The sequence below is a fragment of the Danio aesculapii genome, chromosome 3, assembly GCF_903798145.1.
Source record: "Danio aesculapii chromosome 3, fDanAes4.1, whole genome shotgun sequence".
Taxonomy (NCBI): Eukaryota; Metazoa; Chordata; class Actinopteri; order Cypriniformes; family Danionidae; genus Danio; species Danio aesculapii.
In genome coordinates this window covers 60,156,200-60,296,305 of record NC_079437.1, presented here as the reverse complement: position 1 = coordinate 60,296,305, position 140,106 = coordinate 60,156,200, and the positions used below count along the sequence as shown (strand labels likewise).

The 140,106-nt window shown below is 37.9% G+C and overlaps 4 protein-coding genes across 4 annotated transcripts in view; 1 reads left to right on the top strand and 3 right to left on the bottom strand.

The window, feature by feature from the left end:
- LOC130221773 (caskin-2) overlaps positions 1-13,710 on the top strand; it is a 98,393-nt gene extending 84,683 nt beyond the window's left edge. Inside the window, exons 13-23 of the mRNA XM_056454365.1 lie at positions 211-390; positions 1,512-1,589; positions 2,620-2,759; positions 3,514-3,577; positions 5,618-5,712; positions 7,479-7,589; positions 7,665-7,766; positions 7,838-7,976; positions 8,445-10,007; positions 10,091-10,343; positions 10,790-13,710. Coding sequence (XP_056310340.1) covers positions 211-390; positions 1,512-1,589; positions 2,620-2,759; positions 3,514-3,577; positions 5,618-5,712; positions 7,479-7,589; positions 7,665-7,766; positions 7,838-7,976; positions 8,445-10,007; positions 10,091-10,343; positions 10,790-10,886 — 2,822 coding nt within the window. The 3' untranslated portion in view covers positions 10,887-13,710. The remainder of the gene's footprint in view (positions 1-210; positions 391-1,511; positions 1,590-2,619; positions 2,760-3,513; positions 3,578-5,617; positions 5,713-7,478; positions 7,590-7,664; positions 7,767-7,837; positions 7,977-8,444; positions 10,008-10,090; positions 10,344-10,789) is intronic.
- Positions 13,711-19,562: 5,852 nt separating this feature from the next.
- Positions 19,563-67,283, bottom strand: nherf1b (NHERF family PDZ scaffold protein 1b). The gene is made up of 6 exons (XM_056454364.1): positions 66,641-67,283; positions 39,343-39,513; positions 31,552-31,705; positions 26,957-27,000; positions 22,404-22,523; positions 19,563-20,333 (listed from the first exon to the last, which is right to left on the bottom strand). Exons 1-6 carry the CDS (start codon positions 67,118-67,120, stop codon positions 20,187-20,189), a joined length of 1,116 nt encoding a protein of 371 aa, XP_056310339.1. The 5' UTR covers positions 67,121-67,283; the 3' UTR covers positions 19,563-20,186.
- Positions 67,284-72,281: 4,998 nt separating this feature from the next.
- Positions 72,282-100,281, bottom strand: zgc:112183 (uncharacterized protein LOC550410 homolog). Its single transcript, XM_056454363.1, has 9 exons — positions 99,829-100,281; positions 95,267-95,377; positions 85,414-85,455; positions 82,661-82,727; positions 80,867-80,919; positions 78,354-78,419; positions 76,574-76,630; positions 76,422-76,498; positions 72,282-73,186 (listed from the first exon to the last, which is right to left on the bottom strand). Exons 1-9 carry the CDS (start codon positions 99,937-99,939, stop codon positions 73,078-73,080), a joined length of 693 nt encoding a protein of 230 aa, XP_056310338.1. The 5' UTR covers positions 99,940-100,281; the 3' UTR covers positions 72,282-73,077.
- Positions 100,282-124,172: 23,891 nt separating this feature from the next.
- xylt2 (xylosyltransferase II) overlaps positions 124,173-140,106 on the bottom strand; it is a 40,310-nt gene continuing 24,376 nt past the window's right edge. The window contains exons 3-11 of the mRNA XM_056454362.1: positions 139,736-139,911; positions 138,597-138,799; positions 137,235-137,315; positions 134,466-134,682; positions 131,207-131,383; positions 130,496-130,752; positions 128,585-128,780; positions 127,174-127,507; positions 124,173-125,610 (exon numbers count right to left, since the gene is read on the bottom strand). Of these exons, the coding sequence (XP_056310337.1) occupies positions 125,288-125,610; positions 127,174-127,507; positions 128,585-128,780; positions 130,496-130,752; positions 131,207-131,383; positions 134,466-134,682; positions 137,235-137,315; positions 138,597-138,799; positions 139,736-139,911 (1,964 nt within the window). The 3' untranslated portion in view covers positions 124,173-125,287. The remainder of the gene's footprint in view (positions 125,611-127,173; positions 127,508-128,584; positions 128,781-130,495; positions 130,753-131,206; positions 131,384-134,465; positions 134,683-137,234; positions 137,316-138,596; positions 138,800-139,735; positions 139,912-140,106) is intronic.

Sequence of the window (140,106 nt, the reverse complement as noted above, 5' to 3'; positions counted from 1 at the left end):
CAGTAAAATTTGTCTTTTGAGAGCTAAAGCGACAGTGTGCCATATTTTCCCTCTTCTTTTGACTTTGGAATTACCCACAATTGTTGTCACCAACATATTACGAGTCAACAAGTTGGCTTGTTCTCTTCAAGATGCAGCCAGTGTTCATCTCTAACCTCCATCCGCTTCATTAACCCGCTGCTCCTGTCATGTGTGTGTATTGTCCTGTAGGGGGCACCCTGCTTCGACACGCATCTCTGCCCAGCCACAGACAGCAGCTGTTCTCCAGGCCCACCCTCAGTCCCAGCTTGAGTCTGAGCGGTGCGCCTCAAACCGACGACTCCTACACTCTGTACACCCCTAACCCACACCTGCTCCTGCCCCACGCCAACGCTTTGAGCAGCAACACAGGTATAACACTCGCATTATCACCAAGACCTAATCGTTAACATTTCCGCGATCTAATTACATAGGGCAGAGGCCACCAATCTCATTCCTGGAGGTCCGGTGCCCTGCAGGGTTTAGCCCCAACTTGCCTCAACACACCTGCCTGGGTGTTTCATGTATACCTAGTAAGACCTTGATTAGCTTGTTCAGGTGTGTTTGATAAGGGTTGGAGCTTAAATCTGCAGGACACCGGCCCTCCAGGAACAAGTTTGGTGACCCCTGACATAGGGGATACTGCACGGTACTGGGAAAACGATATTTCTTACGATATAACTTTTCTCTTGAAAGATGCTATTTTTATTAATTATGTTTTGATGTGCGATACTGTTGAGTATTGCGATAACGATATTACTTAAGCCTGGTTTATAATCGACGTGTCCGCTAGTTCGCTTGAGTGCACACGGCAAATGTGACGTCATCGCGGAGGTTCGCTTTGGGTGCGTGCGACATGATTTCGGCTGATGGAACGCACATTTTTTGTTTTTGAGACTCGAGCGAACAGTTTGCGCGGTGCCGCATTTGACTTGAGTTTAATATGAAACACTTTGAAGATATTTTATAAGTTTAAATCAGGCTTTTTTTTTCTGTATTTCAGTGGATACTCATGAATTATATCTTGATGAATACCGTTATTGCAATAAATACCAGAAAGTATCGTGACATTTTTTAAAGAAAGGACACTTATTTCAAAGGAAGGACACTTATTTTAGTATGTTAATGTACTGAAATGGAATATTGAGTAGGGGGCAGGGCTTTCTTTTGCGCATCATTCCATCATAGCAAACTAACAGTAAGAGAGGCTATTGATATGCAGTTGCTACAGAAACCCTCAGGTTGACGTCAACAGAAGCACCGCCACTTCAAACACAGAAGGAAATGCTCCGACTTTGATTGAAGATTACCACAACAGACTAATGTTTTCAGTGGATTAACTTGCATGGATTCATTATTCATCTTAACAACAACTATGTGAACCAGCAAAATAAACATTGCAAATTTGCATTTGGGACCATCCCTGCCACGCACTCCCTCATTACCCCACACAAAACATGGCCAGTGGCCCAAAAAGTGTTTGTGTCTGCTAGGTGCTCCTCCCAGCAGTCTGTCCCAGCACTTTACGCCCAGCATGGAGGACGTGTGGGTTCTGAGGAACTCCTGCGCTGGTAAGAACCGCTGCATTGCTGAAACGCTCCCCCCTTGTGCCCCCTACTGGCTGACAAACCCTCTTGCCTGATTGGCTGGCCTGTCAGACGCCACACAGATCTGTCTCCAGAAGCATAGCATTAACACCCACTAGTGTAGCAGGCCGTGCAGGGTTCCCACGGGTCTTGGAATTTCAACATAATATTCAATCATACTCGGCTAAAAAATGTATTTAACTTCACTGAAATCAACAAAGTGAGTCACCATGGTGGCTCAGTGGTTAGCACTGTGGCCTCACAGTAAGAAGGTTGCTAGTTTGAGTCCCGGCTGGGTCAGTTGGCATTTCTGTGTGGAGTTTGCATGTTCTCCGTGTTGGCGAGGGTTTCTTCTGGGTGCTCCGGTTTCCCCCACAGTCCAAGCACATACGCTATAGGGGAATTGATTAACTACATTGGCCATAGTGTATGAGTGTGTGTTAATTTGAGTGTGTTTGGGTGTTTCCCAGTACTGGGTTGCAGCTGGAAGAGCATTCGCTGCGTAAAACATATTCTGGAATAATTGGCGGTTCATTCCACAATGGCGACCCCTCATGAATAAGGGAGTAAGCCGAAGGAAAAATGAATGAATGAATGAACTTTTGAGGGTGAAAGATTACGATTAGAACAATACATGTATTACTAGGGCCAGACAGAATCTGCGGAGGTGTTGTTTTTAGCGTACTATATAGTGTGGAAGGATGCGAATTTAGACGCAGCCTAGAAGTCTCAACACATTTCCGTTGCAATGGCCATGCACTCTTGTCCAAAAATAATCGTAAATAGGTCATGAAAGTCAGGGAATTAAAGTGGGAACCCTGATTTTGTGTTGTGATCTGTAATCTCCATGGCTTTACCCTGCTCCCCTCACCCATCCTGCCTGCTGCTTGAGTAGAAACCCAGCCACCCGTCCCAGTGGGCACAGAGTCCTCATGGTGGTGCCGACGGCTTCTGTGATGGCATAATCCCGGTCATGTTGTGATCGCATGGACTGATAGATATTTTTCTATTGCAGCCGGGGACAGAAACAGCGTGGGCAGCACTGGCAGTGTGGGCAGCACCCGCAGCGCAGGCAGTGGGCAGAGCACAGAAAGCAACAGCGCCCCCAGTGGAGCACAACAGCACCAGCATGCCACCATCCCTGACGTCAGCAAGGTGAGAACAGACTCTGAGAAGTTCAGTCATAGGGTCAGTTTCAGTTATTTATGTTTATTTACTATTCATTATATATATTTTTCTTTTCTTTCTTTCTTTCATTCTTTCTTTCTCGATTAATCGCATCCAAATTAAACATTTTTCTTTTGAGATTATTTAAGTGTGTGTACTATGTATATATAAATACACACATACATGCATATATTTGAAATAATGTTTATTTATATTTAGATATAAAATATATATGTAAATGATATAAATTATTTATAAATTTCTATGTAACAAAATAGTGTGTATTATGTGTAATATGTGTGTGTATTACATATAATATTACAAATAAATCCAAAATTAAAGTTTGTATTTACATAATAGAATGTCTATTCACTGTGAACAAATATTGTGTGTGTGTGTGTGTGTGTGTGTGTGTGTGTATATATATATATATCCCGTGAGATCTTAGTTGATCTTTAGAAAATATTTTAGATGATATCTGAGAGCTCCCTCATCCTCCATAGACAGCAAAAGATGCAGAGATGTACAAAGTTCAGAAATGCTACCAAAAACATTGCACTCAGTCTTATTTATCATAATTCCAGGGTACTAATTTACATCTTCATTAATGATATGTCTAGGAAGAAAGTGGATTATTCTGGACTCACTGTTTTGCTGTGTTTCTAGTTTGTATTTCTTGTTTTTATGTCAAGTTTTAATAGCTACAGTGTCTTCTGACATTTTCTATAATTTTTTTACGCAGGCGGCACCAGCAGCTGCAGATTTACTACAGCCAGACAATAACAACCATCCTGATGCATCCACAGGTAATGTTAAATGCCTGCATCTGAATACAGCACAGTGACCATATTGAAACGTATACCATAGCTGCTAGGGTTGTCAGAAGTATCGTGTTCGGTACCAATTAGTACTGAAATTTCAGAAACGTCCATTTCCTGCTGACATTTGATCACTGATGAGCACTTACTTAAACAGCCAATCAAAGTAATCTCTGTTATTCTTAAACAGCCAATCACAGGCATCTCTGTTATTCTTAAACAGCCAATCACAGTAATCTCTGTTATTATTAAACAGCCAATCACAGTAATCTCTGTTATTCTTAAACAGCCAATCACAGTAATCTCTGTTATTCTTAAACAGCCAATCACAGTAATCTCTGTTATTCTTAAACAGCCAATCACAGTAATCCCTGTTATTCTTAAACAGCCAATCACAGTATTCTCTGTTATTCTTAAACAGCCAATCACAGTATTCCCTGATATTCTTAAACAGCCAATCACAGTATTCCCTGATATTCTTAAACAGCCAATCACAGTAATCTCTGTTATTCTTAAACAGCCAATCACAGTAATCTCTGTTATTATTAAACAGCCAATCACAGTAATCTCTGTTATTCTTAAACAGCCAATCACAGGCATCTCTGTTAAGTTGTTCTGTGCTCATATGTATGCAAGAAATAGACGTTTTGAAAATGTTAGTACCGATTGGTAGCGAACTCGAGACTTTGGACAACCCTAATTAGAGGTGTGAACCAACACTGGTCTTACAGTTCGGTTACAATTATCATGCCATCGATTTGGTTCAATTCGATATCTCGATGCATTGGCGATGCTTTCATTGGCGAATTTTATATTTGACTGTTTTATATATAATATATATATATATATATATATATATATATAATTTTTATATGTATAACATTTTCTATGCATTTGTAATACAATTTTGTTCTTTAATACAAGCAGTCAGATAAATGAACTGTACCTTTAATTTCACTCTATGTATCAAACACACTCAAGTACATTCACAGAACGTAAGTATGCACAAACGTAAATATTATCGTAACGTAAACACACGCAGTGAATTGTGCACAGTTTCTGCATTTTATTTACTCTCGCTCGACTCTTTCGCCATAGTATTCGACCGCGACATAGCGCATATGAGATAAATGATGTCAGTAAGTTATAACCGGTTAGAATCTATTACTGAATCAATACCAAATTTTAAGCATCTGCATCACGGTGCACCGAAGAAACAATTAATTTTGACACCCCAAACCCTAATAGCTACACTTATAATGGTCAATTATGTTTTATTTTGTTTTTTTTACACTTTAACGTTTCGTACGTGTTTAACGTTACTGTTTGAGCATGGAAAAAGCACAATTACAGTTTCAGCTATCTGTGCCCTCAGAAAACTGCCTCAGGAGTTTAAACAGACAAGACTTTAGGGCATTTAAGGCACTCGGGTGTTTTCGTAGCAGGAAGCAGCAGCTCATTTGCATTTAAAGTCCTTGTGAAATTAAAAGTTAGTATTCAAAGTAAGTTTAATAAATGTTAGTTAGTTCCTTTCCTTACTTTCCTAATCTTGCTCGTCTTAAAGACATCCATAAGCTCAAACAGTGACAACATTTTCATTCAGAGCTAAATTATATTTTTTTTACCTTATACTTCAGTTTCTCACCAAATCTTCTGACCAATCAAATGTTCTCTAGTATCTGACATGCCCCGCCCCCTTCTTCCCATTTGCTGTTTACTTTATTCACTTGAGCTCAACCACTCTCGCTGGTGATATGAATAAAAAACGCTATTGGCTGTTTTTTATATATAAAGGGGAGGAACTACTCTATGCCCCGCCCTCTTTTCATGTTTCAGTTGAAATTACGTCACAAAAATACACTTTTCAATTCACAGGACCTTTAAATCTTGAAATAATGAATAAAAAAATGCATGTTTAATGTCATCTTTAAAATAGATGATCATCATTGCACTGCATGAAGTATGAAAAATGCTGTCGGGTGATTATACGTGTGCATATGTTAACATGAGTACTCATGTATTTTGAAGGAGCTCCGCGCAGGCCTGTGGTGCCCACACAGAGGGCAGTAGAGCAGGGTTTCTCTCAGCAGTTCGTCCGTCCTCAACAGCTGCTCGAGGGCAAGGTATGAACGCACATTACATTTCACAACTCATACATGAACACATTCTGAAACAGCAAGTCATTTTTGTAATGTAAATAATGCAGTGGCTTTCTCCAGTTTGCCTTGCATTGTTTGGTGCATACTGAAGTGCAGATTTCTGAGAATATAAGAGCAGGTGTAACACTACACTGTAAAAAATAATACAACAAAATGTTTATATGTTACTTGGACTTATTTTAATAAAATAAAGCAGGTTTCAGCCAATTTGTTTTTAAATAATTATACATATTTTTAGTCTGTTTGACTGATGACTAGAAGTTGAGATGACTAGAAAAGATCATCGGATTCAGCTGAACATTTAAGACCGTAAGAAGAGTTTAAACAGTGTAGAACTACTGAAGTGGTCATTTTGACTGCAAGGATTTTTCACAGTATTTCCTCTAATATTTTTTCTTCTGGAGAAAGTCGTATTTGTTTTATTTCAGCTAGAATAAAAGCATTTTTTAATTTGTTTAAGCCCATTTTAAGGTGCTTTATTACCCTAACTTTACCCTAATTAACCTAGTTAAGCCTTTAAACGTCACTTTAAGCTGAATACTAGTATCCTGAACAATATCTAGTCAAATATTATGTGCTGTCATCATGGTAAAGAGAAAATAAATCAGTTATTATAAATGAATTATTAAAACTATTATGTGTAAATATGTGTAACATGTGCAAATATACAGTGGTCTAATAATTGAGAAGGACTAATAATTCTATATTCAATAGTATGTATCTGCTACTACTGACGTTGCTACCTCTAATCTAATTTAATCCCGTATCCACCACCTGCGCAGAAATCAACAGCACAACTGCGTTGTAACATATGTTGCCAGATTGAGATAAAATATGCTTCGAGATTTTAATATTTTTGTCAATTATGTGAGGTGACGAGCTTCATACAATATCTGGTAACTTGACGAACAGTATATATGGTGGGTGTGAAATATGGGAGACTCCCATGAAAAAACGGCAGTGTTGGCTGATGTGGTTTTGCTAGTTACCTTCATGTGAATTCATGTTCAATTTAATTCAAGGTTATTTGTATAGCCCTTTTTATAATAATTATTGTTTCTAAGCAGCTTTACAAAAGGTGCACATTATTGTATTTCAATTAAAATCAGAAAGAGTTATTAGTTGCCATTACCAGAAGTATTTCAAACAAAGTGCCTGGTGTAATAAGCCTCGTGGTTATGTGTCCGACAGTTAGTTTGTCAAGTCTACTCACCTGGATGTGATGCATTATGTGTATGCTTTACTGAAAAGATCTTTAATCCAGTTTTGAACTGAGTGTGTGTCTGAGCCTTTTACATTATCAGGAAGGCTATTCCAGAGTTAAGGAGCCATATATGAAAATGCTTAACCTCCTTTAGTGGACTTTGCTATCCTGGGTACTACTAGAAGCCCTGAGTTTTGAGATCTCAGAGTGTGTCTGAGCTTCAGACATTATCAGGAATGCTATTCCAGAATTTAGGAGCCATATATGAGAACACTCGACCTACTTTAGTGGACTTTAGTATCCTGGGTACTACTAGAAGCCCTGAGTTTTGAGATCTTAAACAGCGGCTTGAATTGTATCGAGACAGAAGTTTGGTTAGATAAACAGGAGCTAGATTATTTAAAGCTTAATAGGTAAGAATCAATGTTTTATAATCAATACAGAACTTAACAGACAGCCAGTGTAAGGAGGATAAAATTGGGGTGATATGATCATATTTTCATGTCATGTCTTTATTGATTGGCAGGATGCTGAAGCCATCTATCAGTGGCTGAGTGAGTTTCAGCTGGAGCAGTACACCGCAAACTTCCTCAGCGCTGGCTACGATGTGCCCACCATCAGCAGGATGACCCCTGAGGTGCGCTCAGAGCAGATTTCTTTAAAGAGCTGTTTGTGTTGATGCTGAGTGAGAGTATAATGCATCCTTTTTCAGGATCTCACAGCGATCGGCGTGACTAAACCAGGCCACCGCAAGAAGATTTCCCTGGAGATCGGCAACCTCAGCATTCCAGATTGGCTCCCGGAGTACACACCGGTAAATTACTGTCTGCCAGTTTGAAGATTTTGAGGTCTTCAGGTCTCTCACAGTAAAATCTCTTCTCTTAGCAGGACCTCGGAGAGTGGCTGAGTGCCATAGGTCTGCCCCAGTATCATAAGAAACTCTCGGAAAACGGCTACGACTCCATAAACATTGTCCGAGATCTCACATGGGAGGACTTACAGGAGATTGGCATCACCAAACTAGGTAAGCTTTGACTGAAACACAGAAGTTCTGTAATAAAGGGTTACCCAATTAAAAGATAAGCTAGACCAGGGGTGTCCAAACTCGGTCCTGGAGGGCTGGTGTCCTGCTGAGTTTAGCTCCAACTTGCTTCAACACACCGACCTGGAAGTTTCTAGTATATCTAGTAAGAGCTTGATTAGCTGGTTCATGTGTGTTTGGTTAGAGTTGGAGCTAAACTCTCCAGGACCAAGTTTGGACACCCCTAAGCTAGACTAACACTGGTTTAGATGATTCATTATAAATTTAGCAAGAATTAGATAGAGTTTTTACAAGTGAACCAGGCTTTTCACTCTGTGTGGTCAGATTACTTGAAATAAAACTTGCCTATTGGGACAGGGTGTTAACTCTCCTGTAAATTATATGTGTTTTTGTGTTAAGTTGATGTGTGGTGTACGGTAAGTGCTAAATCAGTGTGTGTCCCTCTGACAGGCCATCAAAAGAAGCTAATGCTTGCAGTGAAGAAGTTGTGTGATATCCACAAGGCTCTTCTGCAGGCTGAATCTGGACAGGGCACACTGCGCCGCAAAACACCCGCAGCCCTTGACCTGGTCACAATCGAGCCCCCTTCTGAGAGCAGTGACCTCCCCTCGCCCCACACGCCCAAAATGATGACTTTCCAGGACAGCGAGCTGAGCACAGAGCTCCAGAGTGCCATGTCCTCGCAATACAGCGGCTGCCAAGATGGACTAGCCATCAAGAGTGCAGTAGGCATGTCCTCCAGTCAGGAGAGCATCGACACTCGCTCTCGAGGGTCTGGACGTTCTCAGGAGCCTCCCAGCACACCCTCGTCCACTTCAGCTCCATATAGTCGTTCACGAGAGAGTCTAACGAGCCCCGACAGCAGTCCTGCTAAAGAGCGAAACATCCCCGAAGGCCGAGATCAGGGTCCACGTCCCCAGCAGCTCCCGTTCAGCTTTAAATATCCAACAATTACAGCCAAACCCAATCTGCAAGTCCTCAATTATCATCGTGCACAATATAGCAGTGCTACGCTTGATCGCCACTCTCCTAGCGTGTCCAAGAAACGTACGCAGAGTCTATCCCGGTATGCTTTGTCTGATGGCGAACCAGATGATGACGATGATAGTGAAGCGGCTCAGCTTGCTAATGTAACTATGCCTTCATATGCAACGCTGAGCCGAAAACCTACCAGAGGACAGTTAGCACGTCTTCAGTCCGCCCCAGAGCAATCTGTCGGACGGAGTCACTCTTTTGCAATTAGGGCTCGGCGCAAAGGACCTCCTCCTCCACCTCCTAAACGTCTCAGCTCCGTCAGCAGCAGCAGCACTAGTGTTGAAACCGTCTCCGAGTCTCCACCTTCTGGAGGAGTGGAGAATTGCAAGAGTGTAAAGAGTATAGCTGCGGCGCTAGAAACAGTCCTACCTGTGCCTACTGTGGAGCTCCTTCAGGAGACTAAAACTAGTGTGATTGAAGGGTCTAAACAGAGACCTCTGAGTGAAAGCGAATCTAAACCAATGTCTGGCAAAGCAGATCCTGAGAGAGCCACAAAGTCAGACTCGGAGGAAGATGACGGGACGAAGGATTCAGGACTGGAGAGTTCGTCTTCACCTCAGAACAGCTCCAGTGAATGCATCCCGTTTGCAGAGGAAGGCAACCTCACTATTAAACAGAGGCCCAAAGTTGGAGGACCCCTCAAAATGGAGACCACCGCCACCACCACTGAGTGTCCGGAGAAAGCCAAACCAGTCAAAACCCCCGACCTTCCAGAGTTCAATCTCAAAGAGTCCGACACTGTGAAAAGACGGCAGAAGCCAAAGGATAAGGAGCAGCCGAACGCAGTGTCTGGGGAATCGTCGGATTTAGGATCTCAGGACACAATGAAGCTCCGCATCAGTGAAACCGATGTGAGTCTGCCTTATGTGGAGCTTCAGGCCAAACCTGTGAAAGCACCTCCGCCTCTTGCCCCAAAACCTCCCAGTCCTCTGAGTCTATCACGGCACACTTCTCAACCTGATCCCGCACATCCAACAGGTACGTCTGCACATCTATATACCCTGATTTAAGTGTTTTGACCATTGAGCAATAACTATAAGTTCTGTGTTGCTGTTGTGCAGTTGTTGGCTCCAGCGTGACTCTGAGTGTTGTTCAGAGTGTGGCCTTTGCAGCGCCTCCATCTCCAATCCCATACTGCCCTTCAGCAGAAAACACATCTCAGGGGGTGACCTCAGGAAATGTTCAGACTCCTGCGGATGGAGGTCAGGGGTCAACACTGAAGCACCAGCGGCTGGAGAAGACCAGCTCCACCCTGGAGGAAGCCCTGAAGGCAGTGGAGAGAAAATTGACTCTGGAGAACAACAACAATGTGGGGTGAGAGATGCTTTTTTCACTCCAGCTTTACTCTTAAATAGTGAATACTAATAGTCACCCAGAAAAATGACTATTGGGCGTGGCTAACATACTTAACCACGCCCCTCCAGCTGTCAGTTTTGACAACAAACAGTAATGGTGAGCAAGAGGAGTCAGTTTGTTTTGTCTTCTGATTGGCCCAATGTCTTCCAGGGTTTTACACTTATGGGATTTACATGAGAACAAGGAAACAGTGGTGTCTGAGGCTCACAGTAGGCCCATATCCATATCTCTGAGCTTTTATTATTCTACTATGAATCGTTACACCCAGATTTTCATCATAGGGCACCTTTAAAAAGTTATAAGAACCCTGTCTGATACTCTTCAGTTTACACCAGAGTTCACAGTGTTGATGATGGCGTTCGCTCTCAGTCTCACTGAACTCTTCTGTTGTCTGTGTCCTCCAGTGTTTCTCATGTGGTGAAGTCTGCGGGGAACATTCTGGATGACATCGGGAACATGTTTGATGATCTGGCCGATCAGCTGGACGCCATGCTGGATTAAAGTCATCAGGGTTTTTTTTTTTAACCATGTTTTAGACATCCCAGAAACAGGAGAGTAGAAATCTACACGATTGCCTTACATTTCAAGCAGAGGAGAACTCTCAGACACGAATCTCTGCCGATCTCCATTTCTAAAGACCACACAGACACTGATCTCTACTTGTTTTGTTGATTCCTATTTCAGTTTACCAGCATATACTGTTTATATATATATATATGCGTGTGTTTCTTTTTGTCTTGTTATTTTAATGTGTTTGGGGGGCTGGACTGTGGACCAAGCATGACCCAAATGAACTGTTCAGATGAAAGATGTGCACTTAGGAGATCCATTCCTAAAGCAATATACATTTCACACCGCTACACTGAGTCAACACATTTATACACTTCACCAAAAAGTTTACTAGTCGAAACATCTAAAAACTCCTAAATCAAGAAGCAGTTTCATGACGAGTAAAACATATTGTTTTGTTTTTCAGGAATAATACGTCAAAATTAAGTGAGATTTTTCGTAAAGCGAGAACAACAATCTGTGATTGGGCTAAATAATGTTGTTTTAAGTTTGAAATGTGTTCATTTTACTCACATTTAGCTTATTTTAGGGGAAAAAACTCACTTATTTTTGACTTATTTGATCAAAAAAATAAACAAAATGAAAGTTAAAAATATATATATTATATATTTATATATATAAGCAATATCACGTATATCTCGTATATCTCAATATCTCGTAGCAGTGCGATATGGCTGTATATCGGCACTGGTGGGAGGCGTCTGTTGGCTCGAGGCCGCAGGCTGAGTGCCTTTGTGCCCCTGCAGTTCCGATATACAGCCATATGGCACTGCTACGAGTGTGATATTGCATTTATACAACAGTTCATCGGCATAATCGTGTTTATAAAAAAGAAAATCATACACGGAGAGTCTCAAAACTACTTTCTTCCACCATTCATTCACATCTGCAGCTGACGTCAGAACAGTCCGTTACTAATTTACCAGCGTCACTTTAGAGCTAGTGTTTGAATGATTCTCTAGCGTAATGTCTAAAGTGACGACTGTTTTTGCTGACATTTTAAGATTATAAAGCTGAACAGCATGAAATGCCATCAGTCTACTGAGATTTCCCAGTATTACTCTGTTGCAATTAGAAGATCACAATAATTAACCCAGAATAAGCCAAAACAAACTCTAGCGGATTACTATGGTATAAATACAGCACTACAACATACAAAGGATCGACTTAGAATGTCACTTACCTGATTTATAATGATTTGATCAGCTGTAGTGTTTCTAATTTAATTGAGTTTTTCTCCTCTAAGGGCTTATTATGCGGTCTCTGTCGCCATCTTGTGGTGCATGTGCCTTTGCACTGCTCGGTATGGCAGGCTGATGGCCGCCGACTCGCTGAATCTCCGAAATTATGAATTTTTAAAATCAGCATTATCCTTATAAATAAACTGCACAGTTATAATCTAAACAACTACATTATCGCTTTAAGAAGCCTCAAATATACATTATGTTGTCCAACAGCTGCAATATTTGTCGAACTGTAGTGAGTTTATTGATTTGCTGTCAGTCTATGTGGGTGGAGGAATACACAAGGGTGAAGAGGCCGTACAAGTGCTGTTACTGCAGAATATTGCACGGCTATCAGCCAATCAGATTCGAGAACCAGACAGAACTGTTGTATAAAAAAAATGAAATATTAATAATATATTATATTCGTTTGAAAATCCTTTTATTAAACTAAAAAGGATTTTTTACCATAAAACAATGTATTATTATTATTTTATTTAATTTTTTTGTCATTTTTTGTGCTTCTGTTTTTTTTTTTTTTTAGATATTTCGACTAAAAACAAAAGTCAATGTTCACTCAAAAGTGTCAATTCTATCAGTATTTATAGTCATCATGCTAATCCAAATCACTACTGTCTTTTATAGAGTTGTGTAAAGCAACAATTCATCCAATGACTGTGCTTTCCAAAGCATTTAAGCTCAAAAATGTTGTTTAATAAGGACTACATGTGATTTTTATACATTTCAGCAGGTAAACAGCCTTCGGGAGGTGCTTGTCCCTCATTTTTCTTAATGACTTCCCAGGTAAAAACTCATGACTGACGTCGTTCTGTTGAATGAAAGTGTGCTTTTAAAGGGAACATGAATGCTGAAACGCTGCCTTAATGCACCTAAAGCAGGAACCATGAACTATTTTTATTAGTCTTTAAACTTATATTAGTCCAAAAATAGTATTTAAACTTTATCAGATATGTATATTGTACACTAAAGGTATATTTGATTGGGAAGCAAACCTGTTTGTTGTACCAAAGCATATGTATATTTTTATTTGATGTCAAATGTCGGATGACGCTAACGCTAACAGACTGATCCTGCAGCTAAGCTAATGGAAAGTAGCATTTCTACTTTTGCACACGATCTGATGTGTCCGATGTGGGATATTTCCACACTCTTCCTCTGTGCCATATGTCTGAATTGATGTTTTATTCCAAGTGACGAGATGTAATTAATGGCGTTTGTTTAACTGAAGGCCGATTTAGCATTTAGCGCTAGTTTTAGAGCCCATTTTAAGGCCCATTCACATCATGAATAATAACTATAATGTGAAACATAAATATTGATAGATACATGGGAATGAGATGTGTGGTTATTATCATATTATAGTGATTGATCTTGGTATGAACAGGCCTTTAGTCGTGTTGATATTATACACTAGTGATGTACTTGATTAGTTTTAATATACAGTAACAACACTGATATGGGTAGTCCTAATTTTTGCTAACCTTTTGTATTAAATGAATTAAGTAATTTTGTCATTTTGCATTGTTTTTATTTCTTCATTTGTTTATTTCAGGGATACAACTGTCATTCGTGTGTGTGTGTGTGCGCGTGCATGTGTGTGTGTCTGAGAATAAGAGAGTGTGTGCGACTTACGCCGTTTATTACATAAAAGTATATCCCCATAAGTTGCATAAAAGTAATTGATGGTTCATTCCACTGTGGCGACCCCTGATTAATTAGGGACTAAGACGAAAGACAATGAGTGAATGTTCACAGTATTTTCTGAATTATGAAGTGATTAAAAAAACATTCACTTAAAAACAAATCTCTGTGCAAAATTTTAATACATCAAAAAGCTAAATTATTCAACAATACAAATATAAATGTGAGAGAGTAGCGTTTTAGATGTCATTTAGCAATTCTTCACTTACATTCGGAACATTTTACTTTAAAAAGTGAGTCAACTTGTTGCTTTGAAGGCGATTAGTTGACTACTTTAAAAGCAACAGGATTACTCACTTTCGTAAACTTTACTTTAGTAAAAGTAAACTTGTTACTTTTAAACCTTTGCTTACTTTACAATCGATTAGTTGGCTTTAAAAGGGATTGGTTGACTTTTAAAAATTGAGTAAACTCGTTGCTTTTAAAGTCAGCAAATCACTTTAACAGTCACGGGTTTCCTCCCTTTTTAAAGTCAACTAATTGCTAAAAAAACTGAATACATTTCTACTCAATTTTTAAGCAATTAGTTGACTACAAAAAGAGTAAACATGTTACTTTAAAATCGATTAGTTGACTTTGAAAGCGATTGGTTGACTTTGAAGGCCATTGGTTGACTTTGAAAGCAATTGGTTGACTTTGAAAGCGATTGGTTGACTTTGAAGGCCATTGGTTGACTTTGAAAGCAATTGGTTGACTTTGAAAGCGATTGGTTGACTTTGAAGGCCATTGGTTGACTTTGAAGGCCATTGGTTGACTTTGAGAGCGATTGGTTGACTTTGAAGGCCATTGGTTGACTTTGAAAGCAATTGGTTGACTTTGAAAGCAATTGGTGGACTTTGAAAGCGATTGGTTGATTTCGGAAGCGATAAGTTGGCTTTGAAAGTGATTAGTTGACTTTGAAGGCCATTGGTTGACATTGAGAGCGATTGGTTGACTTTGAAAGCAATTGGTTGACTTTGAAGGCCATTGGTTGACTTTGAGAGCAATTGGTTGACTTTGAAGGCCATTGGTTGACTTTGAAAGCAATTGGTTGACTTTGAGAGTGATTGGTTGACTTTGAAGGCCATTGGTTGACTTTGAAAGCAATTGGTTGACTTTGAGAGTGATTGGTTGACTTTGAAGGCCATTGGTTGACTTTGAGAGCGATTGGTTGACTTTGAAAGCAATTGGTTGACTTTGAAGGCCATTGGTTGACTTTGAGAGCAATTGGTTGACTTTGAAGGCCATTGGTTGACTTTGAAAGCAATTGGTTGACTTTGAGAGTGATTGGTTGACTTTGAAGGCCATTGGTTGACTTTGAAAGCAATTGGTTGACTTTGAGAGTGATTGGTTGACTTTGAAGGCCATTGGTTGACTTTGAAAGCAATTGGTTGACTTTGAAAGCAATTGGTTGACTTTGAGAGTGATTGGTTGACTTTGAAGGCCATTGGTTGACTTTGAAAGCGATTGGTTGACTTTGAAAGCGATTGGTTGACTTTGGAAGCGATTGGTTGACTTTGAAAGCGATTGGTTGACTTTGGAAGTGATTGGTTGACTTTGAAAGCGATTGGTTGACTTTGAGAGTGATTGGTTGACTTTGAAAGCAATTGGTTGACTTTGAAAGCAATTGGTTGACTTTGAAAGCGATTGGATGACTTTGAAGGCCATTGGTTGACTTTGAGAGCGATTGGTTGACTTTGAAGGCCATTGGTTGACTTTGAAGGCCATTGGTTGACTTTGAGAGCGATTGGTTGACTTTGAAGGCCATTGGTTGACTTTGAAGGCCATTGGTTGACTTTGAGAGCGATTGGTTGACTTTGAAGGCCATTGGTTGACTTTGAAAGCAATTGGTTGACTTTGAGAGTGATTGGTTGACTTTGAAAGCAATTGGTTGACTTTGAAAGGGATTATTTGGCTTTGGAATCGATTGCTTGGCTTTTTTTAAAAAGGCGATTAGTTGACTTTGAAAGTGATTAGTTGACTGAATGCGATTTGTTGGCTTTAAAATTGATTGCTTGGCTTTTAAAAAAATATTAGTTGTCTTTAAAAGCGATTAGTTGACTTTGAAAGCAGTTGGTTGACATTGAAAGCGATTGGTTGACTTTGAAAGCGATTGGTTGACTTTGAAAGCAATTGGTTGACTTTGAAGGCCATTGGTTGACTTTGAAAGCAATTGGTTGACTTTGAAGGCCATTGGTTGACTTTGAAAGCAATTGGTTGACTTTGAAGGCCATTGGTTGACTTTGAGAGCGATTGGTTGACTTTGAAAGCAATTGGTTGACTTTGAAGGCCATTGGTTGACTTTGAGAGCAATTGGTTGACTTTGAAGGCCATTGGTTGACTTTGAAAGCAATTGGTTGACTTTGAGAGTGATTGGTTGACTTTGAAAGCAATTATTTGACTTTGAAAGCGATTGGTTGATTTTGGAAGTGATTGGTTGACTTTGGACGTGATTATTTGACTTTGAAAGCAGTTGGTTGACTTTGAAAACGATTAGTTGACTTTGGAAGCGATTAGTTGGCTATAAAATTGATTGCTTGGGTTTTTCAAAAATGCAATTAGTTGACTGAAGGCGATTAGGTGACTTTGAGAGCGATTGGTTGACTATGAAATCGATTTGTTGGCTTTGAAATAGATTTGTTGCCTTTTTAAAACTGACGATTAGTTTACTTTGAAAGTGATTAGTTGACTGAAGGCGATTTGTTGTCTTTAAAATGTCTTGCTTGGCTTAAAAAACAATTAGTTGACTTTGAAAGCGATTACTTGAGTTTGAAAGTGATTTGTTGACTTTGAAAGTGAAAGTTGACTTCAAAAACGATTGGTTGACTTTGCTTTATGAAGTGAGTAAACCTGATTCTTAAAGTGATTATTTTAGTTTATAAAGTGAGTAAAGCTGTATTAAAGCGATTAGTTGACTTTACTTTAAAAAGTGAGTAAAGATGTTGACCGTAAACTATTAAGTAAATGAACTATGTGTATAATTATAAAAATTATAATTATAAAAATGTATATTCATAAAAGAGATTTCATTGCACTTTCAGATTTTTGGACACCGCTGTTAACAATATTACACGATTCCTTTTATATAAAAAGCATTTTGACAGCCAGGAGATGGCACTTGTATCTAGTCTTCATTTGATCATTTATTATAAAGCAATGAAATGATTCTCGATACAGCTAGAAATCAATAATTGTTTGGTTGGTACACACACACACACACACACACACACACACACACACACACACACACACACACACACACACACACACACACACACACTTACAGACATGCACCTGCTTAATGTCAGACATGCTGGATGAGATACAATGGTTCTCTTCAAAATATCATACTAACACAATGTATAGTGTGCACAGTTTATTGCTGAAATACTGTATCCCACAATGCAATTTGCATTTGAATGAATAGGAACTAAAGGCACAAGTTTTCTTCCCATGTTTAATCCAAACATTACAGGAAACATTCATTTATTTACATAAAACGTAATACAAAAAGGTCATTTTCAAAATAATAAACGTTAAATTAAACATGCAGTGTAGTTTGTGACATCAGCATAACAACACTTCTATACTGTTTACCATGTTTTAACACAGTATAGTGTGTATAATGTGCTGTAATAATAACATAATATAATATAAAAATAATAATATTGTTATTATATAATAGGCGGTTCATTCCGCTGTGGCAGCCTCTGATAAATCAGAGACTAAGGCGAAGGAAAATGAATGAATATTATATAATAACATAATATAACAAAAAGATCTGTAAATAATTTTTTTTTTTGGGAGGGGGGGGGGGGGGGGGGGGGTGTTTGTGATTCATGTCTTTTTTTCCTTCGGCAACTTTTGATGCTGAAAAGTTTTTAAAAAGTAACTTTTATTGACATGTTTAATGCTTAAAGTACTAAAATATAAATAGCTACTATAGTGTTTTTGAACCATACTACAGTAAAGTGTATTATACTGTATATATATTATAGCGTTTTAACTCTTGATGCTTCAGCATACTATTAGTATTAACTAATAATCACTGTAGCATGTTTTACTACAGTAAACTGTGGTGTATTATAGTATAAAATATCATATAGTTGTAGAAAACTACAGCATTGGGTCATTTGTTCATACAGTGGGTAAGGAAAATATTGAGCCCCCCTTACATTTTTAACTCTTTGTTATATTGCAGCCATTTGCTAAAATCATTTGTTCATTTTTTTCCTCATGAATGTACACACAGCACCCCATATTGACAGAAAAACACAGAATTGTTGACATTTTTGCAGATTTAATAATAAAGAAAAGCTGAAAATTCACAACAACTCCATGACTGTTCTTGAATGGCCCAGCCAGAGCCCTGACTTCGACCAAATTGAGCATCTCTAGAGAGACCTAAATATGGCTGAAAAATAATAAATAAAGCTTAAATGGTTTTAGCAAATGGCTGCAAAATAACAGAGTGAAAAATTTAAGGACGCCTGAATACGTTCCGAATTACTATAGTTGTTGTGTTACCATAGCAACTCTAGAATTACCACAACAGATTAAATCACAGTACTTAACTATAGTATGGTTCATAAACACTACAGTATTTACTATAAATCACGATCATATTTTTCCTGCTATGGCGCAGAGATGTTTCTGAATATATAATATTTTTTATACAATATACAGGGTGGGCCGTTTATATGGATACACCTTAATAAAATGGGAATAGTCGGTGATATTAACGTCCTGTTTGTGGCACATTAGTATATGTGAGGGGCTCATGAAAGAACAACGTTACGTTTAAAACCAAGCACACAGTTGTTTTTCTTGAGAAATTCCCAATAAGTTTATCAAGGTGTATCCGTATAAGTGAAGTTTCATAAACTAATTTCGAGAGGAGCACGTGATATGATTGAGCACGTCTGGCCAGTCATCTGTAATCAGTAATAATCCAATCAGAGTGATCCTAGTTTACTATAAATGGATCATTTTCTCCCTACTGCTCTATCTTCATTTGGAAGAATCCCCCCTTCCACCCCATCTCCTCCTTTTTTCTCCCTTTTCTAAAGGGGGAGCTCTCGAGACCTACCTGATCTCGGATCTCCTGATATGCTTATCGACCGGGCGGGGGCCCTGGGCTCAAATATCTCCGAGCTCAGGGTTCTCTCCCGGGACAGCATGCCAAACCTGCTTTAAACACCAAGCATATCTAAGAGGGAACTCTTGAAATGGCCCACCCTGTATTGTTTCAAACTAACTGAAAGAAATTTCTTTTTCAATTCAGGTCAGTCTATCCGCATTTATCAACTGAAAACCCCAGTGACTCACAAATATATATCTCTATATAAACTATTAATCGGCGTAAGTATTTTTCAGTATTACAGTAAGTTAGTTCTCCATTCTGAACACAGCCAGTGACTGTAAACCTGTCACAGTTCATTTGTAGTACTAAAATAATCTGTTAGTAATGCAAATACATCATTCTGAATACATATAAACCCGTGTGTACATATACACACTGTACATACATCATAGAGAACCTACTATATTGATGACTTTAGCCTCATTATTAATAATAAAGTGCTCTGTGTCATTACGCCTCCAGGCCCTTTCACAACAATAATGAGGAAGTTTAAATTATTAAAGGGGCAGTTCACACAAAAATTAAACTCTATCATTTACACATCCTTGTTTCAAAGCGTTTATGAGTGTTTTCTTCTGTTAAATACAGAAGAAGATATTTTGAAGAATGTTGACCATATTGTTTTTTCTTCTATGGTTTTCAGCGCTCTTCAAAATGTCTACTTTTGTGTTCGACAGCAAAAAAGGAAGCTATTAAAGGTTTATAAACACTTGATTGTGAGTAAATAGTGAGTATAATTTCAATTTTTGGGTGAACTATCCCTTTAAATGAATGATGTTATTGGAAGTCATCCATTTATTTATTTATTTTACATTTAAAGTGGCAGGTGACCAAACTAGCATGTGCCTCTAATAAATAGAAATGTATTGCCTAGTGGTGTTGCTGGAGATGAAGTTATAGTGATTCATATCAGTTGTGTAGGGCAGTGTTTCCCAACCCTGTTCCTGAAGGCACACCAACAGTCCACATTTTCAACCTCTCCCTAATCAAACACACCTGAATCAACTTATCATAACATCAGAAGAGACTCTAAAACCTGAAGTTAATGGGTCAGAAAAGGGAGACATCCAAAATATGTACTGTTGGTGTGCCTCCAGGAACAGGGTTGGGAAACACTGGTGTAGGGGCCTTTAAAACAGAGCTGATGGACGGATGGATAAAGGTCTATAGGTTACTGAAGAGTTCATTTTTCTTGCTCCAGTCCATAGGGGGCGCTCTCTTATTACAGCGCTTCTGGTGCGCTCGCTCTTTCACCTGCTGGAGAGACAGACTGAGTTCCGGGATTGCATCCATGATGGACGCCTCCACGGCCTGAGAGAAAACACAAAATAAGCAACGCAAAATTAGCAAATTAGCAATGCGCTGCGGAAAAAATGTCTTGTTACTAGTCCACATGTCTAAACCTTCTAAAATCAAGAAGCATTTTCTAGACAAGTAAAGAAAAATAATAATAATATTGTCTTGTTTTCAGAAATGTCCAAATTCAGTGAGCTTTTCCTTCTTGAAACAAGCAAAACAGCCAGTGGAGTTAGCAAAATAAACGCATTTCAAAGGAAAAACAATCTACTTATGATTTCTACATGGTGTGTTAGTTGCAGTGCACTTCGCAACAAGCTACTGTATTGTAAACAAGCTAACACTAGCTAGATAAGTAATATTTTAATCACTAATATGGCAGATTCATGGAAAATTACATCAGTAATTAGCATTTTTGCTGCAACTACACTCACTGGCCACTTTATTAGGTACACCTTACTAGTACCGGGTTGGACCCCCTTTTTGCCTTCAGAACTGCCTTAATCCTGTGGCAGAGATTCAACAAGGTACTGGAAATATTCCTCAGAGATTTTGCTCCATATTGACATGATAGCATCACGCTGTTGCTGCAGATTTGTCTGCTGCATATTCATGATGCCAATCTCCCGTTCCACCACATCCCAAAGGTGCTCTATTGGGTTGAGCTCTGGTGACTGTGGAGGCCATTTGAGTACAGTGAACTCATTGTCATGTTCAAGAAACCAGTCTGAGATGATTCACGCTTTATGACATGGTGCGTTATCCTGCTGGAAGTATCCGATGGAGAAGATGGAGACACTGTGGTCATAAAGGGATGGACATGGTCAGCAACAATACTCAGGTAGGCTGTGGCGTTGACATGATGATCAAGTACTAATGGACCCAAAGTGTGCCAAGAAAATCTCCCCCACACCATTACACCACCACCACCAACCTGAACTGTTGATACAAGGCAGGATGGATCCATGCTTACATGCTGTTGACGCCAAATTCTGAGCCGAGCATCCGAATGTGGCAGCAGAAATGGAGACTCATCAGACCAGGCAACGTTTCTCCAATCTTCTATTGTCCAGTTTTGGTGAGCCTGTGTGAATTGTAGCCTCAGTTTCCTGTTCTTAGCTGACAGGAGTGGCACCCGGTGTGGTCTTCTGCTGCTGTAGCCCATCCGCCTCAAAGTTGGACGTGTTGTGTGTTCAGATATCCTCCTCTGCATACTTCAGTTGTAACGAGTGCTTATTTGAGTTACTGTTGCCTTTTATCAGCTGGAACCAGTCTGGCCATTCTCCTCTGATTAGAAATTTGCATTAATAAGCAGTTGGACAGGTGTACCAAATAAAGTGGCCGGTAAATTTATGAATGAATCTGCATCAACTACATTAAAGAGAATCACTTTATTTAACGTGAATAAAATACCGAACTTACTGGAGTTATACTTTAGTTTAGCTGCAGTCACACACCTGACTTGTGTGTAGAGTAGGTGAACTGGGAAAGCAGGCGGTGGGCTAAACCATTGTGAGAAAGGGCAGGGGGGGAACTCACCTTTTTCCAAATGCATTTTTTGCGTTTGTTTTTTTTCCCTCCCTACACAATTATTTTAGGTATACATACATATATTTTTCAGAATAGAGTTTTATTTAAATATTTATTTGGGGAAGACATCCTTCGCATAGGGGGGTACAAGAATGTACAAGAAGCACTGCAATAAATTCCTTTTTTCAGCACCATGTCTTTAAAGTATGGACATTTATTTTACCCCAGTATTTGCACCGGAGTTCCTGCGCTAGCCTGCTGCTACTCACGCCACTAGTGTTTACACCGTATTTCATCTCATTTCACGCTTGAACAGCTAAATGAATGCTTAAACGATCTATTAAACTTATTTTTAATTTAATTTAATTAAAACTTTGATGCTGTAAAAGGAAACTTATGAAATTAAAATAGTCACATTAGGCGTTCATCAGAAGCTGGCTGTAGTAACACTGGCTGTGCATATAGTCCACTGAGTAACAAATGAGTGATCTGCTAGAGCACGGTGATTTTTGATTGGCTCATTTGCATATTATCAACATCATTGGCCGGCCTCACCTCAGGGGGTGGAGTCTCAGTGGGCGGAGTCGTGAGGGAGGTGTTGGAAGAGGCGCTGGATGGAGACGGACTCACTGATAACTTTGACTCCTTCAGCTCCACGTCTCTGTTTCCATTGACCTGAAGAACAGACTGATTTCAGTAAAGACTACAGGTAAATATAATAATGGTGATGTACAACTTATAACGAGATTAATAACAGTTTATTATGTTACAGTACACTTAAATCATGTAAAAGCTAGTACTTTGAATAAAATGAACTTCATGTAAAGAAACTACAAGTATTTAAATCGGTTTTGTGTGTGTGTAAATGTAGCTGTCTTTTTATTAAATGTAACAAGTTAATAAGCAGGTTTCAACTAACATTTAATGTAATATTATTAGTCAGTTTAACAGTTCAGATGACTCGAAAAGCTCATTTGATTGAACTCAAAAATGAAGGCAGGATTTTTAATTTTCACGGTTTACATGTAAAGATATCTACGACCAGATTCAACTCGTTTGGACTATCAGAAAGTATAATGCATGTAAAACAAGGTTATTTTAGTGGGTTCCACACGATTAATTTGTGTTGGGACAACAAGAAGGAATTAAGTTAACTTCAATCCACTTCAATTTGCCAAAACTATGTTGTCCCCACAAAAAAAAACCCTTAAGAATTGTGTTGTTTCAGCTCATTTTAAATAAGTAGTTTGAACAAACAGCAAGGGCCACACGGTGGCTCAGTGGTTATCACCGTGGCCTCACAGCAAGAAGGTCGCTGGTTCAAGTCTTAAATTCAAGTTGGCATTTCTGTGTCAAGTTTGCATGTTCTCTCCGTCTTGGCGTGGGTTTCCTCCGGGTGCTCCGGTTTCCCGCACAAGTCCAAACACATGCGCTATAGGGGAATTGATGAACTAAACTGTCAGTGTATGAGTGTGAATGAGTGTGGATGGGTGTTTCCCAGTACTGGGTTGCAGCTGGAATGGCATCCACTGCATAAAACATACGCTGGAATAGTTGACAGAAGGAAAATGAATGAATGCAATCACGAGAAAGGCTGGAAATAGCTGGAAACCAGCCTGGAAATGGCCAAAACCCCTCTAAAACCAGGCTGGTCAACCAGGTAAAACCAGCTAACCAGCCTAGGCTGGTTTTAAGCAGTTTTTTTCAGCAGGGAAGTGCTAATAAACAGTTCTTAATAATAGACAGCTAATAAGGATTAGGGATGCAGAATAAGATCATACTTTATAAGTGCTAATAAACAGTTCAAATCTTAATACTAAACAATGTAAAGCTAATAGTTAATAGCATGAACTGTAAGCTAACCTAAAGTGCTATCGAACACTCTTAAGTCATCTTGACGTAAACACAATCAGTAAGGCTCAGTGTCCTAGGAGGAGCACTAGGGGTCAGCCTTGAGTCTATGAGGAACAGTGTGTGTGTTTCCATCATTAGCTGAACAAGTGGGCAGCGTCTGACAGCACATCAGCACTTCAACCATTGGGAAACTTTCCCACAATCCTTTGCACACAACAAACACGCTCTTCTGGAGACACGCAGACTCTAAACTTAACAATTCCAGCAGGACGTGGGCGACATGAAGAAAAGCGACACCGCATGTCCACTCATCAGCACTAACATGGACAGTTTGGAAACTCGGGGGTAAATATGGAGTTATATTTGTGCCTTATTTTCTTTAAAAAACAGTGTATTTGTGTGTGTGTTTATGTGGCAGTGTGTCATGCATTAGTGTCATTGTGTCAAACTGAGAAACTGCGCCTCACACACTGCAAAAAAAAGCTTTACTTCAGTTTTTGTCTTGTTTCTAGTCCAAATATCTAAAGATATATAAATATTGTATTGTTTCCATCAATAATGAGTCAAATTATATGCTTTTTTCCTTAAAACAAGCTAAATAATTGTGTTTTCGCTTAAAAAAATATGATTATATTGGGGCGGCATGGTGGCTCAGTGGTTAGCACTGTCACCTCACGGCAAGAAGGTCATCGGTTTGAGTCCCGGTTGAGCCAGTTGGCATTTCTGTGTGGAGTTTGCATGTTCTCCATGTGTTGCTGCTGGAAGAGCATCCACTGCATAAAACATATGCTGGAATAGTTGGCGGTTCATTCCACTGTGGCGACCCCTGATAAATAAGGGACTAAGCTGAAGGAAAATGAATGAATAAGATTACTTTCTTACCCTATTGGCAGACCATTTTGATTTATTTTGACTTATTATTTCTGAAAACAATGAAATGCTTATTTGAATTAATAATCGATTCATAAAGACATCAATAAACTAAAACAAAAAAAGTCAGGAGAACGGGAAAATAACATTTAGATATGTCGAGATAATGAGAAAATTAAGTTTCTGTAAAACAGAGAAAATCATTTTAATGCATGTCCTCTTTAGGACTTCTGTAGGAAAGAGAACGTTGGGATTTCTTAATATTGATAATGTAGGAATACAGCGTAATGAAATAAACTGACTATTAAAGATTATTGTCTATACATTCATTATTACAATTTACAATTCAATGACTTTTACTTAAAGGGTATGCAATAATTATAATCAATCAAAATGTTCAACCCTACAACACAAAAGCAGATTATTTTGGTCTTATTTTAGTTTATTTTAAACTCTTATCTGTTTGTTTTGAATGGGTGTCTGAAATAACCTGAATTAACATGTTAAGAACCTGCGCTATGCACCTGGTTTCAGGCGGCCGCTGTGATTGTATGCTATACCAAAGGTGGTGACCCGGCGGTGTTACAGACTTTACCAAAAAGCTGAGGACTGTTAGGAGGTGATGGGTGAAATTACGGGAGTTTTCCAGGAGAAATAACAAAGTAAAATACGGGAGACTCCCAGGAAAAAGGTGTTGGCTGGTGTGTGTATATACAGTTGAAGTCAAAATTATTAGCCCCCCTTGTTTATTTTTTCCCCCAATTTCTGTTTAACGGAGAGATTTTTTTTCAACACATTTCTAATCATAATAGTTTTAATAACTCATCTCTAATAACTGATTTATTTTCTCTTTGCCATGATGACAGTAAATAATATTTGACTAGATATTCTTCAAGACACTTCTATACAGCTTAAAGTGACATTTAAAGGCTTAACTAGGGTAATTAGGTTAACTAGGCAGGTTAGGGTAATTAGGCAAGTTATTGTGTAACGATGGTTTGTTCTGTAGACTATTGAAATGAAATAATGTTTAAAGGGGCTAATAATTTTGACATTAAAATGGCTTTAAAAAAATTCAAAACTGCTTTTATTCTAGCCAAAATAAAACAATTAAGACTTTCTCCAGAAGAAAAAATATTATCAGACATACTGTGAAAATTTCCTGAATCTGTTCAACATCATTTGGGAAATATTGAAAAAAGAAAAAATTTAAAGGAGGGCGAATAATTCTGACTTCAACACTTCAACTGTATATATATATATATATAATTTTTTTATTACAGCCAAACTAAAATAAATTTTCTCCAGAAGAAAAATAAAAGAGGAAATACTGTGATAAAATAAATAATAAATATATCAAATTAAAATAAAATAAAGAAGTATAAATTAATAAAAGTTAAACAGCACTTTAAACATTTTTAAAAGAATTAATTTAGCAGAGTCAAAGCTAAGAGCTTCAATTTACCTCAAATTATGTAGCTTATTCTACCTGATATTTCACATCTAAAAACAATAACCTTGCTGCACTGTGAAACATTAATACTAAAATAACAGCATTGTTCAGTAAATGACTGCATTCAATAATATTAATCACAGTAAAGCAAATTGTCCACCTACTAATACAGCATTTCACGTTTTGACTGAATTACTGCATTTATGAAGAGGTTTAGAGCGGTTCATGTGCTGTGACTCGTTTTATTTATATGGAAATTAGCGTGATGATAATGACACAATCATCCTTCATTATTTCATATACGGTGTTATAATTATCCTAATTTGAGCTCGTTTGTCTCCGTATTTCGAGCTCAAAGGTGGTTTAATCCTAAAATGTCAAATCTGTCGTCATTTAGTCGCAGTTTCAAAGCCTGTATGACACACACACACACACACACACACACACACACACACACACACACACACACATGGAATTAAATAAATAAACAAAATAAACAAGCATAAACTAGGCTCAGTGGTTAGCACTATCGCCTCACAGCAAGAAGGTCGCTGGTTCGAGTCCTGACTGGGCCAGTTGGCATTTCTGTGTGAGGTTTGCATGTTTGGACTGTGGGGGAAACCAGAGCACCCGGAGGAAACCCACGCCAACACTGGGAGAACATGCAAACTCCACACTGAAATGCCAACTGACTTAGCCGGGACTCGAACCAGTGACCTTCTTGCTGTGAGGTGTCAGCCCAACCCACTGCACCACTGCGCCGCCTTCATTATAATTATGATTCAGATTTCTAGCAAAAACTGTCCCCAGATTCTGCCTGGCACTAGTAATTAGACATTAATTACGTTGTTTGAAGTCACTCACACAACACTGATCATCTCAACTGGAGAAGGAAGTGCAAAAACAAAACCACTGTCTGATTTTCTCTCACCTTGTCGTCCATGTCTCCGTTGAGCAGCGGTTCAGGCAGCGCTCCTGCAGACACACACACAGAAGAGCTCAGTTCAGTCACACACACACTCTGACATCCTTCAGGAAACGCACTTTCTTCAACGCTGATCCTGGAAGACTGAAGCAGCAGACGGCGGACAGCAGATGTCGAGTCTCTGTTACACACAGTGTACCGCAGGAATGTGCTTCATTAATTATTGAGAGCACAATCATCACTGTGATGAGAGATCACTAGTTTGAGGCTAATATACAGGCAACCAAATATAGTGGCCTTCATGGTGGAGCATGCATTACCAACACTTTTAGGGGTGACACAATTAGCAAAAATGGGGTAACACTTTAAAATAATGGTCCATTAGTTCATGAGTTTACTAACAAGAGCAAACTGTTAGTAAGACATTCATTATGCTATATTCTTTTCCTTTGTTGACGTTAGTTAAAGGGCACCTGTGACTGGAGATTTGCTCTAACTGGTTCATTTGAATCAGTGGATCGTTATTTGGTGACTCAGTCTGACTGGATGATTTGAATCAGTGAATCGTTAACTGGAGACTCACTTTGACCTGATCAATTGAATCAGTAAATCATTAACTAGCGACTCGCTCTGACTGGATCATTTGAATCAGTGAATCGTTAATTAGAGACTCAATCTGACTGGATGATTTGTCTCAGTGAATCGTTAACTGGAGACTCGCTCTAACTGGTTCATTTGAATCAGTGAATCGTTATTTGATGACTCAGTCTGACTGGATGATTTGAATCAGTGAATCGTTAACTGGAGACTCGCTCTGACTGGATGATTTGAATCCGTGAATTGTTAACTGGAGACTCGCTCTGACTTTATCATTTGAATCAGTGAATCGTTAACTGGAGACTCACTCTGACTGGATTATTTGAATCAGTGAATCGTTAACTGGAGACTCGCTCTGACTTTATCATTTGAATCAGTGAATCGTTAACTGGAGACTCGCTCTGACTTTATCATTTGAATCAGTGAATCGTTAACTGGAGACTCGCTCTGACTTTATCATTTGAATCAGTGAATCGTTCATTGGAGACTCGCTCTGACTGGATGATTTGAATCAGTGAATCGTTAACTGGAGACTCACTCTGACTGGATTATTTGAATCAGTGAATCGTTAACTGGAGACTCGCTCTGACTTTATCATTTGAATCAGTGAATCGTTAACTGGAGACTCGCTCTGACTTTATCATTTGAATCAGTGAATCGTTAACTGGAGACTCGCTCTGACTTTATCATTTGAATCAGTGAATCGTTCATTGGAGACTCGCTCTGGCTGGATGATTTGAATCAGTGAATCGTTAACTAGAGACTCGCTCTGACTTTATCATTTGAATCAGTGAATCGATAACTGGAGACTCGCTCTGACTTTATCATTTGAATCAGTAAGTTGTTAACTGGAGACTCACTCTGGCTGGATGATTTGAATCAGTGAATCGTTAACTGGAGACTCGCTCTGACTTTATCATTTGAATCAGTGAATCGATAACTGGAGACTCGCTCTGACTTTATCATTTGAATCAGTAAGTTGTTAACTGGAGACTCACTCTGGCTGGATGATTTGAATCAGTGAATCGTTAACTGGAGACTCGCTCTGACTTTATCATTTGAATCAGTGAATCGTTAACTGGAGACTCGCTCTGACTTTATAATTTGAATCAGTGAATCGATAACTGGAGACTCGCTCTAACTTTATCATTTGAATCAGTAAGTTGTTAACTGTAGTAAACAGTAAAATCATGTCATGACATATAGCCTACTGAGGTAAATGTTTCCCAAAATAAAACACTCAAAGTACAGGTACCTGATTTTTCACTTAAGCACACTAATCAAATAAAAGCACAGGTCCCAGGTCAGTGTTCCCAGACTTCTGTCGCTGATAATGAAGGGCGTGACAGCTAATCCCACAGTCTGAGCACTGAAAAGACTCATTCAGCTGCAAACGCAGATAACAGCAGTATTTCTGACTCGTCATGAGTATAAAATGACTCGCTCTGAGAACAAGCAACACCTGAGACGTCCGAACACAATCATCTGCTCAATCCTGCCATTTCCACTCCAGCAGAGGAGAAAACCTGGTCGAGTCTGATATCAGCTGCAGGAAACTTTCCAGTACTGCTGACGCCTGCTCTGTAAATACAACCAGTAAACTCACTGTCTCACTCACTTATGACTAATCTTGTTGTGTCAAACATACACACACACACTCTTGTTTTCCATGGTTGTGTTTGGCACGAGTGACAAAACGAGCCAAAGGAAAGTAAATTGCTTAACAGGAAAGCCAAAACCAGCTCAGTGAGAGGACCTGAGTGAAAGCAGTCAGGCATGAAGCCAGATCAACCCATGTTGGACAATTTCTCCATCCTAATTCACCTACTTATACTGCACTTGAAAGTATACACTATTATATACACACCACATTGCACTGTGTGTATAATAGGATCCAGTATGTGAATTAGTGATGGACATCCCTATAGTTTTGGCCCCTGAGGGACAACAAAAACCCTCCATCTCTTTCTCTCTCACAAACATTATTATAATGTCAGTGGAATGTTTTATTAACGTATTAAATAACGTACTGAGAACATTAATATAATGTCAGTGTAATGTTCTAATAAAGTATTATATAACGTACTGAGAACATTAATATAATGTCAGTGTAATGTTCTAATAAAGTATTATATAACGTACTGAGAACATTAATATAATGTCAGTGTAATGTTCTAATAACGTATTATATAACGTACTGAGAACATTAATATAATGTCAGTGTAATGTTCTAATAACATATTAAATAACGTACTGAGAACATTAATATAATGTCAGTGTAATGTTCTAATAACATATTAAATAACGTACTGAGAACATTAATATAATGTCAGTGTAATGTTTTAATAACGTATTAAATAACGTACTGAGAACATTAATATAATGTCAGTGTAATGTTCTAATAACATATTAAATAACGTACTGAGAACATTAATATAATGTCAGTGTAATGTTCTAATAATGTATTAAATAACGTACGGAGAACATTACTATAATGTCAGTGTAATGTTTTAATAACGTATTAAATAACGTACTGAGAACATAAATATAATATCAGTGTGATGTTCTAATAATGTATTAAATAACATACTGAGAACATTAATATAATGTCAGTGGAGTGTTCTAATAACGTATTAAATAACGTTCTGAGAACATAAATATAATGTCAGTGTAATGTTCTAATAACATAATGTCTTGATAAAGGTGACGCAGTGGCGCAGTAGGTAGTTACAGCAAGAAGGTCGCTGGTTCGAGTCTCGGCTGGGTCAGTTGGTGTTTCTGTGTTGAGTTTGTATGCTCTCCCTGCGTTTAAGTGGGTTTTCTCCGGGTGCTCCGGTTTCCCCCACAGTCCAAAGACATGCGGTACAGGTGAATTGGGTAAGCTAAATTGTCCGTAGTGTATGAGTCTGTATGGATGTTTCCCAGAGATGGGTTGCAGCTGGAAGGGCATCCGCTGTGTAAAACATGTGCTGGATAAGTTGGCGGTTCATTCCGCTGTGGCGACCCCGGATTAATAAAGGGACTAAGCCGAAAAGAAAATTAATGAATGAATGTTTTGATAACATATTAAAAAACGTTCTGGAAACATTAATATAATGTCATTACAATGTTTTAATAACGTATTAAATAACGCTCTGAGAACATTAATATAATTTAAATGCAATGTTCTAATAACATATTAAATAACATTCTGGGACCATTCATATGATATAAGGCTGAAACGTTATGAAAATAAACCACACATAGCATTAATGCATTGTCTACAAAAACTAGATGTTTTGAATACTCTAAGAACATTCCATGATAACGTTTTTACAACTTACTGAGGTCATTAGTGTAATGTTCTTAAAACATTATTATAATGTCAGTGTAATGTTTTAACAACATTTGAAACAACATTCTGAGAACATTAATATAATATCAATGTAATGTTGCAATAACGTATTAAATAACATTCTGAGAACATTAATATAATGTCAACAGAATGTTCTAAAAATGTTTTCATTAACATTCATTCATTCATGTTCCTTCGGCTTAGTCTGTTTATTCATCAGGGGTCGCCACAGCAGAATGAACCGCCAACTATTACAGCATATGTTTTACACAGCAGATGCCCTTCCAACTGCAACCCAGTATTGGGAAACACCCATACACACTCATTCTCTCTCACACACACACACTACGGCCAATTTAGTTTATTCAATTCCCCTATAACGCATGTGTTTGGACTGTGGGGGAAACCGGAGCACCCAGAGGAAACCCACGCCAACACGGTGAGAACATGCAAACTCCACACAGAAATGCCAACAGATCCAGCAAGCGACCTTCTTGCTGTGAGGCAAGTGCTATCTACTGAGCCACCGTGCCACCCCTTTTCATTAACATGTTAAGGAAAATGAATATAAAATGAGACTGAAACATTATACACGGTAGCTGATTCTGTGTGGGAGGCCCCCTACAGGCCGCTCTGTGTGTGTGCTGATGTTTTGATTTGGTGTGTGTACCTGTGAGGTGTTCAGCGGTCGGCGACACTCGACACTTCTTGAAGAAAGCATCTGTCTCTGGGTCTACAACCAGGAGTGATGTTTCCTCACCGCCGGCTTTAATCGCAGACACCACCTGCGCATGCTGCTTCCCCTCCACTGAAACACCGTTCACCTGAGGACACACACACACACTGCATGAATACACACAGCGGACTCACACCGATGCATTAAGAGTTCATAATGACATCATTAAAGCAATGAACTTAGATTGAGTGGTTTAATCCAGTACTATTTAAGTATCTTTAAGCTATTGTAAAAAGTAAAATTATAATTATTAATAATAACTGTATGTAAATAGAATTAAATATACAGCTATAGTCAGAATTATTAGAATTATTATTATTATTATTATGTATTTTTTTCTCCAAAGTTTGATGTGATTTTTTTATGTACAAGAGGCATCATCGTGGAAAAAAAGCTCTCAGCTTTTATTTACACTTGAACAAAACATGGCATGTGCAAAAGTATTCATACCCCTCTCAATAATGAATAGAAAAGCCTTTATTGGCTATTACAGCAATCAAATGCTTGCTATAATCGGTGAGCAGCTTTTTTGCATGTTTTTGCAGAGTCTTTCATCTTTAGCGATGAACTCCAACTCTTTCAGGCTGGAGGGTCTCTTTGCCATCACCCTAATCTTTAGCTGCTCCACAGATTCTCAATTGAATTTAAGCCAGGACTCTGGCTGGGCCACTACAAAACGTTAATGTTTTTGTCTGCTAGGAATAACTTTGGTCTTGAATATATATATATATATATATATATATATATATATATATATATATATATATATATATATATATATATATATATATATATACATATATAGGTCACGGGTTCGATCCTTGTCTGGGCCAGTTGGCATTTTTGTGTGGAGTTTGCATGTTCTCCCTGTGTTGGCGTAGGTTTCCTCTGGGTGCTCCAGTTTCCCTCACAGTCCAAAGACATGCGGTTAATCTGGGGTCACCACAGCGGAATGAACTGTCAACTTATCCAGCATATGTTTTACACAGCGGATGCCCTTCCAGCTGCAACCCATCACTGGGAAACACCCATACACACTTATTCACACACATGCACTACTGACAATTTAGCTTACGCAATTCAGCCGAGGCTCGAACCAGAGACCTTCTTGCTGCGAGGTGACTGTGCTACCCACTGTGGCACCATGATGCCCATATATATAGGGGAGACATGGACGAATGTACCATTTTTCATTAAAAAAAACACACCTTTTAAAAGATAATGTTTTACACAGAACAAGATTTAGCTGTGGTTACTAATGCATAACTGTGGTCTATCAATATCAGGTGGTATTATATACAAATGTAGAACAACTTCAAAATAGTTTTAGTTTGAACATAACTTGCACATTACTACTTTTTGACCCTGTCTGGAGGGCCAAAAGTAACACACGGGTGGGTCAAAAGTAACACAACAATATATGCTAGATTTATCTTGTTTATTTTAAATATATCTTACTATGACTTTGTTAGCGTGTCAACTGCTAACATATTCTGTCCTTTATCTTCATCTAAATACAAAACAAAACATATACAAAATATTTCCTCCTCAACTTTTGAACTTATAGATGATCATATATGAGATTTCAATACTGTTTTGACAACTGAACTGGACAGTGTCCACAGCTTGCATCTCGGAAATCTGCTCATTATAATATAGATTATATTAAACATCAGTTCATGTAGATTCAAGTTTATTTCAAGCACAGAAAATGTGACTTTTGCTCATTTGTGGACACTTTTATTGGGTTAAACATTTAAACATTTTAACTAAAGCAACCATTTTGACAAAATTTGGCCAGTCATTTCAACAAAAACATAACTTTGAGGAAAAATACATTCCTTTTAATGTTGATGATACACCATGTTGATGATACACCAATAGTAGATTAATTATTTGTCAACTTTGTTCCTGCGATATCTCACTTAAGCATTATTTCACATTAATACAATGTAAATAATACAGAAAAACAAACAAAAAGTGCTCAGGGGTAACTCAAATATTTGATCGGTGCTCTTTGGGTGAGGGATTCATCAAAACAACAACAGAAATTAGTCCAAGGCACTCGGAATATGTAGAAAATTTAAAAAGCCTTTATTCACATGGCTTAATCTTAAAGGAAACCTACGCATTTCGGCAGAAATCTGCCTTCATCAGGGTAAACAGTGATCAGGTGCGTTTAGAGTCTCTTTTGAGTACTATGGTCACATGACTCATTCAAACATCTCTACAATACTCAAATAATTTAACCGACATAGTCAACTATCATTGAAAAGCTCCTACTATACAAGATAAACTAGTGAGAAGCCATCTCTCCATCAGGAAGACTAATACTTGGTTAAGTCAAACAACAGGAAACTACAGATGTGGTAATTGCAATCATTGTGATAACATACTCAAAACGAATATATTTAGAGATCCATCATCAGGCTGAGAATTTAAGATTAATTCATTTATTAATTGCAATACTACATTTGTTGTTTAATCGACCGGAATGTCCGTGCGGATGTTTTTATATAGGAATGACTAAGAGAAAATTAAAATTGAGATTAGCGGAGCATAAAAATGCGATACGTACCTGTAACCCACAATATCCTATGGCCCTACATTATAAAAATCAAGGTCACGGCAATCCCAGTTCATTAAAAATAGTTGGGATTGAACATATTTATAATTCGACAAGAGGAGGAGACAGGATAAAAAGATTAAAGCAGAGAGAGACTTTTGGGATCTATACGTTAAAAGCAACTAGATTCCCAGGTGTAAATGGTAAATAGACTTTCCTTCATTTTTGTAAAACAGTTTATCCATAGATGATCCACTGATTATCATCATACATTGTAGAATGTGTTTGTATTTTCCTATGTGTACATGTTTTTATACGTGTATGTGTGTATATATGTGTTTGTGCACATGTAGATGTGTTCGGAAGTATGTATGTGCATGCCATGTTTAAGCATTTTTTTGTATGTCTGTGCATGGTTTAAAGTCGCCCTCTATCTATGCTGAATTAATGATGATAGTTGACTATGTCGGTTAAATTATTTGAGTGTTGTAAAGATGTTTGAATGAGTCATGTGACCTTAGTACTTAAAAGAGACTCTAGACACACCTGATCACTGTTTACCCTGATGAAGGCAGATTTCTGCCGAAACGCGTAGGTTTCTTTTAAGATTAAGCCATGTGAATAAATGTAAATAATACATTAGTTATATATCATTCCAGTAAAATGAATGAAAAATGGTTGTAGTTATGTAAGTTAAGTTACGTAATTCTGACTAGAGTCTGCAATAGAAATGTAATTATTTTAAATAAATGATTAGCCAGTGTTTCACACTCAAATGAAGGAAAATGGCTAGTTTTTGGCGTCGTCCTGAAATCTATTTTTGCCACATTATTCACATCTTCATTGTTCCCCCAAAGAGAGTGTTTATCAAAGCAAGGATTCATTTTTCAATATTATCAGTGTCCCTTCCTGCTGTCCGAGGGAAGGATATCCTGTCTTCAGTTCACAAAACATTCACGCAGCACACGTCTGCCAAAAAACAGGAGGAAACCAGAAGAAATCAGTTTAAGCAAGAAAATTGTGACTTTCTCGAAATATGTGTTATATAATAATATTCAAAACGTTAGGGATAAACTACATATAGCAGGTTGTTATCACAGAATAAAGCCTGAGAGGTTTATCGGCAGCCCAATCTAAAAGGCAGCGCTGTTGTTTAAGACTGAAGGGTTTATTCTGTGAAAGCAATCACTTTCTCTCACTTAATACACAGCTAATTGCAAAATAAAAATTAGACACGAAACATTGTTCTGAACCATAATAGTTTATTAACTCTTTGATTAACCTAGTTTATTAACTCTACTCAAAGCTAACAGAAACTAAAACAGCTGATGGAGTATACACTAACCTGCGCATTATTCAGACACAAGATGGCGCTAGAGTCAAAAACACAAAGCTGACAGAAATGAAAACAGCTGATGGAGTATACACTAACCTGCGCATTATGCAGACACAAGATGGCACTAAAGAGTTAAAAACACAAAGCTGACAGAATCTAAAACAGCTGATGGAGTATACACTAACCTGAGCATTATTCAGACACAAGATAGCACTAAAGAGTTAAAATCAAAGCTGACAGAAGCTAAAACAGCTGATGGAGTATACACTAACCTGTGCATTATTCAGACACAAGATGGCGCCAAACAGTCAAAAACACAAAGCTGACAGAAACTAAAACAGCTGATGGAGTATACACTAACCTGTGCATTATTCAGACACAAGATGGCGCCAAACAGTCAAAAACACAAAGCTGACAGAAACAAAAACAGCTGATGGAGTATACACTAACCTGCGGCATTATTCAGACACAAGATGGCGCTAAACAGTTTAAATCAAAGCTGACAGAAGCTAAAACAGCTGATGGAGTATACACTAACCTGCGCATTTTTCAGACACAAGATGGCGCCAAACAGTCAAAAACACAAAGCTGACAGAAACTAAAACAGCTGATGGAGTATACACTAACCTGTGCATTATTCAGACACAAGATGGCGCCAAACAGTCAAAAACACAAAGCTGACAGAAACAAAAACAGCTGATGGAGTATACACTAACCTGCGGCATTATTCAGACACAAGATGGCGCTAAACAGTTTAAATCAAAGCTGACAGAAGCTAAAACAGCTGATGGAGTATACACTAACCTGCGCATTTTTCAGACACAAGATGGCGCCAAACAGTCAAAAACACAAAGCTGCCAGAAACTAAAACAGCTGATGGAGTATACACTAACCTGCGCATTATTCAGACACTAGATGGTGCCAAACAGTCAAAAACACAAAGCTGACAGAAACAAAAACAGCTGATGGAGTATACACTAACCTGCGGTATTATTCAGACACAAGATGGCGCTAAACAGTTTAAATCAAAGCTGACAGAAGCTAAAACAGCTGATGGAGTATACACTAACCTGCGCATTTTTCAGACACAAGATGGCGCTAAAGAGTTAAAATCAAAGCTGACAGAAGCTAAAACAGCTGATGGAGTATACACTAACCTGTGCATTATTCAGACACAAGATGGCGCCAAACAGTCAAAAACACAAAGCTGACAGAAACTAAAACAGCTGATGGAGTATACACTAACCTGTGCATTATTCAGACACAAGATGGCGCCAAACAGTCAAAAACACAAAGCTGACAGAAACAAAAACAGCTGATGGAGTATACACTAACCTGCGGCATTATTCAGACACAAGATGGCGCTAAACAGTTTAAATCAAAGCTGACAGAAGCTAAAACAGCTGATGGAGTATACACTAACCTGCGCATTTTTCAGACACAAGATGGTGCCAAACAGTCAAAAACACAAAGCTGACAGAAACAAAAACAGCTGATGGAGTATACACTAACCTGCGGTATTATTCAGACACAAGATGGCGCTAAACAGTTTAAATCAAAGCTGACAGAAGCTAAAACAGCTGATGGAGTATACACTAACCTGCGCATTTTTCAGACACAAGATGGCGCTAAAGAGTTGAAAACACAAAGGTGACAGAAACTAAAACAGCTGATGGATTATACACTAACCTGCAAATTATTCAGACACAAGATGGCGCCAAACAGTCAAAAACACAAAGCTGGCAGAAACAAAAACAGCTGATGGAGTATACACTAACCTGTGCATTATTCAGACACAAGATGGCGCTAAAGAGTCAAAAACACAAAACTGACAGCTAAAATAGCTGATACACTAACCAGCACCACAAGATGGTGCTTTTAGAAAGATTTTCTTTTTGAAATATTTCCCAAATGATGTTTAACAGATTCAGGAGTTTTTCACAGTATGTCTGATAATATTTTTTCTTTTATAGAAAGTCTTACTTATTTTATTTCGGCTAGAATAAAAGCAGTTTTCAATGTTTTTAAACCTATTTAAAGTCAATATTATTAGCCCCTTTAAGCAATATTAGTTTTGGATTGTCTCCAGAATAAGCCATTGTTATACAATGATTTGCCTAATTACCCTAATTTTACCCTAATTAACCTAGTTAAGCCTTTAAATGACACTTTAAGCTGAATACTAGTATCCTGAATAATATCTAGTCAAATATTATGTGCTGTCATCATGGCAAAAATAAAAGAAATCAGTTATTAGAAATCAGTTATCAAAACTAATATGTTTAGAACTGTGTTGATTAACTCTTCTCTCCGTTAAACAGAAATATATGAAAAACATTTACAGGAGGGCTAATCGTTCTGACTTCAACTTTAACATATTTGATGTCATAGTAAAAATGTGCTGTCATGTTGAGGGACTTTGCGTCAGATCTATATGAGGAAGAAGGTGTGTCTGAGACTGGACCTCCGTCCCAGAGGAACCGGACAATGTTCTCTCAGCAGGACAATAGCAGTCTGTCCCGCACAAAGAGCCTGGCTCACAGCAGGAGCCCTGGAGGCCCCTGAGGGACAACAAAAACCCTCCGTCTCTCTCTCCTCCCTCTGCTTCCTTCACTCCTTCAGTGGGTCTCACTCCGGATGAAGACCAAGATAACAGGGAACACTCTCAGAACATTAAAATAACGTCAATGAAATGTTCTAATAACGTATTAAATAACATTCTGAGAACATTAATATAATGTCAATGTAATGTTCTAATAACGTATTAAATAACGTTCTGAGAACATTAATATAATGTCAATGTAATTTTGTAATAACGTATTCAATAACACTGGAAACATTAATATAATGTCAATGTAATGTTGTAATAACGTATTCAATAACACTGGGAACATTAATATAATGTCAATGTAATGTTTTAATAACATATTTTAAAAACTCTGGGAACATTAATATAATGTCAGTGTAATGTTCTAATAACGTATTTAATAACACTCTGGGAACATTAATATAATGTCAATGTAATGTTCTAATAACGTATTAAATAACGTACTGAGAACATTAATATAATGTTAGCGTAATGTTCTAATAACGTATTTAATAACGTTCTGACAACATTAATATAATGTCAGCGTAATGTTCTAATAACTTATTTAATAATGTTCTGACAACATTAATATAATGTCAGCGTATTGTTCTAATAACGTATTTAATAACGTTCTGACAACATTAATATAATGTCAGCGTAATGTTCTAATAACGTATTTAAAAACGTTCTGACAACATTAATAAAATGTCAGCGTAATGTTCTAATAACGTATTTAATAACGTTCTGACAACATTAATATAATGTCAGCGTTAATAGCGTAATGTTCTAATAACGTATTTAAAAACGTTCTGACAACATTAATATAATGTCAGCGTAATGTTCTAATAACGTATGAGATTGAGATTGTGTTTTTTACAGAAGAGGGCGGAGCTATAAATGCCTGTGTGTCAGCATAGTGGCAGATTCAAAAACAAGACTAACATCCTATGCTAATGAGGAAGAGATGGTCACTAATGGGCGGGGCTTTCCCCCTCTGATGACACCTACAACGGGAGAATGTCAGTCAAAGTGTTTCTGCAGACTGTTTCTATCAAGTGTGATTATTAAAAATACAATGAATTAATTTTTACAATTAGAGGCTGGATATATTCACACACTGCTGTTTAGGAGTGGGGTTTGGTGCCACGCCACCTTTTAAAAATCGTATATTTTCGTGCGACTGAACTCTTAATTAGCCACTAAACTGACCAAAGGTAAAATAGTTATGTTTTGTACCTGTATGATGCGGTCTCTGGGCCTGAGTCCGGATCTCTCTGCCGGCGAGTCTTCATCTACGGCTCTGATGAACTGTCCTGGTCTGGATTTCTCACTGTGCAGGTTAAAACCGAAGCCATTGGAGCCTTTCTTAATGACGCAGAGCCGCGGTCTGAGCTCGGGCTTCAGGTCCTGCAGGACAAACACAACACAACATTAGCAAACACAAGCAGATGAAGCTGAAGCGCAGGATATTTTATATATGCGACATCCAAATATGAGCTTGTATGTCATGTCATACCTGTCAACCCTCCTATTTTTCCCGGGATTCTCCCATATTTTACAGTTCTATCCCGCTATCATCCTGTAAAGGTATTTTCCTGTATTTTTCCCGTATTTTCATTCTTTCTCTGAAGGTTGGCAAATAAACATTAAAGAGCCGAGCCTCCCTATACGCAACCCATACCGCCGAACCACCAGGGGCCGCCCCTTGCTCTTAAATGTGAGTCTGTTCTGTGCTTTCGCTTTGTTTAGGCTAGAAAACACTTTGAAATGAATATAAAAACGGCGGGATTCCCTTCCTTTTCATTACAGGTGCCGTCTCCCCTTCATATGCAATCCTCAAAACAGTCATGTAGCAGTGCGTGACTGTCAGCTGATGCGCTCCATAGTGATAAATAGACGCTGTTTCCCAAACGGATTCTGTACATGCGATTTGAAGCGGAGTGAAAGTCTGTGTTTTGAGCACGTGTTTGAACAGACTTATACACATAATTAATAATAATAACATCTAAAGATGTCGATCTTAGTGGGGGTTTTTTTTCAAACACAACTAATTTTGTCCTAAATGAGCATAAAAAGTCAGGAAAGCCATCGAATGCTTTCATTATAACGTTAGATCTGTGCATTTTTGAAGGTGATACCTGTTATTTAATGTAACGAAAAGAAAAAACTCTAAATAAAAAAGAGATTCGTTCGCTGCTCTTTAATCAGAATGTGTGAGTTATACAGTGAAGAAACGGCTATTCAGATTTGATACTTGATTCTATTTCATTATAATAGCTTTTAATATTAATAAGCTGAACTGTTTGCTAATGTATTCGCTGCTAATGCATACTATTTATTTTTTCTTTTATAAATAATAATAATAAAACAAATTAGTGACCATTTACCTGTTTATTTACAATTAAACAGCTCCAAATTAACATATTTAGTCGTTTGGGAATTTTTTTAACGAAGGGAGTGGGGGGGGGGGGGTGTTCTGGGGAATCCCTTATTATGGTGGGCATATCCCATATTTTCACATCCCAATGTTGACAGGTATGTGTCATGTATGTAATTTGCATATATTTCCATATATCCTATTTCTATATGGGATGGTCTGTTTTGAGGATGTTCTTTAATTACCATTGCAGTCTATGGAGAATCAGAGAGCTCTCGCATTTCATTTAAAATATCTTCATTTGTCTTCTGAGGATGTACAAAGGCCTCCGGTGATTTGGAATGACACGAGGAGGAGTAATTATGAACAGAATTTGAATTTGCGGGTAAACTAACCCTTAACCCCTAAGAAGTGCACTAATTCTCCTTGTTCTCTCCTTGCCGAAATGCGCTATGATGCTATGATGGAAACACATCTAGTGAATAAACTCCAGCATGCACATCAGTAAAGTGATGGGATTTTGCGTTAACAGATGATAAGATGTGTGTTTCAGGGAGATGTTGTTTTGCTCATTTCTAAAAGGCGTCAGTCGTCAGTCCGTCATCACAGAGCTTCAGTATTATTATTATTCTATTATTATTCCTTCTAGAAATGTCTTGAGCATCTGTCTGCGCTCCCCAAGAGCGTCTCACGCCTCCAAAAGCCACCGCATGTACCGCGTTCATTACATTTCGTCTTCTGAGGCGCAGTTCATTTATTAGAGAAGAAAAAACACCACAGTGGCAAATCCCAACACAATGAACTACACTTCTCCGGCTCACATTTGAGCAAGTTTATCAGAAAGTGGTGATTTTGTTCTCTTTTGTTACTCATTGTATGGAAACGCTGCTTTATTCGCAAATGTTTTACGCGATATTCCAGTTTTGCGCATAAATCTAACTCGCATCCTTGAATGGACTCACAGCTGAGCCGCCCCTCACTGTTCTCAAACACACACATCCAGGAAAATAACACCCTTCCGCTGCCTTCAGCAAGGCTGCTGGGGGCTTTTTATAGCTTTCTTGACACTGATTCAAACGACACTATTTGTGTTTAATGCGCTGCTGATTATATTTAGCAACAATGCTATTCAACACATCGGCTTTGTCATCATCACACACCCTTAATCATTATGGGGGAAGCAGTTTCACTTTCCTGGAGGGCAGAGTAACTTTACTCAGGACAGAAGCGATTGTTCATATAATGCCAGCATTTACAAATTAGACTGCTCGACTTAAAGGCACAATATGTACAGTGTTTTTCATTATAATACTCAAAAACCACCAGAACAGTGTTGCATGTTTTGCTCACTTATGTACTTACATTATCCCAAATGTTCTCAAGTAACTGCTTGAGCAATTTTAACTAGTGAGACGGAGCGTGTGCTAAGGACGTCGCATACCCTCCATTTCTGATTTGAGGGAATGATGCAATGTGGCATAATAAAAGCTCTGCTGCTTTCATGCCGCGTCACACTCATTTGGCCATTTCTTCAGCTTATTGCATACTGAATCCCAAATTTTTGTCCGTAATTTTCACAAATTCCATAAATTCGACCTGATGTTGTGTCGGTCGTATTGACACGCTGTCTCTGAAACGTCTGTCATTAAAATATATATATCTGGTTTGATTTTTTTTCAGTTTTTCGCATTCGAAAAAGGTGTTTCGAGAGGTGTTTTGACAAATTAGGGCCACTGTACAAGAGAAAGCTGTGTTTGTGTGTATATATGTGTGTGTCTCCGTACTTAAGACAAACTACCAGTTTCTGTTCAAGCTCAATTGGTTTTTGGAAATAGGTGATCTACTTTTTAATATTTGGTTCCAGCAAACAAGTCATTTTTTATTCGCTTGTGTAGAAAATGCTTCTTGATTTAAGAATGTTTCGATTTTTGGACTAGAAACAAGGCAGAATAATGTAAGTGGGTAAAATAAGTGTTGAACACGTCAGCATTTTTCATCAGAAATCACAATTCTAAAAGTGCTGTTGACTTGAATTATTAACTAGATGTCAGTAACGCCTAAAGTAATCCACACATACAAAGACAGTAAAACTGATGAGTGTAGAAATGAAGTTATGTGTATTAAAATGAAAAGACAAAGGGAAAAGTATTGAACACATGAAGAAAGGAAGGTGCAAAAAGACATAGAAAGACCAGACGGCAGCTGACTGCTTTTCTTAGATTTTTTTGTCTTGTTTCAAGTCCAAATATCTAAACATTACCTTAAATCACAAAGAATTCTTGTTTTTAAGAAAAAATGAGTCAAACTTAAGTGAGTTTTTCCTTAAAACAAGCTAAATAATCTGCCAATGTAGCAAGCGAAATAAACTTATTTCAAAGTGAAAACAAGTGATTATTTATGGCAGATTATTTTGCTTGTTTTAAGGAAAAACTCACTTAATTTTGACTTATTATTTCTGAAAAATGAGACAATATCTTTTACTTGTCTAGAAAATGCTTCTTGATTTAATAATTTTTAGATATTTGGACAAGAAGCAAGATGAAAAATCTAATTAGGAAAAGCATTTTTGCAGTGTGTGAAAACAGTCTATATACAGTGAGTAAAATAAGTATTGAACACATTTTTCTCAGAAAACACAATTCTAAAGGTGCTGTTGACTTGAATTATTTACTAGATGTCAGTAACGCCTAAAGTAATCCACACATACAAAGACAGCAAAACTGATTAGTGTAGAAATGAAGTTATGTGTATTAAAATGAAATGACAAAGGGAAAATGTATTGAACACATGAAGAAAGGAAGGTGCAAAAAGACATGGAAAGACCAGACAGCAGCTGAAAAGGTTTTTCTTACTTCGATTTTTGTCTTGTTTCTAGTCCAAAACTCTTAAATCAAGTAGCATTTTCTAGACAAGCAAAAAATGGTCTTGTTTTCTGAAATAATGAGTTAAAATTAAGTGAGTTTTTCCATAAAACAAGCAAAATAATCTGCCAATGTGGCAAGCAAAATAAACTTATTTCAAAGCAAAAACAAGATTATTTTCTGTACCCCACTGGCAGATTATTTAGGTTTTTTAAGGAAAAACTCACTTAAATTTGACTCATTATTTCTGAAATTGAGACAATATTTTTTGCTTGTCTAGAAAATGCTTCTTGATTTAAGAATGTTTCGATATTTGGACTAGAAACAAGACAGAATAATGTAAGTGCGTAAAATAAGTATTGAACACGTCAGCATTTTTCATCAGAAAACACAATTCTAAAGGTGCTGTTGACTTGAATTATTTACTAGATGTCAGTAACGCCTAAAGTAATCCACACATACAAAGACAGTAAAACTGATGAGTGTAGAAATGAAGTTATGTGTATTAAAATGAAATGACAAAGGGAAAAGTATTGAACACATGAAGAAAGGAAGGTGCAAAAAGACATGGAAAGACCAGACAGCAGCTGAAATCTTTAAACGCTTTTCTTAATTTTTTGTCTAGTTTCTAGTCCAAAATTGTTGTTTTTTCAGAAATAATAAGTCAAAATTAAGTGAGTTTTTTATTAAAACAAGTAAAATAATCTGCCAAATGTAGCAGGCATTATTTTCCTTACCATGTTGGCAGATTTGTTTGCTTTTTTAAGGAAAAACTCACTTAATTTTGACTTATTATTTCTGAAACAAGAATGTTTTACTTGTCTGGAAAATGCTTCTTGATTGAAGATTTTTTAGATATTTGGACTAGAAACAAGACAGAAACTGCAAGTAGGAAAAGCTTTTTTCCAGTGTGGATTTCCCAAGCCAACATACTATAATAATAACAGTGAAACATCATAAACAATTAGAAGTAAAGTCCATAAAGCCACAGCTAAGAGTCTCCTGATCCTCCCAGCAATTCTTTCTCTCTCTCTCTCTCTCTCTCTCTCTCTCTCTCTCTCTCTCTCTCTCTCTCTCTCTCTCACACACACACACACACACACTATACGCCAGCATTTCTATGGGAAGGAAAAGCAGGACTTCCTGAGGACCACACCTGCTTTCCACTGTCAGAAACAATGCAAACACCACCCACCTAAAACACGGTGGACATGGGACGGGTGGACAACATCACAAAAATCAGCCTGACGAATGGCTCCGTTTCAATTCTGCACACTATAAATAGAGGCTAATCACGACGGACACTTGAAGAAATAAATCAGACATTCCACAGCAGACTGCGCAAATACGGATCAAATGAATGAAAACATCAGTGCAATGCGGTGGAGTAATGTTAATAACACCAAACAATTGTGGGAAAATGGTACACTGCAATCCTTAGTTTTCTTATAATCAGTGGCTCAGTGGTTAGCACTGTCGCCTCACCACAACAAGGTCACTTATTTGAGTCCCGGCTGGGTCAGTTGGCATTTCTGTGTGGAGTTTGCATGTTCTCCCCATGTTGGCGTGGGTTTTTTCATTAAATTAGGGCGGAGCTATCAGTGATTTAGGACAATGCTACCAGTAATTTATGGTTATCAGTCATTTAGGGCGGGGCTATCAGTCATTTAGGGCGGAGTAATTTATCTTTTAGGGAGAAGCTATCAGTCATTTAGGGCAGGGCTTTAAGCTATTTAGGGCAGAGTTATCAGTCCTTTAGGGTGGAGCTATCAGCCATTTAGGGCGATGTTATCAGTCCTTTAGAGCGGGGGCTATCAGTCATTTAGGGCAGGGCAATCAGTCATTTAAGGTGGGGCTATCAGTCATTTAGGGCGGAGCTATCAGTCATTTAGGGCGGAGTAATTTATCTTTTAGGGAGAAGCTATCAGTCATTTAGGGCAGGGCTTTAAGCTATTTAGGGCAGAGTTATCAGTCCTTTAGGGTGGAGCTATCAGCCATTTAGGGCGATGTTATCAGTCCTTTAGAGCGGGGGCTATCAGTCATTTAGGGCAGGGCAATCAGTCATTTAAGGTGGGGCTATCAGTCATTTAGGGCGGAGCTATCAGTCATTTAGGGCATGGCATTCAGTCATTAAGGGAGGAGTTATCAGATATTTATGGTGGGGATATTAGTAATTTGGGTTGGAGTTATCAGTCATTTAGGGCAGGGCAATCAGTCATTTAGGGCGGAGTAATCTGTCTTTTAGGGAGAAGCTAGCAAACATTTAGGGCGGGGCTATCAGCAATTTAGGGCGGAGTTATCAGGCATTTAGGGCGGTGTTATCAGTCCTTTAGGGCAGGCTATCAGTCATTTAGGGCGGAGTTATCAGACATTTAGGGCGGATCTATCAGTCATTTAGGGCATGGCAATCAGTCATTAAGGGCGGAGTTATCAGTCATTTAGGGTGGAGTTATCAGTCATTTAAGGCGGGGCTATCAGTCATTTAGGGTGATGCTATCAGTCATTTAGGGTGGGGCTATCAGTCATTTAGGGTGGGGCTATCAGTCATTTAGGGTGATGCTATCAGTCATTTAGGGTGGGGCTATCAGTCATTTAGGGTGATGCTATCAGTCATTTAGGGTGGGGCTATCAGTCATTTAGGGTGAGGTTATTAGTCATTTAGGGCGGGATTATCAGTCATTTAGGGCGGGGCTATCAGTCATTTAGGGTGGAGCTATCAGTAATTTAGGACAGAGTTATCAGTCCTTTAGGGCAGAGCTATCAGTTATTTGGGGCAAAGCTATCAGTCATTTAGGGCGGACCTATCAGTCATTTAGGGTGGAGTTATCAGTCCTTTAGGGTGGAGCTATCAGTCATTTAGGGCGGACCTATCAGTCATTTAGGGTGGAGTTATCAGTCCTTTAGGGCGGAGATATCAGTAATTTAGGGTGGAGTTATTAGTCCTTTAGGGCGGAGCTATCAGTCATTTAGGGTGGAGTTATCAGTCCTTTAGGGCGGAGATATCAGTAATTTAGGGTGGAGTTATCAGTCCTTTAGGGCGATGCTATCAGTCATTTAGGGTGTAGTTATCAGTTATTTAGGGCGAAGTATTCTGGGGAGAAGCTATCACTGCGTGTCTCGTTTATGTCTTATTTTCATCCGATTGTCGATCTTCCTCCATTTTTTTTGCAACATCTTTCATCTTCCAACTATCCAAATGTTTCCCAAAGGTTGAAATTAGCACTATTAAATTATTAATCTTGATGAATTACATCCAAAATAAAAGTTTGTTGCAATTAATCACGATTATTGTTTTGGCTGCACTAGTTGAACTCATAAACCGCCCTACTTTTTTTTCAGCACCGTTCCACTTGAATGTACACCCCAATATTGAAAAGATCTTAACTTCCATTTCATGCCAACTTTAAATCAGTTATATGATAATGCCACTGTGTGCCATTTCCACTAATCTTCGATTAATCTTTTGCCATTTTTGTTCTGCCTCCAACGGTACATGATGGAGCTCTACCCTGATGCACAATGGCCCAGCACTGGCAGTGCAACAGAGGATGTGTTGTGCGTCTGCTGCGGAGGAATCTCAGAAAGGGCAAGGAATCCGTGGAATCTGCTGCAATCACAAAAGCCTGTCCATCTCGAGAGCGGGGACCATTGAAATGAAAATGGGAGGAACTAAGGTTTGGCTCCTGCAGCACATCCTGTGTACACAACCCTGGCCTTGACCTGAGATCAGCCCTGCCAACCCGACACAATCACAGTCACTGCCAGCACAACAACAAAACATTTAAATCAGCTGAACTCTGAAACAGTTGACTGCGCTAGTACATATTTTAGTGTTGCTTTACTTGAGTATTTGTGATGCAAACATATGGTTTAAACTCAAATGCACAAAGAGTGAAGAAATTACAGTCTAAACTGCATCAGAAACCCACTTGGGGTACCAATCCATGGCCCCCTCCTCTTCTTTACATGCACTCTCTGGGACCAATTATTTACTTAAAGTAATTATTTCTTCTTTCTGAACACTTTGTACTTCTAACCTATTAACAAAAATATACTATTTTGACTCAACATGGCATAAAAGTTTAAATTTGGCACACAAGTTACTATTTACACAATAGAAAGAGTAAAAAACTAATAAAGATGAACTTAAGTGGGTCAAAAATGCACTCTTAATGACATTACATGTTAAAGTAACAGTGGATCAATCACCTTTTATCAAAGTTGTCCTAAAACTATTGAACAAAACCCCTTCTATATGAGCTCATGGCAGTATTTGTGATGCAAACACACATGGTTCTGTCTCAAATGCACAAACAGCGAGGAAATTACAGCGTAAATTCCATAAGAAACCCACTCGGTGTACCTCAGGGTTCAATACATGGCCCCCTCCTCTTCTTCATAAGCACTCTCTGAACCAGTAACTTACTTAATTATTTCATCTTCCTCAACACTTTCTAGCACTTGCACTGCTGCGTTTAAGTGAGTGAATGTGCACTTGTAGAGTACTTCTTACTATTAGTTACTATTTACACAATAGAAAGAGTAAAAAAAACTACTAAAGATGTATTTAAGTCCTTCTTAAGTGGGTCAAACATGCATTTAAGTGAGTGAATGTGCACTTGTAGAGTACTTCTAACCTATTAATAAAATATACTAGGACTCAATATGGCATAAAAGGTAAAATTTGGCATAAAGTTACTATTTACACAATAGAAAGAGTAAAAAACTACTAAAGATGTATTTAAGTCCTACTTAAGTGGGTCAAAAATGCACTCTTAATGACATTACATGTTAAAGTAACAGTGGATCAATCACATTTTAATCAAAGTTCGCCTAAAACTATTGAACAAAACCCCTTCTTCATGAGCTCATGGCAGTATTTGTGATGCAAACACACACGGTTCTGACGCAAATGCACAAAGAGCGAGGAAATTACAGTCTAAACTGCAGCTGAAACCCACTCGGTGTACCTCAGGGTTCAATACATGGCCCCCTCCTCTTCTTCATAAGCACTCTCTGAACCAGTTATTTACTTAATTATTTCATCTTCCTCAACACTTTGTATTCTAGCACTTACACTGCTGCGTTTAAGTGAGTGAATGTGCACTTGTAGAGTACTTCTTACCTATTAATAAAATATACTAGGACTCAATATGGCATAAAAGTTAGAATTTGGCATAAAGTTACTATTTACACAATAGAAAGAGTAAAAAACTACTAAAGATGAACTTAAGTCCTACTTAAGTGGGTTGAAAATGCACTCTTAATGACATTATATGTTAAAGTAACAGTGGATCATCACCTTTTAATCAAAATTGTCCTAAAACTATTGAACAAAACCCCTTCTACATGAGCTCATGGCAGTATTTGTGATGCAAACACACACGGTTCTGACGCAAATGCACAAAGAGCGAGGAAATTACAGCCTGAATTACATAAGAAACCCACTCGGTGTACCTCAGGGTTCAATACATGCTCCTTCTCCTCTTCATATGCACTGTCTGGGACCGGTTATTTTACAATGAAATGTGCCAAAAGCCACGATTGAATGTTTGAAAACAGATTCAGCTTGGGTCAGCCAAAATCGAAAGACAAGATCCAAAACGCAGTAGTAAATCTCTGTTCAAATGGAGAAAATTGCATGTACTGCATCACAATGTTCAATGTCCTGACCTGAGCTGCCCCACATAGAACCTGATACAACGTCTACCGTCCTGTCATAATAAAAGCCAAAACCGACACAAAAAGAGGACTTGTCATGATCATAATAGAAAATCTATTTCTGCATCCATACATCTCTGACATGACTCAAATCACTGATTAATAAAGTCATCTGGAATGGCAAAGAAAGCCTTCTTGCAGGACTCCCAGAGTTCATCAAGAGTCTTTGTGTTCATCTTCAACGCCTCCTCCTTCATCTTACTCCAAACATGCTCAATAATGTTCATGTCTGGTGACTGGGCTGGCCAATCCTGTAGCACCTTGACCTTCTTTGCTTTCAGGAGCTTTGATGTGGAGGCTGAAGTATGAGAAGGAGTGCTATCCTGCTGGAGAATTCGCCCTCTCCTGTGGTTTGTAATGTAATGGGCAGCACAAATGTCTTGATACCTCAGGCTGTTGATGTTGATCATCCACTCTGCAGATCTCTCGCACACCCCATACTGAATGTTACCCCAAACCGTGATTATTCCTTCACCAAACTTGACTGATTTCTGTGAGAATCTTGGGTCCATGTGGGTTCCAGTAGATCAACATTTCATCCAAATGATCAACTAGAAGTCAAGTTATTAGACTTTTGTCAGGTAGTGTATATATATGTATATATAGCTAATCTAACAAACACTTAAGATCAGTCCATAAATGAGTACACCTAAATGTATATGTTACGTAAATGTTTTTAATTAAAATAAAAAAGAGGAAAAATCAAGAAAAACAAAAAATATATAAAATTTTAATAATTTTGACTTATTTTTGCATAATTTTTCTTGGATTTAAATGCACTTCTAAAAGATGTTTGGTGACTAAAATGTTATTTAATAATATATATATATATATATATATATATATATATATATATATATATATATATATATATATATATATATATATATATATATATCTGTTTAATGAATATGTTTTGTTTAAATATATTACACCCCATATATGACCTATATTCACTGAGAATTGGATAAAACTATTCAGTTCCTAATTGAGTGTACTATAAATATGCAGACATTTTTGCAATGTTTCGAAATACATGTTGCATATATGGCTTATTTTATATATGTGAAATCCAAATATGAACTTGTACGTCATCTATGTAACCTGCATATATTGCCATAATATCAGATTTCTATAGGGCGCCGACATGCTGTGCTGTGATCTGAAAAGGGACGTTCAAAATCATACAAAATTATATTTATATAATGAGCCATCTGGAGAAATGAATCTCCATGTCTTTCAATTTCATTTCTGCGTCATGGTTTGTGAAAGCACATTATCTAGAATAACCAGAAAATGAGATTTTGCAGCATTAGACCGATGAATCACTGATTATGAGATTATTTATACATGCATGATATTTACTGAGTATACATTGCTAATATGGATGCCAAGAGAATCTATAATATCTCAAAATATCAACATTGCTATCAAGGATGTGTCAAATCGCATTTTGTGAAGCCATAACAGCAATTTCCAAAGTCTTGGCGTCATTTTCATCATAAATTTCATGACTCTGCAGAATCCTAGTATCAGCTGACACATGTTAAAAGAATAACTGATCTGAAGTCTGTTTCCTATTGTAGGTTTCAATAAACTAATGCTATAAAACAATCTCAGCTTTTATTATATAAAATAAACAGCTAAACTGACTCCTGTGTTCTAATCTGGAGATTTCGTGATCTCTGGGGGTTTGCTCATAGAAATTTGCAAAACACATCACAGTGAATCATGCAGCTCGAAACTGGCCCTAATTATCAGCTTTACATATTCAAATGACTGTACCTGATGCTCTGCACGTATGTCCCTTTGACTAGGCAAACATTTAGCAAAGGAGTGTAGCCAGCTGTTTACACTTCAATAAGTTTATTATCGCTCATATTAAATTCTACAATCGTATCGTCAGTGGAAAGTGCATCACTTATAATGAAAAATAGGCTTAAACGGTTTGAATCCTAGCTGAACATCTTTGCATATTTCCCCCATCCGTGTTGGTGTGTGTTTCCTTTATCTTTACCCTCAGGCCAGCGATATGCAGGATATACTTATAAATGTTAGCCTTGTGATGGCCTGGAAATGTGTCCGAGATAGTAGGGTGTTTGGGCAGTTATATCATAATATTCTGTGATATTTATTGTGATAATAATAATATTATTGATGATTATTTATATTTATTACTCGGCTGTCTGGTAATACTTAATTCTGATTGGTCAGTTGTGAAATTCCAAGGTATGTTATTGGCGGATAACACCTGCTAAATAACGCAGACTCATCCGGTAACCGAGAATCATTTTGACCACCAGTGAATATGTTTACATCCATATACTTACATCCACATACATTTGTTTCTGCTTGTCTGTAGTTTTTCACTGTTTGGCGCCATCTTGTGTCTGAATAATGCTCAGGTTAGTGTATACTCCATCAGCTGTTTTAGTTTCTGTCAGCTTTGTTGTCTTTAACTCTTTAGCGCCATCTAGTGTCTGAATAATGCGCAGGTTAGTGTATACTCCATCAGCTGTTTTAGTTTCTGTCAGCTTTGTGTTTTTGACTGTTTGGCGCCATCTTGTGTCTGAATAATGCGCAGATAAGTGTATACTCCATCAGCTGTTTTCATGTCAGCTTTGTGTTTTTAACTCTTTAGCGCCATCTTGTGTCTGAATAATAAACAGGTTAGTGTATACTCCCTCAACAAACATCAAACCCTCATCAAATCAAAGATGGCGCTCCTTGGCATGGCAGAAATATGAACAGTGTCCTGAGTCATACCTGGGTGCCGCGGACAGCTGCCGACTTGCAGCGCCGGTGTGCGTACCCCGATAGAAATCTATGTTTAGAATTCTAAATGCATGTCGCTGCGTGGTGCGGCACCTCGCCGAACGGCACATCCGGTGTGTGACCCCCTTCTATCAAACATATCTGGAGCCAACTATTCAAGGGCTTCAGGATTACTAGAAAGCTACACACAGATTTTGAGTTTGATCAGCATTATGGCACTCACACAGACAAGTGGTACAAAGGCTGAGATGACTATTTTTGTGAGTTTTGTGTCCAGATCTGTTTCTGCAGGGCCACTGTTCTGTAGAGTCTAGCTCGGGGATTGACGAACTCGGTCCTGAGTTTAGCTCCAACACTAATCAAAACATTGATTGGCATGTTCAGGTGTGTTTGATCAGTGTTGGAGTAAACCTCTACAGGGACAGCATCCCTCCGGGACAGAGTTCGCCCATCCCTGGTCTAACTCTAACCAACACAGCTGCTGCAATCAGTGCATTCAGACTCAGTAGAAACTCCCAGGCAAGTTCGTTAGATCTGGTTGGAAATAAACTCAGCAGTACAGTGGCTCTCCAGGAGCAGGATTAGACACTATCAAGACTTAACAGTTTACTAAAATATCCACAGAAGTAAACTCTTGCAGATAAATATTTACATACATCTCCAATATACAAATAATCCCTAGAGAACTTCCGGTTGCGGAATCGCAAATGTTTTTCTCAACAATTCCCATTCACAGCTTCGTTTCACCCAAGTCGAGAGTCCAAAGTTCAGACATATTAGACTAAGTGGCCTGCAAATGATCAACCTCACTGTCAAGCATGCCCAGCTGTAGATGTACATGACCACAGATGACGTACAGCAAGAACAAACATGGTGTGCACAAAAGTCAATAATGGACTTGAACGCGTTCTGGAAGCAGGTGGTGTGTTTCTGAACTCTCCCTGAAATTGCATCAGAGTTATTGAACAGGCAAACACATCCCACAGGTGAGCCCTGTTGTGTATGGGGGAAATTATCACTCTCCATTCAATCAACTGATTTAAGGCTAACCTCATAGATTGACCTTTCATGGCATCCTGAAATTCAAACTATTGTTTTTGAGTCATTTGCCCCTAATTATGCCCCATGGCAGGACTTTATGATACAAACCCTACTGAAAAAAACAGCTTAAACCAGCTTAGGCTGGTTGGCTGGTTTTAGCTGGCCAACCAGCCTGGTTTTAGAGGGGTTTTGGCCATTTCCAGGCTGGTTTCCAGCTATTTCCAGTCTGGTCTTAGCTGGTCAGGCTGGGAGATGACCAGCTAAAACTAGCTTGACCAGCCTAGCCAGGCTGTGAGCCCAGCCAAAACCAGCTATGTCCAGCTTAAACCAGGCTGGTCAGGCTGGTTTTAGTTGGTCATTTTCCAGCCTGACCAGCTAAGACCAGACTGGAAATAGCTGGAAACCAGCCTGGAAATGGCCAAAACCCCTCTAAAACCAGGCTGGTCAACCAGCTAAAACCAGCCAACCAGCCTAGTCTGGTTTAAGCTGTATTTTTCAGCAGGGAACATACATGGCTCTGACTCAAATTCACAAAGAGTGAGGAAATCACAGTCTAAATTACATAGAAACCCACTCGGGGTACCTCAGGGTTCAGTCCATGGCCACCCTCCTCTTCTTCCTTTGCACTCTCTGGGACCAATATAAAAAAATCCACATTCAGCAGTGGATTTTAGAATCAAAGGAGTCTATACTAATGTGTTTCTGGTTGTAAGAGTGTCTCTGAGCAGGGCGGAGATGGTAATCTATTTTGGGTTGATAGACTTTGTCATTGCCCGTCAGGCTATACTAAGGGAAAAGCTTTGCTTATTGTCAAATGTTTGTGAACCCTGTGTGGAATGGAGGAGGAAATGAATGCAACAGTGTAGTAGCTACTATCCACAAACCCCAAGAGGCACAAACATCCACACCCCACACCCCACCCCCCACCCCCCAACATGGCCTTCCTCTGACCAGCCAAAACCACTGACCTGCCTGGGAGCGTGAGCTGGATTTGGCCCAGGGTCACAATAGAAAGACCGCAGCTCCACCCTGGACACTGCACACACACATACACGCATACATTCACACACACACACACACAATTGTACAACTTAATGGGGACGTCCTATAGCTGCAATGATGTGGATTGTCTTCATGGAGACCAAAAAATATCCCAGTAAGGTCAAAATGTACTTGTTTTGCTATACTTGTGGGGACCTACAATGTAAAAATACAAGGTACACACATGCTTTTGTACAGCTATATTAATGGGGACGTCCTATAGCTGTAATTATGTTAATTTTGCTCATGGAGACACAAAAAATCCCAGCAAGGTCGAAATTTACTAGTTTACAAGGTACACGCACACACACACACACACTTGTACAACTATCTTTATGGGGACGTCCTACAGCTGTAATGAAGTTCCTAATAGACAGACTGTATATTGTATCTCTAAACCCATATATCCAACCCTCACGAAAAACAATCTGCATTTTCACCTTAAATACTTAATTCTGTGTGATTTACGAGCCATTTTCGTCATGGAGACCAAAAATAATAAATAAATATCCCAGTATGGTTGAAATTGACTGATTTTGCTATACTTGTGGGGACCTACAATGTAAAAATACAAAGTACACACACACACACTTGTAAAGCTATCTTAATGGGGACGTCCATAGTTGTAATGATGTTGATTTTCTTCATGGGGACCAAAAAATATCCCAGCAAGGTACACACACACACACACACACACACAAACACACACACACACACAAACGTGTACAGCTATCTTTATGGGATGTCCCATACCTGTAATGATGTAGATTTTCTTCGTGGAGACCTAAAACTCCCAGCAAGGTCGTAATTTACTGGTTTTGCTATACTTGTGGGGACCTACAATGTAAAAAATACAAGGTGCACACGCACACACACACTTATACAACTATTTTTATGGGGATGTCTCATAGCTATCATGCTTCTACAGTACATACTGTATATCATATCCCTTTACCCCAACCCTACCCCTAAACCCAATCTTTACAGAAAACAATCTGTATTTTATAAAGATTTTATTCTGTCTGATTTATGAGCCATTACCTTCATGAAGACCAAAACATTTCCCAGCATGGTCGAAATTTACTAGTTTTGCTATACTTGTGGGGACCTACAATGTAAAAAAAAAAAATACAAGGTACACACACTTGTACAACTTCCTTTATGGGGACATCCCATAGCTGTAAAGACGTTTCTCCAGTACAGACTGTATATTGTATCCCCTTACTCCAACCCTACCCATTTTCTACATGGGGACAAAAAATATCCCAGCAAGGTCGAAATTGACAGGTTTTGCTATACTTGTGGGGACATACAATGTAAAAAATACACACACACTAGCTTCAGAGAAACCTCACCCACTTCCATCTATACAGTCTGTGTTTACATGCTAACAATCGTCCTTTTTTCAGGTCAAACCACACAGAGACCACTGTTTGTTTATTAAAGGAATAGTGAAACACGATCTCGAAATCTTTGACTTTCACACTGATAACAACTACGCAGTCTGCGGGAAATAAAAAAACAAAAGAGACCAGACAGAAGGATGGCAGACGAGCTAGACTGAATGAAACTGAGGAGAACCACCGGGAATAAATAAAAAAAACATGATGTGAACATGGGAATAAATAAGTTAAATGATGTTGTCATATAAAGATGTATGTTTAGCTTAAAAGTAAGCATTAATTCATTACAAAAACAGGCATGAGATTGCATAAATCCATATATTTATATATACGTTATATATATATATATATATATATATATATATATATATATATATATATATATATATATATATATATATATATATATATATATATATATATGTAATATAAATAATATTTATATATTATTATATTATATTACTAAATATTCATATATTATTCATTAATATTATATATGAATTTTATTCTTGTTTTTATTTGATAAATATTATATAATAGTATTAAATATTGGCGCAGTGGGTAGCACAATCGCCTCACAGCAAGAAGTTCGCTGGTTCGAGCCTCTGCTGGGTCAGTTGGCATTTCTGTGTGGAGTTTGCATGTTCTCCCCGTGTTGCCGTGGATTTCCCCCACAAGTCCAAAGACATGCGATATATGTGAATTGGGTAAGCTAAATTGTCTGTAGTGTATGAGTTTGAATGAGTGTGTATGGATGTTTCCCAGTGATGGGTTGCAGCTGGAAGGGCATCCGCTGCATAAAACATATGCTGGATAAGTTGGCAGTTCCATCCGATGTGCCGACCGGGGATTAATAAAGGGACTAAGCCGAAAAGAAAATGAATGTATGAATAGTATTATATTACAATATTAAATATTCATATCTTATTCATTAACATTATATATTAATTTCATTCTTGTTTTATTTGATATATATTATATAATAGTATTGTATTTTAATTAATTATATAATTATATTATATTATAATATTTTATTATATAATATCATATATTAGCTTAAAATGTTTTCACAGCATGGCTAAAAATGTACAAGCTGTAAAACAAGATGTTTTATAAAAGCATTATGTATTTAATGAAATTGCATTGTAACTGTAAAATGGTAAAAATGGTATAAGTTTTATGATTTCAATAAATTACAGCTAATGTAATTAATGAATCATTTCTGTAATTGAATAATTTCAATTATTGAATAATTTAATTCATGTAGTAAAATGTAGTCCAAACTAATAAAAAAATAAAATTAAAAAAGAGTGTAAAACAATGAATCAAGTTTTAATGATAATAATTTCAATTCAATTCAGTTCAATTCACCTTTATTTGTATAGCGCTTATACAATGTAGATTGTGTCAAAGCAGCTTCACATAAAAGATCATAGTAAATAGGAACAGTGTAGTTCAGTTTGTAGTGTTTCAGTTCAGTTCAGTTGAGCTCAGTTCAGTGTGGTTTAATAATCACTACTGATAGTCCAAATACTGAAGAGCAAATCCAACGATGCGCAGCAATAATGTTGAACAGTAGTGAATGTTGGCTAAAAAGTAATATATTATAATTTTAAGCCTATCTTACTCTTAAACAAATAGCATAACACATATTCACATTCATTCATTCAATCATATTCTTTTCAGCTTAGTCCCTTTATTAATCTGGGGTCACCACAACGGAATGAACCGCCAACTTATCCAGCACATGTTTTACGCAGCGGATGCCCTTCCAACAGCAACCCATCACTGGTAAACATCCATACACACTCATTCACATACACTACGGTCAACTTTAGCGTACCCAATTCACCTATACCACGTCTTTAGACTTGAGGGGGAAACCGGAGCACCAGGAGGAAACACACACAAACACAGAGAGAACGTGCAAACTCCACACAGAAATGCCAACCAACCCTGCCGAGGCTCGAACCAGCGACCTTCTTGCTGTGAGGTGATCGTGCTACCCACTGCGCCACCACGTCGCCACATATTCACATTAATTTCTATAAAAAGTATATAAGCAACACTTTTACCTACTACTGTACATAACATTTTAATATATTTCCTTTTCCCTAACACTAACTGTACTGTATTATTTCATACGACATTCATAGTAAACATATTTGGAATAGTATATTTTAAATGTACCAAATGACAATGCAAATACTAATATACATCGTCATCAAAATATGGGACAGAAATTATATTAATGAAGGTTTTCCTCAACTCATCATGGGTTTATCTATTTTTAACCAAACTAAACCATCGAAAGCTCTGCTGTAAATGTGTCCAAACAAATCGAGAGGACAAAGCGGGGGGGGGAAATCATTAATATATTACAATAATATATTACAATAGAAAAGAAGAGGAAAAAAATACTTCTGCAAAAACACTGAAGAGTCACGGGGGCAGCCGCAAGACCACAGCTATTTCCTCTGTGTGGATCCCGAGGATCTTGGTGATTATTAAGCACAGCTCCAGGATCAGTTGTTTTGCTGGTGTTTATTGGGCTGACTGTAAGATTTCTGTTCTGAGATCAGTGCGGACAGACAGGGGAAGTGTGATAACTGCACATCCATGAAAAACAATGAGAGGAAGCGGCTCTGTGTTCAGCCCGCGGCACCAAAAACCGAGTCCCGCAGACTCTTTGAAGATCCGCTTCGCAAACCAGCGCATCACATGACCTGCGCTGCCCACACAAGAGCTTTCTTTAGCAACATGAGCCTATTCAGAGCTCAGAATAAGCCAAATGGGTAGACTTTCACTTAATAAAGTCAGGCATTTCTAAACCAGTCACATTTTTGGAAATGTTTGGAGATGTGTACATCGCTTGAAAGCTGAATAAATAGGCTTTCCACTGTTGTGTGGTTTGATGTGTGGTTAAAGTTGTCTAAATGATGCTCTTATGCATGTTACTAATCAAAAATTTATTGAGTTTTGTTAGGAAATTTACTAAATATGACCATTATATGCAACACACGGTATAAGTCACAAACATCATATGGTTCTGTGGTGATCTGCGGTAATGTCAGGAACTTGTAGAAAATTCAGTAGTGGAAATTAGTGCCCTCGTGTGACGCTAAAATACCAATATTATATCAATACCAAGATATTGACGATAATATCTGTGATAAATTCAATTATCACTATAAAATTATTGGCCCGTGTGACACTAAAACATTAATATTAATATAAATAACAAGATATTGATGTTAATATCTGTGATAAATTCAATTATTGCTATATAATTGATGCCCTGTGTGACGCTAAAATATCAATATCAATATTAAAAACAAGATATTAGCGTTAATATTTGTGATAGATTCAATTATCACCATATAACTGGTGCCCTGTGTGAGGCTAAAATATCAATATTAACATAAATAACAAGATATTGGCGTTAATATCTGTGATAAATTCAATTATGGCTATATAATTGGTGCCTTGTGTGAGACTAAAACATTAACATTAATATAAATACCAAAATACTGCCCATAATATTCATAATAAATTTAATTATCACTATATAATTTGTGATCCGTGTGAAGCTAAAATATCAATATTAATATAAATAACAAGATATTGATGTTAATATATGTGATAAATTCAATTATCATTATATAGTTGGTGGCCCGTGTGAGGCTAAAATATTAAATTTTAACATAAATACCAACATATTGATGTTAATATCTGTGATAAATTCAATTATCACTATGTAATTGGTGCCGTGTGAGGCTAAAATATCAATATTAATATAAATACCATGATATTGATGATAATATTTGTGATAAATTCAATTATCACTTATAATTTGTGCCCCGTGTGAGGATAAAATATTAATATTATATTAATACCAATATATTGACGTTAATATTTGTGATAAATTCAATTATCGGTATGTAATTGGTGGCCCGTGTGAGACTAAAATATCAATATTAATATAAATTTAATTCATGACCCCATTTAAAACACATACCAGTCCATTACTCATAAATCCGCACGATTTGACCCCACTTTTAATGGTCTGGGACAAAAGCTGCATGACTAGTTACTAACCAAATTCCTTTGTCAAAAATTAAGAATAATAATAATTATTAATAAATAATAAAGTATGGAGAATAACAATAGTGGAAAAGGCTAACTCCACTATTAACAACAACAGTAATCATGACAATAGTAGTAATAATAGACAAATAATAGTAATAAAGTTCATAAAGGGGCAGAAGTTCATAACTGCGCAACACATATGCTGAATAATTTGGCGGTTCATCCCGCTGTGGCGACCCCTGATTAATAAAGGAAAAAGAAAATGAATGAATGAATAGTTTTTGTTTTTCTAGATGTTATGGTTCATGTGAATGAACACAGCCCAAAGCCGAGCCCCGATACAAACCACACACAAACCACAATATCTCACAGATTCCTCTGGGAGTCAGCCTGCTTTTACAGAGCGTTCATATACATCCAAATCAGAGAGTTCGACTGAGACTCCAGAATAAATTCCAGAGTAAATGTGCGCAAGTGACGTTTACCCACTTTCTTACGCAAGAAACAGCAGCTGACCTGCAGAGTCACAGTCAATTTCACCCAACACAAAAGCACTTCCCCGCGTGTAATTGGCTGCGAGCGAGAGCTTATGTAAGAGAGCAGTCATCTGTGCACAACTGCCCTGATATCTGCACTCATTCACACATCCGGCAGGCTTTTACATCAACCACTCACAACACAGGACTGATAGAATCACATACAATCACATACATCACATACAGTACTGTTAAAGTCAGAATTATTAGCCCTCCTAGATTATCAGCCCCCCTGTAGATTTTTCGACCCTAATTTCTGTTTAACAGGGAGATTTTTTTATCAGCACATTTTTGAACATTATAGTTTTTGTTTTTTTATTTTTATAGGGGTTTTCACCTTTATTGATAGGACAGTGGAGATTTACAGACAGGAAAGTATTGGGAGCAGAGAGAAGGGAAGGATCAGCAAAGGACCTTGAGCCGGGAATCGAACTCGGGTCGCTGCGAGCACCTGGGTGCTATATGTTGACGCACTAACCACTAGGCTATTAGTTTTAACAACTCATTTCTTATTTACAGGGATGTCCAGATCCGATCATGTGATCAGAAATCAGGCCCAATTACACGGTTTCAGACTCAATCGGAAATCAGATATTACCTCCCGATCAGGACTCGAAAAAAAATAAAATAAAATAAAATAAATATATATATATACACACAGTGTTGTGCAAGCTACTTGAAAATGTAGTGGCTAAGCTATTAGCTACACTACTTAAAATGTAGCTTAAATACACTAAAAGCTACACCCTGGGAAATGTAGCAAGCTAAGCTAAAAGCTACTTTGCAAAAGCAGCTTAGTTACATTTACGCTATTTTTGCTAATTTTTTTTAATCGAAGCAACTTAAATTATCAGTCATATATTAGTGATCACTAAAACTGTCAGTGAATCATATGAGGCAGAATAGTTCAGTTCAGTTATTTACTGTAAATAATATTGTACCAAACAGACACAAGTTATAGTATATAACAGCAAAAACTAAAAATACAATAAAACCAGGTGTTACGCATTTAAAATACTACAGTAACGTATCCCTGATGAAAAATCCAGCTTAAACCAGCCTAGGCCTAGGGGTTTTGGCCATTTCCAGCCTGGTCTTTGCTGGTCAGGCTGGAAAATGACCAGCTAAATCCAGTTAAAACCAACTTGACCAGCCTGGTTTAAGCTGGACATAGCTGGTTTTGGCTGGGCTCCCAGCCTGTCTAGGCTGGTCAAGCTGGTTTTAGCTGGTCATCACCCAGCCTGACAAGCTACGACCAGGCTGAAAATGGCTGTAAACCAGCCTGGAAATGGCCAAAACCCCTCTAAAAACCAGGCTGGTCAACCAGCTAAAACCAGCCAACCAGCCTAGGCTGGTTTAAGCTGTTTTTTCAGCAGGGATAGTAAAGGGAAATATTCACCAATAAGCATTAAATTACACTAACGTACATATTGTAGGATCATTAATAACTATCATGAATGAATAGTAATTACTGTAGTATACTTTAGCCTTTACTACAGTAAACTATATATATATATATATATATATATATATATATAACTCCTCTTCCTCAGTCATCTTTCCATCAAGCAAGTTTCTCGTGTCAGCCCAATGATTGATTTGCGACGTCACCGTCCAGAGTGAGAGGTGGCAGTAGCGCACCAAAAAGTTTGTTGTCGACCATCGTAAAACAGGAAGAAGAAGACATCATCATTCTCACCATCATATGGATTTACCTTCATCGGTTAGACACGGGCCTCACAGCTCCGTGAATGTTAGTGCTGTGACGTATTGATCTGCAATCGGTAAATGTAGCTTGTGTGGACGCCACTGCACTACTTCACTAAAAAAAGAGCTTCGCTACTGAAAAGCTATTGGATTTATAAAATAGCGACGCTACCGTCACGCTACTGAGAAATGTAGTTAACCCCATAGCCAGGAGAGGGGTCTGGATGCAGACCTGGTGCAGATGCAATCTGGGCTGCATCCAATCCCTGCCGAAAAAAACAGCTTAAACCAGCCTAGGCTGGTTGGCTGGTTTTAGCTGGTCGACCAGCCTGGTTTTAGAGGGGTTTTGGCCATTTCCAGGCTGGTTTCCAGCCATTTCCAGCCTGGTCTTAGCTGGTCAGGCTGGAAAATGACCTGCTAAAACCAGCTAAAACCACCTTGACCAGCCTGGTTTAAGCTGGACATAGCTGGTTTTGGCTGGGCTCCCAGCCTGGTTCGGCTGGTCAAGCTGGATTTAGGTGGTCATCTTCCAGCCTGACCAGCTAAGACCAGGCTGGAAATGGCTGGAAACCAGCCTGGAAATGGCCAAAACCCCTCTAAAACCAGGCTGGTCAACCAGCTAAAACCAGCCAACCAGCCTAGGCTGGTTTAAGCAGTTTTTTTTCAGCAGGGATGCTTTTTAATGGGCTCACCTAACCCCACCCCTAACCCTACCCCTCACAGTGACATCACTAGCTCCATTTGAGTGCATTGTGTCTGACATTGCATTGCTGAGTGATGCAATCTCAGCTTGCATCATAACGGCTGCATTTAGATACAATTGAAAGCCAGCACCCTGACGTGGACGCACTGAGGCGCTGTTTTTCCACATGTCAGTGTTTATGAATAGATTACACCAAAAAGAACATGAGTAATCTTGAAATAACTGTACATTAGATTAAAGCTACAACCCTTAAGCACTAAATGCAGCGGATGCCCTTCCGGCAGCAACCCAGTACTGTAAAACACCCATACACACTCATTCCCACACACACACTCATACACTACAGCCAATTTAGTGCCTCCTATTCCACTAAAGCACATGTGTTTGGACAGAGGGGGACCCAGAGGAAACACACGCCAACACGGGGAGAACATGCAAACTCCGCACAGAAATGCTAACTGACCCAGCCGGGACTTGAACCAGTGACCTTCTTGATATAAGGCCACAGTGCTAACCACTGAGCCACCGCCATAATCACACACAAATAAATGACATTTTATTTTGGTGTACGTTCACTCTTAGGAAGATTTCTATGCCAATTTTATAAATCAGACCCCTTGATTCGCGCTCTCAGACCACAATGCCAAAAGAGCATTGTGGGTAATTTGGCTATGCAGATGACATGCTAATGAAAATCGGGTTTAAGCTGTAAACAACAGCGTGACCATGGGGAGCCCAGCTGTTCTGGAGTCTGGCCTTAAGTAATGTGCAAATCATTATCATGGCAGCAGTTCACACAGAAAGCAGAGCCGTGCACGAGTGAGAGGAAAACCCTTCCTTCAGACAGCGATCAGGTGAACAGCTTTAACACTGGTAATAATAAGACGTGAAGGGTGTGAAAGTGTGTGCTAATGCTGTTTACTCTGGAGCAAGGCTGAATGGAGCTGTTTGTCTAGTGTGAGAACCAACTCTTCCTCGTCCTCCACACACACACACACACATGTACAGCTATCTTTATGGGGTCTTCTCATACACATAAGGATTTTTATACTTTACATACTGTATATTATCTCCTTCTACCTCTAAACATAACCCTCACAGCATACAATCTGTACTATTGGGAATGCAAGGCACACACACACACACACAAACTCTGCATCTGATTCTGAAAAGATTAAAGGGCCTAACACTGAACTTTGTAGCATTCATTCATTTTATATTCAGCTTAGTCCCTCTATTAATCAGGGGCCGCCACAGCGGAATGAACCGCCAACTTATCCAGCACATGTTTTACACAGCGGATGCACTTCCAGCTGCAACCCATCACTGGGAAACACCCATACACACAGTGGCGGTTCTAGACCAGAATAACTTTTAGGGCGCACTCTATAACATGTCTCGCAAACTACTTAAACAATTATTCAGTCATTTTTTCATGCATCACTCTTCATAAACAAGCTAATTAAATAAAATCACTCAAAATAATCTTCCATGTAAACTTTAACACAGTGTTTCCCAACCCTGTTCCTGAAGGCACACCAGCAATACACATTTTCAACCTCTCTCTAATTAAACACACCTGAATCAACTCATCAGGACATCAGAAGAGACTCCAAAACATGAAATCAATGGTTCAGATAAGGGAGACATCCAAAATATGTAGTTGCTGTACCTCCAGGAACAGGGTTGGGAAACACTGCTTTAACAGATGCGGTTGAAGACGAATTTAATTTGCCCTCTCGTTAATTTAAAATGATGTTTCCCAAGTGAACTTTACAAACCAAGGAGATTTTCACAGTATTTCCTATCACACAAAAATAATTCTGGAGTCGTAAGTCTTATTTCTTATAGTTTGTCTTGAATAAAAGCAGTTTTTAATTTAACAAGACACAAATTTAAGGACAGCATTATTAACCTCATTAAGAAATATTTAGATTTTTTGATTGTCTACAGCAGTGGTTCTTAACAGGGCTTTACATTAACACCCGCCAACCGCGGGTAGATTTCAGCGGTGGCGGGTAAGACACACACTCCCATAGCCACTTTGGCTGGTTGAAAAAAAATTTCCTAGATAATAATTCTTATAAGTAATGTTCGACAATAAGGATGGTCCAATATGCTCGCAATGGCGATCCGCACAGAAACGTCGGTTGTCTTGGTAAGGACTAGAACCAGTGACGTTCTTGCTGTGAGGCAACAATGCTCACCACTGAGCCACCGTGCCACCCATCTAGGTAAGGAAACGAAGTTGGCTGTGATATGGAACTTAGGGTATTTATAGTGGCTTAGGAATCGTCTGATTGCTGAATCATAAATTGGATAATGCAGGACCAGCCGTAAGCAATCATAAGCACGTGATCCTCTCCAAATTAGTTTATAAATAAACTTCACCTATTGTATGAGTGTGTGTGTGTGTGTGTGTGTGTGTGAACGAGTATGTATGGGTGTTACCCAGTGATGGGTTGCTGCTGGAAGGGCATCCGCTGTGTAAAACATATGCTGGATAAGTTGGCGGTTCATTCCACAGTGGCGACCCCTGATTAATAAAGGGACTAAGCTGAAGACAAATGAATGCATGAATGAATGTGGGTTGTGAAATAAAGTGATAATGAAGTCTACACTGTAAAAAATGCTGAGTTTCACGCAATTCTTTCATGTTGACCCAACACAAATTGATTAAGCTAATTCAATCGTTTTAGCAAATTTAAGATTGAAAATACAATTAAGCTGTCCGACCAAAAAACCTCAAGAATTGTGTTGATTCAGCTTATTTTAAATAAGCAGATATATTTATTTAGTTGTCACAAACCTTTCTGAGTTTCTTTTTTTTTTTGTTGTTGAACACAATAGAAGATATTTTGAAAAATGTTGCAAACCGGTAACCATTGACTTCCATAATATTTGTTTTTCCCACACTCTCAGAAATAAAGGTACGCGAACTGTCACTGGGGTGGTACCTTTTCAAAAGGTACACGTTTGTACCTGAAGGGTCCATATTGGTGCCTCAAAAGTATTAATAGTACCTAAAAATTTTAAGAGGAACACTTTTGTACTTTTTAGGTACTAATATGTACCTTTGAGGTATTAATATGGAAGATTTCAAGAAGGTACCACCCCAGTGACAGCTCGCGTACCTTTATTTCTGAGAGTGCACTATGGAAGTCAACAATTACTAACATTCTTCGAAATAACTTCTTTTGTGTTCAACAGAAGAAATTAATAAAGGTTTGAAACCACTTGAGGGAGAGTAAAAACTGTAAAGTGAGTAAACCCATTGCTTTAACATTATTAAGTAAATTAATGATGTGCGTAATTCTTAAAAATTAACTTAAGTGAACTTAACAGTTCTAAGATACAACATAATTATTTACATTTATGAAGATCAACTTGTCACTTTAAAGGCAATGGATTGACTCACTTCTTTAAAGTAATCGCTTTTTACAGTGTAAAGAGAGAGTAAAGCTTCAGTTTTGGGTGAACTATCCCTAGTATGATTCAGAAATAATATTTATTATCCACTGACAAAAGTGAAAATATTTATTCAAAGTACATTTTATATTGGATTAAGAGATTAATTATGGTTTACGGTTGTTCAATTTGCCTTAGTCTATATTCATTCATTCATTCATTTTCTTTTCAGCTTAGTCCCTTTATTAATCTGGGGTCGCCACAGCGGAATGAACCGCCAACTCATCCAGCATTTGTTTTATGCAGCGGATGCCCTTCCAGCTGCAACCCATCACTGGGAAACACCCATACACACTTATTCACACACAAATACACTACGGACAATTTAGCCTACCCAGTTCACCTGTACCGCATGTCTTTAGACTGTGGGCCCTTAGTCTATATAGTAAACAATATTGTTTACCCTGTGTGAATGTAATTTTACTTGACCATCATAGATTTTTTAATATAGATGAAAAACTAGATCCAGTCAATTTATACATTGAGGAAAAACTACATATTTTAGTACAGTAATTTTAAAAAGTTGGTTCGAAGTATAATTGTTTTCAGTGTGTTTCAGTAAATAAAGTGCTAATCAAGCTTATATAGCCTGAGAAAACATACCACAGTACTTCATTCATTTTCCTTCAACTTAGTCCCTTTATTAATCTGGGATCGCCACAGTGGAATGAACCGCCAACTTATCCAGCATATGTTTTACACAGTAAATGCCCTTCCAGCTGCAACCCATCACTGGGAAACACTCACACCACTACAGTACTTCTATAGTAAAAAAATTAATAATAATAATAATAGTATCTCGCATATCTGACCGTGTCTGAGCTGACGGATGTCCGGTGTTTCTCCAGCGCGGGGATGAACACCGGGATGATCTCTCCGTTCCTCTCGGGCACCGGCGGCGGCGTGTCCTCCCGCTCCGTGTCCTCCCTTCCGATCTCCGGTTCATCCTCAGCCACCGGGATTCCCTCCGTGACGAACTCTTCATCGCACCGCAGCTCGTGTTTTCTCAGTAGCTGATCGGTGTCCACATCCACCACTATGAGCTCCAGGCTCCCGGTGCTCTCCCGGATCCGCGCCACGACCTGCTGGTGGCTGTCGGCCTCCACCCGAGCTCCGTTCACGAACACCAGCCGGTCTCCAGCGCGCAAACCGGACATCTCAGCTGGGGATTCGGGCTCCACCAGGCGGATGAACTGCCCGGTTTTGCCCTTCTCCCCGTGCAGGTGGAAACCGTAGCCGGTGTCGCCCTTCTCCAGGACGCAGAGCCGAGGGCGCAGAGATTTGCTGGGCATCACGCGGGTCACCTGTTGGTTTCTTGAACGCAATAAATAGTAATAATAATAAAAATACACCGGATGATGGAGAGTTCTGCTCACGGGTGCAGCATGTTAGCCCGCTCTGCCTCGGGAAAGGGTGATAAAGTAAAGTGTGGAGGGAAAGTTGTGCTGCTGGAGAGTTGATCATCCAGAACTGACTCCTCCTTTAAAGATCCTCCTCCTCCTGCCGCTGCTACGAAACTCTTTGTTTGTTTGTTTGTTTGTTTGTTTGTTTGTTTGTTTGTTTGTTTAGTAGTCAAATGTGCAGACTAAATTTCCTCACCTGGGATAATAAAGTTTCACCTTACCTTATACCTTACCCACCATCAGAAAGAATTAAAAACTTTACCTTACCTTAAACTGGGGAACTTTAAACTTTTTTAATGTAGTTTGTAATAATTATAAGCATTATTGTAATAAACATTGTAATAAATAAACATATTTATTTATTTGTTTGTTTGTTTTGTTTGTTTGTTTATCGCAGGTGTAAACAACACTTCTCAATAATTAATCGCAACATTGGATGACGTTGTGAACTCAAAAATAATACAGAAAGACAATGAAAATTAAATTAAATTACAATGATGATGATGATGATGATGATAATAATAATAATAATAATAATAATAAATATGAATTAATAAAACTAATTACAGAGGCAAAATATTCCATTTGTAATTACACATTTTCAGTTCCACAGTTATTATAGCAAACATTTTGTAATTAAGTAACACACACACACACACAAACACACACCGGGGAAACTTCTGCACTTTATTTATTTGTTTGCTTGTTTACTTGTTTGTTTACTTGTACTTATTTATTTAACTCAAATAATACAGAAAGACAATGAGAATTTAATTAAATTACAATAATAATAATAATAATAATATGAATTAATAAAACTAATTACAGAGGCAAAATATTCCGTTTTTAATGATACATATTCAGCTTCACAACTGTTCAAACAATACTTAAATCAATAATTAATCGTAACATTGGATGACGTTGTGAATACAAAAGTAATACAGAAAGACAACGAGAATTAAATTAAATGACAATATTATTAATAATAAAGAATTAATAAAACTAATTACAAAGTCAAAATATTCAGTTTTTAATTACACATTTTCAGTTTCACACAGTTTTCAGTGGAAATTTTTGCACTTTATTTATTTGTTGCTTTGTGTATTTGTTTGTTTATCACAGGTGTAAACACTACTTTTTAATATTTACTCATAACATTGGATGACGTTGTTAACTCAAAAATAATACAGAAAGACAACGAAAATTAAATGATGATAATAATAATAATAATAATAATAATAATAATAATAATAATAATAATAATACACCAGGGAAATTTCTGCTCTTTTTATTTATTTATTTGTTTGTTTAGCGCAGATGTAAAAATATTGTTAAATAATTAATCGTCATGTTGACAATGACAACGTGAACACAAAAGTAACACAGATTTTAAAAATTAATTTAATTTAGTTAAACAACAACAATAATAATGACTTAATAAAACTAACAACAGAGGCAAAATAGTCTAATTGTTAATCAAATTTTCACAATTTCACACTTTTTTTTAAGTAAACATTTTGTAATGTAATGGAACTGCACTTTTTATTTATGTATGTTTCATTATTTATCTTAAATATAATCAAAACATTTACAATACAATGAATCGTAACATTGGATGGCGTTGTGAACAAGAATAGAAAAAGCCTACAGAAAGATAACGAAAATTGTGATAATAATTAATTAATAAAACTAATTACAGAGGCAAAATAATCAAATTAGTACTTACCTTTCTACAGTTTCACACTTTTATACTATGATTTCTGTAGATATTCTGAAGAATGTTGGAGAAAAGCAGCCATTGACATAGTAGCCTATCAAAAACACTATGTAAGTCAATGGCTGTTTTTTCCCCAGCGTTTGTGTTTTCAGCATTTTTAGGGTGAACTATCCCTTTAACCCCGAATGGGTTTGGAGGGATAGACCCCCTAATTAACGCTTGATCCCCCCTAAAAGACATCAAAACAAGATGTATGATTGGGGGGGGGGGGGGGGGGTCAGAGCTTTACTAATAAGAAATAGCTTTCTCTGAACTCTGATCTATATATTAAATATTAATAATTAAACGTGTATAATATAAATATACATCTGACCCCCTTTACCCCTCGCCCCTATAACAGTTCATACCACTGTGAATGCATAATCGCGCCAATCATTGCTAGGACAAATGTCATCCAACAGTCTGAAACTGGAAGTTCTAGAGCACCGATAGACATCTTAGTATTCACAAAACATATTTCTTATAATAAATAGGAATTTCTTATAATAAATAGGCGTTTACATCTGCATTTAGCCTAAAAAAAGAAAAAGTAGACATAATTTGTATAGTTTGACCAACAGTAACCTCAAAAAAGTCACTAAATATCCGTCAAAACACTGAAAATGTACACATTTTATTATTGAATTAGATTTAATTTGAATCCATTCATAAATTTGATTCACCTAAGTATGTATTACCAAACTACCGAAAAAGCTGACCCCCCCCTGATCGTCAATGTATAATTCGCACAAATCCTTTAACCAACCCAAATACCCCCACAGGTTGTTATAGTGTACGGTTTTAGATTATCGATGAGGGAAACAAACATAGGGTGAATATGAGTTAATAAATTACTATTAACATATTTAGCCTACGGGCGTAAAATCATGTCACGTGACTCGCGAAGACGTCACGAAACAAACATCGCGCCAAAAATCTTTCTTTCGCCAAGACCAAATAAACATTAACCTTTATTAATTTGGCAGATGATTTTATGCAAAACTGCTTGCAAAGATTGAACACAACACGACCATTGACTCATTCACACCAAGTTCTTCACATATTCACTTTATTCAAAAGTACAGGACACATATAAAGTTTTAAGGTAAGGCAACAATCAATCATTAAGCTCATTATTATTATTATTATTTATTAGTAACTCTCGGCGGGTAATATCGCCCCCCTGTGGCTTTAATTATCCATAAGTTATGAAACAATAAATAAATCCTCTCACAAAACGTGTGTGTATGTGGTTACAGTGGACGTTCATGGCACTTCGTGATCACGGTGAGGAAAGAAATGCGTTCAGATGACAAGAAATCAACATAATTTCACATTTCACATCAATCATACAGTGGCTGTGACAGGTATTTGACATGCTTCTACGCTAAAAAAGCAAAATGAAGCCAAGATTGTGTCATAATCAGGCTTGACTCGGTCAAGCTGTGCTATGATTGTTTTGTTTTCAAGTCAATATACACCGATTGTAAACATAATACCTAACAGAAGCTGAAATATAAAGACTCTCTATTAAAAAAACACTACAGACACACACAAGCTCACCGCCCGGTTAGAGCACATCTGCGTGGCGTATAATACTATATCACATAGATACTGTGTGTAGATAGAGGCTAAAACCATCAGAGAAACCCACATTGCACAAACAGACATACCAGAAATAATCAGACACACCTGTAGGTATATTTATACTGTACACACCTGGATTAATACAGTTTATAAAGCAGACATCTTAAGGCAAGCCATTTTGACATTTAATCTATAACCCATACTGGTAGTCTATTTTTATGTTACTAGTGCTTATTTTTTAGATACTAGTATCTTTTCCATTAAGTACTATACTTATTTATTAGATACTAGTGCCTTAAAAATATACTAGTGCTTACTCGGACACTGGTTCTTTTTAATAGACTAGTACCTATTAAATACATACTAGTACCTATGTATTAGATTCTAGTACTTATGTATTATATACTAGTACTTATGTATAAGATACTAGTACTTATGCATTAGAAACTAGTACTTGTATTAGATACTAGTACTTAATAAATAGATGATAGTACTTATTAAATAGATACTAGTACTTATGTATTAGATACTACTATCTATTTAATAGGTAGCAGTACTTATTCATTAGGTACTAATACCTATTAAATAGATACTAGTACTTATTTTAACAGTGACTAGTAACTATTCTGTTGTTACTAGTAATAAATAAATAAATAAAAATTTCATTGATTTCTATGGGATCTGTCATTGAGATATCAACTATTCAGTTTTGACTAGTATGTATTCCAGCTGGGACTAGTACATATATTTATGCACTAGTAGTTAATCATTAGGTACTACTACTTATTCACTAAATAGTTCCTGAATGATAGATACTAGCACTTATGCAGTAAATACTAGTACATTTCCTTCAGGTACTAGTACTTGTTCATTGGATACTAGTATCTATTTAATAGATACTAGTACTTATTAAATAGAAACTGGTAGATATATTCATTAGTACTAGTATTTATTTATTAGACACCAGTATCTTTTATAACTATTACTAGTAACAATTCTTATTTTACTAGTCAGCTTTGCTTTTTTTACTCGTCTTTTGTTATGACTAGTCCAAATGGAAGAGTAGAGTTCTGTTAAACATTATACTAGTAAAATAAAAGTTTTACTGGTAACAAATAAATGTAATAAATGTGCACTAGTATCTTTTAGATAAGTTTTAGTATCTTTTTCATAAGTACTAGTATCTAATTAATACGTACTATTATCTAATTAATAAGCACCATATCTGTCAAATAGATTCTAGTATCTAATGAATAAATACTAGTACCTAATGATTAACTACTAGTGCATAAACATATGCACTAGTCCCAGCTGGAATACATACTAGTCAAAACTGAATAGTTGATATCTCAATGACAGATCCCATAGAAATCAAGGGAATTTATTTATTTATTTATAACTAGTAACAACAGAATAGTTACTAGTCACTGTTAAAATAAGTACTAGTATCTAATACATTAGTAGTATGTATTTAATAAGTACTAGTATCTAATGAATAAGTACTAGTATCTATTTAGTAAGTACGAGTATCTAATGAATGAGTACTAGTACCTATTTAATAAGTACTAGTATCTAATGAATGAGTACTAGTACCTATTTAATAAGTACTAGTATCTAATGAATAAGTACTAGTATCTTATGAATAAGTACTAGTACCTATTTAATACGTACTAGTATCTAATGAATGAGTACTAGTATCTATTTAATAAGTACGAGTATCTAATGAATGAGTACGAGTATCTAATGAATGAGTACTAGTATCTATTTAATAAGTACGAGTATCTAAGGAATAAGTACTAGTATCTAATGAATGAGTACTAGTATCTAATGAATAAGTACTTTTTTCTATTTAATAAGTAATAGTATCTAATGAATGAGTACTAGTATCTGATAAAAAGAACTAGTGTCTAATGAGTAAGCACTAATTTATTTTTAAAAAGCACTAGTATCTAAAGAATAGGCACTAGCATGTAATAAATAACCTGTAGTATCTAATGAATAAGTATAGTACTAGATGGAAAAGATACTAGTATCTAAAAAATAAGCACTAGTAACATAAAAATAGATACTCGTATAAGTTATTGATTAAATGTCCAAACGGCTTGCCATAGACATCTTGACGTCCAGAAACGTATATTACTCTGATGCACCTCAGCAGTATTTGGCTGTTGATTCCTGACTACAAAAGCGAACAGGGATTTGGGAGGGAAAATAAATTAATTCGCACCCATCGAGACGCCTCATTCTCTCACACAGGTTGGTTTATGTGATTTATGAGGACTCTCCGTAGGCGTCATGTATTTTATATTGTAAAAAACACAGTTAAGTGTGATTTTTAAGCGTTTTAAATTACGAGGACACAAGGCATGTCCTCATAAATCACCTCAACATTGTAATACCTAGGTCATTATACAAATTTTGTCCTCATATATCACATAAACAAGCACACACACACACAAATAGGTGTCTTTGTGCACAAATGAGTGTGGCGTAGAGATAAGTATCACATAATGCCGCCGCAGCAGTTTGACTTCTGCTTCTGCGACTCGATGTAATCGTGGATCTTGAACTTGGGCTCGTGAGGCTGCTGCAGGTTTCTGTGCTTTAGTTCTCTGTGCGGAAGAGAAAGAGAGAGAGAAATGGTTAAAAGTAAAATATAAATCTATATAATGATGTACATCCAGATGGTTGCTCTCGCAGAATAAAGTCTGACAGGATTATGTTGTATAGGAATTTTTTGAAGGTTTTTGACTGGCGCCATCTTGTGTCTGAATAATGTGCAGGTTAGTGTATACTCCATCAGCTGTTTTAGTTTCTGTCAGCTTTGTGTTTTTGAGTGTTTGGCGCCATCTTGTGTCTGAATAATGCACAGGTTAGTGTAAACTCCATCAGCTGTTTACATCTCTGTCAGCTTTGTGTTTTTGAGTGTTTGGCGCCATCTTGTGTCTGAATAATGCACAGGTTAGTGTATACTCCATCAGCTGTTTTAGTTTCTATCAGCTTTGTGTTTTTGACTGTTTGTCTCCATCTTGTGTCTGAATAATGCGCAGGTTAGTGTATACTCCATCAGCTGTTTTAGTTTCTGCCAGCTTTGTGTTTTTGAGTGTTTGGCGCCATCTTGTGTCTGAATAATGCACAGGTTAGTGTAAACTCCATCAGCTGTTTTAGTTTCTGCCAGCTTTGTGTTTTTGAGTGTTTGGCGCCATCTTGTGTCTGAATAATGCACAGGTTAGTGTAAACTCCATCAGCTGTTTTAGTTTCTATCAGCTTTGTGTTTTTGACTGTTTGTCTCCATCTTGTGTCTGAATAATGCGCAGGTTAGTGTATACTCCATCAGGTGTTTTCAATTAGTTTCTGTCAGCTTTACGCTTTAACTTTGGTGCCATCTTGTGACAGATTATTGCACATGTTAGTGTATCCTCCATCAGACATTTTCATTTCCATTAGCTTTGCGTTTTTGACTGTTTGGCGCCATCTTGTGCCTGAATAATGCGCAGGCTAGTGTATACTCCATCAGCTGGTTTAATTTCTGTCAGCTTTGCATTTAATTAAAGAGTTAATAAACTGTTATAGCTCAGAACAATGTTTTGTGTCTAATTTTGATGTTTTCTGGCAAGTAGCAATGTAATAAGTGGAATAAAGTACATCCAGGAGGTCGTTTTTGCAGAATAAATCCCTTCAGAATTTTACATCTGCTTTATTCTGCAATAACAACCTTCTGGATGTACTTTATCTCCAACATAACATATCATGAAATGTCATGAGTGACTAATCAGAATGAAGTATTCCAGAGAGCAGTGTATAAATACTAAATACATTTAAATACTAATATGAATAGTAATTAGTAAAAAAAATATTCTTCCAGGCAGAGCAAACACTGGACAAAAATGTCTTGAAGTTCTTTTGAAGTGGATTGTGAAGAATAAGTGCACTTACTGTAAGTGTATTGAACGTGCTCTTGTGTACTTTAGCTGTGTAGTACTTGTAGATAATATAATATTAATGTAATAAAAGGCCACTTGGTACTTAAAGTGAGACACTTTCGCGATTGTTTCTGAGGGCTCATTATGCTTCAATATCTGTATACTCACTCATTTGGACCTAAAGAATCATTGTTGTATTAAACGTTTAGAATATATTTCAATGACTGAAATATTGCGTATCATCAGCAACTTTTCAATAATGAAAATGGGGAAAATTGGGGAATTAAAGAGGAAAAGTTACGTTTTTATTGTGTTTACTGCAACTTATTATTTAACTACAAATATATTTAACACACATTTCAATATAAATTAAGTATTTTTAGGTTAATGAAAAATGCTTGTCAGATACATTCAGGTCTTACTTAAGTGGGTAAAAAAAACCTGACTTCAATTGAAACTATAACACATTTCCATTTAATTGCAATTAACATGCGATTAAGTGTCAATGGCATGCGCATGCTAATGTGTAATGCTCTTTTTTTAATCTCTAACTTTATTTAATATTTTACATCACTTTTTTGCAATTAAGACTAAGACTTCAATGCATAAGTTACCACAGTTTTTTAGTAATAGGTTAAAATACATTTACTGTCACCCTGCAATCTGCAGGGGGCATTTACGGTTACATTTTTAGACCATAATATTATAAATCTAAACAAAGCAATCATGAAAAACTATATATCATTTGAAAGCTTAAGACCAACAGTTTCATTATCTTGATGTGATAGATTTTACGAAGCAACAGTTATTTATTCATTTGCAACAGGGGTACTTTATCAGAGTGGTAAAGCATTGCTTTGCTACAGCAATCCACATATAAACTTTTTTTTGTTTTGTTTTTGTTCATTTATAGAAGCTAAATCCAAATTAAATACCACCAAACTACATTATAATTTGATGTCTACTTCACAAATATTGTCAAAAGTATGAAAAAAAATGCAGGTTATGCTCCTTAAAACGCAGGGGCGCACTTGTATGGTCACCAATGAACGCTGAATGTCATCCAGTGGTCATGTTTGGTACTGCACCCAAACAAAATAATTTTTTGATATCAACTTCAAATTTGGAATATAATTTGCTTAGATATTTAACTTTGATCAATCTTCGGCTAAAACATGGTTTGTAAAATACATATTTTACGTAAAATTATACAAACATAAACGTATCAGTTCATTAATTGCATAAACAAAGGCGCTAAACGTATGTTTTACTAAACTTTTTGAACATTTTCAGCTACAATCTGACGTCCGTCGTCTTTAAAATGAGACCAAGCTGATCTGATTTTTGATAGATGTTAATGAGCAACAGCTGTTTATTAATTTAATTTGCGACAAGGATACTCATTATAATCGTAAAGCATTACTTCGCTACAGCAATTCAGTTTTTAGAGGTTAAATTTAAATCAAATACCACCAAACTACCCATAGTACTATAGACTTTGATGTCAACTTTAGAAACACTGTCAAAAGCATTTTAAAAAAAATCCTCAAAACATAGGAGGGGCTCCTATATGGTCACCAATGGAAACTGAATGTCATCCAGTGGTCATGTTTGGTACTGCACTCAAACAAAATCCTACTGAAAGCTCATTGTTTGAGATATCAACTTCAAATTTGCTCAGATGTTTAACTTTAATTTTCTGTCAATGTTAGGCTAAAGCGCATTTTGCTTTTGTTACTTTTGTTTTACTAAACTTTTTGAACGTTTTCAGCTACAATCTGTCGTCCATCTTCCCTAAAATGAGACTAAGGTTAAATCTCTGCACCAAAGATTGGCATTCATTAAGCTGAACATGTAATTTTCATGTTCATGTTCAAAAATTGGGGGCATCAATCGTTCAAGTATTGATGTAAAAATCTCTCACCTTGCTATGGCGTGGAAAGCGAGCTCCACATTGACTCCAGTCTTGGCACTTGTCTCCATGAAAGGGACTCCATATTCCTATATAACAGAAGCATTGAGTTCATAAAGTTTATCGATCTTTTATAACAGCAATGTATGGTAAATACCTCATACCTTGGCCAGCTTTTCTCCTTCTTCATGTGTAATGACCCTCTCGGCAGCCATGTCTGACTGCAAGAACACAATCATGTCATTTATTTACACGCCTCTTTTCTTAAAACCTTAACTGTCACTGGCCTGATAGCGGGAAGCGCAAGTTTACATCACTATATTGCAATTAAAACCTAATCTAACCATGACAAGCTGCATATCGTTGGAAAGGTCTAAGTCTTCTAATCACATATTTTAAATTAGGTTTTATGTAGGAAGAATAATAAATTTACTGTCACCTTTCAACCTTCAATGTGGGAGAATTTGCAGTTACATTTTTCAACCATAATATTGTAGTCTAAAAGCAATCATGACTAACTATATATATCATTTGAAAGCTTTAAATGTCTAGTTTTCATATCCACTGACTGATTTTTGATAGATGTTACTGAGCAACAGTTATTTATTAATTTAATTTGCGAGAAGGATACTCTTCAGAGTCGTAAAGCATTACTTTGCTACAGCAATCTACGTCTTTTAGATGTTTTTTAGGGGCGAATTTATGAATCAATAAAGTTTGAATGCCATTACATGACTTTTATTGCCATATACTGAAAGCAGCAGCAGATAGTTCAGCTCAGATCTGGAAAATAAAATAAACCGTCTGAACTTCAGAACTGAGCCTCAGTGATTCAGCATGTCCATTTAATAATGTTAAAGAGGGGTTAATATGTATTAATTAGATTATAAACCTTACCATTTCATGAGTGAGTGCACTATTCTGTGCTTCTGAATGGCTGTATTTACATTTCTGTCGTGTTTCTTCTGGTGCAAACAGCCAAATCGCTCATCACTGCGTATCTCGTAACGAAGCGTGTTGTTAGGACACGGGGTTACAATGTAACCTGCTCACCTACTGTTTACGCTCGTAATATTTATATTATTTGCTAATTAATAACCTCATGTTGAACTCTGAATCTGCGTCTCATTTCAGAGTCTGCTACTGTCCACTGGAGGTCGCATTTCAGTCACAGACGCATGCTTTCAGAGCCTTCCTTAATGAATGAATGAATGAAATACACTGTTTTCCAGCAAGGAAACCCGAGGAGCTGAAATATAATTTGCTAAACTAGCAATGGGCGGGTTAAATTACTAACAAAGACAGTGCTCAGGCATGGAGAACGCATTTTCAAAGCAGAATATCTGACTTCAGCATTGCTTTTCAGATAAACAAGAAAGTTCACTTGGCATGTTTCTTAAATATCTGCAAACATACTGTATATTATGGTATTTTTATGCTTTAGAAGAGTCAAAAACTTACATACAGCACCTTTAATGTGTTGCACGGATGTGCGTCTGATGTGCGACATAATTTGTACGCATGGCCTTCCGTACAACTGAGCAAACGTTGACAGCTTTCATTTTTATCTGAACTATAGTGAACTCACACACATCAAATGAGGAGTTCTGGCTGGAGCGGTCCACTAGGGGGCGCTATTTAATCCACTGTAAAACAGGTTTGAGCAGTTCCACCAGAGCACACCCTGACCACACAACAACAGATTAAAACTACACCAGACCTGTGTGGCAGAAACGCGTGTGTGGCTAAAACTAATCACCTAAATTAAACACACACACACACACACACACACACACACACACACACACAACAGATAAACACAGAACAAATAAGCAGATCTGCAACTATGCCTGTGTGTGTGTGTGTTTGTGCATTAAAACATATTTGCACCTCAGAAGAGGGTCTGCTGATCTCAGTTCACTTCTTTCAGGAAGTCCCACTTACCTTGTTGCCAAGCAACATGATGACCACATCCTTCTGTGCGTATTCATAGATCTCAGTCAGCCAGGCCTGTGGAGACACACACACACACACACACACACACAATCTGAAGGACAAGAAACACGTCTGCAGTACAAATAAACGGCACTTCACGACCCACGCCTACAGCAGAATGGAGGAGATGGCATGAGGATGTGTATGTGTGTGTGTGTGTGTGTGTGTGTGTGTGTGTGTGTGACCGATTAGAACGAAAATGTGTATAATGTCATGGGTATGACAAGAATTAAAAGGCAATAACAAATGATGATGACTTTGCTGATGTCCCCTTTTCAAAAGGCTTATAAAGTCAAACAGAATGAATGTGATTCAGAAGGTAAATGGATGGAGGTGTGGGAGGGAAATAGAAAATACAGAGCGTAAAAACAATGAAAACCCTTAAAATGTCCCCACAATTCATTAAAAAACCTCTGTGTGTGTGTATGTGCATGTGTGTGTAAATGTGTATGTATATATATTAGTGGTGGGCCGTTATTGGTGTTAACGTGCTGCGTTAACGCGAGACTCTTATCAGGCAATAAAAAAAAATACCACCGTTAATCTATTCTCAATTTGGGTTGGGAGCTGGGTCTATTTTACGCAAGCTATGATGACTTTCACCTTGATATTTTAGCGTGGATGTATACCTGACCGGTGAGCTGCTGACAAAAAGTGAATCAAATCAGCAGGATGCCCTTCTGAATCTTTCATTTACTTCCAAGTAACCGACTACGTTTACATGGACATCTGTAATCTAGTTATTTGCCTTAATAGACAATAATAGAATGAAGGTGTTTACGTGAAGTGCTTTCATGTAGGAGTTTGCTGTAATTCTGGGTGACTTTAACTGCAGTTCGCCAGTTTCACTTTCACTCATGAACATTTCATTCATGCCCCCGTGACAAACTGGGGTATTAGACGCAAATAAGGAGTGAGGACTGGTGAGAGTGTTATGGAATTTAATGACGCATGCTGAATGGAAAAAAAAAACTTCCACATTTCGCGATGTGTTTACTGACAGCCACATGTGTGGATCTTGTCAGAAAATATGATGTTATGTCCTACATGACAGTAATAGTCTTATTGCTGCGTTTACTACAGTAATGCCACAATATATGCATACTCCACATGTCTTAATTCCATTTCTGTTTAGTTAAGTTATGACTTTAGTCGGATTTAGGGTTAAATAATAATAATAATAATAATAATAATAATAATAATAATAATAATAATAATTTTTTTAAAAGCTGTTTGGAGCTTATGTAGGCCTACAGTTCAACATTTATGTTTAACCGAATAAACAGTTAGTAAACACAAGCACATCTTATTGAACATCATTTATTTTCATCATAGATTATCATAGCAGAACAGTTTCTTTAGCAGTTTGTGATGCATTTTGGAAACAGGAAATGAGCCTCTGGTCTAATGCGCCACCTGGCTTGACAAACCCGTTCTCAAAGACTTACTTTTAGTCATTATTTGGGTAGCAAACCAATTCTGAAAGCCTTCAGCAGAATTCAAATGAGCCATTTTAATCTAAATTAATTCCAAGATTACAGTGAGATTAATCTAGATTAAAAAAATAATCTATGCCCACCTATATATATATATATATATATATATATATATATATATATATATATATATATATATATATATATATATATATATATATATATATATATATCTGAATGTGGCAGCAGAAATGGAGACTCATCAGACCAGGCAACATTTCTCCAATCTTCTATTGTCCAGTTTTGGTGAGCCTGTGTGAATTGTAGCCTCAGTTTCCTGTTCTTAGCTGACAGGAGCGGCACCCGGTGTGGTCTTCTGCTGCTGTAGCCCATCCGCCTCAAGGTTGGACGTGTTGTGTGTTCAGAGATGCTCTTCTGCAGACCTCGGTTGTAACGAGTGCTTATTTGAGTTACTGTTGCCTTTCTATCAGCTGGAACCAGTCTGGCCATTCTCCTCTGACCTCTGGCATCAACAAGGCATTTGCCCACAGAACTGCCGCTCACTGGATATTTCCTCTTTGTCGGACCATTCTCTGTAAACCCTAGAGATGGCTGTGCGTGAAAATCCCAGTAGATCAGCAGTTTCTGAAATACTCAGACCAGCCCGTCTGGCACCAACAACCATGCCACGTTCAAAGTCACCTTAAATCCCCTTTCTTCTCCATTCTGATGCTCAGTTTGAACTGCAGCAGATCGTCTTGATCATGTCTACATGCCTAAATGCATTAGAGTTGCTGCCATGTGATTGGCTGATTGAAATCTGAGTTAACAAGCAGTTAGAAAGGTGTAACTAAAAAATGGCTGGTGGGTGTATATGTGTTTATGTGAGTGTGTGTGCGCGAGTGTGTATGTGTGTGAGAGTGCATTTGTGCATATATATATATATATATATATATATATATATATATGTGTGCGTGTCTGTATATGCATGTGTGTATATAGTTTTGTCACGCATGCTGCTCTTACTCGTATGTTGTCGAAGGAGGATTTTCTGGTGATGTCGTAGAGCAGCAGTAGAGCTGTAACACAGAGCACAGAGTGTTCAGGTCATTCACAGCTCAGCCTTACAGTAATTAAACAGCGGCTGCAGTCTGACACGTTCAGCACTCATGGAGACTGTACTGCTCACACACAGACCCGAGACACTGCCTGCAGATCATGTGTTTGTTTTTTATTTTTGCTTTAAGCCATGCTATGTTAAGTTTATATTTTCATGTTATAGGACTGTTAAAGGTGAAGATGGTAAAATGCAGTGTACATTTTATGAACTGCAGTAAAAATACAGTTTTAGAGTTATTATAATGTCGTTCCCATCCATCAAATTAAACAAGGCAAATTTTGCCACATAATATATTGATATATTTATTAAACTTCAAATTTGTGCAACAAAAATGTATATACACAAGCACACACACACACACACAAACACAGAGTCAACTAAAAGTACTGATCAACACCCATATTTTATTTATTTTTATATTTCTTTAATTTCTTTAATTAAATTAAAACACAAAAACATGAAATAAATAAAAATGAATTAAATAAAATAAGAATCATCATACCTGTATATATATATATATATATATATATATATATATATATTTACTAAACACTGCAATAAAACATTTTATGTTGCAGATTCATTTCAGGATTTTTTTTTATAAACAAAAAAATAAATCAATATAATCCCCCAAATTCTTATATACAATATAGGCAGATTTGTATTATTATATTGTGTATTATTATATTGTATTATTCACATCAGTGTGTACTGCATATATTATTCATTCCTTCAGTTTCTTTTCAGCTTAGTCCCTTTATTAATCAGGGCTCACCACAGCGGAATGAACCACCAACTTATCCAGCATATGTTTTATGTAAGCGGATGCCCTTCCAGCCGCAACCCAACACTGGGAAACACCCATACACACTCTTTCCCACACATACACTACGGCCAATTTAGCTTATTTAATTCCCCTTTAACGCATGTGTTTGGACTGTGGGGGAAGCCGGAGCACCCTGAGGAAATTATATAAAATAAAACAAACTAATACATTAAACTATGTTGTTCTTTATTTTAATGTTAAACGTTACCAGTTTATTTCACCTCCTCTTACTGGTTAGAATGAAGTGTGGCTAATATTGGTTATAATGCACACAAAAGTGCTAAAATTGAATGAATTGCAATTAATAATTTATTTAGGGCAACATGTACTAGAGTGTGTGTGTGTGTGTGTGTGTGTGTGTGTGTGTGTGTGTGTGTGTGTGTGTGTGTGTGCGTGTGAAGTTTCAGCTTAAAATATGACACAAATAAGGTTTTCTAACTCTCTGAAACTGACTCTTTTAGACTTTGATCCAAATTGTGGCGTTTTGGTGGCTGTCGCTTTAAATTCAAATCAGATTGTGCTCTTTACAGAAGAGGGCGGAGCTACAAATGCCTGTGTGTCAGCATAGTGGCAGATTCAAAAACAGGACTAACATCCTATGCTGAGGGAGAGATGGTCACTAGTGGGCGGGGCTTTCCCCTTCTGATGACATCATTCAACAGGAGAATGTAAATCAAAGTGTTTCTGCAGACTGTTTCTATCAAGTGTGATTATGAAAAAAAAAATTAATAAAATTTTACCATAGTAGGCTGACTATATTCACACACTGTTCCCACACAACTGTGTTTAAACCCCTTATAAAAGAGATTTTTTCATAATAGGTGCCCTTTAAATAAAACATGACGCAATTAACGTGAAGGAGAGTCATATTTACCTTGAGCGTCTCTGTAGTAGGCATGAGTTACACTGCGGAAACGCTCCTGACCGGCCGTGTCCCAAATCTGCGAGAGAACAGCTTCATTTACACATCATGCTTAAAACGACATCAATCACAGCCCAAAAAACTCCAAAGAGTGAAAGCTGAAATCCATTAGGAATCATTTATTTTGTCTGGACGCAATAGAGTGAACTTTCAACAGCAGGAGGCCGAGCAAATTCAATTGTCTGAGGAAAACGTGAGTGGAAAACACAGCGGGATGCTAAGGCGGTTGCTAAGGCATTACGCTAGGTGGTTGTTAAGGTGACTTCTTATTAGTCCAATTCAAAAGTTCACTACATATTTTGTGTGTATACACTACCTGACAAAAGTCTTGTTGTTGATCTCAGTTGTAAGAGCAAGAAATAATAACTTGACTTCTAGTTGATCATGTGTAAAAGTGGCAGAAGGTGGATATTTCTGCTGAATCATCTGTTGATCTGCATCAATCATCACTAATACTGCAGAAGACCTACTGGAACCTGCATGGACCTAAGATTCTTACAGAAATCAGTCAAGTTTGGTGAAGGAATAATCATGGTTTGGGGTTACATTCAGTATGTGGGCGTGCGAGAGATCTGCAGAGTGGATGATCAACATCAACAGCCTGAGGTATCAAGACATTTGTGCTGCCCACTACATTACAAACCACAGGAGAGGGCAAGTTCTTCAGCTGGATACCGCTCCTCATACTTCAGCCTCCACATCAAAGCTCCTGAAAGCAAAGAAGGTCAAGCTGTTCCAGGATTGGCCAGCCCAGTCACCAGACATGAACATTATTGAGCATGTCCTGGGTAAGATGCGTTGAAGATGAATCTAAAGACTCTTGATGAACTCTGGGAGTCCTGCAAGAAGGCTTTCTTTGCCATTCCAGATGACTTTATTAATCAGTGATTTGAGTCAGAGATGTATGGATGCAGTCCTCTAAGCTCATGATGGAGTCAGACACAATATTCATTCTGTTTCCACTGCAGCATGAGCACATATTCTATACTGGACATTACTGAAGGTTCAGTGACCAGACTTTAGTCTAAGCAGAGTCAGACCTTACTGTCCTAATGAAATCAGTCAAAATCAAGGCATGATCATATTTATTTAGGTCAAATAAGTGTAATCTAGAGGCCTTTGCCTTCCATAGAAGCCACTTCTGATACCAAATCATCAACTAGAAGTCAAGTTATTATTATTTGTTCTTAAAAGTGGGGACTATTTTCAGACGCTGTGTAATATCATTGCGCTGCTGCAGCTGTAGTACGACAGCAAAATTCCTTGATCATTACGCCAGAATGAGAGTATAGTTTAAGCACTGACTGTAGTATTGGTAACCTAGCAACCAACAGTAAACAAGGAAAGCATAATGGAGACAGCTGATTATCCACGTGGGTGTAATATGGGGAGATTATTTGGCATTACATCCAAAACCACCTAAAGAAAAAGAAACTTTTTTTGTGAGTTAAGGGACTTTAATTCGAAATTTGCCATTGCCATCACTCGTAGGACCCAGGACACACAGAATTCCGCAGATCTTTGAGACTGTCATTCAGCATATTATTTAAATGTCTGTAAATACATTCATCGGCCACTTTATTAGGTACACCTTACTAGTGCCGGGTTGGACCCACTTTTGGCTTTAGACCTGCCTTAATCCTTTGTGGCAGAGATTCAACAATGTACAGGAAATATTCCTCAGAGATTTTGCTCCATGTTGACATCATGATAGCATCACGCAATTGCTGCAGATTTGTCGCCTGCACATTGATGAGAATCTCCCATTCCACCACATCCCAAAGGTGCTCTATTGGATTGAGCTCTGGTAACTGTGGAGGCCATTTGAGTACAGTGAACTCATTGTCATGTTCAAGAAACCAGTCTGAGCTGACTCTCGCTTTATGACATGGTGCGTTATCCTGCTGGAGGTAGCCATCAGAAGATGGGTACACTGTGGTCATAAAGGGATGGACATGGTCAGCAACAATACTCAGGCGACTGTGGCGTTGATACGATGCTCAGTTGGTACTAATGGACCCAAAGTGTGCAATATTGTGCGTTCAGAGATGCTCTTCTGCCTACCTCGGTTGTAATGAGTGGTTATTTGAGTTAGGCATGGGCCGATACAAGATTCGGACGATATGATAACCTTGCCAAAAAAATAAATAAATAAATAATCACGGTTTTACTGTATCATAGTCTTATGATTACTGCTCTAAAATATGTTCTTTTTAAATGTTGGTAAAAAACAAAACCTTTTTCCCTTTTGAACACAAAATATTTTATTTTGAGAAATATTTAAAATATTTTGGAGCAGTAAACATGTCAGGCTAAATGAATTGTTGACTTCTGCTGTCTAAACGCATCTTTAGAACTCTTTTCTGCTGGAGATATTGTTGGCCTAAAAAACAAATGTAAAAAAAAAAACGTACACATACCTTAGGAACAGTATTGCAGAAAATGTTGACGGTATACCTTGAAAATGGCCATCCATCCATCCATCCATCCATCCATCTATCTATCTATCTATCTATCTATCTATCTATCTATCTATCTATCTATCTATCTATCTATCTATCTATCTATCTATCTATCTATCTATCTATCTATCTATCTATCTATCTATCTATCTATCTATCTATCTATCTATCTATCTATCTATCTATCTATCTATCTATCTAACTAATAGATCAGTAATAATTAAAAGGGATGCGTTTGCTTACCTGGAGTTTGACCTTCATGTTGTCCACAGTCACCACCTTATTCTACAGTCAACAACAACAACAACAAGAAACGCACATTATTAAAATGCATTATACACTGTAAAAAGTCATTTAAACAAACATTTTAAAGTTACTTTTTAATACTATTATAATAATATAAATCAAGCTTCATCTCAATGTTTTCAGCTATACAAAGTTTAACTTCATATATGATTGATTCTGATTGGCTGATGAGCATTCTAAGGTTTGGCACTATTTTCATGTAAATGCACAGCTAAAGTAGTTCCGGCAGGTTTTCGAGTGCATCACAGCTTCATATCACTACGCTGAATGATTTGAGTTATTCCACAAGTCAAAAAAATCACATCAAAACACAGCAGAGAGATGTGTGAGAAACTAGCGCTACACACAGGAGCAGTCTGAGGACGAAAACCTGACTAATGTCTGAAACACAACATCTGAACAGAGGCTTTTGATCCATTATTCCTTACAAACACCACACTGTTGACTTCCCCCCACAATTCTTCTAAAAGCCAACATGATGAACAGTAAACGGTGTGTTATTTAGGGAAATCACGTGCAACCACATGGGAAAACAATTGATCTACTCCAGTGAGATGTGTAAGCGTGCCGGTTGTCTTTTGTGTGACCTTCTTTCAGCACACAGACTTAATTATATAGAGAAGATGAAATAACAGGCCTGCTCTCCGCTTCATTTCCTGTTGACGTCAGCCGTTACTTCCTTTGGTGAGGAAAGGAACGCTTTAAAAGTCGCACCTTCTGCAGCGCCGGGCTCAGGCATTATCAGATGCTTTGGTGCAGCAAACGGCAGCGCGATCACAGACGTCAGTCACAGCGATGGCAGTGAGACTCACAGAGATGAGCAATTATCATCCACACACACTCACACACACAGCTACAGGAGAAGCCTTTCATTCACTGACAGCAGTTTAATAATGACGGGGGGGGGAAGACGAGGGGGACTGAAGACTGATTCTGACCCTTACTAATTTGTACGCTTAACACACACATGCATACATCTATGCATACACACACACACTTATATGTATGAATACACGCATACATAAATCCATACACACAATCATTTACATGTAAACACACACATACACACATGCATACACACAAACATGCATCTGCACACACATACATGCATACACGCATACATATAAACACACACATACACACACACACCAATACATGCTAAACAAACCTTCCAGAAAGTTCTGCATTAAAAATGAAATACACACACACACACACACACACACTTACATACATTAATCCATACACACACACACACATAAATCCATACACGCGGGCACATACACATGCATGCATAAACACACACACACGCGCACACACACACACACACACACACACACACACACACATAAATCCATACACGCGGGCACATACACATGCATGCATAAACACACACACACGCGCACACACACACACACACACACACACACACACACATAAATCCATACACGCGGGCACATACACATGCATGCATAAACACACACACACATGCACACGCACACACACCCACACCCACACACACGAATAAACATATAAATCCATACACGCGCACAAACACACACACACACAAATCCATACACGTGTACACAACAACACACACACACACACGCTCACATGCACACACATGCATAAACACACACATACATGCATGCATACACAACACACACACACACATACATACATGCATACGCGCACACACATACATGCATATGTGCGCACACACACACACGAATAAACATATAAATCCATACACGCGCACAAACACACACACACACACACACATAAATCCATACACGTGTACACAAAAACACACACACACACACATCCATACACGCGTACACAAAAACACACACACAAATCCATATACGCTCACATGCACACACATGCATGCATACACACCACACACACACACACACATAAATCCATACACGCGTACACAAAAACACACACGCACACACACACATAAATTTATACACGCGTACACAAACACACACACACACACACACACACACACACACACACAAATCCATATTTTCTCACATGCACACACATGCATGCATACACACCACACACACACACACTCATGCATGCATGCATACACACAAACACACAAATGTGCGCACGATTGCACACATGCATGCATACACACACACAAATACATACACTCGCACAAACACATACATGCACACACACACACGCATACACACATCAACACAAACACACACACAAGCATGCATACACATATTAATGCACACACACACACACTCACCATACACATATATACACAAACACACACATCTATACACGTGCACACAAACATGCATACACACACACATACACATACACACACACACACACACATCAATACACGCTTAACACACCTTCCAGGAAGTTCTGCATTAAAAATGAAACGCGAGCACGAGCGGCACGGGGTAATCTGAGGAGAACATTAACCGGTTTAACACGAGCACAGACACACATTCATTGTTCCTGCAATCACACACACACACACACACACACACACACACACACACACACACACACACACACACACACACACACACACACACACACACACACACACACACACACACACACACACAACACTTCTGTTCATATTCAGAAATCATATGAAGATATTTTGAATCTAAGCTGAGTGATTTCTGTCTGTCAGACACGACTGGTAATGAGGAGTAAATATTTACTGCATTAAAGCAAACGTATTATCCCCCTGTTTAGGAGATGTAAGATGCGTCTGTGATGTCTCTAGAGTGTGTGTGAAGTTTCAGCCCAAAGTAGCACACAAATAATGTTTTCTAACTCTCTGAAACTGACCCTTTCAGGCTTTGATCCTGATTTTGGTGACTGTAGCTTTAAATTCAAATTCAAAGTGGGCGGAGCTACAAATGCCTGCGTGTCAGCATAGTGGTAGATTCAAACACAAGACTAACGTCCTATGCTAATGAGGGAGAGATGGTGACTAGTGGGCGGGGCTTAACACCTCTGATGACATCATACAAAGGGAAGAAAGTCAAGCAAAGTGTTTCTGCAGACTGAATAAACATACATATATCACATAAAAATGATCTGCGAAGAAAGTGTGTCATATTCTTGGGTATTTTAAAGGCACTGGTGAGTTTGCGGTGACAGATCCAGTACTCTATGCAGGGTTTGGTCATTTTAACCTCATTTTACTAGATAATCAGTCAGAACACACAAATTCACCACAAAATAGCTGTGCTTTACCCACCCTCAAGTTGTCAGACCCTTGAAAAATGTGTTAATCTTCAAATTAAGGTGTTCTCAATATCTATCTATCTATCTATCTATCTATCTATCTATCTATCTATCTATCTATCTATCTATCTATCTATCTATCTATCTATCTATCATGTTTACATACACATGTGTGTATATATATATATATATATATATATATATATATATATATATATATATATATACACACACACATACACACACACATATATATATACATATATATATATACAAATATATACATACATATATATATTTATATATATACACATATACATACATACATACATACATACATACATACATACATACACACACACATATATATATATATATATATATATATATATATATATATATATATATATATATATATATATATATACACATAACATATACAATATATATATATTATCTCCGATAAGTCTGAATTATTAGCCCCCCTGTATATATACTCAAGAGTAGCGAGTATTGAGTAAAAAGCTGATGCATTTACATCTAATTTGTGGATGTGTGTAAACGTAACATTCTGTAGTGCATTTAGTTATTGTCCAGCAGGCACACAACATCATAAGACGCTAATATTAGGTTAGATTTACGTTGTAATGTCAGGTGACCAAAATTCAACGTCGAGCCAACATCTTAAAGCAGCGTCATATTGACGTCAAATACTGACATTTATTCATCAGGTATGGCAACATCTGATAGCCGTCATAATGGTAACGCCCACACAGCGTCAAGCTGTAACATCATTAGACGTTGATATTTGGTTGATTTTAGGTTGGATGTTGGACGTTGACGTCAGCCTGACGTTGGGTTCTGATGTCAACCCGATTTTCATTTCCAAACAAAATGCAACGTTCCCACAACGTCAGGGTACAACATTAATCTGACGTTATGTTGGTGTCTTGTGCCTGCTGGGTGTTTAAGGCCATTTCGGTCATCATACAGTAAACATCCGTCATCTTCTCATCAGGTACATGCATCTAAACAGTCTCTGGGTTATTGCCTGTAAAGATTTTGGACATCTTGGACACTTTTAATGCTTCCAAACAGTTTTCTGCTATTATAAATCACCCATGTCTTGAGGAAGTTCATCATGAGGTGATTTATCTTCTGTGTGCGATTTAATTGGACAGGAATCACAGGACTGATTTGTACAATACCCATAGACAAGAGAAAATAAAGTAGTGACTGCAGATTGAAGGAAAGTAGTGGTCACTTAAATCCATGGAAATATATTAATTACTAAAATACTTCAATCTATGTGACTTCAGTATGGGATATCTCCATCATTCGCCAACCAGTCTCTTATATCAGTTTCGACGCCCTTTTTGACCACAGAAAGTGTATTGATTTATGAAAAGCATACATCTTTCATGGCCTCTGGCGCTGTAGCATAACTCAACCGTTAGCCGTCAATTTGTTGTAATGGCTTTCCACTTCTCTGGCATCATCCGAATCTCTCTCTCTCTCTTTCTTTCTCTCTGGCTCCCACACATCCTCATGCTGAGCAAGTGCTACAAGGAAGAGCCCAAAATAGACACCGGCTATAGTGCTGCCGCTGTGCCATTCAAAAAAAAAAATCCAAACACTAGCACCAAAATGCTCTCCGAGATGCTTGATGTGAGACTAATGTTAGCCGTCGTTGGCAGGCAATCAAAGAAAGAGGGTTTGAAGTGATCTTGAATGCACCTTCCGCATTTCGACGTTCGAAGCGAGCCCACGCCACATGCTAAACCTTGACCGCTTCAACCTTCCCAAAGAAAACGCCTGCTGTGAAACCAAATTGACTGACTTGGCTTGAAGGCGAATTTCTATTCGTGGAGCATGACAAACTTTATTTTTTCCTCCAATACAGCACGTGAGCTTAATGCCAGCCGACAACAGCCTCTCGAATTAGCATATATTAGCGTATTTACCGTGATGACTCGAAAAGCTAAAACAGAGGACATTGCTGAATAATATCACCACGCGCCACTGACATATTTCAAATTCACTGTCTGAGAAAATAAAAGAGCGCCATTAGCATGCACTTAGGGGTTATATGGACGATTTATGACCCAATCGATGCTTTTACAATGAAAACATCTTTAAGAAAAGCAAATATGTTTCCGGCTGTCATGTAAGCTAAAGACCAATGGTTATTTGTGATCCTGGAGTCACCCTCAAGTTGTCAGACCCTTGGAAAATGTGTTAATCTTCAAATTAAGGTTCTCAAAAAAAAATAAATAAATAAAAAATAATAATAATAATAATATATATATATATATATATATATATATATATATATAAATAAATATGTGTGTGTGTATATATATATATATATATGTGTGTATATATATATATATATATATATATATATATATATATATATATATATATATATATATATATATATATATATATATATATATATGTGTGTATATATATATATGTGTGTATATATATATATGTGTGTATATATATATATATGTGTGTGTATATATATATATGTGTGTGTGTGTGTGTGTGTGTATATATATATATATATATATATATATATATATATGCGCAGAGCGTATTTCACTATCCTTAAAATAGTGGATTCAGACATGCTTTTGCACTATGCGCTTTAGACTTTGCTCTTAGATTGTTAATATTGAGCCCATTATCCTATCCTAACAAACTGCTTTCAGGTTATGTAACAATCTCAATAATAATAAAAACACACTGTTTTCGTGGTCCAGGGTCATATTTTTTTCAAACTATGTGACGAGCTCTTTAATACACTATATTGCCAAAAGTTTTGAGACGCCCATCAAAGTCACTGACTTCAGATGTTCAGTGACTTTCATGACCACAGGTGTATTAAAAAGCACTATAGGCCTGCAGACACTTCTACAAACACATTTAAAGGAAACCTAATATGCAGAAATCACATTTATAAGTGACGATCTCTCCCTCATTAGCATAGACAGCCCTGAGTGAGAAGCAGCAGTCCGCCATTAGAGTTTTCAACTGCTGAAGATAATGTCAGCGACTAAGAGGATCGTAAATGTGGAGTTTTAGATGCACAAATGCTCTTCTTTTGACGTTTTCAGTTTTTTTTACACCAATAACATTAGTCCTGTTTTGAATCTGCCACTATGCTGACACACTGGCATTTGTAGCTCCGCCCTCTGAATTTAAAGCGACAGTCAGCAAAACGCCACAATTAGGGACAAAGCCTAAAAGGAGACGTTTCAGAGAGTTAGAAAACATTATTTGTGGTATTTTGAGCTGAAACTTCACACACACACACACACACACACACACACACACACACACACTCAAAGACTTATTTTACATCTAGTAAAAAGGGGCATAATAAGTCCATTTAAGAATGGGTTGCTCTCAAGAGCTCAGCGAATTCAGGTGTGTTATTGTGATGGGTTTCCAGCTGTGGATTAAGTCCATACATGAAGTTTCTTTACTCCTAAATATTCTACAGTCAACTGTTAGTGGTAATAAACCAAAGTGGAAACAAGTGGAACAACAGCAACTCGGCCATGAAATGGTACGGCATGTAAAAATCACAGAGTGGAGTGAAATCACACATGCTGAGGGTCATAGTGCGCTGTAGACAGTAGAGTCAACAGTTACAGACCTCCAAACCTCATGTGGCTCCATCTGGAGCGACCAATTGTGCTTATACATTTGGAGCGGCCAATCGCGCTTCTTTGACAGGATTGAATAATCACGCTTCTCCACTTGGCGTGACCAATCACGCTTCTTTAACAGGATTGACCAATTAAGTTTCTCCATCTGGAGTGACCAATCACGCTTCTCCGTCTGGAGTGACCAATCACACTTCTCCGTCTGGAGTGACCAATCACGCTTCTTTAACAGGATTGACCAATTACGCTTCTCCACTTGGAGTGACCAATCCCACTTTTCCATCTGCCAATCCAAGAAGAAGTCTAGGTTCGGTGGTTGCCATGAGAACTGTACTTGCCTGACTGCACTGTGCCCAGTGTAAAGTTTGTTCTAGGGGTGTACTTCCATACTATATAGTACCCTAAACACATTGTGCGAGCCGAGTAATATGTCCAAATTTATAGTATTCAAAAAACAGTAGGCGATAAGTACCCAGATGACCTACTACTTCCAGCAAGATTCTGAAGTGCGCATCTCATAAACGTTACGCTATCCCATGACTGGTCTTAGCTGGTCAGGCTGGAAAATGACCTGCTAAAACCAGCTAAAACTAGCTTGACCAGCCAGGTTTTAGCTGGACATAGCTGGTTTTGGCTGGGCTCCCAGCCTGGCTAGGCTGGTCAAGCTGGTTTTAGCTGGTCAACTCCCAGCCTGACCAGCTAAGACCAGGCTGGAAATGGCTGGAAACCACCCTGGAAACGGCCGAAATTCCTCTAAAACCAGCCTGGTCAACCAGCTAAAACCAGCCAACCAGCCTAGGCTGGTTTAAGATGTTTTTTCAGTAGGTGTACATCAGTTCCTGACATCACTACTGCACTTCTATAAGAATAGTCAAAATTCCAATACACACACTCCTAAACTATTAGGAAAGCCTTCGCAGAAGAGTTGAAGCGGTTAATACAGCAAAGGCTGGCCAATTTACACCCTACAGATTAAATTTGGGATTTGGGATGTCATTTTTCATGTGTATATAAAGGCAGAGGTTCCAAAATGTTTGGCTATATAGTGTAAATTCCAAGTCCCTGTTTCTAAACCAAGCGTCAAACCATTTCATGTGGTCGCTGTGAAATGGAGGTAAATAGTAACGATTGTTGTGATGTACATACAACAACCTCAAATTATCAAGAAAAAGGAAAGAAATAAGCACTAAACTACTCTATGAAGGAGCTAATGCGGGGTTTATTCCCAGAATAAAACTCTGGACTACAAGTGAGGCGATTGTTACGGATACAGAGAATAACTAGAGTAAATCTGTGCTGTTTTCAATTCAATTTACACACTAAAGGAAGCTGAAAGAGTAAAAAGCATTAAAAAGGCCCCGTTTAAACATTTCAATCTCAGAAACATATGCCTGATGAATATTTATGACAAGATCAACACTTTTAGAAGTGTGGGCTGCGTGATATTGTGACATTGCGATATTTCGTTTGCCTGTATATTGCGATATGAACATCATTTCACAAGATAACTCTATTTGGAATGAATTCATCACTTGACATTGATTGGGATTATTTCTGTAGAGGAGAATCTGCATAAAATACAACACAACTAAAGAGATGCACATTAATTCGATGGTTTTCTGTGGAATCGAACAGTTTTAAGGTACAGAAATTCAATAATAGCGTATAAAATAGCACTGTATAGTCTTCATTGTATAAATAATTAAATGGCAGCATGGTGGCTCAGTGGTTAGCACTGTCGCCTCACAGCAAGAGGGTCACTGCTTCAAGTCCCAGATGGGCCAGTTGGCATTTCTGTGTGGAGTCTGCATGTTCTACCCGTGTTGGCGTGGGTTTCCTCTGGGTGCTTCGGTTTCCAAACACATGCGCTATAGGTGAGTTGGATGAACTATATTGGCCGTTGTGTAGGAGTGTGAATGAGTGTGTATGGGTGTTTTCCAGTACTGGTTTGCAGCTGGAAGGGTATCCGCTGTGTAAAACATATGCCGGAATAGTTGGCGGTTCATTCCACCCCTGATAAATAAGCGACTAAGCCGAAGGAAAACGAATGAATGAATGAAAATGCAACTGATTTTAGTTTATACACCTTGGTTTGCTTAAATCTCACACAGTCACGGGTCTTAAAAACACATCCAAATGAAAATCTCTCACTCTATTGATCATATGATCTGAAACTGTGGCGCAGATCAACTATAATCTCAGCTTTGACACTGCAGATCCTGTGATGTGACTACTGCAGATTCACACACTGCGATATCGAGGCTGAAACGATATACTGTGCAGCCCTATTAGAAGATTTAGCATTCAATTCACTGCGATTATGTTTCAGCCAAACAAAATTCGCTTTTCTTCCGCAACCGAGGGCTGACAGGTGCAGCTCAAGGCCCAAAGCGTCATGGGGCGACGGGTTAATCATTTATCCAGACTGAGACGTGAACGAGCATCAGACTGGCCTGTTACATCCCAACACTTAGAGAGCTCTGGAGGAACAGATTTGACAGCGAGACTGCAAGACTGAACCAAAACCACTTGAGAAAACCACAGAGATCTACACAGTTAGACACCAGTGCGCACAGTCAAACACACACAGATACGCATAAACTCACACAGACTATTCCATTAGGGCCAGTTTAGTTTGTAAAATGTGAAATCCTTTGATTTTTATTGTTGTTGAGCCATTACCTTCTATGTAGATGCAACAGCCTCCATCTTTGGGTTAGGATAAGGGTAATGTTTAAGGGTAAAAATGTATACATGGAGCTAATAATCCATAATAAAAGAAACCTTAATCATGAAAACGGCCCCTTTTAAACAATGTTTAGTAATAAAAATGTTGGAAAGAAGGAATCAAACCGGCTCTGTCCACTCTGGCTCACCCTAAAGTCTATGCCCACTGTGGCAATGAAGTTGCCTCCCAGAAAGGCGCCATCTTTAAAGCGCACCAGGACACAGGTCTTCCCCACTGCAGAGTCTCCCAGCAGCATCACCTAAAGGCACCAGGGTCAGAGACAGCTGTTAGGCCTGCAAACACTTTATTGTGCACATCCTGGTTGAGTTTAATGAGATTCAAAAGTCTAAACACCAGCACAACGTCAAAGTCAACATGAAACACAACTCACTTTACTCGCGTTCAATGGCATTTCTGAGTGGAATGAGACTAAATACGAGGTGGGAATTGAAATTGGTTTAATAATTGAGGGCGTGTTCACACTTGGCAGGTTCGGTTTGATTACAGTTAGCAGAATCTGAACCCTGGATTGCACCAATCAGGAAAACTGAATCTAGTAGAGATGAGTCGTTGTTAAATGATTCATTTATTTAGAACGAATCATTATGTGACTCAGGATTGGTGTGGACAATTTTCATGGGAACTTTGTCTCGGGAATTTTGGGAATATTCCAAGTCGGAAACTTTACAGAATTTTAAATAAACCGTATATACAAGCTTCACTATAAACATTTAGTTCATGAGCTGACATGTGCACAAACTAAAACACATTAAAAATTACATTTTTGACTGACTTAATTGTAAGTGGCACTTTTATTCTGTCACTGAGCAACTCAAAAGCATTAGTGTTGAATGTAAAAAGTGTATTCCCTTATGTTTGCTGTAAAATGAACAAATTCCCAATCCTTCCACATATAATGGCATTTCTGAGTGGAATGAGACAAATGCGATGTGGGAAATTAGTTTAATTCATTGAGGGTGTGTTCACACTTGGCAGGTTTTGTTTGATTTAAATTAAAACTAAATCTGAACCCTGAACTGTACCATTCAGGCAGACTGAATCTATAGTGATGAGTCTTTCTTGAATGATTCATTTATTTAGAATGAATCTTTAATGTGACTCAGGAGTACGGTGGAAAATTTCCATGAGAACTTTGGTCTTGGGAATTTTGGGGATATTTTGGGGATACACTGCAGTCTCAGTGGCGGAGGCTGGAAGCTGGCCTCAGCGAAGACTCGTCTGTCTCTGGAGCGTCATAGGAATCAGTCTCATGTTCTCCACTCTTCCATGACCATCACAGTAGCTGCTCAGGATACGGCCTGGTCCAGGATATGGAAACCTTGGGATCATCTCGTCGTTGGTCTTGGATCGAATCAGTGACTCTGCATAGTCTGAGGGCCTCGGGAAGAGTATCCCCAGGTGGAAATGGAGAATAAAGAAGAGAACCTCATTGGCTAACCATTTTCACGTATTTTGGGCCTGCCGGAAAATACAAACCTTCTGGTATGAAATAGCGACTGAAATAAAAAACATAACTGGAGAAGAATTGGACTACTCATTTATTACATTACACCTTGGGAAAATACCAGAAATTAATCCGACTATTGACAAATACTTAATTCAAATCCTTTTGGTAAGCCATAACCTGAAAATGGTTTCAGGCTGATCCTCCAACAAGGGCTCAGTGGATAGGAATTGTATAGGAAATACACTGTATGGAGAGACTGACTTTTAATCTAAGATTTGATCCAAAAAAAGTGTAACTGGTACTGGAAATAAGGGTCTGAATATGTCATTGTAAACAATTAGTGAGAATGTGTGTCAAATTTATTATGACTTGATTTTGTAACCCTTATGACAAACGCTGTGTTCTGTTTTTTATTTCAATTTTCTTTCTTTCTTTTCTCTAAATAAAACTTTAAAAAAATAAAAAGAAGAGACTCCAAAACCTGAGGGTTAATGGGTCAGATAAGGAAGACATCAAAATATGTACTGTTGGTGTGCCTCCAGGAACACGGTTGGGAAACACCGGTCAAAACACATGCCAATATTCAATATATCATGATAATAAACTTGCACAATATTGATATTATAGACACTTCAAAATACTTTGACAATTTATTATTATCTAATCTAGAATATTGACAATCTACATTGTAAGCAGTCTTAAAGTGCACATAGTTGACCTCTTTTTTTATGATTTAATATTAATATTATGGTTGTTCTGAGTGTGCCAGTTTAGGTTCAGTTTAAAACACAATTCAGATTTTTTTATTATAATGTGTTAAAAAGTGTCATGTTGGGGGCGTGTCCACAGCTCGCTGATTTAGGGGCGTGTTGCTTCACATGTAGATTAGTTTCAGCTTCCCACCAATGTAACAAGGGGGCGGAGCTATGAGCTCACCCGCTCTGTGTTTGCAACACAGACAGGCAGACTGCGAGGATCAGGAGTGAGAGGATCCGCATTCAGTCGTACATGTACGACTCGGACACAGACCAAGCAGAGAGTACAAAATCATTTGTGTCTTTGTACAGTTTTACAGCCAACTGTGTGCTAGTTTCAAGTGCCGAGGTTGTACACAGAAACTAATAACCACACACACTGAATTAACTTTGACTGAGGCACCGGATGCGCCGCTCGAAGCCGCGACACGGCACACCAGACACTCTCTGTAGCGCGGCAGAAACATGAAGTGTCCCGAATCGTCGCGCCACGCATTTTTGAACTCTAAACAGGTTTCTGCAGCGGTCCGCGGCACCCAGCCGTCGACTTGAGTGTACCCTGATAGAAACCGATGTTTAGAATTGTAAAACGCATGCTAGTTAAGATCACAGGGAGCTTCTGTGATCGTGAGAAATGCAAACGGCTGAAGTATAAGGTAGACTCAATGAGAAGTACACATGTTTGCAAACCTACCTAAAGATACAACCAATAATTCCGATTAGAGCGATAATGTGGAGAATATTGATCTTGTGTTGAGCCCAATGAGCCTTGCATCTAAAAATAGAGCTAGCGTGTTCCTTTAGTGATATCGCTTCAACTCACGCTGAAAATGGCGGACGTGAATCAACAAACTGAGGATATGATGACGCGCCTGTCAATCAATATTGGTGGGCGGGGGGACCGCTACTCCTACGTAAAGTAGCGCTCGGTCTGAAAACCGCTCCAATTGGTCCACCGTTTATTATGTTGTTAAATTAGAAAAAAAGCACTGGGTGTGTTTATATCAGCCCAATATGACGCTTTATACACCATACATGCACATATGGCTGTCCAAACAGCTTGAAAAGTAGATTTTTTACCATAGGTGCCCTTTAAAGCAATAATGCTACACATATTATATATTGTGTGTGTGTGTGAGATTTCCTTTGTGTCTTTTTTCCCTTTTTCATCTGCCAGTTTGACTTTAAGTACACATCTTATATCTACTTCACAAGTTCTGTGCTGATCATAAAAAGGCAGCATGCACCGTCACAAAGCAATACCTTTAATAAAGACTTTTCTTCTGTGTTTTGTAGTTTTTGTACACCGTGTTAAATTCTGAAGGACTAAACGCATCAGTTTCTTTTGAAATCGAAACCAAACTAGTGAATAGATCTGACCTACAAGTGTGAACACATCCGGAGTGTCTCAATTTGACAAGTGGTTCAAGAGAAAGAGAGTTTTAATGATTGGGAATGACATAAAGCCGCATTAACATCATGCATAATAAATCCAGAAACATTTTTTCAACCTACATAAGGTCATTTCTGCTTTATGCAGACTTTAATAGCAAGGCGCAGTTGTTTTGACAGGAGAAAATGCACTGTAACCAAGAGGAAACTCAAACTGTGAAATGTGTTTACCCAGTTATTATTGCAAAATGTTCTTCACGGAAATTAATGAACTGCTGTTGTGCAATTTTCTGACATTGCAAGAATCATTTCAAGGCCATGTTTTTGTTTTTTACGCTTTACTGCACTAAAATAAAAGTCTCACACTTAGAAATTCTCATTGCGTTTCATCAGAGTACAGTAGCTACATCTCTACAAGACTCCCTCCTTGAGTCAATATTAGTAATCCTCAAGAAAAGACAAGCTACAATTCACATTACTCAAACATTATTAGAGCAAGTGAATGAAAACAGAAATGTGTAGTATACTGTTAAGCACTAATTTAATTTAAATTATGATAGTTTATTGCAGTTTTATATTTGTCCACCTATTTAAAGCTATTTTAAGCTATTGTATCATTTACAGTCAGGCCAATAAAGCAATTTTAAATTGAATTAATTCTGTCATGTTGTTAAAAAAACAATAATACAAAAATAATAAAATGCAAATAACCTTTTAACATGGTTATAAACACCTTTTAACTATGGATTACTATAAAACCCCTTTTAAATGAGAGGAAAGTATTGCTTTTTGTATTTAAATAAGATATTGTTACTAATTAGAAGCGCGTTTAATGAATATTTTGGTCCTAAACCACTCAAAAGAGACACTTCATTATGCAGAAAACTAATATGTGTGCACTATTAAGTGTGCACAGATATTTAAAGTGAATTGTGACACTGCATGACTGTGAACATGCCTTTGCATGGAGTTAAAGTGATTTGCGAGAGCGCGCCACAGGTGCCAACTCATACGTTTCCGACACAACACCACAACCAATCATGCTAACAACAACAACACAATAAACAATGATGGGAAAATAGGAATAACTCACACCTTGAAGGCGATATCGAAATACTCATTGACCGAGGCGCATCGCTCCAGCACGTTTCTGGACGTTCCGTTTTTAACCCCGTTTTCCGTCAAAGATGCTTTCTTGATTGACATCGCGGAGAAACACAAACAAATCAAGCGCTTTTGCTTTCGATGATCTTCCCAAAAGACACGCCGGTGAGCTGATCACATCGAGCGCATCACATAGTGCAAAACGCGCCCAAACTTCATCAGATGCTGGCGGAGGATGCGCTGAGATCAGGACAACACAAACAATGCATCTATCCGGAACGCGTCCTCAAAACATTGGCGATTTCTCCAAAATACACACTTGAGCAACAGGCATGGGTCACACACAAGCACAGGTGCTCGATCACGCTGATTGAGAGGAGGAAACCGACAAACGACACCCGACGGGCGACGCGACCGATCCAGACGCGCCCATTATAATAATCATTATTATAATGGTGCGCGAATTGTCGGTGCCGCGCGCGCGCGCTCACTTCGTTCATTCATTATAATAGGAGCGGCGCGGTTTTGTCGCGTCGCGTTTGTTATTAAGCGACAAAACAAGTCTAATGTGTTTTCTTTTTGTGACATACATTCGTCTTACCTATTGGGGGCGCTTGAGGGCCCAGAAGGCGAACTTTGCATTTGGCTTAGTAATAATTTATAAACAATTTATTTATATTTGAGAAGCAACTGAAACCCACAATGTATAACCGTTTAAATATTGTGCATTTCAAGAATTGATAGCAGAGGTACACGTATAAAATAGGTTTTACAACCTCTAAACTAGTTAAAGAAAAAAAAAGCCATCACGGACGTCTGTGATTGGTCAATCTTATACACCGATGTGAAAAGTAGCACTTGTCACGTGACAAACTGTCTTGTTTATAGGTTATTCACGAGAAAATCTCTAGAATGTGGCTTTAAAATTTGTATTTATAATTGCCATATTAAAGTATCGTTATTTTGTCATAAATAATTCACACCCAAATGTTAAAGAGACACTTCGCCCAAAATTTAAAGTTAATCCAGTATTTGTTCCAAACCTGCTTGAGTTTCTTTCTTTTGTTGAACACAAAAGAAGATATTTTGAAGAAAGCTAAATACATTTAAGTTGATGGTTACATTTTCAGCTTTTCTTCAAAATATCTTTATTTGTGTTAAACAGAATAAAGAAACCCTTGAAGGGAAACCACTTGAATGTGAGTAAATGGAAACTTTCATTTTTGGGAACTATCTCTTTAAACTCTGGGTGTGAATTATTTATGACAGAACAGTGATATTTTAATAACACATTGGAATTAAAAATATAAATTCTACAGCTAAAGTAATTTAGGGACATCGTAACTGGCCAATTAGAGCAATTCTGGGAGATCAAGCCCCGCCTACTTCGCCATTTCGTTTCAGTTTAACGGCCATTCCACCCGCTTCTTTAGTTTCTGTGAGAGAAAGTTTCGCTGAATAATAATAATAAAATGACATCTCTCAGATATATCGCAACATTCAGAGTCAGTTCAGATGGAGATTGACTAAATTCATCCCAAGGTAACGTCATATCCTATGGAAATGTACCTTATGTAAACATCCTGAAGTAGTAACTCCTCATAAAGTTGTCGTTTCAGTTAAGAGTTAAGCATCATTAAAAACGCACTCTCAAATAAATTAAACAACATATTTGCTAATAACAGATTCCAATACAACTTCCAAAACGCAATGGTTTGGTAACACTTTGGTTTAAGTAACAATTCCTACCATTTACTAGGCCTGCTGGCTTATTACCAGCCTATTATTAAGACATGAACTGTTTATAAAGTGTGATCTTATTGTACGTCCCTAATTCTACCCAATACCTAAACCCAACTAAACTTTTCTACCTAATAATAGGCATCAAATTAGTAGTTTATGGAGCTAAAAGTCTTAGTTAATGGTTTGTTATTAGCGAGAGTTGTACATTAAAATAAAGCGTGACTAATTAAATTAATTGAGCTTCACACTAAAGGGATAGTTCACCATAAACAAATTAAAATTCTGTTATCATTCACGCACCCTTTACTTGTTTCGATTTGTTAGTGAGTTTCTTTGTTTCTGTTAAAAACAAAAATAAGATGTTTTGAAAAATGTTGACTTCCATCCATAGTATTTGTTTTTTCCTCTGTAAGTCAGTGGTTACAGGTTTTCAGCTTTCTTTAAAATATCTCACTGTGTATTCAACAGAGCAAAGAAAGTCATAAAGGTTTGGAACCACTTGAGGGAGAGTAAACAGTGAGTGAATTTTCAATTTTGGGTGAGCTTTTCCTTCAATAACACGTGTTTAGTGCGCCCTCCACTGATCGACTGGAGGAATTACACTCATTAAATGCTCTACGTAATGAAGAGTTTAATATCTACATCATGCTTTATCTACGAAAGAGCCGACTTAAAACAACCCTTTACATATCACTCAGCACTTACATAAACAATCAATAATGTTTAACGTTATTTATTTAACATATTTAGCAGTATCTTATCCCGCAGAAAGGCTGTAAGGACTCTCAGATGTTTGTTTTGTTTTTCATTTCGTACAAGGCTTCTTCAAATTCAGTCTTTGCACCTAATATTAGTATTTAATTCTAAACGGAGGAATACATTTGTAAAAAGGAGTACATGTATTTCTGGAGAATACTTACTCATTTTCTGCACCACATATTAAACATGTCTCTCTCCACACACACATATATATATACACACACACACACACACACACACACACACACTGAGACTAATTACAAAATATTAAGAAGAAGAAAAAACACTTGGAAATCAACAAACAGTGATGATCCAACCGAGGCCAGGCAGATCTCTCTGCAATTATAATCAGAGCCCGCTGTAAAATGATCATTATCTTATTATTGTAATCAGATGCTGTGTGTTGAAAAAACTCATCGGCTCTCTGCAGGGACTTACGACAGAAAAGCAAATCCAGACAACAAAGCCAACAGAGAAGCTGCTGGTATTTACACGTCAGTCAGACTCAGCAGTCGGAGAGAGAAACACAAGGAGAGGCAACACACACCTTTTGAATTTTTACTATTAATACTGGTTTGATTTATTTATTTTGAGTGTAGCATGTGCAGAGGGATTACTAGGGTAAATTATCTATACTACTGTTGAGCTTACGTACTACAGGCCTGCTGAATGCTCGATTCTGATTGGCTGATGAGCATTCAAAGGTGTGCCATTATTTCCATATAAATGCACAGCTAAAGTAGTTCCGGCAGGTTTATGGCTCCATATCACTACGCTGAATGATCGTTTCACAGCTACAATGGTTATAAATCACATCAAAACAAAAGAAGAAACTAGTCCTAAACTACAATGTCTGAAATACTGAACAGTGATTTCAGGTGTGATGACCATAGAATAAATAACTTCTATCTGTTGAGTTATTGGATGATAATAATAATAATATTCCTCATTTATACTACAGGGCTGCTGAATGCTTGATTCTGATTGGCTGATGAGCATTGTAAGGTGTACCGTTATTTCCATATAAAGGCGTAGCTGAAGTAGTTCTGGCATGTTTACAGCTCCATGTCATTACACTACATGATTTCAGTTGTTTTACAACTACAACAGTCAAAAATCACCACATCACAACAGAGACTAAGAAACTAGTGCTCCACTGTGGTTTTTATACAGTTTCTATTCTAATTTGCAGGTTAAGTGCAATTAAAGTATAAAATGAAATGCAAATTCAAAAGTATAAATAGCAAATTAAACAAATCGATTTTCCCTAACATCAAATATTAATCTAAGCAAAAGAAACTGACAGCAAATATAAAAGCAGACACCCTATAATGCCGTCACTCATGACTAAATCAAATTAAATGGTGTTTATTTTGCAATATATATCGCAGAATTACAAAATATCACTATGTCAGATATTTACAATATCGTGCAGCCCTATCACAATGTATATCGCACAAAAACTATATATCACAATGTCAGACTTTTCCTATATCGTGCAGCCCTATCACACTATATATCGCGCAATAATAAAATATCGCAATGTCAGATTTTTCCAATATCATGCAGCCTTTTCGCAATATATATCGCATAATAATAAAATATCGCAATGTCAGATTTTTCCAATATCGTGCAGCCTTATCACACTATATATCGCACAATAATAAAATATCGCAATGTCAGATTTTTCCAATATCATGCAGCCTTTTCGCAATATATATCGCATAATAATAAAATATCGCAATGTCAGATTTTTCCAATATCGTGCAGCCTTATCACACTATATATCGCATAATAATAAAATATCGCAATGTCAGATTTTTCCAATATCATGCAGCCTTATAGCAATATATATCGCATAATAATAAAATATCGCAATGTCAGATTTTTCCAATATCGTGCCGCTCACCGTGAATCCGATGCCCACAGTGGCAGAGAAGGATCCGGAAATGAATTTTCCCTGGTCAAACTGCACTAGTAGAGACGTCTTCCCCACTCCACTGTCTCCAACCAGTATAGTCTGCAGCAGAAAGACACGAACAGATGCACACACAGATGGACGGTCAAAATGAAGAGAACACTGCAGTCACACTTTGTGTGGTCGTCAAACTTCAGTGCATTATGTCAGGGCCGTTTCTAGACTTTTTATCACCCTGGGCGATACACTGCAAAATTTTGTCTCGCTTCCCGTCCAAATATCTAAAAGCTTTTCTAGACAATTAAAAAATATTGTCTTTATTTCAGAAATAATGTCAAAATTAGGTGAGTTTTTTCCTTAAAACAAGCAATATTATCTTATTCTTGATGTTTTTTAAGTTAGTTTTAACCAGTGTTGTTTTCAAATGCAATGAATCTGTTAATATCAAAATTGTAGTAGTGGTTCTCTCAATTTTAGGTGGGTGCACCTACATTTTGGCTGGTGCTCCAGTGCTACCAAAAGCCCTGATTATGCGAGGTTAATTTGCATCTCGACACCCACGGTTCCTCTGCTCGCACACTGGTGTGAACTTGAGGACACCTGACTTCTTAAATCTACTAAACATCACAAAACACCAGCTGATTAATGCGCAGTTAGCACAGATTATGAGGAAAAAGGAAATTAGTGGAAAGACCCTTGAGCACAAGTGCCACTTAGTTTGCTATTATGTTGTCTAGTTAAGGCCAATTCACACTGCCACAACAACCCACAACACACATGCTTCAGTGCAGTTTGTTTGTTTACAGTGAATTGGCCTTAATGCAGTGAGATTGAGACATTTCTACAACTGCATCCGAACACTGTTTTAGGCTGTTCGCATTAATGCTTTGTAATATTAATCATTTATTAGTTGCTTGGATGTAAAATTGTAGAATACTTTAACAGCTAAAAGGGTATTCAGATATTTTTTTCTCAAATCATCTGTTGAATATGAAGTGTAAAGTACATGGGCTGAATATTCATAAAAATGAATAGAATTAGTACTCACATCATGTAAAATATAGTAAATTAGTGGTCCCCAAAATGTTTATTACCGCGGATCAGTCAACGTTTGACAATTTTACCTCAGCCCGGTATGAGTTTGGGTTGGGTGTGGGGCGTTTTCTCAAAGGATGACAAGCTGACAAAACCTTGCTGCAACTCTGATACAACTTTTATTAATGGAGACAATTACAAAGCACTGCAGTGTTTGGGTGTTCTGTGTTTGTCTGAAGTAATTAGTCTACCAAAATGTATAATGCATACAAAGTATGAAGCTGATTGGTCAGTTCTTTTCTCGTGACTCGCGGTGCGTTTGAGGCATTCTGAAAAGTTAAGGGGCTGCGCAGAATTCCGCAGATTTTTAGCCCATCGTTAATTCTGTTTATTTACTCGAGTACATGTGTGTAAATCTATATTTATTCAGTTCTTAAATTAGTTTCAGTAATATTATTGACTAATATGAAAATGTTCATCTGATTTATGTACAATACAGTTTGTGCAGTAATATTTTCTGTCTTTTAGTAGAGATATTATATAAGAGACTTGCTTTGTTTACCAAATAAAGTGAATCTTATTGGATTTGCATTTTAAACATTAAATAAAAGTTAAAAATATATAATTTTTTATTTCACATATTAAGCTTTTAGTTATGATACTCCCAAAATAATTCCGCAGAAATCCGCAGATTATTACCAAAATTATCCGCAGAAATAGCGAAAAATGTCCGCAGATTCCCTCTGGCCCAAGTTCTGGGTGTGTTTTAGGAATAAATCAATCAGAATCTCATCTCACATTCCCTTTAAGAGTCATTTACGTCGCACCATGGCGCATTTGCTATTTACATGGCGTAAAAACTGAACGCTTCACTAGCGAAAAAACAGTTAAACAGAGCATCTGCAGCGCGAGGATAAAGAATGAGCCTCCTCCAGTTGGCCTTTACTTTCTCTTTCTCTCTTTCGTGGATATGGAAACGTGTTGTACGCACAGACATCCATTAGCATACATAATTAATTTAGTTTAAGCGCAAAACTATTTCTAAACTCAGTTCTAATTTCCAGCAAACAAATTAATGAACAATAATAATAAAGTGTGGTTAAATCCAAACACACGTCCTGCGCCCCATATGGTCCAAAACCTGACAGGTGGACAAATCTAAGCTAGTTTTTAATAAAACTAATATAAATATGCAATTATGCATATAATAAATAATACTGCTACTAATAATAACAACATTATATAAAAGCAAGTTGTGGTGAATAAACTGAAAAAAGCCCCCCGGCATGCAGGCAGTGTTTATATTTATGTAGAAAATAATAATTGTTGTAACATTTTAATCCCTTACTTGTTTTTCATTTGTAAAGATATTTGTGTTTTAGGGAATGTTTAAGTGAGGCACACAACTAACACATGCATTGGAAAACCGCCCAATTTTTCATCACCCACCTGTCCTTTTTTACCCGCAAAAATTCTCGATTCACAGATTTTTTTGGACACGTTATTTAAAACATGTGGCTAACAAACAGCTATTAACATTTTTTTTGGTGGGGTCAGTGAAAATTTTGTCAGGGATAGTAAAAATCTGAACCACTGGCCCACTAGAAAAAATCTGAACCACTAGAAAAAGTCCAACACAATCTCACGGCAATTCGTAACTTTTTGATTTAGTGGCTAATTCGTATGAATTCGTACGATCTAATTCGTACATTTTAGTACGATTTACTCATCCCCCAATGACGGTTGGGTTTAGGGGTGGGGTTAGGTGCCACGCCTCCTTTTTAAAATCGTACAATTTCGAACGACTGAACTCGTACGAATTAGCCACTAAACTGACAAAACGTAAAATACTTACGTTTTCTCGTGAGATCAGGCTGAAAAGTCAGTACTTTAAAAATACTCAAAAATGTCTCCAAAAAATGATATTTGATTTACCAAAGTCACACAAGTGGCGATTTCACATCTGTCACATCAATAACTAAGATTTTTCCTCATAAATGCAAAATAAATCAAAATCAATCATGTTTTTTTCTATAGAGAGCCTTATCCTTTTGATTAGCATCGTTTCTTATGGGTTGTGCAGTTTAATTCACAGAATTTATACAAATTATGTTGTACTCTGTAAACTCAGATACCTTTTGGTCACATGCATTACGCATGTTTATTTTTCTCATTTAAAATATAAAACATGTTTACAGATTGATATATTTCTGATCCCATATCTCTGTTTAGTAGTTGTGGAAAATATAAACAGATGTTTCAATATAATGTTACCATATACTGTTTTGAGATTTTACTGCAAATGCCACATGCATAACGCTGGAATTGCTCATGTCTCCATTTCCCCTTCAGTGCATCCTCAAATCTGCACAGAGTGATTTTCTGAAGTGTGATGAATGAACGAGCCTCCGCTTTGGGACGGTAAAGATGATCATAGCTGGAGTAGTAAAGAGAGATTAGTCACTTTCATGTTGACACCTGCTACTGGCGTCAACAGGAATTAGTCTGGGGTGGCAGGAGTCAGCTCTTCACACTGTCACAGCTCTCTCACCCACAGATCAGTCAAGGGTTTCGTTAATGAAGCTGTTTGCAGAAGCAAGTGTCTTTAATAACGTACTAGCATGTTGATTTTAACCTTTCAAATCATGCGATCTGAGTAGATGCTAAATAAGGTGAAAAACCAACACTGACTATGTTTACATGCACATCAGCAACCTAATTATTTGCCTTAATCTAAATGAGGCAATAATATGATTAAGGTTGTTTACATGAGTTGCTTTTTGAATGTTCCTTTCATGTTACATGTTATAGTACATACACTACCTGACAAAAGTCTTGTCATTGATCTCAGTTGTAAGAGCAACAAATAATAACTCGACTTCTAGTTGATCATTTGGAAAAGTGGCAGAAGGTGGATATTTCTGCTGAATCATCTGTTGATCTGCATCCCAATGATCACTAATACTGCAGAAGACCTGATGGAACCAGCATGGACCTAAGATTCTTACAGAAATCAGTCAAGTTTGGTGAAGGAAAAGTCATGGTTTGGGGTTCCATTCAGTATTGGGGTGTGCGAGAGATCTGCAGAGTGGATGATCAACATCAACAGCCTGAGGTATCAAGACATTTGTGCTGCCCATTACATTACAAACCACAGGAGAGGGACAATTCTCCAGCATTATAGCGCTCCTTCTCATACTTCAGCCTCCACATCAAAGCTCCTGAAAGCAAAGAAGGTCAAGGTGCTCCAGGATTGGCCAGCCCAGTCACCAGACATGAACATTATTGAGCATGTCTGGGGTAAGATGGAGGAAGGAGGCGTTGAAGATGAACCCAAAGACTCTTGATGAACTCTGGGAGTCCTGCAAGAAGGCTTTCTTTGCCATTCCAGATGACTTTATTAATCAGTGTTAAGAAACTTCCCAGAACACACCACTGCATCCACTCAGTGTTTCACACAGATAACGTCAGTCCTGTTTTAAATCTGCCACTATGCTGACACACAGGCATTTGTAGCTCCGCCCTCATTATAAAAGAGCACAATGTCATTTGCATTTAAAGCGACAGTCACCAAAACGCCACAATTTGAATCAAAGCCATTTCTAAGAGTTATAAAACATTATCTGTGCGTTATTTTAAGCTGAAACTTCACTACACACTCTAGGGAGATCAGAGATGCATTTTACATCTTGTAAAAAGGGGCATAATAGGACCCTTTTAACAAACACCCAAATCATGCATGCGATACATTATACACCTTATAAAAATCCCTGGCAAACAGCCAGAATACCCTAGCAAAAGCACAGCATGATGTTAAAATGAACTCTGCTTAGTAATTACATAGCAACACCTAAGCAACCACCCACCTGGCAACCACTGAGAAATGCCCTAAAAACAGCCAGGAATAATGAAATGCAAAGGCAGCGCTTAGAGCACAGTGACATCTGGACAGCCACCTCCAAGTATATCAGAAACCACTTACAAAAGGGTGTACACTGCTAAAAATGCTTTTCTTACTTCTTTTCTAGTCCAAATATCTAAAATTTTTTAAAATAGAGAAACATTTCTTGACAAACAAAATGGAGTCTTGTAAGAAAAGCACGTTTTGCAGTGCAGCAATCAAATAAACACCCAATCAACTACCTAGAAACACCCTAACATCCAATCAGAATAGCATAACATTGATTTTCCTTCAGCTTAGTTCCTTATTTATCAGGGGTTGCCACAGCGGAATGAACTGCCAACTATTCCAGCATATGTTTTACACAGCGGATGCCCTTCCTGTTGCAACCCAGTACTAGGAAACACCCATACACACCCATTCACACACACTACGGCCAATTTTTTTATTTCCCCTGTAGCGCATGTGTTTGGACTGTTTGGGAAACCGGAGCACCCGGAGGAAACCCATGCCAATATGGGGAGAACATGCAAACTCCACACAGAAATGGCAACTGGCCCAGCCGAGGCTTGAACCAGTGACTTTCTTTCTGTGTGGCGACAGTGCTACCACTAAGCCAACATGCCGCCCCGAAGCGCAAAACAACCAACCTGAATCCCTATAAACTTCTAGAAACCAAACAGAACATCCCAGACAGGCCAGTTGCACAACATGAGTTTAACAAACTCCAGGTTGCGGAACAGGTTAAGATCAAGTTAAGTGTTTTCGCAACTCTTGATATTAACTTTCTCTGTTTAATCCAGAGTTTCTGATTAACACTCAACTGCAAGCAGATGAGAGTGTGACACGAGCAGCAAACAGCCAATCACACGGACACATGAGTGCCATTAACAACCAATAGGTTGTTCTCACATGAGGTCACTGATGATGCGCAAATTCAGATGGAGGGCAGGAAGTGATTCTTCTACATCGCTATCAGAACATCAGAATGTTTCTGTTTTATGTTGTTTATGATTGTTTAAATGGCCAAAATAAGAAATGCCGAACAGCTTTTATAGACTTCCAAAACTGTTTGATAATGATGAGGGGGAAGTTCAAGAAACTGGCTGAAAAACGCAACACAGGCTCATTCTGAAAAACGTAGATCCGCGGATGTTTCTGGAGACGGCGAATTATGTAGCCGGGGGTACGTATGGCTGCATTTCATTTTTTTTTTTTTAAACGAACGCTACTGGGCGGTGTGACGCCGTTCCTTTTCACGCTTACTGGCTAACTGCTTACCCCGTGTGGAGGGTTTTCCCGCCATAACCAGTTTGTCCAGTTAGCTTGTCGTATACTTCGGCGGACTTGAGACGCAGAGAGGAGATGACCACGACAAGTCTGGGGAAGAACGGGTCCAGAAATCAGGTAAGACAAAAACAAAATCCAAAAAATTAAATAAATGAGTGAATAACAGGGTGAGAATGTGGTAAAATCTGAAAAAAAAACATGGTAAAAATCAAACGAGGGCTTTTCTTTTTCTTGACGGCTTTTGTAAATCGTTAGTTGGGTTTTAGGGAAGTAAGTGGGTGGGTGGGTCAATCGATAAAATTGGATAAGTTTAGGGAAGGAGGAGGGTAGGTCTGTCGATTGGTCGGTCGGCCTGTCAGTTATTCAGCCAGTCAGACAGACGCTTCCGTCGACAGCGGCCTCTAGTGGGTTTACGCGAGAACAGCAGGCGCGAACGGCACTCGCGAAAGAAAATTGAGATACAAAAAAAAGCGCACGCATGCGGATTCGCGAAAAAACAAACTGCAAAAATACGTTTTTCGCAGTCTCCAGAAACGTCCACGAGACTACATATTCAGAGTGAGCCTGGGTTGGAAAAACGGAAGAAAAAGCGGCATGTAATAAACATTTATTCAATACATCCATGTGGACAAACTTTTTTGAACACGATAATTCGTTTGACAGCACTAATACTGATTATAAATACGTTAACATGTTATATAAAAATCAGATACGAAAACCACCACACTTATACAAACATCCAGGAGAATATAAATAACGTACTCTGTAGTCGCTTAATGAAAACGCCATCTTATTTTGCAATTATCCAAGTCTTTACTGGCAATTTGGCGGAATAAACAAAGTTAACATCTATAACGCTACAGCCGTGAATGTTTGTTGATGGTAAGCTCATCGACAGAACAAAAAAGAAATACCCGCTCCGTGCTGGGATCGAACAGGCTACTCTCCACATGGGAGTCGGTTGCTTTATCAACAAGGCTAAAGACCATGCCCTCTCAGCACTATCTGGCCTCCGTTACCTTTGTCTTCAGTTAAATTCTCAGATTAGGTCTGTCTGAGGTATTATATACGTAACCACGCCCCTCCAGCTGTCAGTTTTGTCAACAAACAGTAATGGTGAGCAGGAGGAGTCTGTCCTAAAGGAGTAACTCTCCCCAAACCCTTCCCCCATCTTTCTGAATGCCTACTTTACTACATCCAATCAACTCGCAGAAGAAAAAACAAGCCACGCCCACTGTTTTCTCATTTAATATTCCGTTTCTCTGTCACAGCTTCCGCTTCCATGTGGACTTTAAAAAGTGAAGCTCCTCATTAGCTTTACGCCAATCTCTGTAACGAACACACTTATCTCCGTCTCACACTTTGCCCTCCTCTGAAAGCACGGTGTCGTTCCTCTGTGGAGGACGGAGGCGATATTCAGCTCGGGTTTCCATGGTTATCACATCCATCCGAGCGTCTGGCCAGAGGCTGCAAAAGCACATGCGGCTGCTATATATGACATTTACGAGCTGCGGGGCAGACGGCTGCTTGTTCTGCACTCAGTTTAATCTACTGTCTCACCACGATGCCCTCTGTTTTAATGAAATCCAGCACTCGTCTAGTGAGTTCCTGCAGGTAACATAGAGCTCGGGTTTACTGTCCTGAAAGGATGGCATCAGCTATGTTTAGGTCCACCTATTTCTACATGCATTTTGTAGGACTGCTTAACGGAAATCCTAAGATACGCATTAATGCGCACATGTGCTAAACCGAGTATAAACTTTTTATTTAATAAGAAAAATGTGCATAAACTACAATTTACTGAATAAATTCCAGTCTGACCATCAGTAAAGTGATGTGATTTAGTTTGACAGGATCATGTGATGATAAGATGTGTGTTTCAGGGACAAGCCAACACAATCTCACGGCGATTCGTAACTTTTTTTTTAGTGGCTAATTCGTACGAATTCGTACGATCTAATTCGTACAATTTAGTACGATTTGCTCATCCTCCAATGACGGTTGGGTTTAGGGGCGGGGTTAGGTGCCACGCCTCCTTTTTAAAATCGTACCTATTTCGTACGACTCAACTCGTACGAATTCGTACGAATTAGCCACTAAACTGTCAAAACGTAAAATACTTACGTTTTCTCGTGAGATCAGGCTGGACAAGCTGCAATTCCAGCACATTGTAAATCATCTGAAATGTTGTTTTGCTCATTTCTAAAAGGCGTCAGTCGTCAGTCCGTCATCACAGAGCTTCAGTATTATTATTATTCTATTATTATTCCCTCCAGAACTGTCTTGAGCATCTGTCTGCGCTCCCAAAGAGCGTCTCACGCCTCCAAAAGCCACCGCGTTCATTGTGTTTCGTCTTCTTCTTCTGAGGCACAACTCATTTATTAGAGAAGAACAAAACAGCACAGTGAATTCTCCACAAATGTTATTTTTGATACTTGTGCAAGTTCATCAGGAAGTGGCGATTCTGTTCTCTTGTGTTTCTCATTGGATGGAAACGCTGCTTTATTCGCAAATGTGTAATGTGATATTCCAGTTTTGCGCATTAATCTAATTCGCATCTGTGGATGGAAATATAGCTCCTCTCTGTCTTTATGCGTATTTTGGACTAGCGCTTAAGAACACAGAAAATGCGCAAACATTTTTAAAATGCGCATAAACAAATGATGCGCACAACTGAGTAGGATAAACCTGTAATCCGATAAGAAATGCGCATAAACTAACGATGGAAACGCAGGTACTGAATAAATTCCAGCATGCTCCAGTTGATCAGGAAGTGACGATTTTATTCTCTTGGACTCGTTTGGAGTAAATTTGATTTGCTTCTTTGGATGGAAACATGGCTAGTGATTGATGATGATGTGAATATAGAAGTTATAAAGGCATTGTTTTACACTACTAAACAAACATATACCTGTGAGAAGACTTCAGGAGATGATTCATGTCCAACACAGAGCCCACAGGTTTTCAAACTCTATTATTATTGCATACGGATCTCATCCATGTTTCATATTCCTGAATCCCTCATTACTCATTCAGCTATGAAATGCTTGATTAAGGAAAAAAAAACACAACATGAGGCACGTGACAGGGATTACCATGGCAACACATGCATTTCCGCAGCCATAACTCCACAGTCTCTGCTTCAGTAGATATTATTGAGATTAGTCATTATTATGATCTGCCAGAGTCTGAAAGCTCGACATGCATCAGGATTTTTTATGAATCATTACAAAAGCAAGGATGTTTTTCCAATAAATGTACTTAAAAGGGCGAAGTGGTGGCTCAGTGGTTAGCACTGTGTCCTCACAGCAAGAAGGTTGCTTGTTCGAGTCTTTGCTTGGTCAGTTGGCATTTCAGTGTGGAGTTTGCATGTTCTGCCCGTGTTGGCATGGGTTTCCTCCTGGTGCTCCAGTTTCCCCCACAGTCCAAACACATGCGCTATAGGGGAACTGGATGAAGTATATTTAAAACATACTTTACTGTATGGCTGCACTACGATGTAGTAACACTATAAATTAATGAAATACTGTAGTTTACTGTAAATTTATTAAATTAACTTGATGGTTTCTAGTGTATTTTTGAAAATTCCAGCAACCAGTACTACAAAAAGTACATATTTGGTGTATTAACACTATAAATTATTGAAATATGGTAGTTTACTGTAAAATTTCAATTATTATGGTATGGTTTTTACTGTATTTTTGACAGTAAAATTCTGGCTAAGAGTAAATCATATTTGGTGTGTTAACACTATAAATTATAGTATTTTACTGTAAAGTAAAACAAAATTGGTGTATTAACACTGTAAATTTATGAAATATGGTAGTTTACTGTAAAATTTACAAATTTTACCATTTGTACTGTATTTTTGACAGTAATATTCTGACCAAAAACACTACAAAAAGTAAAACATTTGCTGTGTTAACACTATGAATTAATGAAAATGGTTCCTACTGTATTTTTACAGTAACATTCCTGCAAAAAAAGTACTACAAAAAAGTAAAACAAAGTATACTTTACTGTACACCTGCACTACGATGTAATAACACTATAAAATAGTGAAATACTGTAGTTTACTGTACATTTATTTAATTAATTTGATGGTTTCTAGTGTATTTTTGAAAATTCCAGCAACCAGTACTACAAAAAGTACATATTTGGTGTATTAACACTATAAATTATTGGAATATGGTAGTTTACTGTAAAATTTCAACTATTATGGTATGATTTTTACTGTATTTTTAACAGTAAAATTCTGGCAAAAAGTAAATCATATTTGGTGTATTAACACTGTAAATTTATGAAATATGGTAGTTTACTGTAAAATTTCAGTTATTATGGTATGGTTTTTACTGTATTTTTGACAGTAAATTTCTGGCTAAAAGTACTACGAAAAGTAAAAACGTGTATTAACACTATAAATTATTGGAATATTGTATACAATTTGGTGCGTTAACACTATAAATTATAGTATTTACTGTAAAGTAAAACAAAATATTCTGACCAAAAACACTACAAAAAGTAAAACATTTTTGGTGTATTAACATTATTAATGAATGAAAATAGTAGTTTACTGTAAATTTTTTAAATTTATTTCACAGTTTGTACTGTATTTTTAACAGTAAAATTCTGGCAAAAAGTAAATCATATTTGGTGTGTTAACGCTATAAATTATAGTATTTACTGTAAAGTAAAACAAAATTGGTGTATTAACACAGTAAACTGATGAAATATGGTAGTTTACTGTAAAATGTACTAATTTTACCATTTGTACTGTATTTTTAACAGTGATATTCTGGCAAACAATACTTCAAAAAATAAAAACATATTTGGTGTATTAAGACCATAAATAATGGAACACGGAGTTTACTGTAAAATGTAAATAATAATGTTATGGTTGTTACAGTATTTCTGACAGTAAAATTGCAGTAAACGGTACTATTAAAAGGTAAAACATATTTGCTGTATTAGCACTATAAAGTCATGAAGTAAAGTAGTAATTTAAAACTGATATTTTACGGTTTCTACGGTATTTCGACAGTAAAATTCCAGCAAACAGTACTACAAAAATTTATTTGAAGTAATAAAACTAAGTTTATGAAATACGGTAGTTTACTGTAAAATTAAAAATATATATTTTACGGGTTGTTTTGTATTTTTGACAGTAAAATTCTGGCTAAAAGTACTACAAAAAGTAAAAATGTGTATTAACACTATAAATTATTGGAATATGGTAGTTTACTGTAAAATTTCAACTATTATGGTATGGTTTTTACTGTATTTTTGACAGTGAAATTCTGGCTAAGAGTAAATCATATTTGGTGTGTTAACACTATAAATTATGGTATTTACTGTAAAGTAAAACAAAATTGGTGTATTTATACTGTAAATTAATGAAATATGATAGTTTACTGTAAAAATGTACACATTTATTTTACCGTTTGTACTGTATTTTTGACGGTAATATTCTGGCATAAAGCACTACAAAAAGTAAAAAAGTTTTGGTGTATTAACATTATTAATGAACGAAAAAAGTAGTTTACTGTAAAATGTTTTAACTTACTTCACAGTTTGCACTGTATTTTTACAGTAAAATTACAGCAAAAAGTTGAACATATTTAAAACATACTTTACGGTGCGCCTGCACTACAACATATTAACACTATAAATTAATGAAATACAGTAGTTTACTGTAAAATCTTTAAATTAATTTTACAGTTTCTACTGTATTTATGACAAAAACTCTGTACAGTAAAATTACAACAACCACAGCTGCTGTTTTCAGCAATTTGATGGATCGTTTTATAGACTTCATTTTGGCTGCACAGCGTTTGAATTATAGAAAACAACAACAAAACGAAGACAATGCCCTCGCTCAGAGGAGCCACTGGGCTCATGTTTTTATAATAAACTCATTTCCTGTCATACATTCACATCACATCCACAAAAAAATGGACGAATACTTTTAAGAATGTAAATTAAATCTTGATTCTGTGTGATTGCCGTTTCAAAAGCCTACGCATAAAAACACCAAACGTCTGCATGATGATCTGGTCCTTAGAGCGCCTCCTTCAACGTGTTTTTAAAATTAACTAATTATCATCATACTCCTGCTGTTTTCCAAAAGTGATAACACACACCACTCATAAGCAAGCCACATCATTTAACAATCAAATAGCACAATCAGGGTGGGCTGTGTTATATTCTTAATGCTCCTAAACAAAGCCAGAGCTGGTTAAGATGGTTTACTGAAATTTGCTGAATTGTAAGCCATGTTATTGAGCGGTATAAATGTCATTATAGAGAAGAAATCTATAATTAATCACAGGTTAAGGGTTTAGTTCAGCCACATATGTTTCTGATGCTGTGATTGTTGGTGTTTAATCACAACTTGCTATCATAAATGACTAACACTGCTGTTGGGAAATGTCCCTCTGTAGGGTATAGATAGATAGAAAGATGAACAGATGGACAGATAGACGGACGGATAGACGGATAGATAGACAGATGGACGGATAGATGGATGGTTAGACGGATAGATGGATGGATAGATGGATAGAAAGAAAGGCAGATAGATGGATAGATGAATGGACAGACAGACAGACAGACAGATAGATAGATAGATAGATAGATAGATAGATAGATAGATAGATAGATAGATAGATAGATAGATAGATAGATAGATAGATAGATAGATAGATAGATGTTAGACAGACAGTATTTGACCTTGTGCATGAGCTCTTGATTGTATACGAGTGTTGTGCTGCTGCTGCGGGTCAGTGTGTGTCCTCCATCCTCAGTGTCTGTATCTGCTGGTGAAGATCCGTAAGCGCTGTCAGGATCCGCAGCTTCTGTCTGCTCCTGCATCTCCATCTCCGAGCTGAAGATCCGCTGAAGATCCTCCACTCTCATTCTCTCCATCAACTCTTCTCTGGCCGTCTCATGTGCAGCGCTGACGCACGGCACAGAGCCTTATAAACTTCAGCATCTTAAATATTGAACAGCAGAGCGTCCTGTTGCTTCCTGTGGGAAACTACATGTTCAGGACTACACGTTTGGGTCCTGCTGTGAAGAAGCATGAATAATGAATACACAAGTGTTACGCTGTTGGGTCAAAGACAAAAAGGGGATTTCAAGCATCAAAGATTGTCAGAGTAAAAAAGGAAAATATTCAAATGACCTATTGTTATGATCACCAGCGGTCTAGCGGCTGCAGATTGCTGGTAAACACGCAGTTCACTAAAGACATACAAATCTGCTGGAATAAGACCCAGTCATGCAACACCCACACTACTGGCTGAGTCTTGTTTATCTGTTTGTGAATTTTACAACGCGTTTTCTTTGCCTTGTCTTGCCGTTTTTTGACCCTGTGATAGATAGATAGATGGATGGATGGAGCAACGCACGGACGGACAGACAGATAGATAGATAGAATGATGGATGGATGGATATAGATAGATGTATGGATGGAGCGACGGACGGACGGACGGACGGACGGACAGACAGATAGATGGATAGAACGATGGATGGATGGATGGATAGACGGATAGATAGATAGATAGATAGATAGATAGATAGATAGATAGATAGACAGATAGACAGATAGATAGATAGATAGATAGATAGATAGATAGATAGATAGATAGATAGATAGATAGATAGATAGATAGATAGATAGAACGATGGAACGATGGATGGATAGATGATGGATAGTCAGATAGAAAGATAAGCAGATGGATGGACGGATAGATAGATAGATAGATAGATAGATAGATAGATAGATAGATAGATAGATAGATAGATAGATAGATAGATAGATAGATAGATAGATAGATAGATAGATAGATGATGGATAGTCAGATAGAAAGATAAGCAGATGGATGGACGGATAGATAGATAGATAGATAGATAGATAGATAGATAGATAGATAGATAGATAGATAGATAGATAGATAGATAGATAGATAGATAGATAGATAGATATAGATAGATAGATAGATAGATAGATAGATAAATGGATGGACGGACGGACAGACAGATAAATGGATAGAACGATGGATGTATGGATGGATAGATAGATAGATGGATAGATAGATAGAACGATGGATGGATGGATGGATAGATAGATGATGGATAGACGGATAGATAGATAAGCAGATAGATAGATAGATAGATAGATAGATAGATAGATAGATAGATAGATAGATAGATAGATAGATAGATAGAATGATGGATGGATGGATATAGATGGATGGATGGATGGATGGATGGATGGATGGATGGATGGATGGATGGAACAATGGATGGATGGATGGATAGATAGATGATGGATAGACGGATAGAAAGATAAGCAGATAGATAGATAGATGGATGAAAGATAAATCCAAACCCAAGCTGTGAACGCTACCGTGAATCAAAACAGAATCATGTGGGAATAATTCTAGCGAAGAACAAATGAGACGAGACACGATGAGGTTTGATTTCACATCTTTATTGTGCCATCAGCCCTAAAAAAACAGCCGTTTATGCCCAACGGAGAGCCGCTGAGACGGAGGATGGACACCACTGTTCAATCATGACTTTAAATACAAAATGTTCATTCATTCTTTACATTCTCATTTACTTTTTCCATTGGATTTCCACACACACACACACACACACACACACGCACACACACACACACACACACACACGAGGCTTCACCGAAACATGTATGGAACAGAAAAAGGACACTTTAAACCAATAAACAATACTTTTCTGAGCCTGTATTCACTAAATATCTTAGTTTATTACTAAATGTTCTCCAAAAAAGTCCCTAAACAAGTTTTAAAGTCCCCGTGACATCAAAATAGTTTGACGTATCAGAATGTTAGTCCTAAGGATATCTATTAGCTAGTGTGCTCCAAAACAGCGCCGAAATCAGCATTTTGAAGATATAAACATCCAAAGTTTGCAGTTTGTCACTTTCTTCTGAATGAATCATTGATTTTTATGATGTCATACTTCAGTTTCTCATCAAATGTTCTGACCAATCAAATGCTCCCTAGTATCTGACACGCCCCGCCCCTTCTTCTCATTTGCTTTTGCATTTGATGTTCTTGAGCTCAACCACTCTCACTGGCAGAGCTGTGATAAAAACTAAACGCTAATGGCTATTAGTTCGGCTTACATCACACATCGAACGAAAATGCACATTTAAAAGCACTTTACAAGACCTCTGAGCTGAGAGTGAGGGCGGGGTTTACAGAAATGGGCGGAGTCTGTCAGATTAATTAATTCATTATTATATTGTAATATTCAAATAAAGGTTTCAAAACAAAGATTTTAAAATACAGGCTACGTATTGGATTGGATCTAAAAAGTACGATCCTTTCACTTAGCATTTTAGACATTAAATATTGCAAATTATTTACATTTTTTTAATAATTCTGCAAATATATAATTTATTTATATATATTTTTTTTATTTTTTAATTATAAATTAAATAACTTTTACAAATGGCCAAATTTGCATTAACAGAACATCTAATTTGCATATTAGTTTGAGAGAATATTAAATTTAATATTATTAAATGTTATATTCCTGATCATGAGAATACGTCCAAGATTAAGGTAATAAGTTGTTAAAAGATCACTGCGGACGAATGTTTTTAAAATGTTTAATTTTAGCATAGCTTAGCATAGATCATTCATTCGGATTAGACCATTAGCATCTCACGCTAATGAAACAAAAAAACGATATTTTTCCTATTTAAAGCTAGACTCTTCTGTAGTTACATTGCGTACTATGATCGACAGAAAATAATTTCTTTTTATTTTCTTACATGGCTAGGAACATTGATTACAACTATCAAAGCTTGATTATTACACTAGTATGAGAGTATAGTTGCTCGCCATATCATTCTAGAAAATACCAACTTTTTATTCTCTGTCCATCTTAGTGCACGATGTAACCACAGAAGAGTCAAGCTTTAAATGGGAAAACCCTCAAAGCTTTTTGGTCATTTTTTGAGCAAGATGCTAATGGTCTAATCCGATTCCATGATCTATGCTAAGCTAAGCTAACAGTGCTCCTGCTAGACTCGGAGATCGGCTGAATGGATTCAAAAGTGGTCGAACTCAACTGTTTACCGGTAGGAGAGCTGTAAAATGAGAGTATTTAGACGTGTTTCTTTAAGATGTTTTGTGAATACGGGCCCAGATCAGTGAATAAAAACCCGAAACGACCCCTTTGAAACACAGGACACTTACTGAAAATGCTACTCTAAAAGAAGAATTACCTTTGCCAAACAAAAAGCAGCATGTCGCACAAGACACATTTTGATTTAATGTATGTTTCTTAGTGATTTGTCTTGAGTTGAAGAAGGCAAGAAAACGAAATAGCACAACATGACAAATAGACACAAATATAAAGCTATGACACTTAAACAGAAGCATTTTCTGTTCTTTAAAGGGATAGGTCACCCAAAAAATGATCATTTACTCACACTCGAGTGGTTATAAATGTTCATGAGTTTCTTCAGCTGAACACAAAGGAAGATACACTGAAGAATGCTGCAAAAAAGCAGCCATTGACTTCCACAGCACACTGTAAAACCCAAGAAGTTAAGGTAACTCAAACCCCTTGTGGAAACCGATTGCAACAAACCATTTAAGTTCAAAAACTAACTCTAATGAGTGCTGTGAACTTAATCCATTTGAGTAAACGAAGCGATTTGAGCACAGTAAAACCCAATAAATGAAGAGAACTTAAACCAACTGAGTACTGCAAAACCCAATAAGTCAGTGGAGCTCAACCCTGTTCCTGGAGATCGACCTTCCTGCAAAGTTCAGCTCCAACCCTGATCAAACACACCTGAATCAATTAATCAGGACCTGTGCAGCACTTGATAATTACAGGCAGGTGTGTTTGATATGGGTTGCAACTGAAATCTGCAGGAAGATCCATCTCCAGGAACAGGGTTGGTCATGGCTGCAATGAGTTAAGGCAACTCAAACCGTTTGAGGACGCAGATTGCTACAAACCATTTGAGTTAACTAATCTATAGGAGTACTGTGTACTTACTCCATTTAAGTTGAAGTAATGAGGTCTTTAATTAACTCGTTACCTTCAACACTGAGTTCAAAACTCTCTTCAAATGAGTAGAATTAACTTTCAGTCAATTTTAAGTGAACTACACTCACTTACTTTGATCATGTTGACTGTTGGGTTTTACAGTGTATGGAAATGTACTATAGAGGCCAATGGCTGTTTTTTCCAGCATCCTTCAGTAAATCTTCCTTTGTGTTCAACAGAAGAAAAGAGTGGAGGATGAGAAAATGATGACAGAATATTCATTATTTGGGTGAAGCGTGCCTTTAAAAAACAATGTGTACTCTGTCATCATTTCCTCATGTTTCACATTGAAGGAAAAAGCAGAAGCAGCATGTTAAAGCTGATGTTTTATATTCTGTCTCTCTCTCTCTCTCTCTCTCTCTCTCTCTCTCTCTCTCGAAAAAGACCCTGTATGATTTAAGCACTGGATTTAAAATCTTAAGTCACATGAGAGCTTTGTGTGAGGTAAAAGACTGAAACTTGAAGAGAAATAAGATCCAACGCTGAACTATTCCAACCCATAAGACTTCCATTCATCAAACTTCAAGCTTAAAGTTACACAACTAACACTTTTGAGCTTCAAAAAGGCCATGAAGGCGTCATAAACGTGGTTTAAACCCAATTTTAAAGTGTGTATGTTACAGCTAAAAGCTCTCTATTCAAAGACCTGTGCAGAAGTGCTGTAGACGTTGGTTAAATGTACCTTCAACACTGGAAAAATGCTTTTCTTACTTAAAGTTTTTGTCTCATTTCTAGTCCAAATATCTTAAAGGTCCTGAATCAAGAAGCATTTTCTACGGTGGCCGGGAAACACTTTTACAAAGCTCGAGACAAATTGACATTTTGGAAAACATTTTTACTCATCATAAGACACGATTAAACAGGAAAAACGATTTTACCAAGGACGAAACAAGTTTACATTTTAGGAAAAATTAACGACAAAACACTTTTACCAGTCCCCAAACAAATTTACAATCACAGATTCCTTACGGAAAGGGAATGTACCACACACCGGGAGTGACGCGGAATGTACCACACACCGGGAGTGACGCGGAATGTACCACACACCGGGAGTGACGCGGAATGTATCACACACCAGGAGTGACGCGGAATGTACCACACACCGGGAGTGACGCGGGGAAAAGTGTTGTCGTTGGTGGTGAGCGCGGTAAATTCGTGTTGGGGAGTACATGGCGTAAATAAAGTTTATGGTGACAGAACGTGGACTGCGGTCGAGCGATGTTTTGCGGCTTTGACGCGGTTTTGCTTTACGTGTGGTCGGTGTTTGGAGTTTCTAAAGGACGCAGACCAGACGGAAACACCAGACATACTGCATCAATGTGTTCAATATTTTAACGAGGGCCACTCGTACGCTGTAATCATGGACATGATGTCAAATCTACACGGTGTAAACATCTGCTTGAGGACTCTTAACAGTAAACTGAACGAAGTCGGTGTTACAGTTTAACTGGTGTCTGTGTTAACTGGTGCCCCTTTTCAGATGTAAACACATTTGCAGATTCGTCACTTTTTCACAGCAACAAAACGTGCCCATACCGAATAAATATTCTTATTACTTGCCGTCAGTGTAAACATTATTGATTTGAATATTTGTGTGGCAGAACAGAATATAAACAAACTTAATGTTAATAAATAATTATAGCCGACACGTCATGTCATCAACGGGATTCGAACCCAAGTCAAAAGGTTCAGCGCACGTATCAATCGACCTAACTGAGCTAACCTGGACTACATGTTGAGGACTGTTTTGATATCTTTATCAGTCAACACTTGCTTTGATTGTTTCTATGCACTTCTGTTTACATGTTTCTACAAACTCTCACGCTGATATTTTCTCAGAATAGCTCTAAATGGAAAAATGATGTTTTATCGCAGTTGGTCAAACCATGATTTTATTAGTTGTAGACTCATGTTAACCCGTGCATTTGGACTGTGTCTACAAAGTCTCACACGAGCTGATATTTTCCGGTGTGTGGTACATTCCGCGTCACTCCCGGTGTGTGGTACATTCCGCGTCACTCCCGGTGTGTGGTACATTCCGCGTCACTCCCGGTGTGTGGTACATTCCGTGTCACTCCCGGTGTGTGGTACATTCCCTTTCCGTAAGGAATCTGTGATTGTAAATTTGTTTGGGGACTGGTAAAAGTGTTTTGCGTCTTGTTTAATGTTTTGTAAAATGTAAACTTGTTTCGTCCTTGGTAAAACCGTTTTTTTCTGTGTAATTGTGTAACTGTGTAAAATCTTATGATAAGTAAAAGAGTTTTCCAAAATGTCAATTTTCCTCGAGCTTTGTAAAAGTGTTTCACACTTTGTAATGTTTTGCACTTCCCGGCCACTGTAATATTCTAGTCAAGCAAAAAAATTGTTTTGTTTTTCAGATACGAGTCAAAATTAAGTGAGTTTTGCCTTAAAACAAGCAAAACAATCTTGTTTTTGCCTTAAAATAAGATTTTTTTGCTTACTTTATTGGCAGATTACGTTCTAGATTTAAAAATGTATAGATGTTTGGACTAGAAACAAGACAAAACCTCTCGTAAGACAAGCAGTGAAAATAAGGGGGGGGGGGGGGGGGGGGGGGAGTTGCCTACCCTCTATTTCCCCTCACAAACTACAGCCCTGATCAGATCCTTCTTTATATATCCTGATATATAAATATTGAAATTTCATTAGGGGTCAAAACCTTTTCACGTTACTATTGTTCAACTGAATGACTGACGTACAGGTGCTTGTCATGTTTTGGGTGAAATATTCCTTTAATGTACTGCTACAGCTAGTGTAACTCAATCCTCCAGCTTCTGTTTCGCTCGACACCAACTACAGTTAAAAATAAAGTAAATAAAATAAGGATTCTGGAAGACCAGAATTAGGTGTGAAATACTGTAACGTGGTATAAAAGTGTATGAACGAGCGCTAGATCACAGACTGATCTTCAGCAGGGTCAGCTCAGGCAGTCTCAGACTTTTGCAATCTGCGAGCAAACTTTGCAGTAACGGACGAAGGAGATGAGGTGGTTTTCAACTCAAAAGGACATTCAACATGAAGACGAAGAGTCACAGTATTACAAAAACGCAGACTGTCGATCCCTGTTGGACGGCTTTCGCTAGTGTTTGTTTCGTCGATGCGAACGATGGCTCCATGCAGCATCTGAAACTCAAGATCCACCAGCGGACTTGCATGATGATCTTACAAGCTCCGCCTCCTGCCTGGATTCAGCCAATCAAGAAGGAGCTCCGTCTTACAGTAAAGTGCACTTCAAATCTGCTGATATTAATGCTTCAAAATAAGCATAGCGACACAGCCAGAGGACTCCAGCAACTTACCTCCAAACAGCCTCCGCAAATACCAATTTTGGCCAGAGGAAAATAATGTGCATTTTGTTTTGTTGTTGTTGACGTTTTTCATCGTAACAAAGAAAGTGTAAAATTGTTGGGTCTTCGTATTAGAAACCCACACCGTAAACTATGTGCTAATAAGACTCTTGTAACAACGTGTTTATCTGAACATAAGCAAGACTCGTACATGTGCACGTCTGACAGTCTTCGTGTGCAAAAATTAAACGTTTCCTCTCACAGACCCGCGCTCGACTAGTTCCCGACCTCAACAGGAGGTGCTTTGACTAGTAATAGGATGGTCCTGAAGACCACCACTCGTAAACATCACTGATTTTCAGTTTTTCTGAGCTTGCGAGGCTACCTAATGCGACCGTTAGTTTTGACAGGCGCCATTTCTGATTTGGGGTCGGGGGACAAGGAGCTCCAGGAGGTTTTAGAGCAGAGTCCTATTGTGGGACAGGAGGAGGTGTGCTCGGAGCAAGTATCTCCAGTGACCCAGAAAGCACCCACAGAGCTGTCGACCCAAGCCTCCAGTGGTTTCCCTACCAGCGAGGTCTTCCTCTGTGCCTCCTGCAGGGCCGGCTCACTGGGCGGCAGCTTTAACACATGGGCGAGCTGCTGGAAGCTTTGTTCCAGGTATACATTACCGGGAGGACCTGCGTGCACCCAGCCGTGGTCTTCTGGAGAGGAGAAACAAAGAGACATGCGTTTGATAAAGGTCAGAAGGGTGTGAATATACAGTAGGGGGAAATAAGTATTGAACAGGTCATGATTATATATCATAATATTTCTAAAGGAGCTGCTGACATGGGATTGCAGCTTAAAGACGCCTCTCATATGGAGAATGAAGTCACATGCAATGCGCAGGTGTGAGTTTCTCACAGATTGTCAAAATCTTGATGATTCTGTGGGTCTATCAAATATGAGCTTTATTTTGTTTTGTTTTTTAATCGGATTTGCATCAGGTGATTGGCTGGGCCATTCTACAGCTTGATTTTCTTTCTCTGAAAGCATTTAAGAGTTTCCTTGGCTGTGTTTTGGATCATTGTCTTGCTGAAATGTCCACCCTGGTTTCATCTTCATCATCTGCTAATGTATTCATGAATATTAATTTACACCGAGGAAGGGCAGAGGGTTGCTGATGGACTACTGCGAGATTTGAGCTGCTGTCTGGGCTTTCACTGCCTTTCTACACCTCCCTTTCTTCATGTGTTCAATACTTTTTCCTTGTGTCATTTCTCTTTATTACAGATAACTTCATTTGTAAACTAATTTGATTTGTTTTATTTGCAGATATGAATTTCTTTGGTGGTTACCAACATTTCGTGAAAAATTCAAGTCAACAGCACCTTTAGAAATATGCGTTCTGAGGAAAAAAATGGTGACGTGTTCAATACTTATCTCCCCCACTGTATACAGCAGGTAAAAAAAAGCAAAACACTTTATATTAAGTCACAATTAAATGCTGTTAACCAACCATGGTAATATTTTATATTAACTGCACACTATAAATCATTTATTAGGCGTTAACAAATAGTCAACTCATCATTTGTTAAGCATTAACTCTACATTATAAGACTTTAGTAAGCAGTTTATACAGTGGGGGAAGTAACCGTGCTCAGTGAACAGTGATGAACTTTACAGCCAATCACAGTCATTTCTGTTGAGCACATAAACACAATGGCCAATCAGCAGTGTTTAAATACGCACTCAACAGGGTTCAAACAGCGGGAAATGGACGTCTGTAAATATTGATTACCGATTGGTTGGGCCAGACAGAATATGCAGACATTTTTTGCTATTTCTGCTGACAATTTTGTAAAGAATCTGCGGATTTATGCGGAGTGATTTTAGGAGTGTTATGAAATTAATTTAATTTATTTTTTTGCAATGCAAATCCAATTAGATCCACTTATTTGGTAAACGAAGCAAGTCTCTCATATATTATATCTACTAAAAAACAGAAAATATTACTGTACAAACTGCATTGTACATTAATCAGATGAATATTTTAATATTACTATTATTATACCACAATATTATTAGAGAAATGAATTTAAAAACTGGATGAATATAAATTGACACACATTTACACAAGTAAATACATACACTCGATGATGGGCTAAAAATCTGCACAAATCTCCGGACTTCGTGTGGGCCTACCGATTGGTACTGGCATTGCAGTATCATGACAACATTACCAGGTAGGTACACTTTTCAGGGTTTAAGCACTAATGTCTCACCTGTGCGCAGCGGCTCGCGTCCCTTGAAGGCCAGAGGCATGACCAGAAATCGTGCTTCTGCTACACGCTCCCACAACCGCAGCACCCGCACTGTCCACACTCCAGGTCTGAGGGGGCGCTGAAGGGGTGGCTTGTATTGCGTGTATTCTGCTTCTACATCTATGCTGATGTCGTAGGACGCTGCTACTATGTGCGCTGGGTCAATCCACACTATAGTGGCTGTCAGGTTGGGTCCACGGGCCCACTTCTGAACGGCCACCGGCTCGTCTAGAGGTCCCATCACACCACCAAAGTTGCGGAAGATTCGTTCCTTGGGGTCCCATTCAGTTCCGACCTAGTACAAAACAGCATGCACAAAAAATGTTGAAGTCTATGAAATCAAATTTTACGATGTTTATTTCGCTAGTGCACACTTTGTTATTCGTTAGGTGAACAATTAATCCGTGCCAGTCAATCCACTTTGTTTTCGGCAATCTTCAGTCAAACCTAACCACCTGCTTCTACTTTTGGAGTGGAGGTCCTCCTCTGATGATGTCAGTTTGATGGTTTCAGCCACAATATTCGGTCCCACTTTATATTAAGTGGCCTCAGCTAATATGTACTTGCACTGAAATTAATAATTTATTACAATATACCTATTGTATGAATACATGTTTTACATTGTACTTATGATTGATTAAATAACTGCTTGTAATTACATCTGTAATTAATTTCGGTAATTGCAGTTGTATTTACACTGTTGACCATCCCTTACACCAATGGTCCTAAAATCAATTCCTGGAGGGCCACAGCTCTGCATAGTTTAGCTCCAACCCACAAGAGCTTAACAGTCTCTAGTAGTCTTGAACACACTTGATTAGCTGGATCAGCTGTGTTTGATTAGGGTTGGAGCCAAACTGTGCAAAGCTGCAGCCCTCCAGGAATCGAGTTTGAGACCTATGCCTTACAATATATCCCACCCTTAAACCTACAAATACCACCAAACCAATCCCTAACTCTGCCCATATCCCACCTCAAGAGCACCACAAGTGTTCTGCAATACATTATGCACATAGTAACTGATCAGAGTTTGATTTTTATTCTTGTGATATTCTCCCTTTCATATTCTTTAACAAAAACATGCCTTGGACTTGGACTGTTGACGTAGGTAAGATTTCTCCATTCATTCTGCTGAAACCCGAGCCCTTTCGTTTAACCAATTTCAAGCTCACATTTAGATTTATCTCCATCCGATCTCCATCCAACAACCAATAAACTGAGGCAAGTCCCTTTCCATTTTCAACTTAAAAAAATAAACGTTTCAGGCAGATGCATGTTGCGATAAAATAAAAAAATACAAACAAATTCTGTCACTATTTTAAGCACATTGTGATTTTAAAGTGTGCAAAATTGTCTGTACGTGGCATCTCACCTCGAGGTGTTTGAGGCGCTCAAACTCATGAAGGTTGTGTTCCAGCTGCAGGGTTGCTTGAGGAACAGCCCACACCTCCAGCATCTCACGGGACCTGGTCACCATATTCTGCACCTCCTGCCTGACTAGGTAACCTTGGAAACGGTCATCATAAAAATACAGGTGCACTGAGACGGGGTAACCAATGGGTTCAAATCTGTGGGTAAAAATAAAATGACTTAAATTATATATCGGTGCCTGGACAGCAGGGATAAAATCAATGGAGGGATTAGAGTGGTTTGGATGGATGCAGAGTTATATTAGATGGATAAAGAGTTGCATTTGATGTGATGGATGAAGAGTTGGGGTGGAGGGAGGGATGGAGGGATGGATAGATGAAGAGTTGGGATAGAGGGATGGATTGATGGATGAATAGTTGCGATAGAGGGATGGATGGATGGATGAAGAGTTGGGATGGAGGGATGGATGAAGAGTTAAGAGGGAGGGAGGGATGGATGAAGTGTTAGGATAGAGGGATGGATGGATGAAGAGTTGGGATAGAGGGGTGGATGGATAGATGAAGAGTTGGATGGAGGGATGGATGGATGGATAGTTGTATTGAAGGGATGAATTGATAGATAAAGTGTTGTATGGGATGGATAGATGGAGAGTTGTATTGGACGGGATGGATGAATGGAGAGTTGTATTGGACGGGATGGACGGATGGAGAGTTGTATTGGATGGGATGGATGAAGAGTTGGATGGGAGTGATGATGGACGGATGGAATGAAGGAATGGAAGTTGTGGGTTGGATTGAGGGAATAGATGGAGTGGAATGGAATGGAGGGATGATTTTATGGATAAATGAACTTGGATTATGGATGGTGGTTGGACTGGACTGGTATAAACTGGTATAAACTCCAACAGGGGACTGTTCTAAGAGATAAATGGACTGGACAGTTACAGATGGACTAATTGGAGGTATAGTTTGAAAGAATTAAAGAGACAGAATGAATGGATTGAATTGGGTGTATGGATGGAGGAATTAATTCAACTGGGATGGGTCTTTTGAGGATGATGGAGGCATAATTGGATTGGAGGGAACTAAGTCCATATATTGGGATGACGGATTAGACTAGGATGATGTATGAACTAGGTGGAAGGGATGGGTAATAGCAGGAATAAATAAATTAGACAGGGATGGAGCTTTGGAGGAGGAACTGAGGTATAATTAATTGGATGGAAGTGAAGGGATATATTGGGATCATGAATTGGACTGATGATGTACGAACTGGGTTACAGGGATGGATGATGGACGAATGAATTGGACTGGAGCGTAGCTTTGGGGAAATCGGAGGCATAATTGGATTGGAAAAACAGGAATGGAGTTTTGGGGGAGGATTCAGCTACAAATTGATTGGAAAGCACTGCGGGTATAGATTGGGATTACAGATTAGATTAGGATGATGTATGAACTGGGCTGGAGTTATGGATGGAGGAGTGAACAGAACTGTGATTGGGCTTTTTTGGGATGATAAAGGCATGACTCTATTGGACGGAACAGGGATGGAGCTTTTTGGGATGATGTAGCCATAACTGGATTGGAGGGAATTGAAGAGATATTGGGATCATGAATTGCACTGATGATGTAAGAACTGGGTTAGCGGGATGGATGGAGGAGAAATGGATTAGACAGGGATGGAGCTTTGGGGGATGATCGAGGTATAAGTGTATTGGAAGGAACTGAATAGATATATTAGATCGTGAATTGGACTGATGATGTATGGATCGGGTTGAAGGGATGGATGTAAATGTAAAGGATTGAGATGAAGGAATGGATTTAAACTGAGATGAAGGTTTTGTAATTGATTATTTGATGGACTGATGGATGAGAATAGGTCATTTGATCGTTTGGATGGATGATTGGGTCACCTGCAGGCCTCAGAACTGCTTTGAGAGGTCTCTTGCCTACGGAGGCCCAGTCTAAAGAAGGAGGAGTACGCTGTTAGGGCCACATCATTGAGGGACGAGACCCCATCCGCCTGCTCAAACAGGCTTTCCCAGTACGCTTTCAGTGCCACTGTGCCAAGAGGGTACTGCCCATACAGATGATTGTCCAGGATCTCGATAGCCTCCTGGTTCACTGTAGACTCAAACTTACGGGCGAAGAATGTGGGCCGAGTTAGTTGCTGTTGTGGGAGATAAGATCACAAAGCATAATTAGTGACAGGGGCCCACTGTGACTGTTTCAATACCTCTGGAGGTAGATGATAGTGGTCATGTATCCTCTGAATACAGGTTTCAAAAAATTTATCTATGGTTGAGTTTTTACTATACAATATTTATTCTGATGGTTTTGAATCATGCACCTAACAAATATCCTTATTTAGAAAAAACTAAGCAATTTCAAAATATAGAAACTAATAAAAACTAGTAAATCTACCTTTAAACACTAATTAAAACTAACTGAATTCTAAAGTCAAAACAGAATAAAAACTAAAACTAATGAAAAATCCAGAACTATTATACCCTTATTCACCCTTAAATGCCAAAAAATAAATAAAGCTGAATAAATATGTGCTGTTTAAACTGTTTTATGAGTCGTCCCATCCGTATGTAAGGAGCTCTTAACACTTCACTGACCTGTATTCTGATGAGGTCTGAGGGTTTGAAGTCATTTGGTGAACAGCCGCACCAGTCCACTATGTGCTTATACTGACACTTGCACCCCAACTTCCGGTTCCAGTTGGTCACGCGCAGATTGTTGTCCACCAAAGTATCACACATGTGGCTGTTTCCCAACACCGTGTGAAAGAATGACTGAAAACCAGACAGAGCAGAGCAGGAGTTATATAATACAGCCTCAGGGACGCAGTGCGTAATGTTTACTGCATAATAAAAAACAATAACTAACATGGAGTATCACATCAACTCATTTATGAATTAAGGATTCAACCCTATTTAGTGGCTAAGATACAACGAGTATCATATCTGGTTTGTTTTTTATTAGTCAAGTTGTAATTTAAGGGGCGGCATGGTAGCTCAGTGGTTAGCACTGTAGCCTCACATCAAGAAGGTCGCTGGTTCGAGCCTCGGCTGGGTCAGTTGGCATTTCTATGTGGAGTTTTCATGTTCTCCCCTTGTTGGTGTAGGTTTCCTCTGGGTGTTCCGGTTTCCCCCAGAGTCCAAACACATGTGGATAGGTGAATTGGGGAAGCTAAATTGTCTGTAGTGTATGTGTCTGAATGAGTGTGTATGGATGTTTCCCAGTGATGGGTTGCAGCTGGAAGGGCATCCACTGCGTAAAACATATGCTGGATAAGTTGGCGGTTCATTCCGCTGTGGCGACCTCTGACTAATAAAGGGATTAAGCTGAAAAGAAAATGAAGGAATGAAATAGCTTTAATCACCTCTTGATATCTTACGGCTGCATAAGCTGTTAGCATTCCAGTGTCCCGCCAATGGTAAACTTCTGTTACTTAAAGCAGTAAAATAAATATTATGACCACATTATGAAGCTTTAAAATGAGACTTTCTATTTATAATGTCAATTTAAGCGGTAAAAGACCACTCTTAAGACAAAGTACAATACTGTGCACACCTAAAATGAACTATGTCACGATATGAGACTTAGGTGGTGAACCTATGACCTTCACAGCCAATCAAAGTCATTTCTACATTTAAGTACGTACTCAACAGTGCTCAAAAGTTAGCGAAAATGGATATTTCAGTTTTTTTTGTACTGATTGGTACCGAATACGGTACTTTTGACAACCCTATTTTATACACCAATACAATTCATTCATTCATTCATTTATTTTCCTTCGGCTTAGTGCCTTACTTATCAGGGGTTGCCAGAGTGGAATGAACTGCCAACTATTCTGGCATATTACGTCCAATTTTGTTTACCCAATTCACTTATAGAGCATGTCTTTAGACTGTGGGGGAAACCAGAGCACCCGAAGGAAACCCACGCCAACACAGGGAGAACATGCAAACTCCACAGCCCCAGCCGAGACTTGAACCACTGAGCCACCGTGCCACCACCAGTGCAATTATAAATGACCAAAATCCATGAAAGAAATAGGTTTCAGAGATGATGTTTGATGATGCTAGTTAGTCCGTTTGATGGGTGATGGCGTTTTTTTATGGTTTGCATTGTGAGTTTTAAGTAGGAGTTTCTGTTTGTATTTATACATCAGCTCTTCTGTATTGTGAAGCCATCTTTGTATTAACAGCTAGGACCGCAATGGAAATAAGCCAAGGGTTTAATGTTTTAATCCTCAACAGTTTTACCTAAAGGTGTAAGTTATAGGTGAACACAATTTAAGGTATTTTAGATGAAAACCGAGAGCTCCCTCATCCTCCATAGACAGCAAGGGTCTCGAGAAAAACATGGTCAAAACAGTCCATGCTGTCCAACAATGAAAGAATTTAGAAGGTAAATTAATCAGTAATTGAATCAAAAGCGGTTCCCAAAGCAAAGAGATAAATAAAAAAAACAATCTAACTAAATCCCAACCCACTAAACTGATTAACCAAAGGAAAATGTAGACACCAAAACAGTAATCTTGACTTATCCTATACTTAAACTAAATTAGCAAAACTAAGACAGTTATCTGATAAGCTCTTCCTAATAATCAGGTTAAGTAGGCTACACAACGGTCATAGCTTAGAACAAAGTACCCTAACGAGTGAAATCAAACAAAACTTAACCATAAAGAATAGTGAAGACACAGAAGAACAGGCTGGAGTAAGGGGTTTGTTGGTGAATCTAAAGGTGTAAGTTATAGGTGGGGCCAGACGGAATCTGCGGATGTTTTTTGCCATTTCTGCAGAGAGATTTTTCGGCAAAAATCTGTGGAATTATTTAGGGAGTATCGTAACTAAAACCTTAATATGTGAAATAAAAATAATATATTTTTAACTTTTATTTAATGTTTACATTGCAAATCCAGTTAGATCCACTTTATTTGGTAAACAAAGCAAGTCTCTCATATAATATCTCTACTAAAAGACAGAAAATATTATTTTACAAACTGCATCATACATAAATTGTATAAACATTTTCATATTAGTCAATATTATTTCTAAAATTAATTTAAAAACTGAATAAATATAGATTTACACACATTTATTCAAGTAAATAAACAGAATTAATGATGGGTTGAAGATCTGCAGAATTCTGCGCGCGCAGATTCCATGTGGGCCTAGTCATAGGTGTAATTTATTAACAGTGCTCACATACATGTATGGTTAACATTTGCTGATTTGTTTAGTGGTGTGTACATTGGCTAATTTCACCCCTACTCCTTTGTTTGTGATGGTTTGCTCCACCTTTATTTTAAGGTATATTATGACATGCGAAAGTGAAAGAAAGATGGAGCAACTCAGTTTTTTGACCAGAGTTTATCGCTATCCTGCATGAGAATTCAGTAAACAGTTTTAAATAGAACGAAACCCGAGTCAAGCTAGTGTTTTCACCCAACCTCCGATAAAAGGTTAATGTGCCTATTATTATTTCCTACGGTTCCTTTTACAGCATAGGTGTTGTAATGTAATTAAAATACAATCAGTTAAATATACTTCAGCATTCATTTAGTTGTTCAAGCATATAATGAGATGAAAGACAGTGTAAACGCTAGCGCTGTCAGTTTCAGCAGGCTAGTGCAGAAACTCCAATGAAAATACTGGTGTAAAATAAATGTCATGGCGCTGGGAAAATTTAATGTAATGCAGGGCTTCTTGTCCAGTCTGAAACCCACTTTATATTGTATATCAATCAGTCAGTGAAGATCACAGATTTTCAAAGAAATCAGATCTTAAACGTGATGATTTTGTAATGGTTACCCATACACTGCCAGACTGATTTCCTGAAAATTCTGATAGTACAGTGAATTACCTCAGCAGGCAGAAGGGCGTAGGTGTAGAACTGCTTGAGTCCTGTCACCAGCTCATCCTGCGAGTTCACCACATACTCCACAAACTTCCGTGTGAGAGAAAACCAGTCCGAGCCTCCTGACACCTCCAGTCCCTCTGGGATGGTGCGCTCGCCCAGACGCCACATGTGGTTGTCACACTCGTGAAACAGGCGGTCCAGACCCTGCTTCTTAATGAACCTGCGTGACAGACGGATGATGACTGACGTCTCCATAAACACCGTCTCTGCTAGTTAAGACTGCATTATTTATAAGAGGCATGTCAAAAGTGTCACCGCAACGCTCTCGAAATCATAATGAATGACAAGAGAAGGCTCATTAAAAGGCCAAAATTCTGGAGTAAAGAAATAAAGAACTTATAAAGTAGTGTCAGCAAGTTTAAAGTGCAAAGCCAAGTTTGTTTCTACATTTGACCTTCAAGTCATTTTGATAAAAACAACTCAATAACAAATGATATTACACTGCTTGTTTATATATTTATAAAGGAGCAGTGATATTACGAAGCTCCTGAAAATACAACCCCAAATCAGAAAAATGTGGGACAGTATGGAAAACGCAAATAAAAAGTAGAGATTTCTGAATTGACTTTGACTTGTATTTCATTGCAGACAATACAACAAACATTATTTACTGTGTTCCTCGTGAATTTATAGTTGTTTGTTTTTGTTTTGCTTGTTTTTTTTGTTTTTTTTAAAATAAACACCTATTCTAATTTTGGTTCTTGCAATGCATTTCAAAAAAACTTGGAATTGCAAAGCGTTTACCCCTTTGTAATGTTGCCATTCCTGTTCACAACACTTAAAAAACATTTAGGGACTGAAGACACCAAGTAATAAAGTGTTTCAGGTGTCATTTTGTCCCATTCTTCCTGCAAACAAGTCTTAAGGTGGGCAACAGTACGAGGTCTTCATTGTCCCATTTAGCACTTCAAAATGCTCCACACATTCTCTATCGGAGACAGGTCAGGACTGCAGGCAGGCCAGTCCAGTACCTGTATCCTCATCCTCCACATCCAGGACTTTGTAATGTGTGCAGAATGTGGTTTTGCATTGTCTTGTTGAAATATGCATGGGCGTCCCTGGAAAAGAAGGCAGCATGTTGTGCTCCAAAATCTCTATAAACTTTCCAGCTTTAATGGTGCATCACAGAAGTGAAAGTTACCTTTGCTAAAGGCACTGACACAACCCCATACCATGACAGACACTAGCTTTTGGTCTTGCTGGTCTGGATGATCATTTTCTCCTTTGGGCCAGGAGCACACGGCGTCCATTTCTCCAAAAAATACCTGAAATACTGATTCATCTGACCACAGTACACACTTCCACTGTGTGATGGTCCATCCCAGATGCCTCCGAACCCAGAGAAGTCGACGGCGCTTCTGGACACTGTTAACATAGGGCTTCCTTTTGGCATAGTACAGTTTTCACTGGCATTTGTGGATGTAACTACGTATTGTGGTACTTGACAAAAGTTTACCAACGTAGTCCTGAAGCCCATGTGGTGATATGGCTTATAGATGAATGAGGATTCTTGATGCAGTGCCGCCTTAGGGATCAGAGATCACGGTTGCTCAGCTTAGGCTTGCACTCTTGTCCTCTACGCTCTGAAACTCCTCCAGATTCCTTGAATCTTTTAATGATGCTATACACTATAGAAAGTGAAATATCCAAATGTCTTCCTCTCTTTCTTTGAGGAACATTGTTTTGTAAACAGTTCAATAGTTTTCTCATGTATTTGTAGGCAAACTGGCGATCCTCGGCCCATCTTTGCTCCTAAAGGACTAGACCTTTCTTGGATTCTGCTTTTGTACCAAGTCATAATTACAATCACCTGTTGACATCACCGGTTTCACATCACATCATTAATTAACCAATTCCTGTTCCAGCTTTATGTTGAAATGTGTTGCAAGAACCAAAACTTGAAAAAAGCAACAACAACAATAATAAAAATCATGTGCAACACACTAAATAATGTTTGTTGTATTGTCTGCAATGAAATACAAGTCAAAGTGAATTTGGAAATCACTACTTTCTTTGTTTATTTGTGTTTTCCATGCTGTCCCATGTTTTTCAGAAAGAGCAATGATATTATGCGGCTCTGAAAGTAGTTCTAAGGGGGAGGGGACTATAATGCAGCATAATATAAATAATATTACACTGCTTGTTTATATATTTATAAAGAAGCAATGATAGTATGCAGCTCCTGAAAATGGTCCTAAGAGGGGACTATGTTGCTCCATACAACAAATGATATTACACTGCTTGTTTAAATATTTATTTAGTACAGCAGCAAAGTTTCTTGATTATTACTCCAGAATTAGAGTATAGTTCCAAGCCATTATCTACTAACAAATCAGCAACTTTTCATGTTCTGTTGGTCTTAGTACTTGATGCGACTACAGAAGTGTCGAACGTTAAATAGGAAAATTATCAAAACACTTCTTTTTACAATTTTGGAGCGAGATGCTAATGGTCTAATCCTAAAATTTAAAAACCTAGAATTATAAAATGGTAAAACTCAACCGTTTACCTCTAGGGGAAGTAAAAAAATGAGGGTATTTCCAAAAAAAAAAAAAAAAAAAAAAAAAACCCCAGAGTGTTCCTTTATAAACTCTCTCGAATGTTATAATGAACCTAATTTGCTCACCCATGGATCACGTATCGTCCCACATTAGATGGTGTGGAAGATAGCTAGTAAGCCTACCTGAATCTGAAAGTAAAATGAGAGTTTACCTTGCGTTCTCTCTGCCGTGAGACTTGAGGAAGTTCTTGTCACGGTTCTGGGAGAGAAAAGCCACCAGCTCATCGTTGGTCCTGTTTGAGAGCGATAGTGAGAGAGGAGAGAGGAGATAAAACCAGGGATTATGTCAGAAAGCCGGCGCTGACTGCAGGGTGGCGTGGGTGAAGTCTTCATCTGAGAGGAATTATCTGCTGCTGCTGCTGACAGGATTTGGTTAGTATCAGCGTCTACATGTGCATCGGGCCATGTACACCCATTTAGCTTATTTAGCTGGCTTTAAAAAAGGAAAACGGCATCAACAGCTGGAGGGATTGTGAAATTGTAAGGCTCTGAAGTGTTGGAGAAATCCTCCCCGAAACAGATTGCAGACAAAGAGGCAGATTTGCCAGCATCAACACGCTCTGATACCTGACGTCTTCAGATGTAAACTCTGAGAAGGTTTGTCATTACACCTCTAACAAATTAACATCATTAATCATCTTAGGGTTTTTTTTACTGCAATGAATTGTGGGATTGCATTCTTCAGGAGAATAGCACTGACTGCATAATTCTGGTTACCTTTTGGACTAGTGTAACAAAAAACTGGCTAGTCTAGCGTTTCCCAAGCTAAGGTTCAGAAGAGTGCGTGAAAGGTTAATTACAAATTAATTAATTACAACTTAGCTGCGGTAAAATGAAAGCTTCCCACTTAGAGCTGTGGGCAAAAAAAAACGTTTGAGAAATTGATTCTGCATTTTCAAAATGCCTTGATATTCTGTCTTAAATTGATTCTGAGCTTAGTTTTGAATAGCAGGAGGCGCTCTAGGCTAGTTTTGAACAGAACATGGCGCTCTAGGCTAGTTTTGAACAGTAAATGGTGCGCTAGGCTAGCTTTAACAGCAGACGGTGCTCTAGACTTGTTTTGAACAACAGATGACGCTCTAGACTAGTTTTTAACAGCAGACGGCGCTCTAGGCTAGTTTTTAACAGCAGACGGTGCTCTAGGCTAGTTTTTAACAGCAGATGGCGCTCTACGCTAGCTTTTAACAACGGACTTGTTCTAGGCTAGTTTTTAACAACAGACTGTTTTCTAGAGTAGCTTCGAACAGCATGCCACTCTACGCTAGTTTTTTTACACCAGACGGCACTCGAGGGTAGTTTTTAACATCAGACAGCACTCTACGTTAGCTTTAAACAGCAGATGATGTTCTAGGCTAGATTTTAACTGCAGATGCCGCTCTAGGCTAGTTTTTAACAACAGACTGCGCTCTAGGGTAGCTTCGAACATCAGATGCCGCTCTAGGCTAGTTCTGAACAGCAGATGGCACTCTAGCCTAGTTTTGAACAGTTACTTTGACAACCCTAAGGATGCTGACCTTGTGGGGAAGTCGGTGGCACTGAGGTTGATAAAGAAGTCCCACTTCCAGTCCAGCATGGACAGCAGATCATGCATGCTGCGCAGGTAGGCCTTCAGCAGACTGGCTCCACCCCAGATGGTCACCATGCGCCAGGGTGTGGCCCTCACATTGGGGTAGAGCTCCGCCATCTTCAACACCTCCCGATGCATGTAGTTGGAGCGCTGCGAGGGACAATATGGCAGAGCAATTCCAGCGTTATGGATGATGTGACGTTTGCAGTAAAAACTCAAAACATACAGTGGGGGAAATAAGCAGAGGTGGGTAGAGTTTCCAAATACTCAAGTAAAAGTTACAATCCTAAAAGTTACTTGAGTAAGAGTAAAAAAAAGTATCTCCTGTGAATTTACTTTCTTTTATAAATATTTACCAAATGATGTTTAACAGAGCAAGGAAATTTTCGCAGTATTTCCAATAATATTTTTTCTTCTGGAGAAAGTCTTATTTGTTTTATTTCGGCTAGAATAAAAGCAGTTATTTAATGTTTAAAAGCCATTTTAAGCTCAATATTATTAGCCCCTTAAGAAATATTAGTTTTGGATTGTCTCCAGAACAAACCACTGTTATACAATGACTTGCCTAATTACCCTAACTTTACCCTAATTAACCTAGTGAAGCCTTTAAATGTCACTTTAAGCTGAATACTAGCATCTTGAACAATATCTAGTCATATTTAATGTGTTGTCATCATGACTAAGATAAAATAAATCTGTTATTAGAAATGAGTTATTAAAACTTTTATGTTTAGAAATGTGTTGAAAAAAAATCTCTCCGTTAAACAGAAATTGGAAAATTTACAGGGGGCTAATAACGACTGCAACTTATCACATATCAAAACTGTTGTAATGTATATAAATAATTTATTTATATACAAGTAAATAAATCCCACAATTTACGCTGTAGATGCTACCGAGCCGAATTTCAGCCGGGACTCAAACCAGCAACCTTCTTGCTATGAGACGACAGTACTAACCACTGAGCCACCGTGCCACTCATTAAATATTAGTATTTAAATAAAAAAATATTAATAGATATATTTGTATCAGTTTTCAATCATTTTTCAAGTAAAAAATAAAATCCTGGTGCATTTTTTAGCTTACCTTGTCCACGTGGATGTAATAAAAGTGGTCCTTGTGATAGATGGCTTTGAGGAGGCGCTTCAACTGTCGAACTGCTCGTCCGTGAACCACCAGCACAAAAACCACCCTGACTGGGTTCTCCACCTTGGAGAGGTCAGCGTCAGCAAAATCCACATGCTGGACGGCACTTGAGATCACTAGATGAAGAGAAAATACATTCTTCAGTTCAGTTAAAGTAACACTAGAGTTAAGTAGTTGAGCTTTACCATTTTTGAATCCATTCAGCTGATTTCTGGGTCTGTCTGGAGCACTTTTAGCTAAGCTTAGCATAGATAATTGATTCGGATTAGACCATTAGCATTACCCTTTAAAAAAAACAAAAAGAAGAGGAA

What these genes read in the sequence shown, in the direction of transcription:
- zgc:112183 (XM_056454363.1), bottom strand. Translation starts at nt 99,939, where the DNA reads ATGTCAATCAAGAAAGCATCTTTGACGGAAAACGGGGTTAAAAACGGA. An exon ending in ATTTCGATATCGCCTTCAAG is followed by an intron (nt 95,378 to 99,828) that starts GTGTGAGTTATT and finishes TGGTGCCTTTAG; the next exon opens with GTGATGCTGCTGGGAGACTC. An exon ending in ACATGAAGGTCAAACTCCAG is followed by an intron (nt 82,728 to 85,413) that starts GTAAGCAAACGC and finishes GTTCTCTCGCAG; the next exon opens with ATTTGGGACACGGCCGGTCA.
- nherf1b (XM_056454364.1), bottom strand. Translation starts at nt 67,120, where the DNA reads ATGCCCAGCAAATCTCTGCGCCCTCGGCTCTGCGTCCTGGAGAAGGGC. An exon ending in CATCCGTCAGCTCAGACACG is followed by an intron (nt 39,514 to 66,640) that starts GTCAGATATGCG and finishes TTTGTCCTGCAG; the next exon opens with GACCTGAAGCCCGAGCTCAG. An exon ending in GACCGCTGAACACCTCACAG is followed by an intron (nt 27,001 to 31,551) that starts GTACACACACCA and finishes GTGTGTCTGCAG; the next exon opens with GAGCGCTGCCTGAACCGCTG.